At 47.4% G+C, this 144179-nt stretch overlaps 4 protein-coding genes across 9 annotated transcripts in view; 3 read left to right on the forward strand and 1 right to left on the reverse strand.

Moving 5' to 3' along the window:
- Positions 1-289, forward strand: part of FBXO32 (F-box protein 32) — a 22303-nt gene extending 22014 nt beyond the window's left edge. The window contains exon 9 of the mRNA XM_088453112.1: positions 1-289. This exon is cut by the window's left edge and continues 3665 nt beyond it. The gene's annotated coding sequence lies outside the window, so the exon portion shown is untranslated.
- A 26050-nt stretch (positions 290-26339) lies between these two features.
- Positions 26340-59420, reverse strand: NTAQ1 (N-terminal glutamine amidase 1). 3 transcript variants are annotated; one of them, XM_088453119.1, is made up of 6 exons: positions 59237-59420; positions 51533-51632; positions 48703-48753; positions 45832-45980; positions 40801-40925; positions 26340-26971 (listed from the first exon to the last, which is right to left on the reverse strand). In XM_088453119.1, exons 1-6 carry the CDS (start codon positions 59305-59307, stop codon positions 26865-26867), a joined length of 603 nt encoding a protein of 200 aa, XP_088309245.1. In that variant the 5' UTR covers positions 59308-59420; the 3' UTR covers positions 26340-26864. The 3 variants fall into 3 exon arrangements, with proteins under 3 accessions (XP_088309245.1, XP_088309243.1, XP_088309244.1); XM_088453117.1 differs by lacking the exon at positions 59237-59420 and adding an exon at positions 58552-58745; XM_088453118.1 differs by lacking the exons at positions 48703-48753; positions 59237-59420 and adding an exon at positions 58552-58745.
- A 244-nt stretch (positions 59421-59664) lies between these two features.
- ATAD2 (ATPase family AAA domain containing 2) lies at positions 59665-106523 on the forward strand. 4 transcript variants are annotated; one of them, XM_088453113.1, is made up of 28 exons: positions 59665-60138; positions 63703-63857; positions 64918-64970; positions 65913-66081; positions 66550-66652; positions 67324-67414; positions 72425-72592; positions 73260-73392; positions 73662-73772; positions 73927-74035; positions 74316-74431; positions 80381-80555; positions 80654-80742; positions 81197-81356; positions 82919-83009; positions 83114-83428; positions 83677-83812; positions 86095-86281; positions 86541-86726; positions 86875-87010; positions 87110-87306; positions 87622-87781; positions 87965-88087; positions 90528-90671; positions 98539-98880; positions 103327-103460; positions 103880-104008; positions 105321-106523. In XM_088453113.1, exons 1-28 carry the CDS (start codon positions 59986-59988, stop codon positions 105354-105356), a joined length of 4101 nt encoding a protein of 1366 aa, XP_088309239.1. In that variant the 5' UTR covers positions 59665-59985; the 3' UTR covers positions 105357-106523. The 4 variants fall into 4 exon arrangements, with proteins under 4 accessions (XP_088309239.1, XP_088309240.1, XP_088309241.1 ...); XM_088453114.1 differs by having other exon boundaries at positions 59666-60138; positions 73260-73383; XM_088453115.1 differs by having other exon boundaries at positions 59666-60138; positions 72446-72592.
- Positions 106524-139439: 32916 nt separating this feature from the next.
- ZHX1 (zinc fingers and homeoboxes 1) overlaps positions 139440-144179 on the forward strand; it is a 25214-nt gene continuing 20474 nt past the window's right edge. Inside the window, exon 1 of the mRNA XM_088453154.1 lies at positions 139440-139658. The gene's annotated coding sequence lies outside the window, so the exon portion shown is untranslated. The remainder of the gene's footprint in view (positions 139659-144179) is intronic.

A 144179-nucleotide genomic window follows, 5' to 3' on the forward strand; every position in this document is an offset into this window, starting at 1 on the left:
ATAGGCTTGCTCTTTCCACACCGCGCCCACAAACGGCCGCAGCATGTCAAAAAGGCTTAGGCTCTGGGGGCACAGCGAGCACGTCCTGTGCAGGTGCCCCACTATCGGAGTTGTACACAAACCTTCATTTTTTATGTGTTTGTTTTCTCACATTTTTAGTAAGTTGCCGATGGCTGTCTGGTGGGACTGCTGTGTAGTGATAATGATGAGAAGGACCATAAAACTGTAACTCACCATGACCTGTGAACTTTTTACTGTATGCAATAAAACGTGGCAATATGATAGTCAATCGGTCCTTTGCGTTCTTTTGTACCGCGGTGCGTTTAATACTGCATTCATTGTCCTGTGTGTTAATTAGAATTTTTTAAAAAATATTTATTTAGACCGTTTCATCAGTTATAAACTTACATAGGAGATCAGTCTGAGTCAGACGCAATCGTGCCCACATTTGCACCTGGCTGCGGCAGTCTGCTCTAGGGATGGATATCTGAAGCCGATGTTTAGCAACCATCGATGTTCCCGATTCGATTGAAGTACTTTTTTCCATTGAATACCGGAAATTCGATGGTTGCCAGCCATCGGATGCAGTTTCCAATGGCTGGCTGTGGATGGGGAGTGTACACCTCTGCTCTGCATAGCACACTTTCCCACAGGTCCCGCCCCTTTTCGGGCGGTACTACAACCATTGCGGTAGTATTGAATTGTTGCGATGCGATGTCTAGCTGCCATCGCATGATTTGATGGCGGAAGCCCGGCAACTATGCGATGCCGGGCTTCCGATGTCCATCCCTAGTCTGCTCACTACATTATGGTAACGAGAGAATCTTCCTTTGCATATTAAAAATCCGACAACTGCACGTGTAAAGGTGCGTACACACGCAGCGATATTTTGGCCGACTGAACGATAATGTTATCGTTCAGTTGTCCAAAATATTGTTCAGTTTCTGTCCCCTAAACGATAACGACAAATGCGCACTCCCATTGGCCGTTGTCGTTCATCGCCCGAACCTCCTGTCCAACCTGATGATATTGTCAGGTTGTAGCATGTTCGGGGATGAGGGAGGGAGCCCGACACTGAACGAAATCGCAATATGAAAGCTAAGTACTGCATAGGGGAGTGCTTTATGTCCTACATAGGAGCGGCTCTGTTTGATTTAAGAAGACTGACAGCCACCCCATATATGTATATATTTCATGTATGACGCTGGTGCCAGGGGGGAGGACTGTAGCCGGCTTCAGGAGCTGACACACGGTTAGAGAGCCTGAACCCCATGCGCCAGTTAGCAGGGACTCTCGGCAGTTGAACATTCGGGGGCACAACAGGAGGGGTTAAGAGGGGACTCACCGGCCATTGGCATACCTCCCAACATGAGACTCTCCAGGAGGGACACCATGCTCTGGTCCTGGACTTCCCTGGTAAGAGGTGGTGATGCAGTACAGTTCAAAATTCAAAGACTCACACCAACTGTGTCCTTCCTGGAGAGGGTCATGTTGGGAGGTATGCGTTGGTGAGGTGCCTCTGAAGGAGCCGAACCGCGCTGCCAGGATGCGGCTGATGACTGGCTGCATCAGAATGCTGGGCACTGTGTGGGGTGGAGCTGAAGGCAGTGCCCGGGCGGAGCAACTAACCAAGGACAGTCTCCCCACCTGTCCATCAGAGTAAAAGGCAGGTTTACAGTTCAGCTTTCCCCAGCTGTAGAGCAGAGCTGGGGGCGTGGCTACAGTGCCCAGCTGATTGATGGCAATGGAGAAGAGGTGTCCAATCACAGCACCTGAGGAATGTTCGCCTGGAACAGGTCTGTGAAATAGCACGGGATGTAGTCTGGAAACCGACGGTCTAAATGCGGACCGCCGGCTTCCAGACTACTTAATCCCAGCAAGGGTTGAATAACAGGTGTCTAAATGTGGACGCCTGTCATTTTACCGACGCCGGAAGACCGGCGACCGGCGTCCCGATCGAAGTGACGCCGGGCGCCGCAGCAGACAGCCGTGTGTATAGGGTTAAGGCACATGGGGGAGGTTAGGGTTAGCCCCCCTAACTTAGGTCTTAAACAATGTCCACAGTAGTTCCCCTAAAACACTAAATGCCCACTGTAATGGTGCCCCTTATGCAGTGCCCCCAGTAATAATGCCCCCTGGTCATAATTACCCTAAAAGTAATACCCCCTGGTAATAATGACCCTAAAAGTAATGCCCCAGTAGTAATGCCCCTTGAAGGGCCCTTGTAGTGCCCCCATATGATGTCCCCAGTAGTAAGGCCCCTGTAGTGCCCCCATATTATGCCTCCAATAGTAAGGCCCCTGTAGTGCCCCTGTATTGCCCCCTACAGTGCCCCCATATTATGCCTCCAGTAGTAAGGCCCCTGTAATGCCCCCTATAGTGCCCCCATATTATGCCCCCAGTAGTAAGGCCCCTGTAGTGCCCCCATATTATGCCTCCAGTAGTAAGGCCCCTGTAATGCCCCCTATAGTGCCCCCATATTATGCTCCCAGTAGTAAGGCCCCTGTAGTGCCCCCATATTATGCCATCAGTAGTAAGGCCCACCCCTCTGCCGCACATCGACATACACACAAAAAAAACAATACTTACCCTAAACCCCGGTCCATCCACGGCACGCGCTCCTTGGAACTATGGGAGTGACATCATGAAGTAGTAATGACCCCTGTAGTGCCCCCATATTATGCCCCCAGAAGTAAGCCCCCTGTAGTGGCCCCAGTAGTAAGGCCCCTGTAATGCCCCCATATGATGCCCCCAATAGTAAAGACCCTATAGTGCCTCGAGTAGTAAGGCCCCTGTAATACCCCCTGTAGTGCCCCCATCTTATGCCCCCAGTAGTAAGGCCCCTGTAGTGCCCCCATATTATGCCCCCAGCAGTAAGGGATTTAGACGCTGGGATTTAGTCTTATGGCTTCCCGACCATTGGCATTTTGACCGCATCATATATTGATACTGTGCAAAAATTAATATTGCTTTCATTCATGCATAAGAGTTCCTGCTTAATAAAGTACATAATATTTTACTATTTATGTAATTATCGGGCAGCACAGACGGTGTAATGGTTAGCGTTACTGCCTCACAGCAATGAGGTCATGGGTTCAAACCCCACCATGGCCCTAACTGTGTATTCTCCCTGTGCTTGCGTGGGCTTCCTCCGGGTACTCCGGTTTCCTCCCACACTCCAAAAATATACTGGTAGGTTAATTGGTTCCCCACACAAATGAACCCTACTGTGTGTGTGTGTGCGCATGTGGTAGGGAATATAGGTTGTAAGCTCCACTGGGGCAGGGACTGATGTGAATGGCCAAAATACTCTCTCTCATGTCACGTGTACAGCGCTGCAGAATATGTGTGCGCTATATAAATAACTGGTAATAAAAATAAATAATTATTGTGTTGGGATTGGGGAGCACCTTTTCTCTCCGCTGCGGTGTAGAAAGCCCAAAATATAACAGGTACATCTCATACAGCACCCACTCCACTAGAGTGTAAATAAATGATATATACAGAGAAGAGTAGAGCTGAGCTGCGTGGCCTACACAGAGAAACAAATACTGAAGGAGTGGTTTGACAAGTAGGATGGGAGCCAGGAGAGGACGAAACAGTGTTTTTATCAGAAGCGAGTGGCCAAACACAGCAGAGGGGTCCAATAGCATTAGAAGCAAGTAATGACTTTACAATTTATCAGTGATGACATCACTGCAAGTCTCTGTGGAGTACTGGGAAATTGATAGACTGTCAAACTACCCAGGTTCATAGAACTGTCAAGTCATAAAGGGACTTTAGTTTCAACATTTTTGTTCCCAAACTACCGGCAGTTGCAGCGATATTTGGCAACAATGACGCTGAGGCAGACGAAAAAACAACATCCACTTTTTAGTTATACTGTGCCTCCTGCTACTATGCATAAATATTAACTTTAGGAAAAGCATAAAAACAATTTTCTTAGGTGTAAAAGGCCTCAGTGTTAATATATGCACTGAACGTGCCATATGTATGAGCCTTTAAGATACACTGAAGTGCCAAATGTCATGGGACAGATGCCTAGTATCCTGTAGGACCCCCTCTGGCCCGACGTAGTGCAGTAACTCGATGTGGCGTTGATTCCACAAGTGGACAGAAGACCTCTGGAGAGATGTAGACCCATGTTGTCTGGATAGCTTCCAGACAACATGTAGATGCAGGATCTTGGGTGCAAATGAACTTCTCCACCACGTCCCATAAATGCACGATTGGGTTCATGTTGGGTGAACATGGTGGCCACACCATTCGTAGGAACTCTCCAGTATACTCCTCGAACCAATTCTGGACAACGTGGGACCGGTGACACAGTGCACTATCCTTCTATCATTGTGGTGGTACTTGAAGTCCATGAAAGGCTGGCAATGGTCATCAAGCAATGCAACATAGCTGTTACAGGTCAGTGACGTGTTCAGATGAACCATCGGACCCAACCCATGTCACGTGAACCCCACGCCACTATGGAACCACCACCACAGTGCACGGTGCCTTGTTGACAACTGGGATCCATGGCATCATGGGGTCTGTGCCAAACCTGAACCCTACCATCAGATGAAAACATCTGGAATCGTGACTCATCGGACCATGCCACATGTTAGTACTCCAGGGTCCAATTAGTAACATCACGAGCCCAGGTGAGGAGCTTTGTCTGGTATCATAGTGTTAACTTATCTTCTGCTCCCATATCCTCTGGAAGATAAAGGTCTGTCACCACGACCAATTCTTTGGAAATGGAATGTCTCATTTGGTGGACACCCACTATCATGTCCTGTTCAAACTCTGATAATTCAATGCGCCTTGCCAAGAGCAGCTTAGACGGTGTTCATATTGACTCACGAGATGTCAGATTACAACTGATGCAGGTCTGGGCATTTCCGAGACATCCCAATATGGTGGCACCACCTACTATTACCTTTACATACTGCTTTCTCATGAGTTTTGGCAATTCAGTGTACGATATAGGTTCACTCACAGTGACAGTCAGACCAGACTTGCCTACCCTCCCGATTTGGTCAGGAGTCTCCCCAATATCGGGTGCTGTTCATGACCCCTCGAAAAGGCAGGCAAGCCTCCCGGCTGCCGCTTGCTGCCCCGGACTACTAATAGAATCCCTCACAGTGGGGGGGAGGGCAATGATGTGATTCGCGCTGAATCGTGTCATCGTGGCCCCGCCCCCTGATTCACAATGCCTTTCATATCGGCATTGTGAAGATGGGGTGGGGCCACGATGACCCTATCGAGCGGTCACACCCCTGACCCCGCCCCCAGTACAGAGTCATTGCCTGGCCACGCCCCCCGCTGTATGCAGGCATTCAGGTCCCTCCCGGAAGGAGGGACCTGAATGTCGGCAAGTATGAGTCAGACCAGTCATTAGATGCGGACGTTTCTTTGAGATTTATATAAAATACACTTAAACAATTGGTTTTTTGAAATCCACTTTGCAGAGAATATTTCCAATGATTAGTTTCTGGAGAACAGTATTTATCAATGGTCCTCGATATGGGTATGCAATCAGGAAGCTGGCGGACGTAAGCCCGACATTTTTACCGACGCCGAGAGACCGGCGCCCGGCATCACGATCAAAGTGATGCCGGGCACCGCTGCGGACAGCCGCGGGGGGCGGGGGGGGTTAGGTTTAGGGCTCCTGGGGGGGACTCAGGGTTAGACACCACCCGGGAGGTTAGAGTTAGGCTAGGGGGAGGGATGGTTAGGGTTAGGCACCCCCGGGGGGACTTAGGTTTAGGCGGCGGGGAAGGGGGGGTTAGGTTTAGGCACTTAGAGGGGGGATTATGGTTAGGCACTGGGGGGAAGGTTAGGGTTACACACCCTTAAGGAGGGTTAGGGTTAGGGGGGTTAGGTTAGTTCATACTTACTTGGGGACGATCGGAATTTTCAGCCGTGTCTGCCTGCCGCTGTCGGGATTTGAACCGCCGAACTTGTGTCGCATGTGTTCCCTCGATATGTTATATTTACTATCCCCAGCTATTTCATTCATCGGCATTCTAGAAGATCATCCCAGTCAGTATAGGGGTCCCGAACACGACTTGGATATTGTTAACAATATCCACTGAGCTAATTATTATTATAACATATAAATTATTATTATTATTACATTTTATTTATAGGGCACCACAAGAGGTCCGCAGCGCCGTACATACAGTAAAGGGTACACAGAACATTACATTACAATACAGTAACCAAAATATAAACCGAACACAAGTAACAATTAGCAACACAATTCTCCATACACAATACAGCTGGGAAGGTGAAGGCTGTCATAGAAGTGCTAGAGAAGAAGGCTGTGAGACAGTGGGGAGGAGGTCCCTGCTCCTAGGATGCGAACGTCGTTTTATCCATTTTAAAAATGCTCCGTGGCTTTTCCAGACAATTGCACAAAATATAATCATGGCAAAGTGTTATTTTTGTTCTCAGTATTTCATTTAACGCTCAGTTTCAATGATAGGGTTGTGTCTAGACAGTGGTGAAAACAGGAAATGTATATGATTATATTATAAGCTACCGCTGTAAATCGTGGCCAAGCTCTGACTAAATTGACTACATTCAGGGGGCTGCACGATACATTAAAGTGCTGTTTATAGGCCAGGATTTGCTTACAGTCTCTGCAAAAACGATATGTGAAACTACTGTACAGTATTTACATTTTAGAAGTGACCAACACAGTGAGTAACTGATTAACATCAATGTGTCTCTGTCACAGTAACTTACAGAACAGAGGGCCTAATTCAGCACGGATCGAGGCTGCGATTATGCACGCAGTCAAGCTGCGAAAGTATGCTAATGTTTGCAAAAACACAGCGGCCTTAATTACAGCAGGTCTGACCTTACTCAGAAATTGCAAGTCTCGGTACACGCAGTAAGTACTCAGGCTGCATATGCCGTCACAGTGGCTAATTTATGCACGCCAATGAAACAGCGCTCAAACCGCCACCCCCAAACACTCACTGCCTGTCACTTACTCTGCGTTGGCTTTCTATCTGCGTGCGAGATTGCAGTGCGAACACAATGCTAACCTGCGCAGGCGCAGTGTACACCATTGGCCGACCTGCATACGCAGTTGGAATTGCGCTCCATGCTGAATCAGGCCCAGAGGCAGAAGTGTAACGGCCACACAGCGCTTATAGGCAATGCACAAAATAGACTTATTCTACGAAAAACAAGACATGAAGATTGGCATCCGCTGTATTACCAAACGGCATAACCAAGGTACAGCGTATCCGGTTTTCTGCTGGTGTTGGGAAGGTTAAATTAACCCCATCCACACCCTAAACCTCCTCGGGGGTTTGTGTGCCTGCCATTGAAAAGCTGCGCCCCCCCCATTTATTTTACTCCAGCTGCGGAAAGCGCCATCATTACTATATTCACTTGCACCTGCCCCAAAAGGTCTAAAGTCCTGGAAGGAGGGAACTGAGGGCCTGATTCTGACCCGCTCGCCGTATAAGGCCCCCGGAATCATTTGGTCTGGCCCTTTGAGCTTTTGTCTGCTAGCCTCATCTGGATAGCAGGGTGCCTAGAATTGCATCCTGCAGCCAGAATCTATGCAGCAGTGCCACCTGGAGAGTCCAAAGGATGCTTCAGACAGTCACACCGCTGCCCTTACAGCTCCCCGGAGCATCCTCAGGATACTCCAGGCATTGCTGTAAGAATGGCCGATTGTGGCCCCATCCCCGTGTGACATCACACAGAGGGAGCGTGGCCTGCACCAGGCCCGCGAATAATGTTATATATATGAAGATGGGCGGTAGAACTGCGCTCTAGTTGACCAGGGGGTGGTGTGTTGTGGTTTTGGGGTGCTGCACCTTTGTGTGGGAGTACCTTTCCCGCACTGAACGTATGGGGGTAGGGGGGGACGCGGGACGCCGCACAGGTGTTCCAAGCACTCTGCACATCCCCCCACCCCCGAGACTTCCTAGACTGTCGACCAGCCGGCTCCGTCGTGCGCATGCGCGAGACCCGGCTAGCAACGGGCGCTCCGTCGCTCCGAGTCTCGCACCAAAGGGGGCGAGCTGTCGATGTTGAGTGACATCTCGCCCCTTTTGGTGGGCGGGATGGGGGGGTGGCTGCCAAAACTGAGGCGTTCCCGAGGGAACGCCTACCGTTTGAGGGCGGCCCCACTGACATCACCAGTGGTCAGTGGGAGAGCTTCCGGCTCAATTTGAGCCGAAAGCTCTCTGGGGCTTGTGGCCACGAGACCCTACCACAAGGGTCTCATCGCAAGCCCGATGGTCTTGACCATCGCAACCATCATCATGGCCGCTCACAATAGCTGTGGGTGGTCACCCACAGCTATGCGAGCGGCCAGGAGGCCGTTCTAAAAAAAACAAAAGCTGGCCCTGATTCAGAGCGAGCGCTCTGTCAGAGCGTCCGGCTCTGAATCAGGGCCACTGTCAGCTCCTGAAATACAAGGAAATCCACGTCAACCTTATCCAGATGATTTTATTATTGAACTTGAATTGCACCACTTCAAAGGCAACATAGCCAGCGGAGTAAATATACCATACACCAAGAGTAATTCCCGAGAATTAGCCACAGGTGCACCCAGGCAAAAGTCTAGACATCACTCACAGCTGAGTCAGCTTAGTAAATCACATATTTGTAGGCTTATGGGAGACATTATCTTGCATATGAAACCTGCAAACTTATACTTTTTTTTGCAATCTTCACGGTGGAAATAAATTTCACTTCTATGCGATTTATGTATTGAATAAAAATATGTGTAAGCTGGCAGGGTATGAGTCATTATGTCGACACCGAAAATGTCGACATCAGTATGTTGGTTGACATGGTCTGAATGTCGACAAGGTCAAAACGTCAACAGTCAAGTCATGTTTAGGATTAGGGTTAGGCTGCGGTTAAGACTAGGGTAAGATTAGAGTTAGGCTACAGTTAGGGTATGGCTCCAATACTCAGAAAATCCTATGTTATGTCTATGTCAGTTCTGACCATGTTGATATTGTGAATGTCGACCACATTTTGTGCCACACCCGGCTGGCAGAGAAGAACGTGGACAACGATAAATCGTAAAAAAACATAGAAACATCTTAAAGCATGCTAGGAATAGAAATAGACCACAATGGGTCTCAGTGTCCACAAATTTTATTTTGCAGTGAAAAGATTATTGTATTGATTGATGTGGCTGAGACATCAAACAATCTATTATGTTAGAATCATACATAAAAAGCATTTAGTCAGTAATCAGATTCATTGTAACATCTGAAAAGTGTCTCTTGTGCCAAATGAGCACCCACCAAGTTATCAGCTCAATTTACCTGACAAAAGTGACGCGTTTCTCCACTTTGAAGTAGTGGTTTCTTCAGAGGTGTATGAATACTTTTCTAAGGTCCAAGTCCATATAAAAAGACCTTCCAGGACAAAGCAAGTGAAAAAGGACTGTCCTGGCAAAAAGATACCTGCAATGCTGTGTGCTCTTATTGCCATCTATCGCAAGTACGAGAGACAGTAACATATATTTGTAGCCCATCGCACATGAGCTTACCTGCGAGTAGACTAAAAATATGTAAACAGGGATATGTTTTGAGAATCTTCATAAACACGGACCCTGCACTTCCTCCTTTGTGATCTATGGGGGCTGCAGGAAAATGAAAGTGAAACTTTTTGGATTACGGGGGAGGTGTACAGATTTGTCCACTTGCATCTTTGCCGCAATTTAAAAAACAAAATCACGGGAAGCGTAACACAAAAAGCATGCCCAGAAATGGGTGCGTGCACTGCGTTCGCACCCGCCATCCATAGGATCGCATGGTGCGAACGCTCCCACGGCTTAACGTGCACGCCAGTGGAAATTCGCATCACGTGATGCATGTGTGTTGTTGCGGCAAAGATGCAAGTGGACACATCTGTACTAAGCCCTGGGGAGAGATAAAGTACAAACCAATCAGCTCCTAACTGCCATGTCACAGACTGTGTTTGAAAAAAGACACAGTTAGGAGCTGATTGGTTGGTAATTTGGGGTCTATTTACTAAGCATCAGGTGGAGATAAAGTGAACGGTGATAAGATACCAACCAATCAGCTCCTAACTGCCATGTCACAGGCTGTTTGAAAAATGACATTTAGGAGCCGATTGGCTGGTACTTTATCTCCGTTCACTTTATCTTCATTCAAGGCTTCGTGAATAGACCCCTTTATCTCTTCGCTCTCCACTTTATCACTATTCAAGGCTTAGTACATCTGCCCCTACAACATATGGATAAACACGGAGAGACACTAGGGGGTCTATTTACTAAGCAGTGTTAGGAGAAGTGAAAAGTGAAGAGTGAAAAGTAATACGGTACCAGCCAAACAGCTCCCAATTGTCATTTTTCAAACACAGCCTGTGAGATGGCAGTTAGGAGCTGATTGGTTGGCATCTTATCACTTTTCACTTCTCCTAACACTGCTTAGTAAATAGACCCCTGGGTCCTAGTGCCTGGTGGCTGCTACAACAGTGTGCTCCAGCCAGGTGTGCCCCCTGACGGGGGCCTGGGTCACTGTGCCCCAGTACCCCTCTTTAATCCGGCTGTGACGGGGTAATTAATGCAAATTATGATTTTAAGTCCAAACCACCCTTCAAAAAGGTAAAAGTGGTGCTGTCCATTTATGCTTCTTTGCTATCAAAGGTTTTGTGTTTCGATTCAATGTCAGCATTTGTTTTGGATAATAATAATTGTATCTACAGTATATAGGGCTTTTATCAAATACCTAACAGAATATAACGAATGGGGGTATGCAGTCAGAATGTCCACACCAGAATGTCGACTTGGGGAATAATATAATAGCCTGCGCAACCATCATGTTGGCTTTGCAGTTTGAATGATTGCACTTTTAAAACATCTGGTAAGTGCTATAGAGGGGCCTGAAGGTGCTATCGAGGGGCAAGCAGGCGTGGGGAGAGGTGGTGATTGTGAGAGGCGCAAGAGAGAAACGGGGGCATCGGTGGCCAGAAGAGCAAATGGTCTGATGAAGAAGTCTGGCGCATGATGGCAGCCCCCGCTCCCAGGGCTCTGCAAGGTCATTCCCTTATATTTCCCATTGTGCGCACCTTACGCTCAAGGAATGCCCAGCTTGATTCTAGGCCCCAGTCTGTCCCTGATTGGTGGTGTAAGGTGCAGGAGAGAAGTTAGTCTTAGGTGCTGAAATATCCAGGCAGACCCTTCGTGAGGAGCTTCACTGTAATAATTACAGAGCACATGTATCACTGGACTGTAATTACAGATGTATCAAACATTCTAAAAAAGTACAAGTGGAGGTATTGCCCCTAGTAAACCAATCAGATTCTTGCATACTTGCCTACCCTCCCGATTCTGCCAAATATCGTGTGCTGCTCCCGGCCCCTCAGAAAGGCAGGCAAGCCTCCCGGCGGCCGCTGATCACTCCAGGCCCTCCCTGCGGTTACAAGAGAAATCCCTGCAGCAGGGGTGGGCAATGACGCGATTCACGCTGAATCGCATCATTTTGGCCGCACCCCCTGCTTCACAATGCCGGTAATCTCAAAATGATATGATCTCGAGGCCCCCACTCCGCCCACAAGTGCAGGGTAAGATGTCCGGCCACGCCCCCCTATGCTGACCACGCCCCCTTGCTATGTTGAGCTGGCTGCTCCCTCCCGGATGGGGCAGCCAGAATATCAGCAAGCATGATTCTAATTATGATATAATATATCTAATACAGTCTATAAAATAATAGCTAGAATCTGATTGGCTGCAACACCTTCACTTGACCTCTGTAGAAGGTTTGGTAAATCTCCCCCTAAGTGTGCAGGTCATACATTACTTTTCCCCACAGTTCTCTGGTTCCAAAATTTATATTTAAATTCTGGGGGTTTAATGGTCATTTATCTTAAATATTTAGCATAAATATTCAAAAGTTCTGAAAAAGAAAAGAGAACTAATGTATGATGAAGGGGCCTATTTGTCATATAATATTTGCAGGATATTCCGCAGAAACACCAGTTTTTGTGGGGTACCCGCAAATATTAAGTATCCCCCGAATGTACCATGGAGGGTCTGATGCAGATATCCCCATATCTGATGCTGTCCTTACACCTACTTGCCTACTCTCCCAGAATGGCCGGGAGACTCCCGAAAATCGTGTGGTGCTACCGGCCGCCCAGATACCCCCTGACCCTCCTGCACCCCTAAGTAGTGGTATTTGATAAATGTGCCCCAGAGACACCACCTCCTCAGAATGTCGGAAATTGATTATTTTCACTATTGCAGCCTAATAAACATCCTGTACAATCTGCAGCAAAGTCTGTCTTATGTAAGCAGAATACGGCGTTATTCACAGCACGTGAAATCAGGTTTTATAGGTCACAAGCCTGGCTCTTCTCCCAATGTCAGCACTAGTAATAATTCCAGGATGCCCAACATTGTTTATTAAAGCAACAGGAGTATAGAATAACAAAAGCGCTTTCAGCAATAATAACTCACATTAACCAGGGAATATCCTGCTCCACGTGGCAGCCGAGATGGTGAGAGATCTGCTCATTAACAACTGCTAATTAACCGTAGATAGGGCACAAGGTAGTGGCGTAACTAGGAGGGGTCAAGCAGGGCACGTGCCTGGAGCGGGTGTGTGTGTGGCGGTTTTATATATACGCCGGTTAAGCAGCCGAGTGGGGTGCCACATAGAGGAGGGCGTCCTGACCCGGACGCGGCCAGTGACATGCAAAGCGGTCTCCAGGCAGACTGTCACTGTGACACAGATGCCCGTGCATGTGCCCCGCAGTGCTCAGGAGGGCACCTGCTGACGGCGCCACCAGACCAGCCCCCCACCGCCAATCCTCTCCTGCCACTGTTAAGGACAGCCTGAAGCCAGCAGGTAAGTCTGAGTGAGGACCGGGGCTGTGATGGAGGTGGTCTATAATGGAGGGGGCTGTGATGGATAGGGTCTGTGATGGAGGGGGCTGTGATGGATAGGGTCTGTGATGGAGGTGGACTGTGATGGAGGGGGCTGTGATGAAGGGGGTCTGTGATGAAGGGGGCTGTGATGGAGGGGTCTGTGATGAAGGGGGTCTGTGATGTAGGGGTCTGTGATGGAGGGGTCTGTGATGGAGGGGGCTGTGACGGAGGGGGCTGTGATGGAGGTGGGCTGTGATGGAGGGGCTGTGATGGAGGGGGCTGTAATGGAGGGAGTGAGAGGGGCTGTGATGAGGGGGTGAGGTAAGAGGGATATGAGGAGCTGTGATGAGGGGTGCTGTGATGGATGGGGCTCTGATGGAGGTGACTGTGATGAAGGGAGTGAGAGTGGCTGTGATGACACCTACACCTCCATCCCTGACTCCTGTACACCCTGCACCTCCATCCCTGACTCCTGTACACCCTGCACCTCCATCCTTGACTCCTGTACACCCTGCACCTCCATCCCTGACTCCTGTACACCCTGCACTTTCATCCCTGACTCCTGTACACCCTGCACCTCCATCCCTGACTTCTGTACACCCTGCACCTCCATCCCTGACTCCTGTATACCCTGCACCTCCATTCCTGACTCCTGTACACCCTGCACCTCCATCCCTGAATTCTGTACACCCTACACCTCCATCCCTGACTCCTGTATACCCCGCACCTCTATCCCTGACTCCTGTACACCCTGCACTTTCATCCCTGACTCCTGTACACCCTGCACCTCCATCCCTGCCTTCTGTACACCCTGCACCTCCATCCCTGACTTCTGTACACCCTGCACCTCCATCCCTGACTCCTGTATACCCTGCACCTCCATTCCTGACTCCTGTACACCCTGCACCTTCATCCTTGACTACTGTACACCCTGCACCTCCATCTCTGACTCCTGTTCACACTGCAGCTCCATGCCTGACTCCTGTACACCCTGCACCTTCATTCCTGACTCCTGCACACCCTGCACCTCCGTCCCTGACTCCTGTACACCCTGCACCTTCATCCCTGACTCCTGTACACCCTGCACCTCCATCTTTGACTTCTGTACACCCTGCACCTCCATCCCTGACTCCTGTATACCCTGCACCTTCATCCCTGACTACTGTACACCCTGCACCTCCATCCCTGACTCCTGTACACCATGCACCTCCATCCCTGACTCCTGTACACCCTGCACCTCCATCCATTACTCCTGCACACCCTACTCCTCCATCCGTGACTCCTGCACACCCTGCACCTTCATCCCTGACTCCTGTACACCATGCACCTCCATCCCTGACTCCTGTACACCCTGCACCTCCATCCATTACTCCTGCACACCCTGCACCTCCATCCGTGACTCCTGCACCTTTATCCCTGACTCCTGTACACCCTGCACCTCCATCCCTGACTCCTGTACACCATGCATCTCCATCTCTGACTCCTGTACATCCTGCAACTCCACATCTGAAGGTAGGGGTGAGGATGGGGCGCACAGAGAGACACAGAATGAAGGGGGGAGGCTTAGAGACAAAGAGTGAAGGGGGATGGTGAGAGATGCAGGTGGAACATGATGGTGTGGCAGAGAGATGCAGGGAGGAGGTGATGGTGTAGCTGAGAGACGCAGGGGGCAGGAAGTGGCACAGGGGGCAAGAGTCTGGTTGATCCACTGTTGTATGATGATGACCTTGGTAATATTCCTACACAAGCAAGCATCTTCCAGATCATGATATCCTACATGAATAGTGAATACCGACTGAAGATGCCGTCTTCCCAGGGAGGATAGGTTTTGGGACCCCCAGGGGAGATTAGGGTTAGGCTATGGAAAGGGGGGGTTAGGATTAGGCACCATCGGGGGGAGGTTAGGGTCAGGCACCCCTTCCCTCCCGGGAGTGTTAGGTTTAGGGTGCGGGAAGGGGAATGGCATTGAAATACCGGTGGCTGTTTAGCCGCCGGTTCATATCCCGACAGGAGGATATACCGACTGGGGTTGTTAAGTATTCTAGCCCTCCCCTCCCCCTCCCTAACCTCCCTTGATGGTGCCTAACCCTATGTCCCCACGGGGGTACCTAAACCTAACCCCCCCTTCCCGCACCCTAAACCTAACCCTTCTGTGGGGGTGCCTAACCCTAACCTCCCCTCAGTGGCGCCTACCCCTAACCCCCGCTTCCCCTAGCCTAACCATCCCCGGGGGGTGCCTAACCCTAAGTCCCCCCAGGGGCGCCTAAACCTAACCCCCCCTGCAGCTAACAGTTAAGACAGGCCGGTCCGGCGTCTGTCTGTCTTCCAGCGTCGGGATTAAGATAGGCGTCGGTATTGCGACGCCTATCTTAAGTCCCGTGTCTGGGTTAGATGTTGGTATTTAGACCGGTGGCATTCAGTCCACCGGTCTAATAACTGCCTCCCACAGGATGGGGGGGGGGTTAGGGGGGGACAGGGGAGGGTTAGGGTACTTACCAGCCCCAGTTGAGATGTAGAGAGTTTGGGCTTCCAGCATTGGTATTTCATAATGATTCCCTATATTATATGTGGTATCAGCAATCACATTATCTTACCTACGAGGCCAGTCCCAATTATGGGAGTGATTCAGAGTTGCAGCTAGCTCCCAATGCTGACAGATCGAGCGATATTTTGCATGCTGCGCTTGGTAACGCATCATCTTTGTGTATGCGCGAGTGATCCTGAGTTGAACGGATCTCGAGTGTTTCTTGCTGTAGATGGTGGCATCTCTGGGCGTATGCAGGGTAGAGAACCGTCCCCTGGGCATGTCATTAGCGTGTTGCCATAGATACTCACCATTGTGAGTTGTGCGTACACAGTGTCTCCTGCATTCAGCATAGGGTTGGTGTAAATCTCAGGATCCAGGTCACATGATTGACATTGACCATGTCCACATTCATAATGTCGACACCACAATGTCGATATGGTTCAACATGTCAACAGGCACCATGTCAGCATCCTCAGAATGTCAACATGTTCACAATGTCAACATTGTGATTGCATGCATATTAGCAACTGCGATCCCTACTGAATCAGGCCCTTACTAAGCACTGATATTTCATAAACAATAGTGTAGTGCTGGGAGGGAAAGGAGGGGGTCACTGAGTACAGAAGGCAATTAGTGGTCCTGACATAGGGTGGGATGTACTAACGGGGAAAAAATGCGGTAAAACCCCTGAAAGTGCAGTTTTCGGGGGTCTTACCACATTCTGTATATGTACAAAGCAGCAGAATACATCGCTTTGTCCCTCCCATCACCCCCTGTGTCCTTTTGGAAATGCGCAGGACGACGCTAGAGGGACTTCTGGGTGTTAAACCCGGAATTCCCTCTGTCCGGAACCATTGCAAAGGGCAGCTCATATCGGGAGAGCTGTCTTTTGCGATATTCTAGGTACATACCACGGTAATGAACTGCGGTATGTACCCGAAGACCGGTGGGATGTACCACATGCGATGCTTAGTACATCCCATCCATAGTATCAGAGAGCAAATGACTCAAATATAGACAATATACAGTATTCGCTGTGGAAAGGCGTGACTTGTCATTTCAGACAGGATGCTGTGTGCTTATAACACTCACAGGGATCACAAAGTATTATTTATAAAGAACAATTTTGGCTCACAAAGGACCCGGCTTTGGTCATCTCCCAAAGCCCCAAGCAGATTAGCAGTCACTGCAGGGTGGGAAAGTTCTCACGATCACAACTTCACCGCTGGTGACTGATCTGCAAAATTATATATGAGTAAGATGACAGGTCCAAATTTCTGTTTACACAGCGGAGAGGAGCGCCTGGTCCTGGTCCTGGTCACTAAAGTTCTATCAGACAAATATATTCAGGGTTGTCTTAACAGCAGCGTGGGCCCTGGGCAAAGCAATGCACTGGGGCCCCTACCCACCCATTCAAAAATTAAACCCTCCCGCATGCCCATCAGACCTCTCACACATGCAGAGAGACTCTGTCTGACTGGTCTGAAGCCGGCGGATGAAGTGAAACTGGGACTGAGGTGAGTACTCGTCACGGGGGGGGGGGGATGGGTTGGGGAGGTTAGATCGGAATACAATGCACCGGCGGCCGTCTTATAAAATTATCACAGATTTACCAACTGGCCGTGGCTGCAGGGGGTCGGGTTGGTGGGCCCCTACAAGCTTCGGGCCTTTGGGCAACTGCCCAACAAGCCCAATGAAAGAGATGGCCCTGACTGTATTGCAGGCAATATCATTTCACAATCAGACTATCTGGGGTATTGTTCTCTTTGAATTGATAATAGAGAGATGCCTAAATCAGTTTAGAAACACAAATTAACACTTCGCTTCCACATTTATCTTCACACCAGCCGGAACCAACAGCTGGAGAGACGCAGGTTTCCCAAACAATAGGGACTTGTTACATCTCAAAATTATCTGCAAATCATTCCATTGTATTTATAGTTAAGATTATTGTCGATGGTGACTCATCACATCATTAAATCTACCAAAGCCATAGCCATCCGGTTAGTAGTGAAGTGTGCTACTGTGCAGTCTTCAACAAAATGGCTCCTGAAGGGATACTTCATTCGCTTACCAAGATGGCCACCAATGGTGTATCTGAGAATGCACAGCGCCATCTTGCCACTGTGTATGAGACCCGCCATGCTAACAGTTTGATCCGTTGTTCCAGAGCCCTGTACTGCTACCCATACTGGGAGGCCAGTCACCAGCTTGTGATCTGTCAGCACCCCTGTTCCGCAACAGGCTCCGCTCCATCCAGAGCAAGACATCTGTAACAGTGAGTACGGCGGTGCATCCACTACTACAAAATAAACTACAGAGCCTGGTTGAGCTGCCTGAGTGCTCATTGCCTACAATTTAATGGCTGGTGTGTACAGTACTCTGCTCACCATCAAGGCTGTATATACATTCCCAACACATCCCACCAGATATTTCTGTTTTACAGTCCGGGCTGGTTTTTGACAAAAAGGTCTTGGGCATTAATTAGACCAGTGAACGTCAGACTGCCAGAACAGTGTCATTAAACGATGGTCAGCGACAGTCGCGGACTCGGGCCACATATACCCACCAGACAGCTGGAGGAACAGTGTCAGTGCATGGGTGGTCATCTTCTTCAATAGTCAAACTATCACCCTTGGAATCAGGTAGGTGGTGAGGCTGCAAGGGTTGGTGAGGAGAGAAAGTTTTTTTTTGCCAACTTGATGAATGTCTAAGTGATTTCAACTGAAACATATCAATATTGCCTCCTATTGCCCTTGACAGAACTCTCAGCGGAGACCAGAAGTTTGGGCACACCATGACGATGACCTGCAGGAAAATATGGAGTTGGACAGTTAATTAGACTACTAAAGGGGAGATGTACAGTATCAAGCTCTGGAGAGAGATAAAATGGAGTAGTTGCCCAAAGCAACCAGGCGGCGTCTGTCATTTCAAACACTGTGCTAGATAAATGACAGAAGCTGTTGGATGCTTTGCGCATTTCGCCACTTCATCTCTCTCTAAGGCTTGATACATCTCCCCTCTCAGAATTCCTCGGCCAAGTAACCATGTGAAAGTACATTTACATGGCTGTAAAAATAAATCTACCAGTTTCTCATTTGGTGAAGGACACATTTTGCTCCTAAATGCCACCAGAAACTTGCTCTCAATGTCTAACTTGCATTCGGACAAGTACCAGTTAAACGCTGTTTGGTTGCCACTGAAGGGTATTCTCAGTAAACAATGCCCTAAGCGTGTCCATGGTCTGGACTTGTGCAGTCAATAATTCATCACACCAGCCAAAGCAGAGTAAGTCAGCAGCAATATGGGACGAGAGTGGTTAATTGTTGGATCATGATACTTTGCATCCACGCTGCTGTACAGTCGTTTAGAAATTAGCCAAATAATGAGCAAATATGGAGGATCCCATGTCTGACAAGGACATCATTTTTGACCAATCATGGGTGATATGCATCAAGCGATAATTGTATGATCTCACTGAATCGGATTGCGAGTCACAATAGTTGCGTATGCTGGCAGGCTTAGTAAAGCCACTTTTCCCTCTTCTTCGACCATGACCACATACGCAATGTGTTATCCACCCCTCCTCCATGGTCAGGACAGGAAACAAGTCTCACCTGTATATGCTATAGAGATACACATCGCCCCCCTTTCCTGTATGACCTATACTGTCCTTTTGTCCATAATGCCGGGAAAGGCAGGTTAGTTTTCAAGTTTTGGGGGCTTACCTGCAACATGGCTGATACCAGGAGGAGTAGGTGGTGGATAGGCTCCATTCCTGAAGGGTCAGCAGTTGTCTCTTCGGTAACACTAACCATGGGGAAGGTGGCGGGACCGGCCTTGTTAAGGAGCGATGCCTTCTCATGGAAATTGCATCCTCCAGTAAGTGCTGCTGAATAATTATCTCCGCACCTGTAAGACTGACGATTTGAAGTAATGCTGGAAATGTTTCTTTGCCCACCAAAATGGATTCCAAGAGGCGTGTCAAAAGTTGACAATTTGGAGTTCCTAATTTGTTGTCTGCAGGGGCACTTGAAACCCACCCTCAGCACTATGGAGGAGAGAGGGTACCAACCAAGGGCGATGTAAACCCCAGGCAGCATTTAGTTAATTGTTCATATCTTGTTTTAGTCCCGTTGTAAGCACTAAGGAAATTACCTCATCTCAGCCAGCGGAGAAATCTGTTAAGACATTTAGGGCCCCATTTAGCAAGGAGACAGAACCCCTTTAGAACTCGCTAAAGGGGTCATGTCCTCCTTTCAGTATTCAACAAACAGCCGTAAAGTAAGATTAACGTTGCCTGTCACTGTATCGCTTAGATGGCAAGAGCGATACCATCCCCATTGCCGGCAATGAGGACTCAGCAAAGCCTTCAGGGCACTGGCGAGTGAAAGAGTCATGCGCATGCCACAGCAGGCCCGTCGCTGGTATTAAAACTTATTAAAAGGGGCCACTAGGGGTCGATCTATCACAATCCACCCATGAAGTGCGGTTGTGATATGAAGAATTTGCCACTGGTTGCAGTCTGCTATTTTGTAATACTTCATGACTGTGTGAAAACGAAGCTGCTGGGACTGAGCTTACGAAAGTTCTGTCCCGGTGAATCACCTCTCCATGCTTGTTCAGCTGGGCAGCAGGAGAGCCCAACCTGTGCTGCATGGATCTTTGCACTGCAGCTCAGTGACACAGGCTCAGCACCGTCATCAGCTGTCACTGTGACAGCAGGGGAAAGAGGGAGAATAGGGGGAAGGATCTGCAAAGATCCCTCTCCTCAGTGTCCCTTCCGGGGACAGCTGCAGCAGAACAGGGGAAGGATCTGCAAAGATCCCTCTCCTCAGTGTCCCTTTCGGGGACAGCTGCAGCAGGAGAACAGGGGAAGGATCTGCAAAGATTCTGACTCAAAGCCTCCCAAAAAAAGTGAATACGATATAGGTCCGTAATCAATTTGAAGCGAAAAGTCCAAGGTCGGACTTTTCGCCATCATCGCCGTTTTTCCAGGGGATAATGTGTAGGGCGCGTGCCTGTGTATCCCCGTATTCAATTAGGAATTGGCAAAAACGGGATCCGGCAGAAAGGTATCGAAAAGTCCTGTCACTTTTGGGGATATCAGCCTATCACACCCCGCGACAGGTGCATTAATGCGTCTTTGAAGAAGTGGTGAAGAATAGTATTTAGCTTCATTTATTTATTTTTTTAAAGAACTAGTCCCGTCAAATTTGGGGTACATGAAAATGGGTGCAGGCATATTTTTAAGTCCCTAAAGTGAAGTTTTAAAATACTTCAAAAATCCACCTGCCGCAACCACTAGCATTCTAGAAAACACCTGCCGCATACTTGGGGACCGCCCCTGAGTAAATTTGGCTAGTTTTTAAGTTTGTCCTCCAACTTTTTTTTTTCCCCGCCCCCAAAACCACTTTTTTTGGGGTGACCTACACTAATATTTTTACATTTTTTTGACACAGATTACTTTAAGGGGACATTCCAAGGGGTGCAGGGTACTTTTTTTTTTTAAAGTCTGCACCCCAAAACCTCAATTCTGCACTTTTTTTCGCCACCTATTCAGTGGTGAAAACTTATCCCCATTTTTTGACAAGGACTTTTCGCACCTGCAAAAAATCTTTGAAATTGAATATGGAGATAAGTGAAAATGTCGAAAATGAATTATCGCTGCTAATTGAATATGGCCCATAGAATGAAAAGTCGCAAGCTTCCCCAAACTGTGCATGAGAAGCAAATTGCCACAGATCATGTTTGTGAGGCTTACTTCGATGCAGACTGTCCTCCAGCATCACGTCACAATTTGTTGCAGTAAGAAGAGTGTTGTGGTTCCGGCAGTGGATTGCGGATATCCGGTCTAATGTGCGACATTATTGAGCGATTACACGATTACGACAACATAATCGTGCAATCGCTCAGTAATCGGGCACAAATCGTGCTAATTAATGTCGAAAACGACCAGCGATGCGCGCTTCCGCTGGTCGTTTCCGACATCAATCATCGGCCGAACAAGCTGGTCAATCTGCCGATAACAACAGATAGACCATGTTCAGGGATGATTGTTCAGTGTAGGTACAGCACAGGGTCTGTGCCGGCGGACACAGATTCCAGGCCTCTTGCGTGAGCCGGCACCGTCCAACCTGCAGGAAGCTTCAACTTCCATGGTCTGGCCGAAGGAGCAACCATCAGTTGCGATGTCGGTCGCAGTGCTGGGATCACAAATGCAGCAAAGGTGTCTAGCACCTCCTTCTGCATTTGCATTGGAGAGGGACAGATTTGCACAGCCGCTTGTGTGCAGCAGTATAGATCCGTCCATCTGTGAATCAGGCCCTAATGGGGCCTATCCATTAGGCGACCTGAAAAACCTTCAGGTCGCCTAGGTGCCCGCACTAAACGTCATTCAGTGCAGAGACCGACCTATCTGGGAACAGGAAGATTCCACAGATAGTCGGACTCGGCAAGGACCCAGCATGCACACGCATTGCTGCTTCTTGCCGGCTATCCATTAGACGACTTTCTGAACTTTCCGACCAATACCTCCTGTTTTTGGTCGGATCGTTTAAAAAGTCGTCTAATGGATAGGTCACTTTAATCCTCTCTGACAGTTGTGTCCTGTATCAGATCAAGCAGGCACAGGGAGTCACAACATTATTGAAAAACAGGTCCTTTACTGATATGGTCAGATATGACATCCAAAGCCAAGGTTCTGGAAATTGATGGCTTAGCTAATACTGGGCATACACTTATCTGTCAGATATCTGTCCAATCTGGCTGGTTGGAATGAAAGCCTGGTAATGTATTGGAGCAAATGACAATAGAAATTTGCTTCCAAACACTAGAAAAAGGACCAAATTTTCCTTCCCACCAGACAGATTTGACAGATATCTGACAGATAATTGTACAGTGTATGCCCAGCATTAGTAATTTTCATGCTACTACAAGCAAGGAAACGGTCTACAGCAGAGGTTCTCAAATGCGATCAAAGCTCCCCAACAGTTCAGGTTTTAGAGATATCCATGGTTGAGCACAGGTGGCTTAATTAGTGCCTCAGTCAATTTGATTTAACCACCTGTGCTCAGCCATGGATCTCTCTAAAACCTGAATGGTTGAGGACTGCGTTTGGGAACCTCTGGTCTAAAGCCAAACCATATTACACGATTTGGGTCATTTTCAGGAGGTGGCGCACTGATAGGAACATAGAGCCTGATTCAGAGCCGGTCGCTATTTGCGCTCGCTCGTCCAGAAAATAGGGGTGGCTATTCAAATGAACCGTTCGCTGTTTGCGGTCTGTTCACGCCTCTAGGTCTGAACGAGCGAACAAAACTTGCGGTCGTTTTTTGGGAAACTACGCCCCTTGGCCGCTCGCATCCTACGTCATGTCCGCTATTTATTAGATTAATCGAGTACATCGAAAAGGGTATGAGCTGCTCGCTATTCTTGGGGTTGGTTTTTGCTACCACAATTTTGCGAGCAGTTCTGGCTAAAAAAAACAAACCCAGTGACGTGGTCAATGACGCTGCTGTTTTAAATATGCACACCCATAAAACGCCCGTTTTGACCTTTAAGCACGCCTGCGATCGGATCTCCACTCCCCGTTTTCAAGCACCTTCCCCTGTTACCACCCACATACGCCTCATCCTGTCACTCAAAATAGCAGGCATTCGCTATTTTGCGAGCACATGAATTTCGGCCGCACTGACTGGTTCGCGCATGCGTATAACGATCCATACGCATGCGCAGTTGGGCAACCATCGCTCGGAGCGAACGAGCTGCCACTTACGAGTGGTTCTGAATCAGGCCCATAGGTCCTAGCAAGCCATCAATAAAATAAATACTGGACTTCCTTCAAGATGGTATTGATAAAAGGATTGGTAGGCAATAAGCACCCTCAATGTCCAAATTTCAGCTGTAGAAGCACAACTGCATAAGTGATAAGGGGGTCTAATTACTAAGCCTTGGATCGAGAGATAAAGTGAACAGTTATAAAGTACCAGCCAATCAGCTCCTAACTGCAAGTCACAGGCTTTGTTTCAAAAATGAAAGTTAGGAGCTGATTGGTTGGTAATTTATCTCCATCCAAGGCTTAGTAAATAGACCCCAAGGATTCCTCCAGGCAAAAAAAATAAAATTTACAACTTTCTTTTGCCCAACACACACACACACACACACACACACACACAAATCTACAAATATAAGAGAATTATAGGAAACCTAATTTTTTTTTATTACATACTATTTTTTTTTACCTCTATGATTCCACTCTGTTATTTTAATTATTTGTAAGGAATCATTTTAATAAAAATATTTTTCTGTTCCTAAAAAAAAAAAAAGAAAAAAAAACTTTAAATACTACCCCTATATAAGCAGATGATGATGATATATTGTAGAAGGGGTCTTTACAGTGGAGAAACCAGAGTCACTAATGAAATCTAGTACAGATGGATACCTGTACACCTTTTTGGTTTGTCTGAAGTGTGGGTGTGTACAGATTACACATATAGGACACGCTAGCATTTAGCTGCACGGTATGCAGTCAGGAAGCCGGCGGACCTATTCCCGACTGCTTAATCATGGCGAGGGTTAAATGACAGGCGTCTAAATCTAGACGCCCATCGTTTTACTGATGCCGGGAGACCGCGCGGATACCCACAGGGGGGTGGGGGGGAGGGTTTAGGGTTCCCGGAGGGACTTAGGGTTAGGAACCCCCCTGGGAGGTTGGGTTTAGGCTAGGGGAAGGGGGGGGGGGGGACTTGGGTTTTGGCGGCAGGGAAGGGGGGATTAGTGTTAGGCACAGGGGGGGAAGGTTAGGGTTAGGGGATAGAATTAGGTTAGACAATACTTACCTTGGACGATCGGGATTTCCTCCTCTGCCGGGAATCCAACCACCGGGCATAGGACCGGTGGTAAATCATACCGATTCCAGCTGTACAGGACACTGCATGACTAGCCCAAACGAGGGCTTTTAGGCAAGCCTAAAGTGTTCCCAAATCAGCTTGTAACCTGCATAAGTACTGCACTACACAACACACACACACACAGAGAAGTGCAGTCACATGTCCCTATGTAGACTGATGTAATTCTGCCACTCACACCTGTGTATAGCGATGGGACAGAGGAAGTCTAACGTAGGCTGAATACAGTAAATGTGGATCATTCGGACCTGTATGAAACACAACTATGCTGTCAGGTGAAGTCTCTCTAAAAAGGCAGATACAACTACCCATGCTGCAGATAAGAACTTGTTATAAACCGGGTACATAGGCTGGAGACGCAGCAACATACGCATCTCCAGATATGTGCGGCACTGCGCATACGCGGAATCACACTACTTTCCTGTACTTATTTGTTTCGGAGTACCTTACCATTGTTTTGCCAACAGCACTACGTCACAGAATATACTGTACCTTACTAGCGAAAATCGGTCCATGCAAGCTATACCAAAAACGTTTTCCATCTTTCCATTCCTTAAAGAAACTGTGGATTTTTTTTTTGCAGCACAAGCGTCTGCTGTTCAAATTCTTCATCACTTTTACTTTTTTTTGTATATCCTCAAAACTTTATTTGTAACATTATTACGCTTTACACGTAACTTATTCCCAGATGCTCATAAATAGGAATCTGGATCAGACTCAACCCCCCATTTCCCCAAGGAACAAACAGATTAGATATTAGATATCATTGTCCAGACTCGCGACCTCCCACCCTGCCCAGATTGACTCTTTATAGATTTTGTCCAAACAAAACAAAAAAATGAATAATCTTATTAAATACAAAATGTGATTAAGACCACGATTATTCAGCACTTAGAGATGCAAAAACAAACAATGTATGGACGTAATCTTTCCAAATAACTTACTTTTAAGTAAGGAACTAATGAGGGCAAACTGTTTTCTGTACAGTCTACAATACGAGAGTGATTGCAGCTTGGTTACAGTGGAGATTATTCTCCAGTATAAGCCTTTGGGCCTGATTCAGAGCCGTTCGCTATTTGTGGTCGTTCGTTCAAAAACAAGGGGTGGCTATTCAAATGATCCGTTCGCAAATTGCAGTCTGTTCCCACCTCTAAGTCTGAACGAGCGAGCAAAACATACGCTCGTTTTTTTGATAAAAACGCCCCCTGGCCGCACGCACCATACGTCATGTCCGCTATTTATTAGATTAATCGAGTACATCGTACAGCGTATGAACTGCTCGCTATTCTTGTGGTTGGTGTTTTCAACCGCTATTTTGCGAGCAGTTCTGAGTTAAAAAAAACCAAGTGACGTGGTCAATGACGCTGCTGTATTAAATATGCACTCCCTTAAAACGCCTGTTTTGACCTTTAAGCACGCCTGCGTTCGGATCTCCACTCCCCGTTTTCAAGCACCTTCCCCTGTTACCACCCACATACGCCTCATTCTGTCACTCAAAATAGCAGGCCCTCGCTATATTGCGTACCAACGATTTTCGGCCGCACTGACTGGTTCGCGCATGCGTACTAAAAACCGTACGCATGCGCAGATGTGCGAACATCGCTCGGAACGAGCGTACTGCCGCTAGCGAGTGGCTCTGAATGAGGGCCTTTGTTCCCCTGAGACTTGCAAACAGTACATCGAACTTAAAAAGTGACCTCAATGTGGAGGACTGATCAAGCCAGCACTAGTGAGAGGTAATATTATTGCTGATCTACCAGGGGGGACTGATAAATCAGAAGTAGTACTCAAACAGATTAGATATAAATTTAGTTTCTATCATTGTGGCTTAAATACAGCATTCCCTAATGAACACATCTGATGAGTGCGGAGCTGTATTTAGTCCCTGAAATCTTATTAACACCGCAATAAATCCAGCTTATGGTGCGATTATTCAGTAAAGGCAATGGGATGGATTGGTAGGAGGGGGGGGGGGGGGGGGGGAGTGGAGGAGAGTTTGAAGAAACACACACAAAAGGGCAAATAATGAAAATAAAAATAACATTTAATGTGCCTTCAATTTGACAACACCACGTATTACATTACCAAGTAGAGCAAGTTATATTTTTATTGCCAAATGAACCAAGAACGTCCATTAACAGCATTTTATATTTTTAAAAACACAGAATCCAGTTCTATTTTCCAGTGCCATCGTCATAGGACCTGGGAGAGGAATACGGTCGGTTAATGTCGAGTTTCCAAATTGTGTGGTTTTTGTTATTTTTTTTTTTTTTTAGGAAATTTCCCTGTATCACTACAATGGTTATTTTGTCTTTTAGCTGTAGGTTTAGTTAAATGTATCTGCTGGTGATAAAGAGAGAGAGAGATCAGGTACACGGAGCTCGCTGTATGACCTCTCCCTGTATCAGGGTCCTCTCCGCGCACTGGACGGCTACAGCAGCCGAGCGAAGGGACACTTACAAAGCAATGAATGAATTATGCAAGGTGGAAACTTATTCTGAACAATGGAGAGTTCAGCTGCATTGTCTTCATGAATTAGGACACCAAAATGTCAAACGGGTGTGCTGAAACGCTCTGTGAATTCTTCTAATGTGTACACCGTGCCATAGCCCGCTTGTGCCTCCATACTGATAAAGTCCTCCAAGTTCATACAGGATTCTGGAACAAAAAGTAAATAAAATGAAAACAAGCTTTTAAAATCTTCATATCAGAGTAACATTAAAAAACAACACCTATATTAGGGGTATATAAATACCAGCATGCCCCGACTAGTAACATTCACTTTTGTACACTTGTATCAAAGTCTGCATTGTTTATATATTGTATGTGCACATATGTGAAAGCTGTGTTCAAAGCATACAAGCTCTGTCCTCACCAACACATCCCTCATCTCCTGATATACTCTGTGCTGCTGGGGATCCTACTCCTACCACTATATAACTCTCAGTCTGTGGCTTCCTGCTGCCTCCATTCCCCTTCTCACATCATGTCACTGCCCCTGTAACATGCAGCCCTGTCCTCACTAACATATCCCTCATCTCCTGATATACTCTGTGCTGCTGGGGACCCTACCCCTACCACTATACAGCCATGGCCAAAAGTTTTGAGAATGACACAAGTACTGATTTTCACAAAGTCTGCTGCTTTAGTTTTTAAGATGGCAATTTGCATATACTCCAGAATGTCATGAAGAGTGATCAAATGAATTGCAATTAATTGCAAAGTCCCTCTTTGCCATGACAATGAACTTTATCCCAAAAACAACATTTCCACTGCATTACAGCCCTGCTACAAAAGGACCAGCTGACAAGTCAGTGTTTCTCTCGTTAACACAAGTGAGTGTTGATGAGGACAAGGCTGGAGATAACTCCATCATGCTGATTGAGTTAGAATAACAGACTGGAAACTTTAAAAAGGAGGGTGGAGCTTGAAAATTAATTGTTCTTCCTCTGTTAACCATGGTTACCTGCAAGGAAACACGTGCGGTCATCATTGCCTTGCACAAGAAGGGTTTCACAGGCAAAGATATTGCTGCTAGTAAAATTGCACCTAAATCAACCATTTATCGGCTCATCTAGAACGTCAAGGAGAGAGGTTATATAGTTGTGAAGGCGGCTTCAGGGCGCCCAAGAACGTCCAGCAAGCGCCAGGACCGTCTCCTAAAAGTTGATTCAGCTGCGGGTTAGGAATGGGTATGAAATACCGCCGGCCGCAAGGGCGGCAGCCCGACATGAGCAGAGTTCGAAGCAGCAGAAGCCCGACAGTGCTGGAAATCCCGATCGTGGATAGGTGAGTATCTACTAACCTAACCCCCCTAACCCTCCTTAGGGGTGCCTAACCCTAACATCCCCCCCCAAGTGCCTAACACTAACCACCCCCTTCCCCGCTGCCTAAACCTAAGTCCCCCGGGGGGGTGCCTAACCCTAACCCTCCCGGGGGGGGGGGTGCCTAACCCTAAGTCCCCCTCGGGAGCCGTAAACCTAACCCGCCCCCCCTACGGCTGTCCGCTCGCGGCGCCCGGCATCACTACGGTCGTGATGCCGGGCGCCGGTCTCCCGGCGTCGGGGAAATGTGGGCGTCTACATCTAGTCGCCCGGCATTTCACCCTTGCCGGGATATGACAGTCGGGAAGCCGGCTGCCGGTATTTAGGCAGTCGGCTTCCCGATTGCATACCGCGGGATGGGGGCACCAGAAGTTGAGTGACAGCATGCCAGGACGAATTGCAGAGGTCCTGAAAAAGAAGGGTCAACACTGCAGATATTGACACTTTGCATAAAATTTATGTAATTGTCAATAAAAGCCTTTGACATTTATGAAATGCTTGTAATTTTACTTCAGTATACCATAGTAACATCTGACAAAATGGTCTAAATACACTGAAGCAGCAAACTTTGTGAAAACCAATACTTGTGTCATTCTCAAAACGTTTGCCCATGGCTGTATAATGCTCAGTCTGTGGCTTCCTGCTGCCTCCATTCCCCTCCTCACATCATGTCACCACCCCTGTAACTTGCAGCCCTGTCCTCACTAACACATCACTAATTTCCTGATGTACTCTGTGCTGCTGGGGAGTGCCACTTTCACTAGCAATTGCGTCTAAAGACGCAGTAGCGCTGGCACAGAACGCCATGTTCAGAAGGGAAAGTAGCCTCTGCCCCAGGGCTGGTGCAAGCTTCAATGGTGCATCAGACGGATTGTCGTCGCTGTATGGGGGCGTCCCCGTATTGTCAACATCGGTTGGGATAAAGACGATGCCGCGCACGTATGCACCCCTGAAATCAGCCCATACTGTCTTTGTCCCTATCCTCACTAACATAACGAAATGATTGGGCAGGCAATGGTCTCATCACAACAGTTCTCTATAAAAACACTCTGTGCTGCTGTTAACATTACACTAATCTGACTGGCTACAGATTGCTTCTGCACCACCAAAATCAAAACAGGATCCACATGTAGGTGGTGACCCCTAGTCCGATGCACCTTAAAGCACTGCTTTCAGAGCGGTAATGGTGTGCAATAGTGGCAGCTGGAATATTATTGGTCCCTAGAGGACACTATTTTACATACACATTGAGGACAAACATCTCATGGTAAACATTGAATGGTATTAAGACCTTTGGTGCATAGGTGTTATGGAGCGGTCTAGGTTCTCACTGCTGATTAATGTATTAATATTTAAAAGAAAAAAAAAACCCCGCCCCGAGCCCATCAGGAGGAGCTCTGAGCAGCTCTATGTAAAGCTAGCACCTCCGTCACAGCCCCGCCCCCAGCCCATCAGGAGGAGCTCTGGGCAGCTCTATGTAAAGCTAGTACCTCAGTCACAGCCCCGCCCCCAGCCCATCAGGAGGAGCTCTCAGCAGCTCTATGTAAAGCTAGCACCTCAGTCACAGCCCCGCCCCGCCCCCATCAGGAGGAGCTCTCAGCAGCTCTATGTAAAGCTAGCACCTCAGTCACAGCCCCGCCCCCATCAGGAGGAGCTCTGAGTAGCTCTATGTAAAGCTAGCACCTCAGTCACAGCCCCGCCCCGAGCCCATCAGGAGGAGCTCTGAGCAGCTCTATGTAAAGCTAGCACCTCAGTCACAGCCCCATCCCGAGCCCATCAGGAGGAGCTCTCAGCAGCTCTATGTAAAGCTAGCACCTCAGTCACAGCCCCACCCCGAGCCCATCAGGAGGAGCTCTGAACAGCTCTATGTAAAGCTAGCACCTCAGTCACAGCCCCACCCCCAGCCCATCAGGAGGAGCTCTCAGCAGCTCTATGTAAAGCTAGTACCTCAGTCACAGCCCCATCCCGAGCCCATCAGGAGGAGCTCTCAGCAGCTCTATGTAAAGCTAGCACCTCAGTCACAGCCCCGCCCCGCCCCCATCAGGAGGAGCTCTGAGTAGCTCTATGTAAAGCTAGCACCTCAGTCACAGCCCCGCCCCGAGCCCATCAGGAGGAGCTCTGAGCAGCTCTATGTAAAGCTAGCACCTCAGTCACAGCCCCATCCCGAGCCCATCAGGAGGAGCTCTCAGCAGCTCTATGTAAAGCTAGCACCTCAGTCACAGCCCCGCCCCGAGCCCATCAGGAGGAGCTCTGAACAGCTCTATGTAAAGCTAGCACCTCAGTCACAGCCCCACCCCCAGCCCATCAGGAGGAGCTCTCAGCAGCTCTATGTAAAGCTAGTACCTCAGTCACAGCCCCGCCCCCAGCCCATCAGGAGGAGCTCTGGGCAGCTCTATGTAAAGCTAGCACCTCAGTCACAGCCCCGCCCCGAGCCCATCAGGAGGAGCTCTGAGCAGCTCTATGTAAAGCTAGCACCTCCGTCACAGCCCCGCCCTGAGACCATCAGGAGGAGCTCTGAGCAGCTCTATGTAAAGCTAGCACCTCAGTCACAGCCCCGCCCTGAGCCCATCAGGAGGAGCTCTCAGCAGCTCTATGTAAAGCTAGTACCTCAGTCACAGCCCCGCCCCCAGCCCATCAGGAGGAGCTCTCAGCAGCTCTATGTAAAGCTAGTACCTCCATCACAGCCCCGCCCCGAGCCCATCAGGAGGAGCTCTCAGCAGCTCTATGTAAAGCTAGTACCTCAGTCACAGCCCCACCCCGAGCCCATCAGGAGGAGCTCTGAGCAGCTCTATGTAAAGCTAGCACCTCCGTCACAGCCCCGCCCCCAGCCCATCAGGAGGAGCTCTGGGCAGCTCTATGTAAAGCTAGCACCTCAGTCACAGCCCCACCCCGAGCCCATCAGGAGGAGCTCTCAGCAGCTCTATGTAAAGCTAGCACCTCAGTCACAGCCCCACCCCGAGCCCATCAGGAGGAGCTCTCAGCAGCTCTATGTAAAGCTAGTACCTCCATCACAGCCCCGCCCCGAGCCCATCAGGAGGAGCTCTCAGCAGCTCTATGTAAAGCTAGCACCTCAGTCACAGCCCCATCCCGAGCCCATCAGGAGGAGCTCTCAGCAGCTCTATGTAAAGCTAGCACCTCAGTCACAGCCCCGCCCCGAGCCCATCAGGAGGAGCTCTGGGCAGCTCTATGTAAAGCTAGCACCTCAGTCACAGCCCCATCCCGAGCCCATCAGGAGGAGCTCTGGGCAGCTCTATGTAAAGCTAGCACCTCAGTCACAGCCCCACCCCGAGCCCATCAGGAGGAGCTCTGAGCAGCTCTATGTAAAGCTAGCACCTCAGTCACAGCCCCACCCCGAGCCCATCAGGAGGAGCTCTGAGCAGCTCTATGTAAAGCTAGCACCTCAGTCACAGTCCCGCCCCGCCCCCATCAGGAGGAGCTCTCAGCAGCTCTATGTAAAGCTAGCACCTCAGTCACAGCCCCGCCCCGAGCCCATCAGGAGGAGCTCTGGGCAGCTCTATGTAAAGCTAGCACCTCAGTCACAGCCCCGCCCCGAGCCCATCAGGAGGAGCTCTGGGCAGCTCTATGTAAAGCTAGCACCTCAGTCACAGCCCCACCCCGAGCCCATCAGGAGGAGCTCTGAGCAGCTCTATGTAAAGCTAGCACCTCAGTCACAGCCCCACCCCCAGCCCATCAGGAGGAGCTCTGAGCAGCTCTATGTAAAGCTAGTACCTCAGTCACAGCCCCGCCCCCAGCCCATCAGGAGGAGCTCTCAGCAGCTCTATGTAAAGCTAGTACCTCAGTCACAGCCCCGCCCCCAGCCCATCAGGAGGAGCTCTCAGCAGCTCTATGTAAAGCTAGCACCTCAGTCACAGCCCCACCCCGAGCCCATCAGGAGAAGCTCTCAGCAGCTCTATGTAAAGCTAGCACCTCAGTCACAGCCCCGCCCCGAGCCCATCAGGAGGAGCTCTCAGCAGCTCTATGTAAAGCTAGCACCTCAGTCACAGCCCCGCCCCCAGCCCATCAGGAGGAGCTCTGGGCAGCTCTATGTAAAGCTAGCACCTCAGTCACAGCCCCACCACGAGCCCATCAGGAGGAGCTCTGGGCAGCTCTATGTAAAGCTAGCACCTCAGTCACAGCCCCGCCCCGAGCCCATCAGGAGGAGCTCTCAGCAGCTCTATGTAAAGCTAGTACCTCAGTCACAGCCCCACCCCCAGCCCATCAGGAGGAGCTCTGGGCAGCTCTATGTAAAGCTAGCACCTCAGTCACAGCCCCGCCCCCAGCCCATCAGGAGGAGCTCTGAGCAGCTCTATGTAAAGCTAGCACCTCCGTCACAGCCCCGCCCTGAGACCATCAGGAGGAGCTCTGAGCAGCTCTATGTAAAGCTAGCACCTCAGTCACAGCCCCACCCCGAGCCCATCAGGAGGAGCTCTCAGCAGCTCTATGTAAAGCTAGCACCTCAGTCACAGCCCCGCCCTGAGCCCATCAGGAGGAGCTCTGAGCAGCTCTATGTAAAGCTAGTACCTCAGTCACAGCCCCGCCCCCAGCCCATCAGGAGGAGCTCTGAGCAGCTCTATGTAAAGCTAGCACCTCAGTCACAGCCCCGCCCCCAGCCCATCAGGAGGAGCTCTGGGCAGCTCTATGTAAAGCTAGCACCTCAGTCACAGCCCCACCCCGAGCCCATCAGGAGGAGCTCTCAGCAGCTCTATGTAAAGCTAGTACCTCAGTCACAGCCCCGCCCCCAGCCCATCAGGAGGAGCTCTGGGTAGCTCTATGTAAAGCTAGCACCTCAGTCACAGCCCCACCCCGAGCCCATCAGGAGGAGCTCTCAGCAGCTCTATGTAAAGCTAGTACCTCCATCACAGCCCCGCCCCGAGCCCATCAGGAGGAGCTCTCAGCAGCTCTATGTAAAGCTAGCACCTCAGTCACAGCCCCACCCCGAGCCCATCAGGAGGAGCTCTCAGCAGCTCTATGTAAAGCTAGCACCTCAGTCACAGCCCCACCCCGAGCCCATCAGGAGGAGCTCTCAGAAGCTCTATGTAAAGCTAGTACCTCAGTCACAGCCCCGCCCCCAGCCCATCAGGAGGAGCTCTGGGCAGCTCTATGTAAAGCTAGCACCTCAGTCACAGCCCCGCCCCGAGCCCATCAGGAGGAGCTCTGGGCAGCTCTATGTAAAGCTAGCACCTCAGTCACAGCCCCACCCCGAGCCCATCAGGAGGAGCTCTGAGCAGCTCTATGTAAAGCTAGTACCTCAGTCACAGCCCCACCCCGAGCCCATCAGGAGAAGCTCTGAGCAGCTCTATGTAAAGCTAGCACCTCAGTCACAGCCCCGCCCCGAGCCCATCAGGAGGAGCTCTCAGCAGCTCTATGTAAAGCTAGCACCTCAGTCACAGCCCCGCCCCCAGCCCATCAGGAGGAGCTCTGGGCAGCTCTATGTAAAGCTAGCACCTCAGTCACAGCCCCACCACGAGCCCATCAGGAGGAGCTCTGGGCAGCTCTATGTAAAGCTAGTACCTCAGTCACAGCCCCGCCCCGAGCCCATCAGGAGGAGCTCTCAGCAGCTCTATGTAAAGCTAGCACCTCAGTCACAGCCCCGCCCCCAGCCCATCAGGAGGAGCTCTGAACAGCTCTATGTAAAGCTAGTACCTCAGTCACAGCCCCACCCCGAGCCCATCAGGAGGAGCTCTGAGCAGCTCTATGTAAAGCTAGTACCTCAGTCACAGCCCCGCCCCGAGCCCATCAGGAGGAGCTCTCAGCAGCTCTATGTAAAGCTAGCACCTCAGTCACAGCCCCACCCCGAGCCCATCAGGAGGAGCTCTGAGCAGCTCTATGTAAAGCTAGCACCTCAGTCACAGCCCCACCCCGAGCCCATCAGGAGGAGCTCTGAGCAGCTCTATGTAAAGCTAGTACCTCAGTCACAGCCCCACCCCGAGCCCATCAGGAGGAGCTCTGAGCAGCTCTATGTAAAGCTAGTACCTCAGTCACAGCCCCACCCCGAGCCCATCAGGAGGAGCTCTGAGCAGCTCTATGTAAAGCTAGTACCTCAGTCACAGCCCCACCCCCAGCCCATCAGGAGGAGCTCTCAGCAGCTCTATGTAAAGCTAGCACCTCAGTCACAGCCCCACCCCGAGCCCATCAGGAGGAGCTCTGAGCAGCTCTATGTAAAGCTAGCACCTCAGTCACAGCCCCACCCCGAGCCCATCAGGAGGAGCTCTGGGCAGCTCTATGTAAAGCTAGCACCTCAGTCACAGCCCCACCACGAGCCCATCAGGAGGAGCTCTCAGCAGCTCTATGTAAAGCTAGTACCTCCGTCGCAGACCCGCCCCCAGCCCATCAGGAGAAGCTCTCAGCAGCTCTATGTAAAGCTAGCACCTCAGTCACAGCCCCGCCCCGAGCCCATCAGGAGGAGCTCTGGGCAGCTCTATGTAAAGCTAGCACCTCAGTCACAGCCCCGCCCCGAGCCCATCAGGAGGAGCTCTGGGCAGCTCTATGTAAAGCTAGCACCTCAGTCACAGCCCCACCACGAGCCCATCAGGAGGAGCTCTCAGCAGCTCTATGTAAAGCTAGTACCTCCGTCACAGACCCGCCCCCAGCCCATCAGGAGAAGCTCTCAGCAGCTCTATGTAAAGCTAGCACCTCAGTCACAGCCCCGCCCCGAGCCCATCAGGAGGAGCTCTGGGCAGCTCTATGTAAAGCTAGCACCTCAGTCACAGCCCCACCACGAGCCCATCAGGAGGAGCTCTGGGCAGCTCTATGTAAAGCTAGTACCTCAGTCACAGCCCCGCCCCGAGCCCATCAGGAGGAGCTCTCAGCAGCTCTATGTAAAGCTAGCACCTCAGTCACAGCCCCGCCCCGAGCCCATCAGGAGAAACCAGTGTTTTACCCAGCGCTCCCCTCTCTCATGCAAAGGAATAAAAAAGTGTAAAAGGATAAAAGTAGTTTAGCTGTCCCTGCGGACAGACGTACAGCCCATCGGCTTGGCTTACCCAGTGATAAGAGAATTTTTTGCAAGAAACAAAAAAAAGAGAGAACGACAAATATGCCTTTATTGGGGCACTCTTGAAAAAAGTGTGATATGCAAAGATAAGCTGAAATATGTTAAAACTTAACGTTTAATAAAGGAACCTTAAAATAAGTTCTCTCCCATAGGCAACTAACAATATAAACAATTTACATAAACAAATAAGAGGGTCAAAAAACTAAAAAAAATAACAGTTAAGACCAATCAGGATCAATTTAATAGTCAATAGAGGATATAACCTAGCTAATAAGAACGAATGGTCGCAGGTAATATGGGTGTAACACAAACGTAATGTAAAAATTGCACAAATGCGACAATTAATAATATGTATGGATTCTTAGTCACTCTATAAATAGACTTGACAATAAGAAAATGAATGTCAACATATATGGGCATATACATAAATACTTAATATTGCAATGTTAGCTAGGTTTTTAAAAGGCGAAAATATAAGTATGAAGGATCTCCGTCCCCAAGTACTATGTTGAAATCACAGAGGGCTGGGTAAATCACACACACAAAAAAAAAAAATATATAATAATAATAATTATATATATATATATATATATATATATATATATATATATACACACAACCAAATTGATCGTGCTTATAAATAAATTTAGCAGCACGGAATATTCTATGAAATCTATCGGCTTACTGCAGCCAAACGGTCTAGAACAGCCATCATAAATAATGATGGCGCTAATTGGATTAGTCAAAATTTATTATGAAACAGGTCACAACAACAATTCAAATGAATTTTATGCATACCAATAACATATCACCAGCGAGTAAACGATCAATGTACACTGGTATATAAACATTGTGCTAAGTATCACATAGGTAGGGATAGGTTTCAAGGAGGTCTAACTCTAAGGAGAAGACACTCTAGTTGTGTGATGATTAATCAATAGACAAGAAAAAAGCAGTAATGACAAAAATAGGCTATAACAGTTGATTAAGAGTGGCAGGTGAGTAAGAATATAGAAATCATACAGTACCACAAAAAAAAAAAAAAAAAAAGATAAAAAAAATGATATAGCAAAAAGGAATATACATAAATATACACGGTATACACCAACAAATCTGTCACAAAGATGGGGATATAGAGAAAGCACTGCTGAATAAAATAAGGCTTGGGGTAAAAAGTACCTGCAGTCACCTCTGCTTTCCCTTGTCTAAATCAAACAAGGGATGAGAGAGTAAATGACACGTTTAAGCCAGGTGAAACAACAGACAGCGCTTCTGCTGTCTGAGATAGTAGCAGCGTCTCTCCCCTGTTACCAACTGGCATTGCAGGGGGGATTCATCCCCTAAGGACTCAGATGAGAGAGCGCCTTGGAGAGATGGATAAAGTACCTGTATTAAGGGTTGATGGACCGGGGCTGCAGTGCCCTGTGTTAGGAGATCCTATTGCTGTATGCAAATGTGAGGACGCGCGTTTCGCCGGGACGGCTTGGTCACCTGATCACCGAAACTCGCTCTTGCTTACTGATAATTAAAGGACATGTGCCCAGTCATAGGGCTGTATTTAAGAGTGGCTGTAGGAGAAGCCTATCAGCGTGAGGTTAGTGTTCTGCCAATCGCAAGTGAGACAGAGGTCCAGAGGAGTGTTTGGAATAGGGAAATTTGCATATGTAAACAAAAAAGAGAGACATTGTGGTTGCTGATAATCTAGAACGCCGGAGAATCTACTTAAGTAACATAACACATTAAAAATAAGAAATACAACTATGAAAATTAAAACAAAATAGGTATATAGCACAGAAATAATAAGAAAACAATAAGAATTTGTTTTTTTTACAAGAATAAAATTAAAGCAATAAAGCGTCCAAAAGGCTCCTATGTAATTGAGATTGTTCCAAGCATAGAGACAGAAGGAAATGAGAATGAATAAGGAAAAATAATAAAAAACAGAAAGGGGGATGGTGGTGACATTAAAATATGTGGAAGAAAACAGTGAAGGGGAAGGGGGAAACTAAATAATAAACAATGAAAAGGGAAAATAAATGGAAAAACAAGGAACTGGGTGATTAATAGGAATGGGGGATATATAGGCAGAAAAAAAGGTGACTGAAAACCAAAAGTGTTGCTAAGATTAGATGAAGATATGTAAAAACAAAATGACATCGCAATATGGTGAAAGTAGGAAGAAAAATATAGTGAGAAGAATATTTTTTCTGGTGAAATATAGTCAAATTGACAGTGGATAAGTGTCACAAGTCCTGAGTGGTGGATCAAGAAAGGATATGCGAGATGCAAGGTGAATAGGAGAGCAGCAAAAATGAAAGGGAGGTATGGGAAGAATGCGGCAGTCATAAACTGCGGAATATAAAAGGAAGAAATATAGCGAGAGAGTGCATGAGTAAAAAAATATAAAATAAATAAAAATGCAATTACAAAGAATGAATAAAAATGAATAAATAAAGCTGATCATAAAATAAAAATTTAAAATAAATATGGAAATTGGTCATACAATTGTGTAGTATGGTCTATATAGTCAAATATAAAGAGAAAACAGATGGATAATAGCTGGGTAATAGACACATAACTCATTCAGTAAGGAATACACCAGAATGAAATGTTTTAATTTAAGCCTGTGGGCATTAAAGTCCCTAAGCGAAAGATCCACTCGCTTTCTTTTATTTGGAGGGCCTTATTCAAATCATCCCCTCTAAGGCCAAGTGAAAACCTTGAGATCTTGTGCCCGTCCAGAGTGTTTAAGGTGGAAATGCCTAGCCGCAGTCGTAAGCCGTTTCATTTTCCTGATGTCAGTTTCAGCATTTCGTATGTTGCCTAGGTGTTCAAGGATCCTGATTTTCATCACCCTTGATGTCATGCCGACATATCTTTTCTCACAGGAGCATGTAATGCAATAAATTAAATTTGTAGTTCTGCAATTGAAAAACTCTTCGATCTTAATAAATGGCCGAATTTATCAGTGACCATATCCACATATGCCGCACGGGTGGCTACCAATAGTGGTAGATGTTTTTTTGGGGAGCTAAGTAAAATGGCTTTTGACTAAGCGGTCTCTAAGGTTGGGTGCCCTTCGCCAGCTCATGTTGACTCTGTTTTCCAGACTGGCAGCTAGATCAGTATCTGATAGTAGGATATGCCAGTGTTTCTGAAGTGAGTCCCTAGCTTCTTTCCAGCTGTTACAGAAATCACCTATAAACCTTATCACATTGGTATTTTCTTCTACGAGTTTCTCACCGAAGATCAGAGTTTCTCTTTGAGTTCTTGAGACTTAATTTTGGGCTTTTTTAATTGATCTTTTACTGTATCCCCTTTCTTGCAGTCTGGATGTGAGATCTTTACTTAGAGTCTCAAAATGAATCTTCATCTGAGCAATTACGTCGTAATCTCAAGAATTCACCTTTCGGGATGTTATTGACAGTGGGGGGGGGGGGGGGGGAGTGAGAGTTGCTGTTATGCAGTAGACTATTCGTGGAAGTCTCTTTCCTGTATATCTCTGAACAGATTTTATTATTAGCTCCTTTAAAGATCCCAAGATCCAAGAAGGCAATACTGGTACTGCTACTATTGCATGAAAGTTTCAAGTTTATGTTGTTATTATTCAGGTATTTGCCGAATAGATCAAGTTCATTTTGCGATCCATCCCAAATCATTAGTATGTCGTCTATATAGCGCATCCAACTAATGATGTGTCGGGTATGGATATCATTGCAATCTTGAAAAACATGCTCTTTCTCCCACCACCCTAGGAAGAGGTTGGCGTATGTGGGTGCGCAGGCAGCCCCCATCGCCGTTCCTCTTATCTGTATATGAAAATGATTATTGAAAGTGAAGTAATTATAATGTAGGACAAAGGCATATTTGTCCCTCATTTTTTGTATCTTGCAAACAAATTCTCTTATTTATGTGTATTACACAAATCCCGTGGACGCACCACCAACAGAGTCATCCATAAATTTTAATACTTGTGATGGACCACAATGTTGGTATACAATAATTCGTACGTAATGTCCTGTTAATAATTATTTCTAAAATATTTTTTGAACTAGTGCAGACTCTTTACTTGTCTCACTTTAGGTTACCCAGTGCCCTGACAGTGTCCTACAGTCCTGCTCCCAGTGGAAACTTTCAGTCATTAATCATTCAGTGCATGCAAATGACGCCGAGAGCCACAATGTAACTGCAGCTATTTGGGGAGACAATGGTACACAGGAGGCACGGTGTTGCCCAGACTACTGCACTTCAAGGAGTTTAAATAATGTTTTAAACTTTAGAATAGTTGCCACATCTCCCTTCCCAGTAATAGTACTTTGGTGGGTTCTCCCTACTCAGAAGTAAACCACTGGTTCAATGTAGCAGGGTCCCGTCACTCTTATCTGGGATCTTTGATGATCAATAATTCTAGGAGAGATCAACATGGCAGCATGGAACTGCTTAATCCGGCTTCTCCTGTTACGGGTACAGCCGGGCAGCGCTGAAGGCGATCTGCAGGGGTCCCAGGTAGAACGCATTATTACAACTACACTATGCCATTGACCAATGCATCCATGAATTAGTGTTCACTCCAGGTCCTGCACCGGGCAGAGCGCTAGACCTAGAAAGGACACTGTAGCTTGTAGCACTTGCCCGAAAAGGGGGCGTGGTCATGAGGAAAAGGGTGTGTGTCTTTAAGACATGACCCTTTTACATAACTTTTGGGGAAGTGCCCAGCACTTACAGACATGCCGGGCTGCCCCCAACCTCTCCTCTCTCTGTGAACAGATGGCGTGCGCATGGCATCTATTCACAGGTGGTGATCGCTGAATAACTATTTTTCCCACCTGCGGGACAGCGCGGCCCGCGGGTGGGGACGGCACACGCCATGTTGTTTTAGCGGGGCACCAGATTTCACTATACACTGACATATACATGCAAGTGATGGGGGGGGGGGGGGCTCTACATGAAAGTAAATAAAACACAAGAAATGAAGGGATGCTGTACATCACCTCGTTAATGGAGCGTGTTCCACCTTCCCCCATCCGCTGCATCATCCGTTTCCCTCGTGTGACCCTTCCCTTCATCACCCCATATAGACCCATGCAGTACGTAGAATCGAGGATTCTAAACGCTTCAGGTGTTCCCATGGCCTAACCCTCCCTCTGTCTGACAGAGTAACAGGGGTAATAATCTCTGAGGCTCCTGCCACACTTCTAAGAATATTCACTCTCTGTGGGTGGTTGGTAAAGAGGTGAAGGGTCCCAAATCCCCTGCCTCCACTAGGGCACTGCTACACAACCAAAAGGAGGCGGCCATCTCCTTAAAAAAATTATCTGAAGGTGGAAATCCCCTTTGGATAAAATATACCTTCATGTACAGCTGAGGACATGCCCTACTGCGGCCATTACTGAATGCACTGCTTTTCCTTTCTAGCACTCCCCCGAGTCTTTAAGCCATGTATTTATATCAGCAGCAGAGTTAGGAATAGGACACCGATGGGTTCCGGCTACATTTGTATCCAATGCAGAGGGTACAGCATATTCGGGTCTCATCCTCCCCAATACAATGAAAAACACACCACAATACTGCTCCATGGAAGACGTATGGAATGCGAGAGGACAAGACAAGCCACACACAGCTTTATCGGCACGGACAGAAGTGGAGACGTACAGTGAGAAGTCACTGACCTATCGTTCGGATACACGGATACGCCGGAGGCGGCTTTTTCCACTTATTGTCGGGGTCTTTCATGTGGGAGCGGTCAGAAGCAAAAGTCCTCAGAAACTCATCTGCCCTAATCAGCCTTAGCTTCCTGGAAGAAAAAAATTAAAAAAGGAGGGTGAAAAAATTTACATAAATGAAAGAGTACAATAAACACTATATTGTCTAATACTCTGCTGGCCCCCATAGCAACTTATTCCTAACTTGCTTTTCCAGGTAGTAAACTCTTCAGGTGAGAAATGTCTCTCCCAATATTAATGTGTTTGACCTTCAAAATATATTACCGTAACCACTTGAGTGGCAAGTACGAGTAGCATGTTCCTCAAAAATAATAACGAAAAGTTTGTCCGAGCGCTAGTTATTTTAGAATATATAATATACACTCTATAAATGTTTGTAATAACCAGCAGCAAGAAATACCTCTATATGCTTGTGACCATACAGAAAGATTTATTCCTACACATTGACCCAATTGGTATCAGCGTATAGTAACACAGAGTAATGTTATTTTAGGATAATTTGCGCTACTGGTATTAATATCGTGAAGTCCGATAGGTGAAATAAAAAAATAAATACTTAGAAAATAAAACAAAATTTGTTGTGTGCTATATAACATATACAAGAGTATATATATTTGTACAATAAAATCTTTAAAATAGAAACAACCGGTTGTATTTATAAAACCATAACATATCTGTACACACAATTATATTAATCCTAAAAAGTATATAAGACTGGGCTAATTGTATAATGATCACTCATAGTAACCAAATTACTTTATGTAACATTGTAAGGATTATTGGGCCTAATTCAGAGCCGCCCGCTCTGAATCGGGGCGTTTTTTGTTTTTTTTAATGGTGCGGCCTCTTGGCTGCTCGCATAGCTGTGGGTTACCACCCAAAGCTTATGCAAGTGTCCATGATGATGGTCGCGATGGTCTTGACCATCACGACCATCGGGCTTGCGACGAGACCCTTCCGGTAGGGTCTCGTTGCCGCAAGCCCAAGAGTGCTTTTGGCTCTGTCAGAGCCAAAATCACTCCCACTGACATCACTTGTGAGGTCAGTGGGGCCGGCTCGAGACGGTAGGCGTTCCCATGGAAACGCCTCCGTCTGGGCAGACACGCCCCCGGCCCACCCACCAAAGGGGCGTGCTGTCACTCAACATTGACAGCACGCCCCCTTTGTAGCGAGACCCGGAGCGACGGCTTCCCAGTCGCTATCCGGGTCTCGCGCATGCGCACGACGGAGCCGGCTCCGTCGTGCGCATGCGCACTGGGCCATCGACCCGCTCGCGAGCGGGTCTGAATCAGGCCCATTGTCCTCTTTATATGGAGTGAATGTTAATGGTCACCTGGCCTCTCACTTCTCACCTGTCTTTCCACTGAAGATAGACGATATTATATGTCGACAACACAGATGATTGCTTTCAATGGATAACATATGATGATCTTCAGTTATACTGGTAAATTCTCCACTTGTATGGGGTAATCGATCCCCAGTGAATAACAAATAAATATCCAGACGCTTAAAAGGGAGCCGTGTTTGCATGTCATGTTACACGGATCTCCCTAAAGTCCACAAATCTGTGCGCAACAATGAAGCCGTGGCTTTGCTCTCACCTGCCGTCTGGCAAGGTCATTCCACACATCAACCGCGTCTGACTGTCTCTGTCTCACGTCGCGTTAGAGGACTTACCTGCTCTGCCACCAAGTGGATTGGTTATCGTTTGGGGTATTCACCCATATTGGAACATTTTGCTATTGAAACTTTCCCCTTCTACACACGTGGGATATCAGCTGCCCTGTGGAGACAATTGAGACAGGGGCTAGCTGCTGGACGTGAACAGACCCACGTCTGGACCAAGTGCATGCTCCGGGAGCTGCAGCCAGGCACTGGCACTTGGCATGAAACAGAGACAGTCAGACGCTGTTGACGTGTGGAATGACAGGCGAGAGCAAAACCGCTGCTTCATTGTTGCACACAGCCATTCACAGCTCTGGGTACTTATGGACTTTAGGGAGATCCGTGTAGCATGACATGCAAACACGGCTCCCTTTGAATTACCGTCTTTAAGCATCTGGATATTTATTTATGTTATTCGCTGGGGATCGATTATCCCACACAAGTGGAGAATTTAACAGTATAACGGAAGATCATCATATGTTATCCATTGAAAGCAATCATCTGTGTTGTCCACATATTATATCGTCTATCTTCAGTGGAAAGACAGGTGAGAATTGAGAGGCCAGGTGAACATTAACATTCACTCTATATAAAAAGAGGACAACATCCTTACAATGTTACATAAAGTAATTTGGCTACTATGAGTGATCATTATACAATTAGCCCAGTCTTACATCCTTTTTATGATTAATATAATTGTGTGTATAGATATGTTATGGTTTTATAAATACAACCGGTTGTTTCTATTTTTGTAGATTGTATTGTACAGTGTCCTCCCCAGAAAATTTTTCCAGCCGGGTGGTATCAAGAAGTAGCCGGGTGGGGCCTTCGCAATAATAAAATGTTTTAAACCCTGAGCTTATAATGATTTAAACTTGAAATAACATTTTTATATGTTAATTCTCCTCTTATTAGAGGCCCAGTTGTCTGATTATGAAAAGCTGCAAAGTCTGTAGGATCTGGTCCTTTTTATACAGTTCCCAGATACTTACAGGCTCCCAAAGTGCCGGGTGGCGCACCCGCAATAAAAACAGCCTGGGGAGAACACTGTTGAATTGTGTATAATTATATATATATATATATATATATATATATATATATATATACACATATACACACACATATACATATATATACACACACACACACACATTATATATACACACATATACTCTTATGTACTAGAAAATAAAACATTTGTTGTGTACTATAAGTATTTTTTGTTTCACATACCAAAGTTCACAATATTAATACCAATAGCGCAAATTATTCTAAGTCAAAAATAAACGCATCATTTCCCCACATTTTTTTTTTTTTTTATTTGCCATGCCAGAAGGAATGAGCAGAATAATGGTAATAATGGGCTTCTGAAAAATAACAAGGTATGATTTCTGTGGGGAACGGCATTAACATGTTACAGATACCGGCACGCCACCAGCCCCTGAAAGGTGCCATAATATGCTCAGCACAGCCTCAGCGGTGAAGGGGTTAATTGTTCTATACTATTTGAAGATGATAATAATAATCATGACAATGATTACATTGATATATACATAATCTAGATATATACATAATCTGTCACGGTTGACGTGATTAAACGGACTGCGCGAGTCTGCTGGAATGGTGGACTGCGGTGATACGGAGCCATGTATGCGTCACCCCCCGCACTGGGATATTAGCTCTTAATGCAGAGGAAAAGGCAGCGGGACAGAGCTATAGGGGCATCATGTTCTGTGGATCTAGCTATTACATGGAGGTGAACAGCATTCATTTCACCTTAAATAACCCCAGTATTTTCTATAAACTGTTATATGGTACTAAACTACCATTGTTATTTTTTTTTTTTGTATAAAATAAAAACTAAAAAAAACAGTTCCGCTCACATGTCAGGACAACGCCTACAGACATGGTTGTAGGGATTGCCGATCCTTATGCCAAGTGCATCCTTCGTTCACATGGGCTTTTAGAAAATGAATGACAGACCATGAATAGCGAATGCTGCTCCCATGACCCCTTCAGTCATTTTCTGAAGCCTATGTGTACATAAGGGCTAACATTCACCCCCCGCCTGCAAATCATTGGTCACTGGTCCTAAGCGTGTACACGCAAGAACAGGCCCAACTACAGCACGAAACCCAATATACATAATTCCTGGATTCCTCTCTAAATCAAACCTTTTCCATGATCTTTATTTATTGCGATACAGATCTCAGTAACAAAGCAGATTGTTATACCCCGAACAGTTTAGACGGACCCTGCGTTTCTCAAGGAAGATAATTTGTTTTATTTAGAGCTCATGTCACATATGAGAATTTTCTGCAGTCAGGGAAGGCCAGAGTCCACTGCACATACTCTAGTGATGACTGCCACCTGCTGCACATCTGGTGAACTACAATCTGTGACTTCCAAAATGGAGGAATTACAGTAATAAAATGTGAAAGACACAAGGTCTGCATTGCCTTACAAAAGGTACAAAAAAAAGAGAAACAGTATGAACAAATAAATAAAAATGTGACTTACAGTACAAAACATTGCAGGACATGGTTTTTAAACATTGCTGCATTAGCACTCATAATACCCAAATAAGCAGCAGGGCGGCAGAACCCAAGGGTTTGGTACCGTTGTAGGAACCGGGCAGGAGATGATGGTATAAGTGAAAGGAGAGAAAGCACATGAGGGAGGAGAGTCCTGCTCTTGACAGCTTACAGTCTATTCATGTTACTGGGGGGATCCCCACCTCCCGAGATCCCCGGCTTGGGCTGACTAGCTTGGGGTGTTAATGCTTTGGCCGGGGTGACCAGGTGAAAGGATTCCCTGGCTGTGGCATTACACTCTGGCTAGTTTGAGTTCGGTGCTGGTTTTAAAAAATATGGGGAACCCCAAACCATTTCCCCCCCCCCGTATTTTATTTTATTTTTTTAAACCAGGACCGGCTCACAGAGCCCAGTGCTGGTTCATAAAATACGGGGGATCCCGCACACTTTTGTCCCCTGTATTTTTAGAACCAGAACTGTCTCACAGAGCCCGGGGCTGGTATCTCACCGATATGTGCAGTCTGCTCGTTCGGGAGTGTTGGGCTATGGGGAACAAATGTAGGAACGATCACATACACCATCGGAAAACAAGATCCAGTTAAACACGGGAGCTTAGTAAATTACCGGATTTTATTTATTTTATTTTTTTTAAACTCCCGTTTTCAAATTGATCCTATCCGTGTTTAAACATGGACAAACACGAGGCAGACATGACTAAGTAAATTTACCCCAGAGAGCGAGAGAGAAATAACCTAGATCATACATATCCAAACTATACCTTCTTAGGTCCTTAGGAATATTGTGATCTGAACGCAGAGCTTCCTTTATGTATAGGTCACAGTGACACGGGAACGGCAGCACGGTATCCAGGTCGTAGATAAATCTTTGTCCTCCGCTGCAGATGTGAAGCAAAATAACATGGTAATCCTGCAGGGACAAGAAACATATGTCCAGACTGGGGTCCGTCACTGAGTCAGGGGTTTGTAATAAACGCTAAATGCATCAAGGGAAAACTGAATTATAGACAAAATAAATAACTAAAAAAAAAACTTTACACACATCACCGGTCAAAATTTTAGAACGCTCCCAGTTTTCATGTTTTTATTGAAATTTAAGAAAATCAAATCCAATTAATAATCTGAAATAGCACAAAAGGTAAGCAGTAAAAAAGGAAAAAAAAAAAAAAAGGCCTTTATCAGGGAACAAGTAATGCGTAAAGGACTCACAACTGTTCTGCACCAATGACAAAGAGGCTCATCCCAGCCATGAAGTACCGTCAGCGGGCTACTGACGACTGGAGGAAGGTTTTATGGACCAATGAAATCTATTGTTCATCATGCAGGGTTTTTGCACACTGTGAAACAGGCAAAAGGATGGTTCATCAGTGTGTGGGGCTTATTTACTAAGCGGTGTCTTTCTTCCTGGCATGTTTAAGCCCAAAATTTTAAAAAAGAGCAATTTTTTTTTTTAACAGCAAAACACCCTCATCCCGGCAAGCCGCAGCTTGTAAATAAACCTGTGGAGGAGGAAGCACGATGGTCGGGGTCTCTTTTGCTGGATCTCGAGTCGGCGAATTGCACCCTGAACTAAAAGGGCTACCACAGCAATTTGCAGCGCCAATGCCATTCACTGTGGTCTACGTCTAGTTGGTCCAAGGGTTCATCCTACAGCAAGATAATGACCCTGAGCAGCCCTCCAGCCTAGGTCAGAGCTACCTTCCAGGAAAAGAACAAGACAATAGGCTTCAAATCATGGAATGGCGGCACAGGCTCCAGGCTTACACCCCACTGGGCTGGTTTGGGATGAAATGGACAGTAGGGTGAAAGCAAAGCACCTACAAGTCCAACACATTTGACATAATGTCTACAACAGTGTTTGTAAGAACTTCCAGAACAATATTTGATTTCCATTGTGGAAAGACACAAGTGCGTTTGGTAGTTATATATCTGCTGCTTTGAGGAGTCATTAAACTGCACAAACTTAAATAAAAATCTTGAACAATTGTGGGTGTTCTAAAACTTTTGACTGTTAATACACACACACACACACACACACACACACACCAGTAGAAATGGGTGAGCGTAGATAGTGTTCACGCCAGGCTGTTTTAGCAGACGCCCTGCTAAAACTGCCTGGCCGCTGCTGTCTCGTCGCCGAGTGAATAGTTGCCGTCACATTAAGGGAGAGCTTGGGGGAAGCCCGGCACCTCTGTAGTTGTTCGGCATGCCCCTATTAGTGACGCCGCCGGCTGGCACGCTTCAATTAGTGACGTCGTTGGGGCCCCCCAGCAGTCACCGTCTGGCCACGCTCGCAATACTGCCCCTGCACCAGTGTGCTCTGCCTGCCCAAAATCCTGCCGGGAACAATACATAAGCTCACTAGATAGGTAAAGGTTATGTGAAGTTTAAGATACAGGCATATAAAACATAAACAAAAAAAACACAACGCTCGCCTCTACTCCTCTGAACAAATAACTGATAAAAAAAAAAAAAAGTTCCTTCAACATTATAGAGAGTAAGTGGCAACAAACAATATTTGGGTACATTTATACGGGATCACAAAATCGTGCAGCGCATTACAGAGGGGGAAAAAAAGCAACATAATGAACAGGAAACACACGGAATACCATCAACAAAACAGAGCATAAAACATGACAAGCAATAGGCCGGGTATAGAAATAACAAAGCATAGTACAGAATGAAAGGCATTATACATGGAAGCACAGGTGGACAAAGATGGGGAAGACCGGAGGAGAGACGGCCATGAACACGAGGAGGGGCAGAGACCGGAGGCGGCAGGAAGTGAACGGGAATGTGGGCCAGTGAGAGTGCACTTGCTGTCGGTGGGGAACTGGTAGGTGGTGCTTAAGAATCATTTAGATATCTGTTCTCTTGTGGAGCATTCTGATTGGTTGTGGAAGCGTGTTCCATAGACCTGGAGAAGTCTTTGCGGTGGGAGTGGTCACCAGTGGGCAGTTGTGGCACCATTCGTTGGCAGAGGAGGATGGGAGAAGGAAGAGGAGGCCGGAGAAGGTAAAGGGATGGGTAATGGTTGAGGGTTTTGTTGGGGAGGAGTGTGAATTGGGTTATGTAGGGAACGATAAACCAGTTGTAGGTAATTGAGAGAGAAAAACCAGCCTCAGGTGTGGCACTGAGCATAGTGGAGGACATTCCTAGCACTGGTCCTATCTGGAATCATTATAAGCACAATGGTGCTGTTTCATGTAGTCTGTATAGCTGCAGTGTCCCCCATATAGATGATAAGAGGAATGGGGTTCTCTCCTTTTACAATTTATGTCAGTGTGTGGTTCATTAAAGTTGGAGGCTCAGTGTCCCAATAAAGCCCCTGCACACCGGGTCTCTGAGGAAGGAGATGCGACTACCTGAGCAAGCGCTCACATCTATAGCGGCTTCTTACGTGTCCATGGACTACGCCATATTTCATTCTGCTGGCTGCAAGAGAACATCTAGCGTTCTTATAGCAGGGACCCTGCACCCAACAATCCCCTGGAGTACGAGATCTGGAACCTCATCATAGGGGGCTGGTCTGCTACACTCACAGGTACACAATCCAATATAGTTAACACTCCCCAGATGCCAGGACCTGCAATCTGCATTGAGACAATAGGCAAAGCAAGCTAAATGCTCACCCATATTACAGGGTCATCACGTCTTCCAGCTTGCTGCTTCCAAACCGGTATCTGCAGGTAAACAAGCAAAGGCTGTCAGGAACAGCAGCTAATACGAGAGACAGCAGATGTTCTGAATGATGTGTTTAATGGGCACTGGATATGTCACAAGCAAAAATATGAATATATAGGTTTCTGGCTTAAACAAAATACATATGATGTTTTGTTTGGTTGCACAATGAAACCTGCCCGGCAATAAATGCAGGCACTCAGCGGCTACAGGGTGCATGAAAGTGCTTCTGTCACCAGCACAAACTGGGGGCGCCGTTAGATCGGTAAGTGTACAATGTCGCTTTCAGAATTTTACACCTGTCAGCAGTACAGTTATAAACATTACCATTTAGCAACATATTCAGCTGTACCGCAAGTAGCATGTTACACCTGCCGACCTCAGATCGCCGACATTCCGGGGTCCACATGCCGCTTGTTCACACTGAGATTGTCAACAGGACGTATGAAAGCCCTCAAAACAGCTGTATCCACCGTGCGGACGTGTCAGGTACATTAAATGGTAAAGCTTATTTCACGTTACAAAGTGATCACAAACTTATTGTAACCCATAGCAACCAACTACCTATTCATCTTTATTAATCCAAGTTGCAATGGACTGATGAAAGGCAATATTTCACTGGTTGCCAGGGGTGTCAGTGCATGCTTATATGTACTTGTAGAATAATAAAACTTCATACTTTCTCATGAAACATCACAATCTATCAGGTAGATGGTTAGAGGGTGACTGTAGATAAAAGTATTGTCTATAACTGAGGCTGGAAAAGGAATCAGGGGGCAATTGCTAGCTACACCCCACGATTCAAAAAGGTACTAACCCAGATTCCCAGATGACATTTCAGCTCCAAATCACACTAAATCCATGCAGAGGCAGCCCCCTAACCTTCAATAAGACCACACGTTACACTTCATCTCAATAAGAAGTTAAATAAAAGATATTAAAAAATAAAAATGCTTGATTAAAAAAAAAAAAAAAAAAAAAAAGACACTGATCTGTAATAACATATCAGCAGGCATTCTGTACAACCTATGAAAAACAAACATCACAGGGTAGAAAGAATAAGTCGGGGGCCATAGACGAAGGCTCGGGTGGCCCTTGGTCTGCGTGTTGTCCATTACTGCTCTATGTAGTTTTGTCAGGAGAGGAGATTATTTCCCAAATTACAATGGGACCCCACGATGAAGATGGGTTAATGGTGAGCTCCTTTAGGGAACGCTGGCCTTGGTGGTAGGCACGCCAAAAACATTAATTGCAGACATGTTTCCTATTTCATATACAACAGGCGACACTTACAAAGCTGGTCTGTGGTCCTGTGATTATAGAAAGGGCTCAATCATGTTCATTCAATGCATCTTTTTTTTTGTAAAGACCATGAGAGAGTGTGTGGATGAGTATATAAGATTGTGTGTACATGTATCTATGCATGTACTGTATGTATCTGAATGAATAAGCTCAACTGCTGTGGTCCAATAGCAACAGGCTACCACGCCTGGCTGATAACCGATCATCAGCAGGAGGTTTATGGATGAAAGTAGAACCCAATTTAGAGATGGACGCTGCCTCAGTGCGCGTTTGTACGCATCGGCTTTGCGAAAATATGCAAATGTCACAACTGCTGGGATTTGTATTGAGACGCCCATCAAGCGTCTGCGTAGAAAGACGCAGCACGGCCGCAGATCAGTCGATTATCAGACTTCTGTGTAGCACAGAATGGTCATCGGAATTTTTTTTTAATGCGCAGCGGGTGGCCGTCGCAGGCAGAGACACGCCCCCAAGAATGGTAGCCCTATGCCTGCGTTGAGTCGCCACCTTCCCGTTGCCACGCACAAATAGTCCCTGCCTGTCAATCACTTTGCGAATACTCACTGCGAGCAGCCATGGTAATGACACCTGACGCATGCGCACCACCGATAATCACTCAACTTACCTAAACATTTGTATCGTGCCCATCACTGAATGAGGCCCTTAGTCAGCCAGCGCCAAAAGCTGCAGCACAAGCCGGCTCTCTGTCCCAAATACAGGGGCTAATTCAGCATGATCCGGAATCTGCGCACGACCCGTTCTGCGAATGTGCAGTATGGGTCCTGCGTGATTGCATGCAGCCCCTGCTATGCCTCTGCCAGATTAACAGGCAGAGGCATTTAAGGGGTGGTGCGGAGGCGGAAACAGGGGTGCATTGGCCTCGCTTTCCGGGAGGGGCAAGGTCAGGGGCTGCGTCTACGGATGCAGTTTCCTGGCCTCGCAAACCGCCCAGCCTGTGTAAGCTGGGGCATGCTCAACTGACCGGTGCCGTCCGCCATTGCGACCGATGGTCAGGATGGTTATCCCAGCCTGCGACCGCAAATGCAACAGGTGGCGTCATACACCTCCTGCTACATTTGCAAGGACGGAATTGCAAAGCTGCTTGCACGCAACTTTGCAATTCTATCCTTTGCTGAATTAGCCCCATAGGTTGTGGTTCCAGCGAGGAGGGAGGTATTAGGGACCCTCACACTGTATATAGGGGGAAGGTTGAATTCAATAGGTTGAGTCCAAAAGAGGGCATACCGGATTATTATATAAAGTGTTTATCTATTATAATTGTATAAATATGATATAACGGTTCATTGGCTCCCACCAAAAATTAACCCTAGTGTGTACGTGTACATGTGGTAGGGAATATAGATTGCAAGCTCCACTGGGGCAGGGACTGATGTGAGTGGCCAAATATGCGCTGTAAAGCGCTGCGGAATATGTGTGTGCTATATAAATAACTGGTAATAAATAAATAATAAATCTCACCATCTTCTTCTCGTTGGACAGGAACACAGCGTAGAATTCCTCCAGAGGCCGCGGACTCTGATCTCTGAGGTACTCACAGAGTTTCCACACATTCTCCTCACTGCCCAAACAATGACAGTTCAGGGGTTACAGACACTTCTTTCAAAAAAACATCCCAAATATTTAAGACAATGGGCCCTATCCTGAGTCGCTCGCTGCTGCGACCGCTTTAGCGACTTTTGCAGGAGTCACGTTTGCGACTTTATCCTAATGCTAGTATCAAGCCCTTCCCATGGCGTGCAGCCGTGCATCTGAATGTTGCGAGCACTGAGTCGCCCACTTTGAGTTTTAGCGTCTTCAGATGCAACCATGGAAACTTGCGGAAGCCCCCATGCTGGGCGCAGATTCTCCGTCAGAACATCGGCATTGGGTGCGACTTGAAGTCAGGCCCAATAAGGGAAGATCTGCAGATTATTTCCAGAATATGGCTATGTATGAGGAGTTGTGTCTATTCTAGCACCCGGCACCAGTCACAAGCCATACAGTTCTTCTCTCCTGGCTGGGGGTGTCACTCTCTGTTCTGCTGCTTCTAGCACACCCAGCTGATGCAACAAACTGCTGAGATACAGAGCAGAGTGTGCTAGAAGCACCAGAGCGACACCCTAGGCAGGAAAGAGGAATTGCACAGGTTGTGATAGGTGCAGGGTGCTAGAATGACCACTAGAGGAGGCAGTTTCAGTGTCAGCAAAATAGTGATATATTAGGTCTCAGGATGGTAGTGTTCCCGCTAGGCGGTTTATGAAAGAAAAAACAAAACAATGTACACTTTATATTTCTTATATTAGAAAGAGAAGGACAATAAAGTTATAAAGTTTCTATGGGTTCTTTGATGACAGCAGACGTCGAGGGATATAGCAGGCTCTATTAACCCTCTCTTATAAACTACACATCCTCACAATCACCAGTACATGAGGATGCTAAAAAGGGGATAGTCTCATTTTTAATGAAAATATCCCCGCTATGTGCAAAGGGGAAGTCACAGGGATAGTGGTTGCGGTAACCACTGTCCCTACGAGTTATAACCCCGGCATTTAGGAGAAGTCTTTCACAGAAGTCAAAGAGGGGTATTCAATATGAAACGTTAACCTCGCCAGCGAGGTTTTCGCCCCACATCGGAGGTTTTGCCAGCGAAAAATTATCGCGCGCGCTCCCACTTATCCCCGTATTCAATTTGAAATCGTCGAAAACGGGACCCGGCGATACTTGGATCGGCGAAAAAAAACTTGAATTTTCAGGAAGTAATTGTAGGAGCCCCCTAAAGATGTCCAGACCTCGGGGATCACTATGGGTACCCCCGTTTTTGCCTGCAGAAGAAAGTCGGGGTTTTTAAATAGCCGCGGAGGTGTTTTTTTCCCGACATTGAAGAAGTGATGCAGAAGAGCACTTAGGGTTTTTTTTCGTTTTTTTAAGTGGTCCCATCACATTTGGGGTACATGAAAATGGGTACTAGCATAGTTTTAAGTCCCTAAAGGTAATTTGGAAACATTCTGCAAAAATGCACCTGCCGCTACTTTGCTCAATGAAAAAAACACCCGCCCCATACTTGGGGACCCCACCAGAAATAATTTCGTTACTTTGGCTTTTTTTTTAATCTAATTTATTTTATTTTTTTTTAAGGGTGTCCCCATTTTTTTTTGAACATTTCCTTTTAAAGGGGACATTCCCAAAACTACAGGCTTGTTTTTATAAGCCTGCACCCCCCAAACCCCTATTCTGCATTTTTTTTCACTTGCTATAGTGCTTTGAAAAATTATCCCTGTTTTTTAAAAAATGACCCTTGACCCCATTTAAGGAAAAAAACGGGAAATTTCGGGAAATATGCCTGGGACCCCCCTAAAGATGTGCAGAAATGGGGGATCACTATGGGTAACCCCGGTTTTGCCTGCAAAAGAAAGTTGGGTTTTTAAATAGCTTTGCCAGGTGTTTTTTCCTGCCGCGGCTATTAGAAACCCCGACTTCCTTTAGAAACCAGCCCCAGGCTTGCAGCCAGTGGTGGTTTCTGAAATACAGGGAACAAAATGTGTAGGGTTCCACTGTATCTTAGAAACCAACACCAGGCTGCAAAGACTAGTGCTGGTTTTAAATATAGGGGGCAAAAACGACGTTGGGTACCCCCTATATTTAAGACCAGCACCAGACCCAACCGACCGGGGTGTAATGCCACAGTGGGAACGGTCAGTTGCCGGAGCCAATCAGCGGGCGCTCTACAGTCAGCGCTGCCGCTGATTGGCTGACGGGACTGCAATGCTCTGTGAAGTGCCGGCTGCGTCCATTCGGGAGCTATCTTTATGTGTGATAACACACATACAGATAGCTGTGTTGCGTGGATCGGGTAACCCGTTTTCTTGTTTTTAAAATGCCATGGATTACTGCGGAGACCAGCGCTGGATGTAGGAGAGTATGAAATGTTTCTTGCAGGGCCACTCATACCGGATTTCTACTTGACAAGGGGACAGAACATCTGGTATAGGTAAGTATGTGTGAATGGGTAGGTGTGTGTAATAAACTTATACTGGACACGGTGTGTGTGTTTTGTCTTTTTTTGACTATTTATTTTTACAGTGAGGTTACAGGTGCCGCATGTCTGCTGGCACTTGTAGTTCCACAAGTGAAAAATGGCAGGCATGCTGGCACTTGTAGTTCCACTGTAAAGTACAATAGTGTTACATTATTTGGCCCCAATATTACCCCTATGGGGTATGGGGATGAGCCCCAGGCTTCAGCGTAAGCCTGTGGTGCTCGGGAGAGGGGGGACCCTTTTTTGGGGGGTCCCCAACTCCCCTGAGATCACCGGCTTGCGCTGACTGACTTGGGGTGTAATGCTTTGGACCTGGAGCCCCGGTGATTGGGTCTCCGGGCTGTGGCATTACACCCCAGTCGGTTGGGTCTGGTGCTAATCTCAAATATAGGGGGTACCCCACGTCGTTTTTGCCCCCTATATTTAAAACCAGCACTAGTCCCTGCAGCCTGCTGTTGGTTTCTAAAATACGGTGGAACCCTACACATATTGTTGCCCGTATTTTTAGAAACCACCACTGGCTGCAAGCCTGGGGCTGGTTTGGCTTTTTTTGGGGGGGGACCTTATGTCTTTTTTTTGTAAATTTTTACAGGTTAACAAACACGGGAATTTTCGGGAAATATTCTAGGGACCCTCCTAAAGATGTCTAGACACTATGGGTACCCCCATTTTTAACTCCTGAAGGAAGTTGGAGTTTCTAATAGCCACGGAAAGTGCATAAATGCGACTTTGAAGAAAGTGATGCATTTAGATTTTTTTGGGGGAAAAATAACTATGCCCAGCAAATTTGGGGTACTTGAAAATGGGGGTCAGCATATTTAAAGTTGATAAAGTGACTCAAAAAAATCGTGAAAAACCCACCTGCCTCAAGCAGCTGCTATGAAAAAAAACACCTGGGGCATACTTGGGGACCCCCCCAGAGTCAAGTTCGCTATTTTTTAACTTTGTCCCCCAACATTTTTTTTTTTGGCCCCCAAATTCAAAGTGCTTTTTTTGGGGTGTCCCGATTTTTTTTTTTTTTTGACACAGATCGTTTCAAGGGGTCATTCTGAAGGGTGCAGGCTATTTTTTTTAAGTCTGCACCCCTAAACCCCAATTTTGCACTTTTATTCGCCACCTATTCAGTGGTGAAAAGTTATCCCCGTTTATTTTCAAAGACTTTTCGAACCTGCGAAAAGTCTTTGAAATTGAATACGGTGTAAAACCAAAACCAGCGAAAATGACGTCATCGGTGCGAAATTATCGCAAAAACTGACTTTTCGCTCCAAATTGAATACGGCTGAAAGACTTCTCCGGGGAAAGCTGACACTGCGCATGCCGGCCGGGTGCAGGGGAAGAGATTGAGAGATCCCTCTCCTGCACCTGGAGCCCCCATTGGGGAATCCGTATGATGCAGCCGGCGGTTCTAATCCCGACAGCGGCAGCCCGACAGAGGTGGAAATCCTTAGGGTAAGTATAACTAACCTAATTACCCCTCTAACCCTAAGCCTCCTTTAGTGATGCCTAACCTCCCCCCCCCCCAAGTGCCTAACCCTATCCACCCTCTAAGTGCCTAACCCCAAGTGCCTAACCCTATCCACCCTCTAAGTGCCTAACCCCAAGTGCCTAACCCTATCCACCCTCTAAGTGCCTAACCCCCTTCCCCGCAGCCTAACCTCCCCCCAGGGATGCCTAACCCTAGCCCCCCCCTTCCCCTAACCTCCCGGGGGGCGCCTAACCCTAAATCCCCCCCCCCCGTGAGCCCCTAACCTAACCAACAGCAAGCGGTTGTCCACTCCCGGCTTACCTTAGTTCGGTAAGCCGGGTGTCGGGCTCCCGATGTAGGTCTAATGACAGGTGTCGGGATTTTGACGCCTATCATTTGTACCTTGCCGGGATTAAGCAGTCGGGAAGCCGGCGATCGGCATTGCGACCGCCGGCTTCCCGACTGCTTCCCCCCCATTGGCTTACAGCAGATGGTGTAAACTATTTGGGCTAAACTCAGAAAAGCGTCACTTTTTGGAGTTTAGTACATACGAGTCAGATCGTAGCCCCCATTGGTATTAATTGGGACTACGATCTGCAGTGTTAGCACTTTGCCGGAGATTTCTGTAAAATCTCCTGCATTGTGCTATTAGTACAAACGAACAATACATAAAATTATGCAGAAACTGCAGTTTTTGCATAATTTTATGCAAAAATCAGCTTGATGCATAGGCTCCTATATGATTTGAAATAGAGATCAAGCATTTCACTGAAGAGATAAATGTATGTGGATTGCAATCTCATTCAAATTATCTGGTTAATAACTGTACAATTGAAGGTCATTTAATGAAAATGAAAACAAATGTTTCATTGAAAACAACAATGCATTTAATTAATACAGTGATATTGTTGCAATTTGTAAATAAAGTTTAAGAACAGGCAAATTTCACTGTTCATTACCGGCTCCAAAGGAGGAAAGTGCAGTAGAGGAGCAAAATATATTGGCAGGGCTGCTGTGTGATTTTTTTGCCAGTAGGGCTGGGCAGGAGTCACTCGCTGCGTTTATCACGTATTGTGCCTCTCCATGGCACAATATTTATATTTTATTTGTCACGTATTGTGCCCAGGCGCCATGGGTGAAACCACAAGGAAGCATGTCAGGCGATCGTAGCGGCCTTGGCAATCACTTGACTCGTTGCCCCGTGGATCCACCCACGGCATTGATGCCACAGGGGATAATGCATCAGAGGTCACTTCCACCTACTGTGTTCCTAGTTGACACAGCAGTACTCCAGCTAGGCAAGCTACCCTCCTAGTTGACACTGCAGTACTGCAGCTAGGTGAGCTACGGGTTGGAGACCACTGGCCTTCACACAAAGCCTCTCTTGTGGTCCTCCCTGCCTCCTGCATGTATGGATACTTGCCTCCTGGCATGGCTGCCACAATTTCACAGTCTTATTGATTTGTGATCCACCCAGCCTCATGCAGGTATGGACACTGGCGCCCTGGCTCCCAGTGGCCTTCAGGCACAGTAGGGCTCTGTAGCTGCCACAATCCCACATGGACTCTCTTCTGGCAGTCTGACTAGTAGGCCTAGTTATCCTCACCTGAACTCTGTACACAAGGCAACATTTAGGTGTGTGGTCACACTTTCTTTTTCTACCATGTTTGGGCGGATCCCTCCAGCCCCACACAGAATACATGGCTCACTATCGCCACCTAGCGTGATATTGCCACATAATATTTAATGAAGTTTTATTTATTTTTTATATGCAAATAACCACATATTAATAAATATTTTTATACCGGCAACAAACTCCATAGCGCTTTACAATTGGGAGAAAACACTGTAATAAAATTAGATTATTGACAAAGCCATAAGAGGTAACTGTTTGAAATCAACGCTTACGCTTTGTATAAGATTGGAGACGGACGCAAAGGGGGAAATTCAATACAAAGCGATGTTGAATAGCCCGAGAGGGAGTTCCCGAAGCTATACAATTCCCGCGCTGTTTGGACAGGCTAAAGGATTTCTTTTCGCACCCCCCTGGGGATGTGAAGAGAAATACGACAAAAGTTCCGGCCGCGCAGCTGTTTACCGGCTTAACACAGCGCTAACAGCCACGCGGCTGGCACCCGGGTTAAGTCTCGAGAACTGGCATTCTCCGACTTAACAGCGCGGTGAATTTAGTAACTCCGGGAGCTCCCTCCCAGGGCTATTCAACATCGTGCTGAATTGAATTTCGCCCAAAGTGTTTACTAAACAAAGTGGCATGCTGAAGGCCAAACATGTTTTGTTATGGTGCATGTTCCCAGTTGTAACATGCTATAGAGCAGCTCGTGGAGGAGTGATAGTAGGGAGCAGAAGAGGACACACTAAAAGAGGGGTGAGGGGGGCAACAGGTGGATGCAGGTGTAGAAGGGGACAGTAAGGAGTGGGAAAAGGAACACACTGAAAGAGAAGGGTCACCGGTGGTTGCTGGTGGAGAGGTGACAGTAGTAAGTGATAGAGGACCATACTGAAAAAGGAGGCTCGCAGGTGGATGCTGTTGGAGAGGTGATAGTAGGGAGCAGAAGAGGGACACCAAGAAAGAGGAGGATCACTAGTGGAGGGGAGACAAGAGGGGGGGGGCACAGGTGGATGCAGGTGAAGGAGTGACAATAGGGAGCAGAAGAGGGACACACTAAAAGAGGAGGGTTGGGTGCTGGTGGAGAAGTGACAGTAAAGAGCAGCAAAGGATCGCACTGAAAAAGGAGGATCACAGGTGGATGCTGGTGGAGGGGAATCAGGGGGGGGGGGTCACAGGTCGTAGTCTTCATTCTAGCACCCTGCACCTGTCACAACCTGTGCAGTTCCTCTTTCCGGCCTGGGGTGTCACTCTCTGCTCTGGTGCTTCTAGCACACACAGGTCTGTATATCATAAGAGCAGCGCCGTATCTTGACGGTAGTGCGCCCTGTCGCCCCTCTCGCTCCCCCCCCATCCCCCTCCTCCCTTACCTTTCCATCCAAGGGGTGGTGGGCGGGCACCTTTGCAGGCGTTCTTGGTGCACCGCGCACCACTGCAGGAGGTCTCTTCTTGCAGACCTCTGGAACCGGGAAGTGTCTGGCTGGTGACCCTGGAGGATTCCGCCCTGTGCGGAGGCACCGGACGCACCACACTCCCTATGGCCCTGCATAAGAGTGTTGCATCAACTGAGTGTGCTAGAAGCACCAGAGCAGAGAGCAACATCCCAGGCAGGAAAGAGGAACTGCACAGGTTGTTACAGGTGCAGGGTGTTCAAATGAAGACTACAGGTGGATGCTGAGTGATAGTAGGGAACAGAGGATATGGGTCACAGGTAAATAATGCTGGGGGAGAGATGACAGTAGGGAGCAGAAGAGGAAGACACTGAAAGAGGAGGATCACTAGTGGCTGCCGGAGGAGGGGTGGTCACAGGTGGATGCAGGTGAAGGAGTGACAGTAGGGAGCAGATGATGAAGGTCACATGTGGCTGATGCTGGAGGAGGGAGTTACAGTAGGGAGCAGAGGATAAAGGTCACAGGTGGATGATGCTGGGGAGGGGTGACATTAGGGAGCAGAGTATGAGAATCAATGGATGGATGAAAGTAGGGAGCAGAGAATGCTGGTGGAAGGATGACAGTAGGGATCCATGTGATGGTGCCATCCTGCAGGGATACTCACCAATAGCAGCTGGTATAGCAGCAATCACTGCGGCCTGGCAGCACTGGGGGAGCAGAGGCTGCCTCTTGCATGACCCACAGCCAGTAGGGAACACTAAGGACAGCTACAAGGATCAGTATATATCCTTGGGGCCATAGCGCTAGAGAGAAGCTGCCGCTGGTGTTGCAGCGAAACCCTTCCCCCTACTCACACGATAAGGAAGCAGGGCCGATCATCACGTGATGCACCATGCTGTACGTGTGTAACCCTCTCCTTGCCGGACTGTAGGCTGAGGTGTTAGGCAGTGTATACAGTGTGTGTATGCACTATGCACTGCGCGGGACACAGAGACAGACCTAGCCTGCTAGCACTGGAACCTTGGGGCGGGGCGTGGTGACATGTGACCAATGAAATCTCTTCTCCACTTCCCGCGCTAAAACTCAACTCCTGCAAAAAACAAAAAACAAGGTGTCCCTCCGCGGAGAGCGCCTCATCGCGACAAATAGTCCCCGAGCGTGTACCCTGTTGACGGCCACTTTCCGCCCCGTTATGTTCCGTGCGGTGCCTCACGCCGATCGGTGGACAGGGAGCGGTGAACTATAGGCCTAGTCTGTGAATCTCTGACGGGCTCGTTCCCGTATCCGGCCCCGGGGCGGAGTGATCTGGCGGCGGCGGGATCAGCCTGCTGCGTACGGGCAGGGGGAGGGTTGTGGCGCCAGAATTTGGAAGTGTTCGCGGTTGGATCGCAGCTGTGAGTGGCGGCCGCGGATATGGTGCAGCTACGGAGCTCGGCCGGAGCCAGGAGCCTCCCCGAACCAGACAGCCTGCTGGACTCCAGCACCGACATCCCCAGCAGCCCGCGGGCCAAGCCCACCCGAAGACTCCGCTCAGGAGACCGGGAGGAGAGCGAGCGGCGCCCCGGGGTAAGTGTCAGCGGCCTGGTGGGGTGGGGGATCCGGGGTGACAGGAGGGGGGTCGGGGCCCGTTTCCTAATGGAGAGTACACTGATCCATGTACCTGACAAGCCAGGGACCTGTTGCAGTGTGTACATTACCGGTAACTTCTTATAAAGCTGACTGTATGTATATGTGTGTGTGTATATATATCTACCCGCCAACATGTCCCGATCCACCAGGTACAAATAGCTCTGCTCCTGGACCTCCCTCCTGATTTATGATTGCAGTCACCTGTGTAAACTAGGTTATTGATGAGACAGGAGTTTCACCACAGGTGGGAAGTCCAGGAGCAGAGTATTTTGGAACGGGTCATGTTGGAGGGTCTGAGAATATATAAATATATATATATATATATATATATATATATATCTCTCCAACTACCGCATGTTATGTACTGTACCTGCGCCACCTGTTCCCCCTGGCGGTGTGTGCTACTGTACCTGTGCCACCTCTTCCTCCTGGCGGTGTGTGCTACTGTACCTGTGCCACCTCTCCCCTGGCGGTGTGTGCTACTGTACCTGTGCCACCTCTTCCCCCTGGCGGTGTGTGCTACTGTACCTGTGCCACCTCTTCCTCCTGGCGGTGTGTGCTACTGTACCTGTGCCACCTCTTCCTCCTGGCGGTGTGTGCTACTGTACCTGTGCCACCTCTTCCCCCTGGCGGTGTGTGCTACTGTACCTGTGCCACCTCTTCCCCCTGGCGGTGTGTGCTACTGGACCTGTGCCACCTCTTCCCCCTGGCGGTGTGTGCTACTGGACCTGTGCCACCTCTTCCCCCTGGCGGTGTGTGCTACTGGACCTGTGCCACCTCTTCCCCCTGGCGGTGTGTGCTACTGGACCTGTGCCACCTCTTCCCCCTGGCGGTGTGTGCTACTGGACCTGCGCCACCTCTTCCCCCTGGCGGTGTGTGCTACTGGACCTGCGCCACCTCTTCCCCCTGGCGGTGTGTGCTACTGGACCTGCGCCACCTCTTCCCCCTGGCGGTGTGTGCTACTGGACCTGCGCCACCTCTTCCCCCTGGCGGTGTGTGCTACTGGACCTGCGCCACCTCTTCCCCCTGGCGGTGTGTGCTACTGGACCTGCGCCACCTCTTCCCCCTGGCGGTGTGTGCTACTGGACCTGCGCCACCTCTTCCCCCTGGCGGTGTGTGCTCCTGGACCTGCGCCACCTCTTCCCCCTGGCGGTGTGTGCTCCTGGACCTGCGCCACCTCTTCCCCCTGGCGGTGTGTGCTCCTGGACCTGCGCCACCTCTTCCCCCTGGCGGTGTGTGCTCCTGGACCTGCGCCACCTCTTCCCCCTGGCGGTGTGTGCTCCTGGACCTGCGCCACCTCTTCCCCCTGGCGGTGTGTGCTCCTGGACCTGCGCCACCTCTTCCCCCTGGCGGTGTGTGCTCCTGGACCTGCGCCACCTCTTCCCCCTGGCGGTGTGTGCTCCTGGACCTGCGCCACCTCTTCCCCCTGGCGGTGTGTGCTCCTGGACCTGCGCCACCTCTTCCCCCTGGCGGTGTGTGCTCCTGGACCTGCGCCACCTCTTCCCCCTGGCGGTGTGTGCTCCTGGACCTGCGCCACCTCTTCCCCCTGGCGGTGTGTGCTCCTGGACCTGCGCCACCTCTTCCCCCTGGCGGTGTGTGCTCCTGGACCTGCGCCACCTCTTCCCCCTGGCGGTGTACGCCTAACTGTTCATTCTTTTGTATAGAAAAACAAGTAGTTACTAAGTAGAGTTGTAGTTTTGGTATTTGGTTGTTGTGGGATATGTTTCCATGTTAGAAGTCACAATTACTTTGACATCTTACACTTATCCAGCTCTCACCTGAATATATATCTAAAATGGTTTAAAACCTATTGGCAGGTTTGCAGTTTGATATTTAGAAACCATTTTGGCGTGATAAAAGCTGGAGCATGTCTGTTGCCAGGCCAGGTTTGGCGTAATACTATGGCGTTGTGCTTTGTGGGTGTGTTGTATACATGGAAGAGTTATGGAGCATACACATGGTCAGATTAACGATTTTTGACTGCATTAAAATGAATGGAATCGTCCAAGTCTGACTGCAAACACGACAGATATGTCAGATTTTCCTTCAGATATGAACAATCTTTTAAATTGTTAGGGCGGAATTCAATTGTTTTTGCGGCCCGCATCTCCCGTCTAAAGTGACAGGAGATCGCGGGCCGCTATGCAACTGTTCCAGATTTTCGTGCTGATCGCACCCAAAGTGGTCGGGTTTAGCCGCGTAAAGCAGCTAAACCCGACCAAAGTGCTGGGCGCGATCGCGAAAAGTGATGTTTGGGGGCCCAAACATGTCACTTTTCACACATTTCAGCTCTCACCCCCCTGGGGCTGCGAGCTGAAATATAGCGCTGTCAGCTGATCGTGCCCGACAAGAGCAAGAATTGAATAGCTCCGGCAGGAATCAATTGAATTCCGCCCTTATTATTCAGATCTGAAGAAAAATCTGACCGTGTGTGCTCAATTATAGATATTGGGCATTTTTGCCTATGCCATATTTAATTCCTCATGTGCGAGTATTTGAGTGTCCCCCATTGTTCTGGTGACACCTCTTACACTTGTGTGTGTGCTTCACAATCCCAATTAGTGTACTTGTTGTTTGTTTTTGTTTTTTTTTTTGTCCTGGGCAACACATACTAAAAAAAAAAAATTTGGCTGCTGTTAACACCTGTCACTATAATCCTATTTCTTCTGCTTCTAATAAAAGGTCACCATACTTTAGGAGTGGATCCTATAAACCTTTATGTGTTACAGAGGATGCTGCTTTGATGCTTGTGGTATTAGACAGTGTGTATCATTTCAGTGGGCCTGGATTTTAGTAGCCGTTTAAAAATCATTTCGCAACATATTTCTTAAAAACAAAATATTTAAAATTGACACGTTTTTTGCCTCAGTTAGCTTAGGCATGTATTGTTACTGTTCTTCAAAGGTGTAGGTGCAACTTTCCTTATTGGTGATGGGCCTTCCGAGCCTTTAAATGTGGCCCTCAGCTCCTCCCTGTTTTATTGTCCAATATTTTTATTATTTGTAACACTGAATTTAAAACCGCTACTGATGTTATTTCTGATAGGTGTCTTTCTTTGATTTAAACCTGTGGTTTTCATTTTTGAATGAGATTAAGGTCAAGTTATGGCCATTTTGAAGGTTAAAGGGCTGCAAAATGTGTCCCTTAAGTGTATGTTGCCTCTTGCAGCCTAATAGTCTGATATAAACATGGAACTGTGAGATGACATTACTTTAAGGACCAGATACACTTAGACACAGGCTGACTTATTTATCAGCCTATTCTAGTTGATAATTTCTGCGCGTGCAGAATTCAGCTAGCGGGAGGTAACGCACCAGACTGCTGGTACCTGTTAAGGTGGCAAATTGAGTCTGTCCCAAGTGTTGCAGTAATGTACTGTAAATATGCTATGTTGAGCTGATGCCATTGAAAATACTAAAATTAAACGTGAATGAACACGCACAAAATCTATGGGATCCGCAAAGAGCACTGTATGTATTGAGTTGCTTTATTTCTTGCTAGAACTCCTCAAAAAAAGATGGTAATGACGGTTCCCATGCTCTGCGATCGATAACAAAGAGGAATGCACAAAATGGTCATAACTACTCCGATTCCAGCCTGGACAAGAGTCATGAAGCGCTGACCATGAATAATACAGAAGAGAAAAGGTTTACTAGGTGAGACTGACATAATGTGCACCCGACTGTGAGAATTGATCATGGTGCTGACCTGTGACCTTATAGATAGTGAATAGCTGTTATTACTTCTAGTAGGTATGGCGGATTATTTTACAGTATTAGTGTCGCGCTTTTTTATTTTTTTTATTTTAATATATTAAATGTGTTTTTCCAAAATATTTCACAAAGTAGGAAACAATGGTTAAATAAATTATTTTTTCCTCCACATGATAGTCACGTGTATTTATTGTCTTGTATTATAGCAGCACTTATTTAATTACATTATATGTGTTGAGATCTCAGCCGCCCTCAGGCAATCTGTGCAAATCCTGCAGCGCATTAGCGTAGAGCTGATGCTCTGCGTCTCGCTTTCTGGCTGGCCCCCCACTGCGCGTGCTCACAAACATCGTAACGTCTTGTGTGCAGGTGGACCTCCTGCCGATATGTGGAAGAATAAAAATGATAAGCCACAAAAGTAACATCTGAATAACTTTTCAATAATTAGAGGATTGCCGATACTGTTCAGAAAAGTGATTTGTATCATATGTTGATGTAAGTGCCAAATAGCGCTGGTTATAGCGCATTTGACACTTGTACATTTCCCTTACTCGCCATGAAGGCATTAAATGGAATTGAAACCACATTAAAGCTTCACACCCACTGGCGTCAAAATCACGTATCGTACCACGTACAAGAGCGGGTGTGAATTTAGAATCCCAGCCTCACTCTAATCCCATATTTGCTAGCGTCAGGAGCGCTCCTGGCTCTGTTCAGTGCATTTAAAGTAAAAAGAAATAAAAATGGCCGAAAATCAATAAAACTGCCAATTGCAATTCAAATGCAACGGAGTACCAAGCCACACGGTTATTCATCTTTAATAACGGCACACAAATTGATAGGCTTTCATTTAATGTGCCTTTTATAGGTAAACCATTTTGTTAAGCTGCTAAAGGTAATAACCATAAGTTGTTTTTTTAATAGTTGATTACGAGTTATGAATATCATATATTATGTTTATCTCAGATTCTAACCTAATCACTAATACTTTCTATTTCTGTAGGAGACTGGCTAGATTGCAGTCAGATGCAACAGCAAATGGCAGTAGCAAAGAAGGTTAGCCTTTTGATATTATTTTGTCTACATCCTGTTACATTGTGAATTTTGATCTCTGCTTAGTCAAAGGGTGGTATTCAATTAGTTTCGCACCCGCGATAAAGTTTCGCATGCTGGACTTTTCACCTACATCGTGCATTTTAGCCGCGGAAACTTACTGTGCGCGTACCCGCTATTCGCCCTATTCAATTCCAAAAGATTCGAAAATGGCGACACGCGAAGTCAGAACAGGCGAAAAGTGGTACCAGAATTGGGGAAATCAGCCTGAACACCCCCCCTAGGTTTAGGGCACCCGGGGGGACTTGGGGTTAGGCACCCCCTGGGAGAGTTAGTGTTAGGCTAGGGGGAGGGTCAGGGTTAGGCACCCACGGGGGGGACTTAGGTTTAGGCAGCGGGCAAGGGGGAGGTTAGGGTTAGGCACCCCTAAGGAGGGTTAGGGCGTTAGGTTAGTAGATAATTACCTTAGGGACGATCGGGATTTCCAGCGCTGTCGGGCTTCTGCTGTCGGGATTCAAACTGTCGGCCACAGGGCCGGCAGTATTTCATACTGATTCCGTCCCAAGGGTTCTGAGTGGCTTCCCCAACTTTGCACCCCAAAATAAAAATTTTGCACTTCTCTTCTGCTATTCAGAAGCTGATTTTTTCCGCCTTTTTACATTGCATTGACTTTCCACGTAAGCGAAAAGTTGATAGAATTGAATACGGAGATAAGATTTCGACAGACGAAAAATCGCAATCGTCGATACTTTTTCGCGGATCTCTGCTTTTCGCTTCTAATTGAATACGGGCCTAAGTTGGTGTTACTTTACTATAAATGCAGGACCAGTTGTTACCTTACTGTGAATGGGGCTATAGAATCAGATTCATGTGTCTAATTCTCTGCACATGTCCAGGCTTTGATAGTATAGAAAAGTAATTTACTCGCAACTTTTTATTTTTTAGACCAGTTGCAATCTGCGGGCAACAGGCCATTGAAGAGGACAAGAAGCGCAGAGAAAGCTAGCGCGGACAACGAAAACGGCGATGTTGAAGTTCGCCGGAGCGGCAGGATCAGGAGAAGCAGATACAGCACCACAAATCAGTCTGTGCTGTTTGATAAGTTGATCACAAAGTATGTAAATGTTATTTTCTTTGTCATATAGTGTCTTGACTAATGGCCCTCTGCAGCGTTTGCTTAAACTTTATCTGCATTAAGCACAGTCTGTTTGGTTAAGATTAGAAGCAGACGGAGTAATTTGTTTGGTCCTGACTCCAGATTGGGGATATCCCAAAATCTGTCCAGAGTCCATTCTTTGGATGTTTGAATGCCATAGTTTCATTATATGTTGTATCTTGTTACTGAAACCACCTGACCGCTATTCACGCCACAATCCGACACTGTGAAGATCCCCTTGGTTCTCGGTATAAATACAATACACACTTGTGTTAACATGGCCGCTCATACGAGATTGTAGAAATGTTGCCATAGTTGTATGTCCTCTATAAACGTGTATAAGAGTGTTATACGATACAGGCCAGTGTTAAACGTACTTTCAGCATTTTTTCTTTTTAATAATCACTACTAAAATGTCTTTTTCAGCACCGCTGAAGCTGTTCTACAAAAAATGGATGACATGAAAAAGATGCGACGCCGCCGTATGCGGGAGCTTGATGACCTCGCCGTTTTCAATGACACTGGAGAGGTAAAAATTATTTATTTTTATTTTCCTGATTATAAGTGACGTATTCAACAAAGTGTTGAACACTTCGTTGTACCATCCCAAAACTCAGTGGTTGCCAAACTCAGTCCGCAAGGCACACTAACAGTCCAGGTTTTTAAGGCTATCCATGCTTAAGCAGAGGTGGATTAATTAGCACCTCAGTTAATTTGATTAAACCATCTGTGCTCAAGCATGAATATCCTTCAAACCTGGACTGTTGGTGTGTCTTGGGTACTGAGTTTGGGGACCATTGCCATAACTAGTACTGCCCCTCTGCATTGACCCTTGTGATATTTGTATGAACTAGAGGTCACTATTTTTTAAAACATAGAAAACTTTATTGAAATGGGTCTTGCGTGTGGCCTTGCTGGGTATTGTCTTTTTTTAATTTTTTTATTAATATCTAGAAGTTAATCTCATTATTTTCTGAGTTTACTGTACATGTGTTTTGTTTACATGCCTGTGTAAGCCAGCGGTAAAACTGTACACACGCCTACCTACCACTCTCCTTCTAATCTCTGGGTTATCAGTCATCCAGTTTTCTTCGCACCATGAAATTCATACTAGTTAGTGGTACCAGTTTGGTGTATCGTTCCTTGTGGCACGATCTAGACCAGGCAAATATTGACAGACTTTTGTTTCTTATTGCTAAGGAGAATCTTGATATGTATTCCCGTGTGAAGCGAAAACGTGAAATTCCACCACTCGATGAGGAAACCACAGACAACCAAGAGGAAAGTGGAGGTGAGCCAGGAGCTAATGAGTAATTCCTATTGTTTAATCTATGTTTTGAACTTTTACCCCCAGCTTTGTGGCTTGTTCTTTTTGGTATTAAAAGAACAAATGTGTAAATATGGATGCCGTTTATAAGCAGCAACTTTGCTTCCTCTTGGAAGTGTCGACATAGGAACAGACCAACTGAGATCTGTCCGTGCTGTGCAACGAAGATGTGGTTTTGAGCGATAAATGATCAGCTCAAGCAGACTTGCGCAGGCCCTGGTGTGACGAGAAGGGCTTTTTGGTGTGGCTGCAGCAATAATGTATGAGGACATGTGTACGTGCTGCTTTTCGTGAAATGTACCTTTTATAGCTAAGGTAAATGGAATGTCTGTGTAGACATTAAAGGCAAAGACCTTGAATCTTAAGTTCCGCTGCGTCATATTTGTGCTTTGTCCTATGCTCGAGCACATGCCTGAAAATGGAATCTGTTGGTTATAATCTCAAATCCACTTGAATTTAACTGGCAAATGGAAATGTGTTTTGGGGTGCCCCACCCTGTTAGATGTTTTCTGTGTTAAACAAAGTTTAATAAATTAACTGCTCTGTTCAGCATTTCCTAAGCTTACTGTGCAATCCTCACAATCTACACGGCTCTCAGATTGAGGTGTCATCTGGGGAGGCAGAAGACTAAGACCTCTCTCTCACTGGGTCCCCCCTCGGGATGAGTAGCCTCAGTCTAAAGTAAATGTACCTGCACTAGTGTGGGCTGTCAAATTAATTCTTCAGATAAAAGATGCTGAGCCTGCTCCTAAAACAAAACACACTTTTTAAGAGACAAAGTGGTTTTAGCAGAATTTCCTCACTCTGATCAGCTTTCTGAGCTCATGAGCGAAGCATGGAATATGCCAAGTAAAACGTTTCAAAACGCCTGGTTTCTTTTTACCCTCTTCCAGCAGCTGATTGTGCTAAATGGAAGCTCCCCCAGCAGTAGATTCCCATGTGACGTTTCTCATTAAAACCTCTATTTTACCCATTCCTACAGCATCCTCCCTAAAGGACACGACTGATAAGAAGATTGAAGCTTGCCTCAAATCTGTGTATTCCCTTCCAGGAGCTATTACTCATCCAGCAATGTCCACTGCCTGGGTGGCAAAAGCCATTGAGAGCTGGGCAGATGCTCTAGAGGACACATTTCCCTCTGATGCCTCCTGGGAACAACTGTCCTATATCTCCCACATCAGGGATGCAGTCTCCTGTTTGGGAGAAGCGCCTTTGGATACTGGTCTCCTGGCTTCCAAGGCACCTTCTACTTCAGTGGTAGCCCGCCGTATCATTGGGCTTCATTCATGGAAGGTCGACACGGCTCTAAGAAGGCTTTGGAATCACTGCCTTACACTGGGGAGATCCTGTTTGGCCCAGAGTTGGACAAGATTGTGGCAACCTTAGCGGCTTCTAAGACTGCTTTTCTGCCCTCCAGCATCTACACCGAGGCCTCGGATGGTATCCTTTAGATGCTTTCTTTCCCAGGGAAAAGCTAAAGGTCAGTCCTTTCCTCGGCAGTCTGCATCCACAAAGGCCCCCAAGCCCAGGACCAAGCAGGCCTGGACCATGAGACGTCCAACTATCCGAGGATAAACTTTCAGCCTGATGGGGCGGGCCTCCGCATGTGTGACCCCAGAGTGGGAAGCTGACTTCACTTCGCCCAATTCGGGCGTCAGACCACCACAGACGCCTGGGTACAAGAAGTGGTCTCTCACGGGTACGCCTTCTCATTCCTGAGAGGTCCCTCCCAGCAGTTCTTTTACACAGGCCCTCCATCAGACCCAAGCAAAGACCTGCTCCTCCAGAATCCCATTAATTTTTTGCACGCAGTGGTAATAATTCCAGTCACAGCGTGGAACGGTTATTATGCCGCCCTTTTCTTGGTTCAGAAGCCCAATGGGTCTCATTGGCCGATCCTCAACCTGTCCTAGCTATGGAACTTGCGGACTTTATGGTATCTCCTGGACATTCAGGACGCTTATCTACATGTACCTATAGCGCCTTCCCATCAGCAGTATCTCCGTTTGCTGTCCTGCAGCAACATTTCCAATTTCAGTCACTGCCCTCTGGGCTTTCTACAGCTCTGCGGGTATTTACCAAATATCAGGGCGGTTATGGCAGCCCACCTGCGTCAGGGAATCAGGCTACTCCCATACTTGGACGACCTCTTGCTCCTAGCACGCTTTCCAGAGGTCCTTCACTGCCATCTTTAGGTAACCAGTGCCTTTCTACAGTGGCACGGCTGGTTGATCAACTGGAAAGTCTTCCTTGACCCCTTTACAAAGGATGGTACATCTGGGAGCTCTTCTGGATTCACAGGCTCAGAATTTTCCTGACTGCAGACAAGAGTTCTGCACTGCAGCAACAAGTGCGCAGGTTACTCCACAGTCGCCGAGTGTCAATTCACTCAGCAATGCAGACATTGGGGTCCATGGTATCCACCTTTGACTTGGTGGGGTTCGCTCAGTTCCACTCCAGGCCCCTACAACACCTAATCCTCTCCAGGTGGAATGGGCTGCCCCATCTGATCAGATCCCAGATGATGGTCCTCTTTCTGGCAGTTCGCCTTTCCCTCTGCTGGTGGTTACAGACATTCCACTTAAACAAAGGTCGCCCTTTTGGATCCCGGAATGGGTACTCATAAGGGACGCAAGCCTCCGCGGGTGGGGCACAGTGACTGGCCAGCACTCCATCCAAGGATGCTGGATGTTCTTACCGAGGCGTTCTTACCAATCAACTTCCTAGAACTCCAAGCCATCTACAGAGCCCTCACTCTGGCTCAGGATATTCTTCAGGGCAGGCCACTACAAGTACAGTCCGACAATGCTACGGCAGTGGTTACCTCAATCACCAATGAGGCACTCAAAGTCTGTCAGCAATGGCAGAAGTGTCACGCATTCTCACATGGGCCGAACGTAATCTCCGCAGTGTTCATCCCGGGGATGCTCAATTGGGAGGCTGATTTCCTAAGCCCAACACAACATGCACACCGGGGAGTGGTCTCTACACCAGAATTCTTTCAGCTCCTGGTGGACAAATGGGGTCTACCGGACGCGGACCTCATGGTCTCAAGACACAACTACAAACTTTTAGTCTACAGGTCCAGGACAAGGGACCCCGAAGCAGCCTTTGTGGACGCCTTGTCAGTGAAGTGGACCTTCCATTTGGCGTACCTGTTCAAACACGAAGGGGGGCACAGTCCTGTTGGTAGCTTCGACTTGGCCCAGACACCAATGGTGCTCCACTCTTCAAAGTGTCTCTATAGACGCTCCTCTCCAACTTCCTCAACGACCGGACCTGTTGTCTGTGTTCCTGTCTACATCTGGACCTGGTCCGTCTGTCTTTGATGGCGTGACTCTTGAGACATCCCTGCTAAGGTCCAAAGGGTTTTGTGGCTCTGTGGGCCAGACGATTCTTAGAGAGCGTAAGCCAACTTCCACCCGGATCCATCACCGGGTGTGACATACATACTTCCAGTGGTGTCCTGCCAGAAGCTTTGACCCTCAGGTTTTTCGGGTTTCTAGACTCCTTGCCTTTCTTCAAACTGGATTGGATCTCGGACTCCGCCTGGCCTCTCTGAAAGTGCACGTCTCTGCTCTGTCCATCTGGTTCCAGCGCAGAATTGCTTTACTGATGGATGTTCACACCTTCCTTCAGGGTGTCCTCCTCCATATTCAACCTCCCCCTTTGTCCCTCCAGTGACTCCGTGGGATTTGTCAATGGTTCTCCAAGCACTTCAGGACCCTCCGTTTGAACCCCTGGAATCAAATTTCAAATGGCTCAATGCAGAGACTTTCTTATGGCTATCTCGTCTGCCTGTATGGTGTCGGATTTAGGAGCACTTTCCTGTCGCTCCCCATTTATGATCTTTCATCAGGACAGGACTTTTCTTCTGACTCGCCCTGGCTTCCTTCCCATGGTGGTTTCTAGTTTCCACCTTAATGAAGAAAGGAAGGCTGGAACTTCAATATCACCAGACTTCTCGACAGATGAGGCCTCATTTGATGTGGTCCGTGCTCGTGAGGATCTAAGTGGACGGTACGAGTTCCATCAGGAAACCTAATTCCCTCTTTGTCCTATATGGGTTTCACAAGAAGGGCTGTCCAGCTAATAAACACTCTGGCCAGATGGCTTTGCATGACTATCTCGCAGGTTGGTGTTCCTGTGCCGGCAACTCTCTGCTCATTCTACGCGCTCTGTGGGTCCCTTGTTGGCAACCCGCCGTGGCGCCTCTGCCGAACAACTGTGCGAGGTGGCCACGTGGTCTGTCCACACCTTTCTTAGGTTCTATTCCTTTGATACATTTGCCCTGGGATGCTTCATTTGGACTTCGGATTCTTCTCTCAGCTCAGGAGCATCCCCGCCCTTGAACTGCTTTGGGACATCCCCATTTTCTCTGTGGAGCCCTATGGACCCTGAAGAAGAAAAGCTGAGTTTTTGTAGACTTACCTTTTTTGTTAACTTTCTTCGAAGTCCTTAGGGTCCACAGGCCACCTGCCCTGACGCACCTGACTTTTATGGGTTTCTTCTTTTGGTCACTGGTTTCCTTCTCTGTTGTGAGTGTGATTCTTCCATGTACCAGTCTGCCCTCTCTCCTATCCTGTTCCTGCCTTGGGCTTGGTGACAAAACAGATTGCCTCAGGCTGTGGGCGGGGTATAGGGGGGAATGACCGGAGCATCCTGGGATATCAAAAGCTTAACGGTTTGCTGTCCGGTCCTCCTATCCACCACCTACACACCATTGGCTCCCTGTGGACCCTATGGACTGCGAAGAAAGAAAGTTAACAAAGGTAAGTCTACCATAACTCTCCTTTCTTCTTCAGGGTCCCTGCTTAAAAACATTCATTGGGAGCAGTGACCTAGATCTACAATATGGACCTATAGATTTTCTGCTGTCATTCTTTGTTCCTCTTTAATGTTCTCGGATATCTTCTGAGTTTTCATATCGGTCTGTATTTTTAACTACGTATCGTGTACACTTTTGTTAAATAGAATTGCTGTGTGATTTGCTAGAGTCCTCGGAGGAGGAAGACCATGAAGAAGAAGAGGAGGATGAGGATGAGGACGAAGATGAGGACGAGGATGGAGAAGAAGACAATCAAAAACGTTATGAGCTGAGACAAAGAAAAACTGTTGTGCCGTATCAAGTCCCATTACAAGGTGCGGGGGGGGGGGAGGAGAGTGCACATGCTGGCTGTGGCTGTCAGTGGTTTTCTACAGGTGTATTGTAATGAACTAACATTTCATATTGCCACATCCTTTGTATGGTGTTGGCTGGGTTTTTTTTTTTTTATCTGTTACAGTGGTACAAGGAGAATGGGCAAAGAGGTGTAACTCCTGCTCCTCCTACTCTATACATTGATTGATTGGCTTCCCTCTGTTTTTTTTTTTTTATTATTGTAACTACACGGTGGAGCCAGGCGCTCTTTCCAGTACTCCAGCAGCCATCTTTTGCTACTGCAACTCAGGATGATGGAGCGGCTAAGTGACCGTTTGCCATCTGACTCCTCACTTGTCTCCTAATCCCTATGGTTGCATGTCCAGCTCACAGACCTGGATAAACCAGCAGCTACCCAAAGGGAGCCCATATGCTTCTTTTCATGGACATGTGGTTAGAAAATACTTCAGATGCTCGGGTGCTAGAGAGTAGTAATGAGGGGATACATGATAGTCCTCTAATCTTCCTCCAAATAGCTTCTTGACTACGGGTCTAACCGCCGACCATGAGAAACATTGTGTGGGTTGCCTACTGCTCTCTGAAAGGGTTTTGTGTTTGTATATGTTTGGTAGACCTGTGTTTTTATGACTGGTAAAACTTTTTGAGCAGAACCCAGAAACCATAAGAAGGGAGGCATGTTTTACACCAGCTCACCATCTCCTGCAAGACGACGAAGATACAGGTTTGGATCTGCTGGGCCGAGAAGTCCTTACTGCAAAAGGCGTCTTAACAGGTTAGGAAGGCACGTGCCTGTATACAGTATTTGGAACAGGTTAAACTGTTAGAAGGGGAGTGATAATAGTTCTTACTAGCCATAGAAACATCTGTTCTCAGATGGCCTATCATAGAATATATGCACGGGTTGACAAAAAAATACTTAACTTGGGAGCAATCCCTTTTAACACTTGTAACCTGGTGGATTTTTTTTCCTGGGCTTTGGGTGCACAATAACAACTTTTTGTAAAGAAAACATTACGTGAAATTTCATCCTCCCCCCATCTGTCCTACTAGGAGAAGACATGCTATACACAGCAGTGACTCCACGTCCTCATCGTCTTCATCTGATGATGAACAACACTTTGAAAGACGTGTCAATCGGAGCCGTAACAAGGCTATTAGCAGGTACGTTGGCATTCCCTAATTAAAGGCACGGCTTATGCCACTTTTGTTGTCGAGCATAGTTTTTGGCAGGAATAACCAAAAATGTGCTTTTGTAGCATTGTGTGTGCGGTTTGCCGGGTTCTGTATGTAATTTTCCTAATGGTTCCTAATAAAGGTGTCTCCCGATGAACTTGCAAAGAGACGATTTAAAGGGAATCCATAAGGATCGCATGAAGATTGGTGCCAGCCTGGCAGATGTGGATCCAATGCAGATAGATACATCTGTAAGTCTGAGAAGCATCTCTGCTTTCTTATAACCTGGGATTTGTATGGTATCGTTGTTCATCTAGGTATTCTTTTGATGTAAAAACTAATCCACAAAAAAAAGGTATGTGCTTGTTGCCATATAGACTGGAGCACAATGGTAGACTCTGCCAACTTTTTTATACAGCGCCTTTTATTGCATGGATATGGGCATTATTTGTAGTATGTTCACCCTTTGAGTGATGATTGTAAAAAATGTAGGCAATGTATTATGTAATCGTGTGGCCTTTTATTTCCTAGGTGCGGTTCACTAGTGTGGGAGGCCTCTCTAAACATATTGCTTCTCTAAAAGAGATGGTCGTCTTCCCTTTACTCTACCCGGAAGTCTTTGAAAGATTTAAAATTCAGCCTCCAAGGTAGGTTTGGCCTTCTTTCTTGTTCCAAAGTAAGCGCTAAGTTTTTAAGTGTCAGCCTTAGTAACCGAATGTCTTAAGTTATTTCACTAAATGTGTATACACACAGGACAGTATGTATGATAGCCATTTTTATTTTCTGATCAAGTTAAGTAATTTTTGTTCAGTCGGGTCACAATTATACAATCTGTGTGTGGGGTGACTTCCTAATTTATCTTTTTATATTGTACCTACATTTTACGTAAAGCTTTACATGTAATCGTTTTCATCAGCCTCTGCTCTTATGGCGTGTGGATTAAATTCTCATGCTCTAGAATTCATTTGTCATACTAATGAACCGATATGTATGATATAGCATATGAGAGTAAATCACAGCAACTAGAGGAAACCCATATTGACAGAGGGAATACAGAACACCCTACACATGACTCCTTGATCCTAAGTTGCATACACTGTTTCCCTTGTGTGCGTGACCGGTGTGCACTTGCCTTCCTTTTCTCCTACCTTCATGGGGGACACTGGCTTACACTGGGGTATAGTGAGTGGTGTATGGAGCCTGGCACTTTAAATCTTGCAGATTTGTTGGGCATTGCTCCTCCCCTTCTATACCCCACCTGATTTATGTTTTAATTAAGTGCCAGTTGGAGCCTAACGGGAGTCTTGCCTACAACATGGGCTGCCTCCGGATGGTTCCGCTGCAGGATAGTGTCCGGCCTTCCTGAGCACAAAGTAGGGTCAGTCTCCGGAAGTTGTGGTTTGTTCCCCTCTCCGGTCCCGTGGGTGCTGTGGAAGGGATGGTCCCAGGACGGCTGCTCAGCAGTGTGTGTTAGGCGGCCTCACTGAGGATTATGCCTCTGTTACAGGCACTGGATCCCTGACCCCGCTAGAGGGAGTGCTTCAGTCAGGCTCCTCTCTGCTGAGTACGCTCCTTTCTGCAGGACAGCATGCCAGAGCTTGTCCCAGCCTCTGAGGAGAGCAGCCTTTAGCAGGAATCCAGCAGCCGCCATTACGGAGACAAGCTCAGTTACTTCCTTTTCAGTGGTGCAGTATCCATCCTTCGCAGCGCAGCGCTACAGCTACCTAGTGACAGCTCTTCTGCATACAGACGGCTGATCAGGCTTGTGCCCCCCTTTTCTGTACCATAACGGAGTTGTGTTTTTTGTACATGTGGGGTGGCCTGTGTGTGTTATTTGAATGTATGCTAGACAGATTCTTCAGACAGTTTAGTTTCTGCAAGTTAGCTTCTTGCTGTGTCTGTATAGTTGCATTTCTTCCTCTCCCCTCTCCTTTTCCCTCACTATTACAGGGAAGGGCAATGCTGGGGTCCCCATCAAAAAGATAGTGGCGCTATTCAAAAGGTGTTTGCTTGCGCTAAGTGCAAGGCAAAGTTTTCAAATCCGAATGGGTGGGGAGTTCGAGTCTTGTGCTGTGGAGCTCTGTTACTGTAGTTTCTGCCAGCAGGGCCCCACATATGGAGACTCCAGCTTGGTGAATTGTCCCAACAGTTGGCAGCCTCTAGGTAAGCGCCGTTCCCCTACCTGCAGCAGCTCTTGGAGTGAGACCTTTGTCCCCTCCAGTACCTCCCTCTTAAGAACCCCCCCCCCCCCCCTGGGCTCAGGGTTAGACTAGGTCTGTTCAGGGACTAGTACAGGTTTCCTCCTCCTTGGGAAAACTTTTGGAACCTTCCAGACCCAGTGAGCCCCAGTTAGGAATTCAAAGGAAGAGCAGGCTTCCAGTGGTTCTCCAGTCAGAGGAGGATTCCAGTTAGAAGGTATCCTCGCAAGGGGAGGAGATTTTAGACTATGGTTTCTTCTTTTACAGAGGTGGATTTTACAGCTTCACCGTTGGTAGAACTTTTAACGGGCATTCGCCAGGTGTTACGTATTTCTAATGCAGGTTCCCAGGAGTCTCTGGAAACCTCACACGCGGGAGGAAGCGGAAACAACCGATTACTTTTCCTACTTCACACCTGGAGGACTTACACCTGCAGTATGGAAGCATCCAGACCCTAAGTTCCAGATCTCTCGACACATGCTTTCTTTGTACCCACTGCCTGCGACAGATCGAAAAAAGTGGGAAACTTCTCCATTAGTGGATCCTTCTATTTCTCACCTTTTCAAGAAGACAACTTTTACGTTTCCGCGGGCCTCCTCCCTAAAACATGGCTCGGAGCTAAACCTGGAAAATGCCTTGAAATCTATTTTATGTAGTAGCTGTGGCCTCTGAGACCAGTTGTGACCTTCACTTGGGTAAACAAGGCAGTTGAGAGTTGGGCGGAATTGCTTTTGGACGTTTGCGTTCCGGTACCCCTAGGATGGATATTCTGCTACTGGTCGACCTCATTATAGAGCCTGCCTTTTTACCTTGGAGAGGCTGCTATAACTGCACATCTAGTCTGTGGTGGATGTTTTCATTTCTCATGTTCGCCTGGAGACTCATTTCTCAAGGATGGATTGTAAACTTCAAGAAGTACAATCTAGTTCCATCTCAGCAATTGCTCTTTTTGTAAATGGCATTCGACACTTATGGAGCGTACACACGGTCAGATTTGTCAGATTTGTCAGATGAACGACTGAACGATTAAACGATTTGGACGATTTGACCAAAGTTTTGAACGATTTGAACGATTGAACGATTTTTGACTGCATTAAAATGAATGGAATCGTCCAAGTCTGACTGCAAACCCATCAGATGTCAGATATCGTTATCTGACAAACGGGAACGCGCATCGTTGATCGTCCATCGTTCAGGCATGTCAGATATGAACGATTTTCCATCAGATATGAACGACTGAACGATTTTTAAATCGTTATCGTCCATATCTGAAGAAAAAATCTGATCGTGTGTATGCACCATAATCAGGATATTTCTTCCTACGGACAAAATTCAAACCATTCAATCCCTTGTGAGGCTGGTTCATGGGGATGGACAGTCTCTGTTCATTTGTGCATTAGTCTCTTGGGTAAACTAGTCTCTGCTTTCTAAGTGGTTTAGTTCAGCCTTTTTCATTTCTGGGTGTTTATATTCGACCTCCTCTCAAAGTGGGATGGCGCTTTCCTTCATCTGGCCAGGTTAATCCATCTTTTCCCTCTGACACAACTCTCTCTCCTTTGGTGGTTGCACTCCATGCATCTTCAGGTAAGGCGACCATTCATAATTTGTAACTGGACGTTGGTCACCATGGACGTCAGCCTCAGGCTGGGGGGCCAGTGGTCCTTCAACATCAATTCCAGGGGCTTTGGTCCACAACTGAGGCTTTTCTGCCAGTCAATGTCCTGTAACTTCGAGCCATTTTCAATGCTCTGATGGCGACCCAGCCTCTCCTTTTGGGTATCCGATGAAGTTCAAGTCTGACAACTCGTGTTCACTCTAGCCCCGGCGGCAGGCAGGGTGCCGGAGCTAAAGAAGGCACTGCTGCGCGCGCACCTGAAAATGGGGTGTGTCTATAATACGTGTCACCCTTTTCGTTACTCTTGGGGGCGGGCCGGCGTTTACAGACACGCCAGGCAGCCTCCAAGTGCTTCTGACAGGGAGAATAGATCCCGGGCGCAAGCGCCCGGCGTCTCTTCACCGGCGGTGACCGCGTCACCGCACATTTCCCCAACCTCAGGCTGTGAGGGCAGGGAGCTTTTTGCCCTTCTGAAGGAGGGCAGGGTGCTTTTTGCTCTCCATAAGGAGGGCAGGGCACCGCGCCCCGCTAATATAGCCTAGCGGTAATGCTAGACAACGCCACAGCCGTGGCACACATAATTCAGCAAAGGGGCCATGAAGGGAGGTGGTTTGCATCCTGAAGTGCTCTGACCATAGAAGCAGTCTTCAGAGTTGAAAATGTGGAATCGAACTACCTAGGCCAGAGATTACGGGAGCTTTGGCTTGGCTCTCCATACCGTGGACTTTTCTGCAGGTGTACTCTGAGGTCTGCTTTGGACACTGGGTTCTTCCTGCTGCCACAACACCCTCCCACCCGTGAGGCCTGCGCCGCCCATTCTGTTGTGTGTTTTGGTTTTGCTGGAACTTAAAAATAGTCACCACAACAAAAAACAGCCATGTGCGTGGTGGTGCTTGTTTCCCCAAACCCTTTTTTTTTCTTTTTTTTTCTATCCCTATTATTCTTCTGTTGCCTCTGGGCATGGTTAACTAAAACTGAGGTCAGGTGGGGTATAGAGGGGGAGGAGCCAAGCCCAGCAAATCTTCAAGATTTAAAGTGCCAGGCACCATACACCACTCACTATTGCCCAACATAAGCCAGTGTCCCCCATGGACTCTGATAAAGGGATTTTACTGGTAAGTACAAAAGTCTTGTTTTTTCATTCATCAAGTTGGGTATCATTGCACCATAGGGGTATAGAGCCTCCATTAGGGCTTTGGCACTTTTTTAAACTTTACGATCCGCTCTCCTCCATATTCCAGGAAACTCTATAATCATTTTAATTTCTTTGATCCCTTACAAGATCCTAAACACCCTTTTATGCTTTAGTCCTCCTGTTTTTGAAGTTAATTGCTTTTTATATTGAATGGGGCTGTATTAAGGTTGCCACTAGGAAAGGCCAATCCCGGGCCCATTTTTTTCAATCCCCGGGATTCTGGATTAAAAAGAAATACCTGGGATTGGCCTCATTCTAAAAGTCTCCCGCCTAGCCTTCAGTTACTTACCGGGCAGCGTGCAGGGCTCCCGGATTTCAATAACCTCTCAGGAGATGGGTGGAACCCTCTAACCGGCGAGGCGTGACCTCTGTCCTCGGTTCTCGCTGCGCATTGCAAGCCAGGTGAACGAGGAGCCGGCAGCGTCTGAGCTCTCAGCGCTGTCCGGCATGTAAAAAAAAAAAAGCTGTTTATGGCCGCTTCTAATCTCTGGATTCGATCCCGGCCCCTTTTAGGCCAAAATCTCGGGATCCCGCCGATCCCGGGATTGGCCTCCCTAGTTGCCACCTCATCCCTTTTTTAATAAGGGACACGTATGAGTTTCATATATTCTGTGCCTGGCCGACTTCAAAGGGTGTATTCAATTAGCCGCAGGATTTACTCCCACGTGGCTAATTACCACGCCGGTGGTATTAAATAAGCGGGATTTTTCCGCACGCGAGTCCCCGCAGTCGTACTGAACCTGGCAGCTCATGGAATTTGCGAGGTAAAGTTCGCACAAAAAACAAAATTTCGGTTCACATGCGGGGAGAAAAAAACCATTGGATCAGCAGTCTACGCGGAACTGGTGGGTTTCCATGCCCGAATAGAGATTTTTCGGCACTGGAAAAAGGTTAGTTAATTGAAACTCCTATCCCCGCGCCACAGGGATTTTTGCTGGTAATTAGTCTAATCACAGGGTGAACCCCGCAGCTATTGAATACCCCTCAAAGTCTCCACTTCACCTGATTTTAATCGGCCACAGAAGCTGTGTAATTCAGGTGTCCCTCATTGAAGGGCTCATCTGGCAACCCGAGTCTGTATCATCTCTCTTGGTTTGTTCTACGTGCTTGGTTTGAAAGTGAGCAGAGGTCACATCACAGTGGTGATAGAGTACAGGGAGGAGCTTAAACTCCTCCAGATTTTAAGTGCTAAGATTGTAATGGGGAGCTCTAAATCCCCCATGGTGCCGTGGATTCAGAAATAAGGATGTAATGTAAGTATGGCAATGTCTTTTATTGCTGTAGAATACTGAGCATTTTGTGTCAGCTACACACACCGCCCAAGCATCATATGCAACGAAACGCATTTCACACTTTGCCCCCTTACCCACAGTGTCAGTCATGCGTTTACTAGTGTTTAGAATACTTAAAGTGTGTGAACTGTGAGGGGATGGAACCTTTTAGACCGGGGATGGAACCTTTTAGTCCTTATGACCCAATAGCAGCTTGTACTGGAGGTCCGGAGAGCTTGAGTGATGTGTAACATTTGTCTGTGACCGAACGATGTTGTATAGCTTTATGGGTTTGTTTGTGATTGTTTTGATGACAGAGGCTGTTTGTTCTATGGCCCTCCTGGTACCGGTAAGACCTTGGTTGCCCGAGCCTTGGCTAACGAGTGCAGAGTGGGTGACAGAAGAGTTGCTTTCTTCATGAGGAAAGGAGCCGACTGCTTGAGTAAATGGGTTGGAGAGTCTGAGCGGCAGCTGAGGCTGCTCTTTGATCAGGTAATGACTTGCTCTACTGAAACTAAAATTTATGTTGTAGATATGTATACAACTTTTTTTTTTTTTTCCCCCCCCAATAATAAAATCTTTTTGATTAGGCTTATCAAATGCGTCCTTCAATTATCTTTTTTGATGAGATTGATGGCTTGGCACCTGTCCGATCCAGCAGACAGGACCAAATCCACAGGTAATTTGTGGTGTATTGAACCCTGTTGTTTAGCCCTCCAGCTGTATCTGTCACTAGTCTTGACCCATGTGTAAAGAGCGGATGTGGGGTTGTTTCAGTATTACATCAATGCAACAGGAGTGTTTATAAATGGGGCACTATTATCAGGGAGCCACCATACTAAGAACATTGGTTTGTTTGTAAACCATTTCCACCTACCTGGTTTGAAGGCTTAAGTTTTAGAAGGAAATGGTTTGCTTATAATTAAACGAATGGTAAAAGGTGTTCTTACTAGACATGTACATGCTTTGTCTAGATCTATCAATGCTGCAACCCCACTCCTCTATTTCACTGCTAATTAAGTTTTACTGGCCCAAGTGTTATTTTTTTCCATTTTGTTTGGGGGGGGGGGGAGGGGGGAGAGAGTTTGTCATTCTTATTTACAAAACTTTTGAGTCTATTTTTGTAATCTCAGCTCCATAGTTTCCACATTGCTAGCTCTTATGGATGGATTGGATGCCCGTGGGGAGATTGTTGTCATAGGAGCCACCAATAGACTTGACTCTATTGATCCAGCTCTCAGGCGGCCTGGACGTTTTGACAGAGAATTTCTTTTCAGTTTGCCGGACAGAGACGTAAGTACAGAGCTTAAAAATTGATGCACGCAGAATCTGTCTACAGCCCCAGGTGAGCTCCCTGTCAGCTCGGTATTTTATAGTGTAGAGAGGGGAAACCATATAGGTTCCTTTTGCTAACCCATCTGTGCAGCTGCTACTCTTCCAATGTTACTTGTCCCCATTATTTACAGCTGCGTGGAGTGGGGGCTCACACTATTTTCACTTTCCTCTCTTCAAGCACACTATTCTGTGCAGAGTAAAGGAAGGAGTGCACTGAGATGTGGCGTAAAGCATTTCTGTCTATTCTATTAGATGATTATGAAAATGGCATTCCTGAACGGTTGGTCAAAGACATGGGCAAATTATTCCCCTATGTGCCACCCCACACCAAATATATATTGCCTGCCACTAAGAGGGGTATTCAATATGAAACGTAAACTTCGCTGTCGAAGTTTACGTTTCATATCGGAGATTTTACCTGCGTTAAAGTATCGGGCGTGCGCCCGCTTATCCCCGTATTCAATATGAAATTAACGAAAACGGGAGCCTGCGAAGTTGGATTTGCGTAAAGTTCCGAAGTTTTCCTTAAAAAAATTATAGGACCCCCCTAAAGTAGTAAAAACATGGGGGATCACTATGGGTACCCCCGTTATAGCCTTTAAATGAAAGTTGGGGATTTAAATAGCCGCAGCAGGTGTGTTTTCCCGACATTGAAGATGTGATGCAGAAGAGCACTTAGGTTATTTTTTTAGTTTTTTTAAGTGGTGCCATCAATTTTGGGGTACATGAAAATGGGTACTAGCATATTTTGGTGTCCCTAAAGTAAGTTTTTAAAAATTCTGCATTTGTGCACCTGCCGCTATAATTCTATTCTAGAAAACACCTGCCGCATACTTGCAGAATAGCCCTGAACCTATTTCCCTATTGTTAATCAATTTTTTCCAATTTTTTTTTCTTTTTGTTTTACCCCAATTTTTAAATTCATTTTTTGGGGTGTCCCTATCTTTTTTTAAAACAGTTCTTTTTTAAATGTCATTCCCAGGGGTGCAGGCTATTTTTTTTAAGCCTGCACCCCTAAACCCCAATTCTGCACTTTTTTTCGACACCTATTCAATGGTGAAAAGTTATCCCCGTTTTTTTATCAAAGACTTTTCTAACCTGCGAAAAGTCTTTGAAATTGAATACGGTGTAAAACTGAAACCTGCGATAATGACGTCATAGGTGCGATATTAACGCAAAAACGATGTTATCGCTCCCATATTGAATACCCCTATAAGACTAGTTTTAGGCCTTAAAGCTAAAATGTTTAACTTTGAAGCAGACATGTCTGTGTTAGAGCATCTTCTGCATCTGCAAGAGGCATGGGGGGGGGGTGGGGGAGAGGAGAGAGTTGCTGTAAGTTTTTCACCCAGAAACGGGGTAAGATCTTCAAAACCAAAAACATAATCTCCTCTGTTTTTTGCTCATTACTAAATGATGAACACTTCTGTTTTGCCTTCCTTTTGATTTAATTTTGTATCAAGAGTGGTTGCAATTTTGCATCCCTGTTTTTGTAATGTTTTGTTTGTTTTTATTTCCAGGCAAGATTGGAAATTCTAAAAATACACACACAAGAATGGATTCCAAAGCCGTCGGTAGTGTTTCTCGAGGAACTGGCTGAAAAATGTGTTGGTAAGTATTGTTACATAGGTTTATATCATGGGTGTGTTTTTATGTAGAATTGTAGTGTCATATATTTTGTTCTTTTTTTTTTTTCAACTTTGTTTTGTCTGCAGGTTACTGTGGGGCGGACATAAAATCTGTCTGCGCTGAAGCAGCCCTGTGCGCTGTGCGTAAGCGTTACCCCCAGATTTACACCACAACAGACAAGTTGGTGCTGGATGTGTCTTCTATTAAAATTACTGCTAGAGACTTTATGCTAGCGATGCAGAAAATTGTTCCGGCATCACAGCGGGCCCAGGTCTCTCCCGGACGGGCTCTTTCACCCATAATCAAGCATTTGCTTCAGAACACGCTTAACAGCATTTTGAAGGATTTATGGAAGGTTTTCCCACATGTAGATGAAGGGCTCCAGAAAAAGAGCGAATCGGGTGTGTAGAAACTTTTTGTAACTTAATCCATCTTCATATCCTAAACCACTCTCCATTTCCTTTTCCATGTTAAGTTGCAATAAATGCCTAGAATATGAATCGTTCTTTATCGCATGAAGGTGTGAGGTCTTAGTGATGGAGCCAGCCCATGCTAATTCCCAAGTCAATATCGGTTTTCCATCGAGTCACAAGTTCCCTGCACCATTGTGGATTTTTTCATTTTTTTATTTTTTTTTTCTGATCTTCAGTGTTTTCAAGTAACCTGTTGGATGAAGACTTCCTATATAGCGATGATGAAGGACCCTCCGTGTTCGACAATGGATTCCTCCATAAACTCAATAACAGTAAACAGAAAGAAAGTCGCCCATTTCTTCACCTTAGTGTGTAAGTTGAACTGTGTGTTTTTGTTTTTTTTAATAGGGGTTTAAAAGCTTTCACATGTGCAACAATCTCTTGTGCCGGCAAGCTGCTCTATCTTCCCCTACCCCCCTTCCTCCACGGCACCATCTTCCCAGAGGGATTCAGGAAAATGGTGCAGGTGCGTAGAAGAGCACCTTGCCATAGTCTTTGCTTTCAATGTTTGGCGCCATCTTCCCAACAATAGCACCCCTGTTCCCAAAATCCTTCAGGGGGGTGGAATCGCGGAAGTCCTTAAACACGCAGCTCAGTGTGAACAGATTAAAGATGGAGTCTTTGGAATTGGGGATAAACAGTGTGGAGTAGGTGGAGATCATGGTGTCTGTCTAAATGCAGTGGACAAGAGAATAGCTGCGCCGCGGGCTGCATTACCTCTGGCGCTAGAGAGTAGTGATCACCAGGGAGCTGCGCAGTAGAGTCATCGCGCTGCAGAGGGCAGTAGCGCTGAGTGACTGTGGGATCTGCAGGGGGCATGTCGCAGCTGATGGCCCCCAGCGTTCATTGAAGTCCTGTGAGCTGGGACTTACTGACTGCTGCAGCCAGGAGCATGGCACAGGGATGCAGTGACAGATGCCCGCCCTCCCAACAGCTCACTAGTGGCAGAGGAACGAGTGCTGGGGGAGCGATCCCCCTGCTTGACAGTCAGCACTAAACTGGTTCTGGTGCACTCACTGACTTCATTTTGCACATGTGCCCGGCCCCAGGTGCTCAGGAGGCCTGCTGCTGGATGTGACCATGGAGTCTCGCTTGGGGCACCCATAGAGGATGTCAAGGGGGGGTACCTGGCTGACTGCCTTCCATACACAGGAGGTCAGCTTGAACTGCAACAAGATCACGCACCCAGCTCCCTGCAAGTTCTGGGGTCGTGCAACACTGGGACATCACAGAAGGCCAAGAAGTGGCGGGTTAGGGTACTTGCCTTCAGCTGTCGGGATTTCGACCCGAAAAAAAGACTTCTGTCTTACCTGTTAAGTCCTTTTCTTTGAACTCCATAGGGGGACACAGGGCGCCCACTCTGACGCACTTGACTGGTGGGGTTTGTTCCTCGTTTTCTGTTTTCCCTGTCTCTTCAGGTGTTCTCTGTGTGACTGTCTTTCTGCTCCTTCCCGCTCCTGCCTTGGGCTTGCTAACTTGACTTGCCCGCCTGGGGTGGGGTATAGGGGAGGAGGAGCCTGAGCTGCATATCTCTGAAGAAATTAACTGTTTGGTGCCCAGACTCCACCTGCCACCCTATACCACAGTGTAGTCCCTGTGTCCTCTATGGACTTAACGGGTAAGACCTATACAGTGCATCTGTAAAGATTTTAGTTTTTAATTTGCAAAAATCTCAAAACTATATTTACATGTTGTCATTATGGGGTATTTTGTGTATAATTTTGAGGACAAAAATGAATTTATTCCATTTTGGAATAAGGCTGTAACATAACAAAATGTGGAAAAAGTGAAGCGATGTGAATACTTTCCGGATGCACTGTAAGTCTCCTTTTCTATATTTTGTGGGATTTAAGTCTAATGAACTTCCCTCCCTTTGAAAAAAAATAAAGACCGTGATTCTCGTAGCAATGTGCTGGGCCGAAAGGTCATTTTACATGGATGTTCTCAACCTGGCAGAGTACCTGTCCTGGACTGTTAAGCTAGGGTGCTTTCCTTCACTGGAGTTTAAAGTGGCTGACTTTAACAGCAAAGGGCCTGTCTGAGAGGGTGATACAGACCAGGCTTAGGGCCAGGAACAAGGTTTTCATCTAGAACAAGAAGTGTGCAAGATTTATCTTCTGGTGAGAGATGCAAGGGTTTCCTACTATGTCCTGTAGGTTAGCCGGGGTTTCTGCTATTGTTACAAGGTGGTCTGGATGGGTGTTTGACATGCCATTCTCTGAAGGTGCAGGATTTGTGTCTTCCAGTTGTGTTTCAGAGAAATTTGGCTTAACCAGAAATCTAGATGTTTTCACAGGAAATACAGCACACTCTTGGGTTCACTGTAACAGTGTCCCCTGTGTCTCAAAATGTACTCTGGAATTTTAATATAGGTATAAAAGAAAAAATCCACATCTCAAATGTGTTAAATGGACACTGGTCAAGGTGTTAACGTTGCATGAAATGTGTTTTTTCAAAACGTGGTCTCTCGTCAATTGTATAAATGGGGTAAATTTGATGTAAGGTGTCGCTAGGCCTGTGATTTACAAATATCATGCACAATCCTTACTTATGGTTTTAACATGCTAATGCTACTGTTATTTTCTGTGTTCCAGGAACGCTAATCGCCAGCCGACATCTTACAGACCCAGGCTCTTGCTATCTGGCAGGTCGGGACTAGGTCAGGGCACGCACCTGGCACCAGCAGTCATACATGCTTTGGAAAAGTTCACGGTGTACACGCTAGATTTGGCTGTTCTTTTTGGTGTTAGTGTGACTTCCCCAGAAGAAACCTGTGCACAGGTAAAACTGCTTACCATGCAGTGCTAGAAATCTAAGATGAGATGTTAACTTTTTTTAAATTTCAATCTGAAACTGACTAAGACCCATTGTGTTTTGTATAAGTCTTGTAAGACGTGTAAATGGATTGAGCCCATATGAACAGCTGGGAGGTGCATGCAGGAGCCATTTGAACACCTATCAGTGGATAATATAGATATGCAGGGGACTGCAGTGCCACAAAGTTTATGCGTGACTGATTCTGTAACCTGTCTGTCTGCAGCATTTTCGTGAAGCACAAAGAACTGCTCCAAGCATCCTGTATATTCCACATATTAATTTGTGGTGGGAGACTGTTGGCGACACCCTGAAGGCCACTTTCATCACGCTACTGAAGAACATCCCATCCTTTTCACCAATCCTTCTGCTTGCAACATGTGATGTGGATTATTCTCATCTGCCCTCCGAGGTAATAGAATAACCATGTACTTACTATCTTTAAATGAATCCTTTCTCAGGCTATCTTTATGCACCCTTTATAATTCACATGTTGTGCCTTAGTTGGCCGCTTCCTGTTAGGTAAAAGATAACGTAATGCTGATTTTTTTCCCCTTTAGCTAAAAGAACTTTTCCTTAAGGATTATGGCGAAGTTGTCTGTGTTCAGCTGCCCAGCAAGGAGGACCGGAGGGCGTTCTTCGAGGATCTTATTTTGAACCAAGCTGCCAAGCCTCCCGCTTCAAAAAAGAAGGCAGGTTAGTCCTGTCTGTCTGGTAAACTGGATCTAGAAATCTCTTGGTGCTTTTAAATTTTGGATAGGTTTCCTAAGAATAAATATTTTCTGTGATCCTCAGTTTTGCAGGCACTCGAGGTATTACCGGTCGCTCCTCCTCCCGAGCCGCGTCCACTGACTGCAGAGGAGCTGAAGCGATTGGAAGAGCAGGAAGAGGAGACCTTTCGTGAATTGAGGCTCTTCCTGAGGGATGTCACCCACAGACTTGCCATTGATAAACGCTTTAGAGCATTTACAAAGCCAGTGGACCTGGAAGAGGTAATGTATTTAAAAAAAATTGCCATGTTGCCAGTTTCCAACCTTGGCTATTCAGGTCCAGGTTTTAAAGATCTCTGCTTGAGACCAGATGGTTAAATCAAATTGCCTGTGGTACTAATTCATTTTTTTGTGCTCAAGCATGGATAGCCTTAAACCCTAGACTGAGATTGGAAAACTCCGACCTATGGCATGCTGATGCATATATTCACTTACAGATTTGGGGAAGTTTTTTTTGTTTTATTTTGACTTTTGTCCTTGGAGATCAGCTTACGTGGTTGCAGCTTTCAAGGTTTCAATACTTTTTGTTTTGGACAGGTTCCTGATTATGTGACTGTTATTGCACAGCCAATGGACCTTTCAACTATCCTAAGCAAAATTGATTTGCACAAGTATCAGACCGTGAAAGAATATTTAAGAGATGTTGATCTTATATGCAGTAATGCACTTGAATACAATCCAGACAAAGACCCTGGGGGTGAGTTACCTTATTCCTTGCTGCCAAAATAGCATCGTTAATGTATGGGTGACTTAAACAGATGTCTTGCCTTCTCTTGTAAGTCTGTTACATAACATTACAATGCCTGCCCTGTATCTAAATAGGAAATGTCAGTCTTTTAGCTTTTTTTTTTTTATATTGTTTAAATACTCTCCCCAACAGATCGTTTAATCCGCCATAGAGCGTGCACTCTAAAAGACGCCACTTATGCCATTATTAAACAGGAATTGGACGAGGAGTTTGAGAAACTTTGCGAAGAAATTCAAGAATCGCGCAAGAAGAGAGGTAAGTTACGATCTGTATCCATGCAACTTCTAAATAATACTGGGCCTGATTCAGCAAGGATGGCAGTCGCTAATACGCACGCAATCGGCCGATTGTTGCATTCTGAGTATGCATCGGACTGCGATCGCAGAGGCTACGCAGACCCCCTCGCAAGGTGATTGACTGGAAGCACTGTTTGTGGGTGGTGAAGGGGGTGTCTGCTGAATGTAGGCGTGCCAGTGTGTTCGCAGGCTGTTGCAGGGGCGTGCATAAATTAGGTCTCATAGCGTGTGTGGTTGTTGGCAATTTGAGTAAGGTCAGGGCTTGTGCTGAGGCTGCGATGGTACTCAATTGTACCGATGGTTTCGCTATTCTGCTAAACATTACGGATGTGTGTAAGGTAAAGTGGGCGTCCTTATGTTGTGCGGAGTTTGCTTTGCGATCGCAGTAGATTAGCTTGATGTCGCAGTTGAACTGTGTGCGTATGCAGTATTGCGTTCTGTAGAGAATCAGGCCCACTAAACACGCATGGACAAGTGTCCTCTTGATTATCAAATAACAGGTTTGTTTTATTATACTTCTGGTAATTTCTTTTCTATAAAACCTTTGGGGTACACTGTATCCCTTGGTATATATAGTCTCCTTCATGTTTAAATTAAATATTCTAGTGTTTGAGTTACTTCCTCATACTCCCATCCTTCCTGCCACCCTCCCCCTTCACTGCCTAATAAAGACCTTTTGTGCAGAAACCAATTTAAAGAAACCTATCCGTGAAATAATGTTTCTGGCACTTGCACCCTGGTGATATCTCAAAGTTGCCCCATCGGTGCACTTGATGCCCAAAACTGGCGTCTTTAGCCACAGATATTTTTGACTGTAAACTGAAGTAAAAGTATGTACCGAAAGCCACATGATTACCTAACACAGATGCTCGGTTGAAGCTCCATGCCGTGACACTTGCGGTACGCTCACCGATCTGGTAGAATCAGACTTTCTCGGTTATGTTGCCCACTTGTATTGTTATCTTTGGTTTTCAAGAAAAACAGATTCAACAAAATTGTTCCTCATGACCTGCCAGGAATGGGTTTTCCTACTGCGATATCAGGGTGCCGAATAATGGACATGATTCGTCATGCAATAATTTGTGTTAAATGTAGGACAACCCCTTTTTGTCGGGATCCTGCAGGACCAGAGGGTTCTTGCTATATAGATTTTTCAAGGCCTTAATGAGCTGTGAGGAGATCCCTCTTCCTCTTTAGTGGAGGATGACCTATGGCTTTGTACAAAGAATTGATGAGATACGGGGAAATTTGAACCAGTTTTTAAAGTTATCTTGTAAATGAAATAACTGGAAAGACTGACCGACTGATCTACGTCTTCCCAAAACAGGTTCTCTGTCTCTGAGCATTTCAGAATAATCATGGCTTCAGCATCTACAGTCTCGCTAAACTCCAACTATAAAACTGTCCCTGAGTTTAGCAGGTCCTGTCTCTTTGTGGAGACTCCATAATGGACCTGCTGACAATCTGAAAATGTCCATGTACCACAACCACCTTGGCCGTTCTGGTGCAACATGGACTCGTACCTGTTAACTTTTAGAGAATGCGTAGAAGCATCTCCACGGGAGTAAATGGATAATCCCCTGGTATTTGAGCTACATCTCTCCACCTTATGCTTCAACTGGGGGAGCCCTCACGATAACGTCTGGCTGCCCCCATCTCTCTGCAAACTGCTGGAAGATGTCAGACATTCAGAGTGGATTGAGCACTCTGTGGGGTGCAGGATGTGCCTATTGAGGCGATAGTCCTCAGTGTTACACCCCTGGCATGAAAAATAGCCAGTATTGCCTGAACATTTTATTCTGTCTAAAACATGTTTCTGCTGGTTTCCTCCATTGCAAGGTAGTTTTTTCTGCCTCCCGAATGGTTGATGTATACCACTGGCACTGTGATAATGATGTCTGGCAGAATTCATGTAGAAATTCCCTGGAAGCAGTTACCCTGATTTAGCTTTTGGCTCCACTATTAACTCTATTACATTGGCCGGAAACTTTGCAGTTACCCTGATTTGCTTCTGCTGGGACGACTGCAACGTTAGTAACTGGAATAGTTGTGGTTCAGAAATGGTACTATAATGGTTCTAATGGGCATACACATAGGTGTGTTCTTTCTCATATTTATTCATATCCTCTTTTGGTAACTACTAAAGGAAGAGAGTGATAGAGTGGGAAGGTAAACCCTTTACAATATTTAAACGTCTTTAAGAATCCCCTTAGTCCCAGAGTTCAGTGTTGTCGTCTCCCCCTCCCCGCCCCCATAGCATGAATGAGAAATCGGAATGGCCGGCAATAGATTTTTTCAATATAATGCACTTTGGTCTATGTATTGCCCTTTGTATTTCTAGGTTTTATGGCTGTTTTTTTCTCTATTTAAACTCTAATTACAAATTACTTTTATCAAAGGTTTTTCTGCCGCGAAATATGCCCCATCTTATTACCATGTACTTCCTAAGAGTAACGCTCAGGATGGAAAGAAAACTGACTTGGAGCACGCTGAGAAGCCGGTAGGATCTGCAACACCTGTAGCAGCAAGTACGCCTAGTGCAGGTATGTAATATATATATATGTATAAACAGTACTGTGGGAAAAATGCTGCAAAGTAAGAATGCTTTCAAAATGAGTGTTAATAGTTTACTTTTATGAATTAACAAATGCATAGTGGATGTAGATGCATCTAAATCAAATCAATATTTGGTGTGACCACCCTTTGCCTTCAAAACAGAATCAATTCTTCTAGGTACACTTGCACACAGATTTTGAAGGAACTCTGTAGGGAGGTTGTTCCAAACATCTTGGAGAACTGACCGTAGATCTTCTGTGGATGTAGGCTTGCTTATATCCTTCTGTCTCCATGTAATCCCAGACAGACTCTATGTTGAGATCAGGGCTCTGTGGGGGCCATATCATCACTTCCAGGACTCCTTGGGGTATATTTACTAAAGTGAGGATGTTTTTTCGAAGTGGAGATGTTGCCCATATTTAAATGTTAAGTAGAATCTGATTCGTTGCTATAGGCAACATCTCCACGTCTAAAATCTCTCACTTTAGTAAATATACTCTTCTTTACGCTGAAGATGGCTCTTAATGACATTGGCCAATCAGACTCCTCCCTGATGGTATTGCATGATGGCGAAGTACCTATCTGTATTTCTCAGCATTGAGGACACCATTATTCCTGACCAAATTCCTAACTCCATTTGCTGAAATGCAGCCCCAAACTTGCAAAGAACCTCCACCATGCTTCACTGCTGCCTGCAGACACTCATTGTTGTACCGCTCTCCAGCCCTTCGTGAACAAACGGCCCTCTGTTACAGCCAAATATTTCAAAAATTTGACTCCTCAGTCCAGAGCACTTGCTGACATTTTTCTGCACCCCAGTTCCTTTGTTTTTGTGCATAGTTGAGTTGCTTGGGCTTGTTTCCACGTCGCAGGTATGGCTTTTTGACCGCAATTCATCCATGAAGGCCACTTCAGGCCAGACTTCTCCGAACAATAGATTGGTGTACTTAGGTCCCCCTAAGCTGATGGCACTGCTGGACATCTTCTGATTGTGAAGGGAAGTAAACATGATGTGTCTTTCATCTGATGCACTAAGATTCCTTGGCTGACCACTACGTCTACGATCCTCAACGTTGCCCATTTCGTTGTGCTTCTTTAAAAGATCTTGAACCCCCAGTCTGCTTTGAAATCTTTGCCTGGGAGAGACCTTGCTGATGCAATTATAACTACCTTGTGTCTTGTTGCTGTGCTCACTCTTGCCATGGTGTGACCTGAAACAGTCTTCCACAACCTCTCCTTTGTAGCAGAGTTTAGCTGTCCCTCACCCAGTTTTTAAACCTCCTACACAGCGGTTTCTGTTTCAGTTAGTTTCAACCTACATATGAAAATGATCATTATAATCTGTTTTAATATGATTGGTTAATCATACACATGACTATAATCCTACAAAATCCCTTTGCAGGTTTACCTAGCAGAATTGATGCAGTTTTGAAGGCAAAGGATGGTCACACCAAATATTGATTTTAGATTTCTCTTTTGTTCATTCACTTAGTATATTTTTATCAATTAATAAAATGCAGTTATCACACTGTGTCATCAGTAGAACATACTTTACCATGATGCGATTGCAGAAACCTAATGTTTCTACTTCAGGGTCCGTAGGGGGTCCACAGGGTTGACCTTGGGTATAGGTTGGGAACCAAATCCGGGCACCACATAGTTAAAGCTTTTAGTTCCCAGGATGCACTGGGTCCACTCTCCCTATAACCCCACCCTCAAGCCAGAGGCACCTCAGTTTAAGTTGGTGCCCGGCCGGAGTCGGGTCACCGTTAGCGCAGGGGGAGCTGATTAGCAGCCCCTAAGCTTTCTTTTATTTTTTTAGGGACAAAGTTTTTTCTAAGGACTTTGGACTCTTCAGAGCGGCAGCGTCGGACTGTCCATAGGATGTCTAAGCTACCGCTCCATCACCCCGCTGGCGCTGAGACGCCAGTACAGATCTGGGCATCTCAGCAGTACCCCAGAGTCTGTACTAGCCAGACTCTGTGGACGCCCAGGACTGCTGCCGGATCCATGGGGAGCAGGTAAGTTGCGGATCACCGCTTGCGGTGATCCGCTCATTTCAAATGCAGTCCTGTGCCTCCGGTCTCAAGGGACAGACTGGAGGTGGTGGCGGGCCCCCCATACCCCGTGTGTCCACTAGACCACCAGGGACTTAACGATCGGCGCAGGGAGCCGGCGTCCCGGGGATTAATAGCCGGCCAGGGGAGCAAGCCTTCCCTGTTACAGCGGCTCCTCCCCTCAGCTCAGCGTGCCTTTCAGTGTCAAGTCTGGCGTCGCTGAGCTGCTACCTCCGCGGGCCATGCTTCTTCTGAGGTCTCCAGCGGCCATCTTCTCTGTGGTGCAGCAGCAGATCTCCGGAGATGGCGTTTGTTTCAGACCCCCTGGGTACCTTACCATCAGGTCAGTGTACACAGTGCTGTAGCCTTCCCAGACACTGAATCTGGGCAGTTGAATGCAGTGACATTTTTGCAGTATATTGTATGTCATGCGTATGTATGTGTGTGTGTAATATATATATATATATATATATATATATATATATATATATATATATATATATTTATTATTTCTGCATTTTATGTGACTTATGCTAGTGCTGACTGTCTGTACTTTATTCTCTCATCTGTCAGTGTATATCTATCCCTTTTCTTTACAATCTACCTTAATACAGCTGTACTTAGGGTGGTTCTGAGACCTCACATTTATATACTTGTTAATATTTGTGAGGTTTGTCACATACTGTTGCGTGTTGCACGTTGCCATATTTTAGATGGAACGGTGTGTTGCATACGCTGAAAATGGGTCAGGATCAGTATAGCGCTGCTTGATATTTCCGCCAAGAGGGTTGGTCGGATATGTCTGACCAGGAGATAGAGCACGATACTGCACCCATTTTTACTATCCTGCAAGTCATGTGCTGCAGGTGTTAGTGCGGAGGTTTTGACTCATGAAGGGTTCTGTATGCGGCGCCATCTGGTGCCGGCCCCCTTTTACAACCCCCTTGGGCGGTTTGTTTTCTCGGGATCCTCTCAATTGCGGATCGCCTGGCGGGCCCCATTGTTGTACCTCACTTGGGGTTACTTCACCATACTGCCCTTTTCATCTCGCAGTTTCTTGCACTCTTCCCCTGTGACAGACTACCGCTCCCTGCAGGGGTTTTTCACAGTATATGAATTCCCCCTGGTGCCACAATAGTCTGTCATTCCCCTTGCAGGGATTACCGCTACAGCCACCCTGGGTGGATGTCGTTTTCTGCGAAACGCAAATTGGCGTGCTAGACGCCCTGTGGTTACTTTCCAGTTGGCTCTGCCGTGCACTGGATACTGTTTTGGGCTCTTTCCCTCTTACACGGGGGGAAGCCTATTTCAGGTATTATCCCTGTTTTAGGGCAGGTAGCAGGTCCATTCTGGTTAGAGTGAATGTTGACCTGCACCTGTATCATACACCCTCAGTCTTGCGTGCCTTCGGGTTCCCTGTTGCTGACTAGCGGGTGGATCACATGGCGGGACTCTGGCTGTTGCCAGATACGAGGTATTACAACAACGTTTGGCCTCCTGTCCCAAATTCCCTGAGGGTCATCATGACCCCCTCCTGGGGTGGATGGGCATGTTACTCATCTGATTACAGGCGTTACTACACCTCCCATTCCTGCGTGGTCGGATTCTTCGGATCCGTAGGTGGTAACTCTGCCTGAAATCAGTATACTCTCTTTCAGGGGTTGTTACCCATCCTACAATGGGTATAGCATGGTTGGTTAATACTATTGCATACTGGGCTGTTGCATTTGTAACGGTTTTTTCCCCTCCAACACGTCTGGGGTTCAAATGTCTTTGGTCACTCACTTAATATATGCAGTTTACATAGGTGGAAATACCTATATTGGATACCAGTCTCCTAACTTTCAGAGTTCCGGCTGCGACTGTATCCTCCGTAATACCCTATGGCTGCGCTCTGGGAATGCAGAGGTGCAGATACCATCTATAGGGAAGATCTTGTTTGGTCCTGACCTTGACAAGATTGTAGTAACATTGGCAGTATTACTAGCGACAAGTTTACCGCCTTCAGCTACGCCCACTACAAGGCCTCGGACTAAGTCTGTTAAGTCTTTTTGTCATCAGGGTCAGCCTAAAGGTCTTTCTTCCTAGACTGTTGGCCTCTACAAGAGCCGCCATATCCAGTACCGAGCAGGCCTGGACTGCCAGCTGATCCTGCTTCTGAACCTATGGATATATCTTCAGCCTGACGAGACAAGCCTACAACTGGGAGATACTGATTTTCTCAGTTCACCCGCTACTAGTGTCAAGTTGCCACGGCTACGTGGGTAGGAGGGTACGCCCTCTCATTGCTCAGGCGGCCTCTTCACATGTGATGGTACGCGGGCCCTTATTCAGACCCGAACAGGGCCTTACAAATCCAGAAAGCTATACAGTTGTTGCGGTAAGCAGAGCTAATTAGGCCATCCCCACTATCTCAGCGAGGGACTGGTTGTTCTGCTTTCTTTCTGGTGCGGTGGCTGAATGGTCCTCTTTGGCCTATTCTGTCTCAATTCCCTGAACCAGTTCCTAAAGCTACCTGGGCTCAGGAGGAAATCCCTATGCTCCATCATACGATGTTTGGAACCTGGGGACTTTATGGTATCACTGGATATACAGGGCACGTGCCTATGGGTACTTATAGAGACCTTTCATCAGCATGGGCTGAGGTTTGCTGTATCACAGCAACACTTACAATTTTTCGGGCTCTGCCTTTTGGGACTGTCCTCAGCCCCACAGGGGTTTACCAGCGTTTTGGATTTTCTGACAGTTCTCCTGTTCAGTATATCCCAATGCTCCTGTACCTGGACGGCCTCCTGCTCTTAGCGGGATCACCGGGGTACTTTACAGCCAGGTCAGGATGACCGTGGCTTCTTCAGGGGAAAAAGTCCTCCCTGCATCCCTCTCTGGGTATCCTTCATCTGGGAGCCCTGCTGGATTCTCAGAATCTGAGAATTCTTCTGGCGTAAGACGGAATCTCCACTCTTCCATTAGGAATACATGGATGTCTATGCAGTCGACATATGTCTTTACACTCTGGGATGCGTGGTCAAATATTCAGTGTCTGCCTTTGGAAGGGTGGAATGGGCTCAGTTCCATTCCAGGCCTTTCCATAATTGGCTCATCTCCAGATTGAACCGTGAACATGCTCTCTCTTGAGGCAAGTCGGTCCCTGTCCGGGTGGCTATGGCCATCTCGCAACCTTCAGTGACTTTGTCGGTGAAGTGGTCCTTCCACTTTGTGTACCTGTGTTCTCCGGTCTCCCTTCTTCCTCGAGGTCTTTGGACGTGTTTCAATCGAGACGGAGATGCTTTCCTACTGGTGGCTCCTGATTGCCCCAGATGTCAGGGGTACTTTGATTTTCGGAGTCTCTCCATCGCTACACCATTCCTGATGCTTCACTGCCCGGACCTGTTGTCTCAGGATCCTTGGTTTTGCCTTGGACCTGGGTCGTTTGTCTTTGACTGCGTCCCTACAGTGGTCTTACGGCTTCCCTGGCTTTGTCATCATTGGAATGATTAGAGTGCACAGATCAGCTTTTGCTGGGACCTACCACAAACTGGGGCAGCCATAATTCTTATGGTATTGTACCTGTCGATACGATCCTCCGGTGTCCAGGATTTCCAGATATTCTGGCATTCCTTCCGACTGGCTTGGGTTTCACTCTCGGCCTGGCCTTCCTGACAGTGCGGATCTCTACACTGTCAGTATGGTTAAGATATGGAATTGCTCCACTCTGGTATCCAGTTCATCCTTTGGAGTGTTTTCTGGATTATACCTCTATTTGTCCTCCCTAGAGGCTCCTTGGGAGTTAGTAGTGGTTCTTCGTTCCCTCCGGGGACAGTCAATGGAACTGCTGGTTGTGATAGCCATTACATGGTCTATTGCTTAGGCTCTCTCTTTCTCTCAGGGTGTTTATATCAGCCAGGAGAGTGTCTGAATTGGGAGCGTTCTCATGTGGCTCCCTCTTCTGGAGGGCATCATGTCAGGGTGTGAGTTGCTTTCGCTCTGTTTCTTCTTAAAGTGGTTTTTAGGTTCCATATTATTCTGGAACTTATGGTACGGCCATTCAGTCCCCAGTCCTCTCGGCTGGTGTAGCCTCATTGACTGTGGTCCGGCCTCTTTGGTTTTCTGTGATCCGTTCAAGTTCCTTAGGGAAATCGGACTCCTTATTTGTGGTCTGAGATTTCTGATTTTCACAGGAAAGGATGGCCGGCCTGTAACCAAATGTTGGCTGGATGGCCTCGTATGTCTTTCTCAGGGGCCTACCCATGGGTAGGCCTTTCTGTTGTTGATGCTTGTTTTTTTTCTCGGGCCATGTAACCCTCGTGGGCAGCTCGCTGTGGCGCCTTGGCTGTTTTGCTTTACTAGGTGGCCACGTGGTCTTTTGTCCACACCTTTTTAAGGTTCTAGGCATTGGTTTCCTTTGCCTCTCAGGATGCTTCCTTTTTGGCGATGGATTCTCCTCTCAGCACAGGAGCGTCCCCACCCTTGGTTGAACTGCTTTGGGACATCCCCAAGGTCAACCCTGTGGGACCCCCTATGGACCCTGAAGTAGAAAACAAGAGATATGGTAAGAACTTACCTTTGTTATCTCTGTTTCTACGAAGTCCATAGGGTCCACAGGGCGCCCGCCCTGAAGCACCTGGCTTCATATGGGCTGTGTTACTGGTCGCCGGTTTCCTGTCTCCTTCGCTGTGAGTATGGTTATTGAGTGTTCCACTTTTCTCTCTTTTTCTCTCCTCCTCCGGCCTTTGGCTACTTACAAATTGAGGTGCCTCTGGCTTGGGGGTGGGGTTATAGGGAGAGTGGACCCAGTGCATCCTGGGAGCTAAAAGCTTTAACTGCGTGGTGCCCGGATTTGGTTCCCAACCTATACCCAAGGTCAACCCTATGGACTTCGTAGAAACAGAGATAACAAAGGTAAGTTCTTACCATATCGCTTGTTTTTACCTCAGGGCTCGACAAATCCCTAGCGCCACACTCCTTCCCCGGCCATGCAGGGAGGCTACATTTGCCTGGCGCCCGCTGAGATTTTACCAGCGGGCGCCCGACTCCTCTGCGCCGGAGCTCCCTCCTGAACTCCTTTCCCCCCACGGGCACTTTGGGAGAGACGTTATGACGTCTCTCCCATAGTTGCGAGGAGCAGCGGACACAGGATTGGGGCTTAAGGTAAGTATTCTGGGTTTTTTTGTGTGTTCGTTCAGCACTATTACAAGGGGCACTATTACAAGGGGCTTACTACTGGGGGCACTTTTACAGGGGCTGGTTTGGGCATGTTACAGAATCTGATGACCATTAAAGAGGCATGTGTGGTGATTTGATGGCATGTGGGGAGGTTGAGGTTCACTGAAAGGGTATTTGTGGTGGTCTATAAAATCTTTCATATATTTTGGTAATGGACAATGGTCTGGCTCCTCAACTTTTAAGATGGCTCCTAGATTGTACAAAAATTTGTCGAGCCCTGTTTTACCTGTATTTTTACAATGGGACATTTTAAGGATTATGCAGATACTTTTGTCTTTAAACATGGCTGTCCATCATTTTAAACTCCTGTCTAGAAATTTAAATTGGCAATTAACCCCGGCATGTCTGCTCCGTTACTAGTGTATGGTTTGTGTTATTGGGATAGCTCATCTACAGGCACCTGAACACTGATTTATCTGACTAGAAAATCTAATTTTTTTTTTTCCCCTTTATACATACAGATAAAACTTGCTGTTTGAGCTTGTAGCATGCCTTAAGTAGCTCACATTTTTATTCTAGTCATTTAGGCCCAAAATATATAATCTATATTATACTTTATCATTTCATTTTGCAGCCATAGTGAAAAAAAAATATAAGAGAAAAAGTCGTTGGAGTTCAGGCTATTGTGCTAAAAGGAAGAGGCCTATGCCAACTCTCCGGGATAAGACTGACAAAGAAACGGAGAGCGACGTTGACCAGGATCTAGAAGGCTCCAGTCTAGACCATACTGAGCTAGAACTCGTAGATGAGTCCTCAATAGAAGTGGAGGACGGTACCTTGGACTCTGAACATTTCACAAAGGAATTAGAGAGAGTCCCACCCAGCACAAATGCATCTAGTACCCCAGCATCTGGGGAACCGGTGAAACAACCAGAGGAGTTTGCCCAAGAAAATGGTCATCATGTCGAGCCAAGTGGTATGTCCTATACTCTAAGTTATGTGTTTTTGCTAGTGCAGTCCATAACGGCCAATTATAGACTTCTATGCTACAGTACCTTTTGTCTGTCCTTATTAAGTAGCATGAACTGAGCAGAAGGGGAGGTGGGATCAAGTTTGTGTGGAGAGGGTCAACAACCAATGCAGATGGATCATCCCAGGGGGAGAAACACAAGTTTGGGAGGGTCATAAAATGCAAAGAGGGGGCTCTTGCGAGGTAGGGTGGGAGTGGTTATGCAGGTAGATGGGTGGGGAGGGGGATTAGAACCATAGAGGGTCAGGTGTCTGTATAGTTGGCATGGGGGTTGTGGGGAGAGGGGCAACAACCAATTCATCTTCCTCTCTAAACGCTCTGCATCTGCCTCCCCTCTCATACAAGCTCTCCACTGGCTCCCCTTCTTTTTTAGAACCCAATTTAAGGTTCTCACACTCACTTACAAAGCACTCACCCAATCTTCTCCCATTTACATCACCAATCTCCTCTCCCTTCACTCTCCTGCCCGTCCTCTTCGTTCAACAAATGCACGCCGCCTCTCATGCCAATTGATTGCTTCCTCCCACTCCCACCTCCAAGATTTTGCCCGCGCTGCTCCCCACCTTTGGAACTATCTCCCACTTCCCATCAGACTCTCCACCTCTCTTCAATCCTTTAAACTCTCAAGACCCACTATTTCATCAAAGCCTTTCAGCTCTCATCTTAACTTGCTGCTACATACTCCTCTCTCCCTGCCTACCCCATCTGTTTCACCCCTGTCTGTCTGTCCCTCCCCCCTTAGAATGTAAGCTCCTATGAGCAGGGCCCTCTACCCTCTTGTGCTTCTTACTCTACCTTCATCTACTTCTTACTCTTTACCAGGGCACCTAACACTTGGTTGCTTTGCATTGTTGCATATCTGCGTGTTATGGTCGCGAATGTAGCAATGTATATTATCCATGCCCTGTAATGTATTGTACTGTACTGTAAGTCACTGTAAATCAATCTATTTATTTATGTACTTTGTAAGGCGCTGCGGAACACTTGTGGCACCATATTAATAAACGATAATAATAATAATGAACAACTGTAATGACTGAGGCCGCATTGCATGGAAAATCGTCCGGCTTCTAGTCTTGAGCTCTGCTGTGATCAGATACAGAAATTCAACTGTAACCCTCCGAAACAGCAGCCCACCCATAAAGATTGCTATTGGTTTGTAGGATGGAGTTATGAACAATTGCTATTCTATCAGCCATGGTCTAGTATCACGACAAGGGAATCTGAGACTGTTGGAGACTAGTGATTACATTCTTCAAAGCCAATTTAGGTTGTCTAGCCGGCAATTACAACAAAGTAGCCAGCACACATACTGGTAGCGTAGATCTATAAATAAGTCAATGAAGGAGGTACTGATCCTACACTGAAAGCTAGTACTTAAGTGTCACCGTAATGGAGTTAAGATTGTGGACACTCACCACCGCTAAGGAGACTAAAGTGAGACGGGGGTGTATTTACCGCCTTGTAATAGCGGATTTAATGGCACCTGAACCATTATGGAATGGGCAGAGTGAAGCCCTGTGCTGGCATGCAGTCCAAAAAAGTAAAAAATAAAGAAATAACAGCGCTGTCTAGCACAATGACCCTCTATAGCAATGGTTAAATGAATGAATGTGAGAATCCAAAGAATTCAATTAAATATTATCTGCATTTATTTGTACAGCAATTAATCAATCGATGCTCATATATAGCGATCAATAATCGATCACACAAGGTAATGAAAAATAAATGGGAACTAAAAAACAAATGGTAAAATAGCTGTGTGATGTCTGATCATATACCACAGCAGAAAATCAGACCGTTCAACAATTGGCATCAATGAATAATAATAAAACAAAATTGCTGATTTTCTTCATATAATCTTAGATCACCACATTTTCATGGGTTTAGCTTATTTGTGATTTAAAAATATTGATTTATTTTTTGAAGGGGCTTTCAGCACTACAATTGCATACATCTTCTGTATATATTTAAAAGTTGATAAGTGAGCGGTAAGCGCTTTTGGAACTCCCCAAGCAAATTTTGTTCTGTAATGACCAGTCACTGACTGTGTGTGTGTGTATATGTGTTATAATCATGCATATAGCTGCATCCGGCTACAGGCTTAGCAGGTCTCAATACCCTAATGCAGAGGAGCGTATTTCCTCAGAGGGGTGTGTCGAGGGGAAGGTAAATCCACCCTTATTATGCTAAGTCTGATTCCAAAGACACCTGTGCGTTATTAACTCGTTGTAGTTCAATGCTGCTGCATTTAAAATTACACTGCCATGATTAAATATAACCATACATTGTAAAAAAAAATTATAATAAAATATATATTTTCTCATACTTAAAAAATATACTCATATATAATGTACAAAAGCATATGTATATATACATATCCATGAGGAATGCAATTTTTTTTCCAATTTAGGAGAGATTATCTATTTACCTCTTAATGATTATCTAATTAGAATTTCATATAGATAAAAAAATATTTTAAAGTCTATTAAGCACTTGTATGAAAATGTAAAAATATTGGTACAAAGTTGGTACCATGTAGATAACTTTCCAAGTATCACACACCAAAGTGTTATTCCAATTTAGATATACCTGTATTTCTTCTTCAGGGATCATTAGGCTCCACAGGGAGACCTTGGGGTGTAGGTGATTGATCTGGAATCTGGGCACTACGCAGTTTAAAGCTTTCAGCTCCCAGGATGCATCGGTCCACTCTGATCTTATGGTGTCTAACCGTTAAATGAAGTTCATTAAATCAAATGAGTGTTCCGTGTCATCTAGTAAAACGGGAAAAATGTATAAACATGTGAACAACATTTATGCATATGAAATCTAGAGAATTTAGCAATAATCTACACAAAAATTAGCCAATGTAATAATTGAAACATAAGAAATATATCTATCATAGAAAAAGGTCAATTGTATACTCAGTGAAGACACTGGTCAACGACAGGAGTGGGTAATAGTGGAAAATCATAATGAAAACTGATAATAAAAAAGGATAAATAATGAAAAATTATAATTATGAATTATAAAGAATAAATAAAGGGAAACAATGATAACAATTGAATTAAAGAAGACCTCAAATAACCTGACGTTCTGACAGGGCAACCAGGCATAAGAGGGGACATAGGTATAAAAACCCACTGGTGCTAAAGTGGAACTAAATAATATGATTAATTTCAAAGAACTTCCTTGAGTTCTATGGTTTCATTAAGACCTTCAGGAAAATGGCTATTGAACTCATGAATCCAAGTTGCTTGTAGCTGTCCCCTACTTGTTTAATGTGTTCCACCACACCAGTAATGGTGAGACTTTCGGGATTGCTGCTGTTGTGACACAGAGCAAGATGTCTGTAGACACTGTCATGACTCTGGTCAAAATGTTCCTCCTATGTTCTCCAAACCTAATTTTGAGATTCCTGGTGGTTCTACCTATATAAGCGAGGTTGCAACTGCATTATAATAGAAACTCTCTTATCTTATACATTTTATCTTCATATGCATGTGTGATCGATTATTGATCTCTCTTTATATATGAGCATCGATTGATTCTTTGGTGTACAAATAGATGCAGATCATTTTTAATTGAATTCTTTGTATTCTCGCAATCATTCATTTAACCAATGTTATAGAAGGTCATTGTGTAGTGTGTTCCACAGTGCTGTTATTTCTTTTTTGTGTCTTCTCTTTGGCTAGCAAACCCTACTAACAGCAGCGTAAAACACTTTTCAGATTTATAGGGCTTATGGTGGGTACACACTACACGATATCGCTCAGGGAGCATATCATGTAGTGTGTCCCCGGCAGGCTGTGCTCAATGTCGTTCATGACATTGAGCACAGCCGCTGAACAATATCATTAACGATATCGTTCAGCGCCGGGCTCTCTCCCCCGTTCCCTGACATGCAGCAACCTGACGAGATCGTCAGGTTGGCCTGCATGTCAGCCCGATGAACGATAACGACGAACGACCCGCGGGAACGCGCGTCGTCGTCATCGTTCATCTTTTTGGTGTTAAAAATGGACGATAAAGTGGACGACTGAACGATATAGTTATCGTTCAGTCGTCCACTTTATCGCCCAGTGTGTACGCACCATAAATGTTAGTAATCCTGTCTAAGCGCTGGTGGCTATAACCGTTCATTCTTTGGTGACATGCTGTCCAGCCCGTGTCATGGGTGCTGACTGCACAGCAGAATTAGATTACTGAATAGATATTAACAGAACCAAGTTGGTGCCTGTCCTGACCAGTGTGAATCAGTATATACTTCTTATAAGTGGTCATCTAGTTATAAAGGGAGGATGTGGGCTCTTGTGAAGGTTCTGCTGTAGTGATTAGAACCACTGTTATATGATCACACAGCTGATCTCCTCTCATTCTGTGACTTAGATGTATGTGTCCTGAGAATGACCCGTGGGCGACAAATGCAAGTCAAGCAACAGCATCTCATCAACGTGGACAAGATCATGGACCTACTGTCTGAGCCAGCACCAGCCTTTCACATCGACCACCAGCAGCTGAAGGTAAGTTGTATAAGGTTTCGGTATATACAGTAGGCTGCATAAACAAAACCACAGAAAAAAGTAATTACGGTCCAAGGCTTCACATGCGGTGAGGTCATGTCCGTTCCTGCCATCATGTTAAATCGAAGTATTTTTACAATGATTTCACAATGGCTCTCCTTTACCCTGGTGATGTACATTTTATTTCCCCCCACTTCTACTTTTCATTAGGCATAACCTATAGCCACCACCCCTGAGCTTGTAGCTCTCTCTCGCTCCTCTTCCCCTTCCCCTTCTTTGCCTATGGACCGATGGAATGAATGTGATAAATCCAACTTAGATTTGTTTTGTAGATGTGTAAAGGGATGGTCACCTTTACTTACTGATCCATGTCAGCTGCACAACATTACAATTTTTTATTTTTTTTTCCACTTCCCCAGGTACTCTTGAACAAAGTTGTCGATAAAAGTAGCGGCTATAATGTGTTACAATTGGAAAAGTTATACGCTGTGCTGAGCCAGTGTATTTACAGACATCGCAAAGACTACGACAAAGCTGAGTTGCTACAGGTAGGTGTTTGTGGTGTGAGTGATGCGCGTTTTGATCGGTGTTGTAGGTACAGAGTATTTTTCTCACTGCAGCATGTCCTAGATCAACTGAAACAACTTTACCAGCCGTGCAGTTTTGTGTATGAATACTATGTCTTAGGTTGATGACTACTTTGTGTCATGGCCTGGATGTGCACGTTATGCATTTTGAGGTCCAGTTTCTTTATTCGGGTTTGCTGTCTCAAAAGAACATTTGGCTCCTGGTTAAGTGACTCTCTGAGCAGGTTTTGATCAGGTGAATCCTCCATTAGTTCCTTATTAGTGTCCATAAGCACGCCTGGCGGTGAGAGCACCGTTTTGAATAGAAGGTCTTTGAGGGGGTAAAGTTTGGCGCGACCTTGAGGTAAGCAAGATGGAACTTCACTGCATGTCGGTGAGCTGTATCCCATATGTTATCTCATCAAATAAGTGATGCTGGTCCAGAGAGGTTCTATGAAGTTTCAGCAGCATTGGATTGGTCCGCTACACAATCAACGTTAATATTGGTATGTTTTCATTGTGGGCCGTTACAGATGGAATTCTGAGACGACAACCCCATCTGACTGAGCGTCTATTACTAGAATGGTCTATTTATGACCCAGTTTTAAATTCTTCCTCTGAAGCCAATAGATGATCCCTTTTCATTCAATGGGGTCTATTTACTAAGCAGTGTTAGGAGACAGAGGGAAAAGTGATAAGGTACCAGCTAATCAGCTCCCAACTGTCATCTCACAGGCTGTGTTTGAAAAATGACAGTTGGGAGCTGATTGGCTGGCACCTTATCCCTTTTCACTGTCTCCTAACACTGCTTACTAACTAGACCCCTTTGATTTTCTTGCACTCTGGTCACACTACCATTTTGTACCCCTGTACAGGTGTTTGGTCTAGTTTAGTCCCTGGTTGCTATAGGTAAACTGGAATTTTACTCATTTAGTTCTTACCCTTCGTGCAGATGTCTTTGTACCTTTTTGTTTTTATGTTGGTATTTATCCCGAGACTGAAAATGTATAATTCGCGATACACTGGTCACGCTCAGGGCGCTCCAGTGATCGGCAAAGGAAAATATTGTTCTATAGATGTTACTTGTGTATAGACAATGATTGCGGGAAATGAGTGGTCTCTACAGCGATCTCTGTCCAACAGTTGCAGATGCCTATGAAGTATGAGAGCATTGTCTTAAGCTTGTTATGACATTTGTACATGTTCCTACCTTTTTGTATAGCTGCTGAAATAAATGGTTATATAGTCACCTTTGTGTCCATTTTGTTTACCTTTGTTGTTTTCTTTCTTTCAGGAGATGGAGCGAGAAATCTCCTCTTTCAGAATCTGAGAGCGCCAAAGACGACAGATTTTAAATTGCCTTAAGATTTCACTATAATATATGAGATGTTTAACTGTACATATCTACTGTAACATTTAAATACAATATGAATTACTGTTTGCTTTTGATTGTTGCAAAGCAGTTTGACCTAAGCCGTGTGTATATACAGTATGTGTGGTGACCATATCTACCTTTTTGGATAGACTTCAGCTTATCTTTTTACTGCATCTTGCCGCATACATGAATTGTGAGGGTTTTTATTTCTTTGACACCTCAAAACACTTATGCAAACTTAAAATGTGCACATGTACTGATGAGCATAATAAAGTAAGCCTGTTTAATTGCTTTAATGTCATAAGGGCAGATTCGGTTCCGGTGGGATCAATGGTAATTGAATCGTCCCGAATAGTCACATACAATGATACAAAGTAGAAGGTTCCTCCTAGAAGAGATGCTTAGAGCTTTAAAAAGGAAAATGCCACAGTCACAAATGAAGAGGAACACTGCTATTTAATGAGGAGCATGTTTACAGTTGTAGAACATAGCAACGTGGGGAATGACTGGTACATCTAAAAAACAAAATGCATACTTGCCCGTTGCAGCCTCGTTCGTTCTTCCTGCAGTGAGTGTCCTATGACTGAGACGCCATAAAATACTGGGATATGCCGCTGGTACTGCTGCATAATGACTGTTACAGAGCCGCTGCCGATAGAGGACTGGGAGGTGCTGCAGGTGATTGTGACTTTCTGTTGGGTCACTAAGCATGTGTAACAGCATTGTGTGATGTTCCTGTGAAGCATAGAAGTAAGGTGGGGTATGTATAGTAGGACTCTGTTTTGACTGCTTGGGCCCCCTTGTTTCCAATAAATACAGAATTACCCCCATCCACGCCTTTAGTCTACAGCCGACCTTTTTTCCATCACTTGTGCCAAAATTTGGATGGGTTTAGTGCAGCTACGGACTGACGATCGGTCATTTCTGTTGGCACTATATTATAAGTTGTCTTATTTCATGTGTATATGTATATAAAAGTGCACAGTGTCTTCCTTTTTGTTTATCCCATGATGAGTTTCTTGTGTTCACCCTTCCACAGCGCACAGTTAGTTCTATTCATGGACTGAGGTCCACTGTTTAGTTGTACTTACTGTGATGACATTAAAGGATCCTCTTCAAGAATTTTGGTGTGTGGTGCCTTTTTTTTCAATAGTGTATCAGAGCAAGACTGTCATTCTGTATATGGGGTTCCTGTGTGTTCTCCACTGGTGACTTGGGGGGTATTCAATTTAGAGCAAAAAGTCCGTGCTGGACTTTTCGCTCCATATCGCAGCTTTTCCGGGGATAAAGTATCGGGCGCGTGCCCGCTTTATCCCTGTATTCAATTAGAAGTCAACGAAAACGGGAGACGGCGGAAAGGTAAGTATCGCCAAAAAACGGGAATTTTTGGGAAATTTCCAGGGACTCCCCTAAAGGTGTCTAGACATGGGGAATCCCTATGGGTACCCCCAATTTTACCTGCTGAAGGAAGTCGGGGTTTCTAATAGCCGCTGCAGGTGCATATTTGTGGCTATAAAGAATGGGTGAAGAATAGCACTTAACAATATATATTTTTTTTTTTTAGGTATAAATATCAAATTTGGGGTACATGAAAATGGGGGTAAGCATATTTTTAAGTCCATAAATTATTTTTTCAAATTCTGCAAAACTGCACCTGCCGCTACTCCCGCAATGAAGAAAACACATTCCGCATACTTGGGAACCCCTCTGAATTTAATTTGGCTATTTTAGAAGTGTGTTCCCTAATTTTTTATTTTTACCCCCAAAATGAAAGTTAATTTTTTGGGGTGTCCCGAATTTTTTTTTTATTATTAAACTGTTTTTGACAGTTTATTTTTAAATGACATTCCCAGGGGTGCAGGCTACTTTTTTTTATTTTTTTTTATTTTTAAGCCTGCACCTCTAAACCCAAATTCTGCACTTTTTTTCGCCATGTCAAACATTGTAAAAAAACAGGGATAACTTTTCACCAAGACTTTTCGCACCGGCAAAGTCTGAAATTGAATACGGGGATAATGCAAACAGGCGAAAATGACATCGGTGATAAATTATCATCGATTACGAGTTTTCGCTACCTAATTGAATACGACCCTTAAAGGGGTATATGTATCAAGCATGAAAAGCATGGAGAAAGTGGACCAGTGAAGAAGTTGCTTATAGCAACCAATCCGTTCCTACCTTTTTAATAGACTGTACTTGATAAATGCTGATTAGTTGCTATGGGCAAACATCTCAACGATTTTTGCTGTTTGCGGCATAAAACCCCTTAGGCTTTGATGTATCAAGCAGTAAAAAGAGTGAAGCAGTTGCCCATAGCAACCAATCAGTTTTGCGGTAGTATCAAGCTGCATTATTTTATAAGGAAAATGAGTTTTAACTAGAGATGAGCGGGTTTGGATTTAAGAGATCCGAACCCACCCGAACTAAGGAGATCCGAGTCGGATCCAAGCGGGCTCGGATTGTTCCCACCGACTCGGATCTCCAAATCGAGGCAAAACTACGTAGACTAATCTCGCGGCTCGCAAATATATATATATGATGCGGCGGGTGCCATTTCACTCCGGCTGTGGAGACTGAACAGGGAGGGTGGGCAGTGTAGGGCTGGGGAGAGGTGCTGGTGCTGCTGATCCATCTGGGCTGGTGTTGTGCTGTCTGCTGTGTCGAGCTGGGCTGTTGCTGTCTGCTGTGTCCAGCTGGGCCCAAGTTCTGGACCCAAATAAAGTTTTTTTTTTTTTTTTTTTGTTTTGTTTTTTTTCGGTGTAATATACAGTATATTTGCCTGTGTGTGTGTTAGGCTTAACCGCACAAAACAGTGTTCTCCCCAGAAATTTTTTCCAGCCGGGTGGCATCCAAAAGTAGCTGGGTGGGGGCCTTTGCAATTATGCGTGCGCTGGGAAAAGGGGTATCTCCCAGACCAATCCAGCCAGACATGTCTCAGGCTGCTCCCTCACTGGCTCTCAGTCAAAAGTGCCCCCTGTATTTGTGTATTTGTGCCCTTTATGCATTGCCCCCTGGCTGAAGTAGTGCCCCCAGACTGGCCCTGTCCCCAGCACTTACCGTTGCTTGCTGGCCGCTCGCCCGCTTGCAGCTGCCACGTGCTGACTGAATCTAACTAGATCCAGCAGGCGCGCGGGGCAGGCTCCTGACGTCGCGGGTGATGTCACCGGCGCAGTGCATCAATGGGAACGCTGGCCTCTGAAGTGATCGGAGGCTTCTTTAGCCTCCAGTCACTTCAGAGGTCAGCGTTCCACAGCGGTGGTCGGCGGGGAAAAGTGCCGGGTGGCAGGCTGTTTCCACAGCGGGGGTCGGCGGGGAAAAGGGCCGGGCGGCAGGCTGCTTCCACGGCGGGGAGAAGGGCCGGGCAGCAGGCTGTTTCCACAGCGGGGGTCGGCGGGGAGAAGGGCCGGGCGGCAGGCTGTTTCCACAGCGGGGGTCGGCGGGGAGAAGGGCCGGGCGGCAGGCTGTTTCCACAGCGGGGGTCGGCGGGGAAAAGGGCCGGGCGGCAGGCTGTTTCCACAGCGGGGGTCGGCGGGGAAAAGGGCCGGGCGGCAGGCTGTTTCCACAGCGGGGGTCGGCGGGGAAAAGGGCCGGGCGGCAGGCTGTTTCCACAGCGGGGGTCGGCGGGGAAAAGGGCCGGGCGGCAGGCTGTTTCCACAGCGGGGGTCGGCGGGGAAAAGGGCCGGGCGGCAGGCTGTTTCCACAGCGGGGGTCGGCGGGGAAAAGGGCCGGGCGGCAGGCTGTTTCCACAGCGGGGGTCGGCGGGGAAAAGGGCCGGGCGGCAGGCTGTTTCCACAGCGGGGGTCGGCGGGGAAAAGGGCCGGGCGGCAGGCTGTTTCCACAGCGGGGGTCGGCGGGGAAAAGGGCCGGGCGGCAGGCTGTTTCCACAGCGGGGGTCGGCGGGGAAAAGGGCCGGGCGGCAGGCTGTTTCCACAGCGGGGGTCGGCGGGGAAAAGGGCCGGGCGGCAGGCTGTTTCCACAGCGGGGGTCGGCGGGGAAAAGGGCCGGGCGGCAGGCTGTTTCCACAGCGGGGGTCGGCGGGGAAAAGGGCCGGGCGGCAGGCTGTTTCCACAGCGGGGGTCGGCGGGGAAAAGGGCCGGGCGGCAGGCTGTTTCCACAGCGGGGGTCGGCGGGGAAAAGGGCCGGGCGGCAGGCTGTTTCCACAGCGGGGGTCGGCGGGGAAAAGGGCCGGGCGGCAGGCTGTTTCCACAGCGGGGGTCGGCGGGGAAAAGGGCCGGGCGGCAGGCTGTTTCCACAGCGGGGGTCGGCGGGGAAAAGGGCCGGGCGGCAGGCTGTTTCCACAGCGGGGGTCGGCGGGGAAAAGGGCCGGGCGGCAGGCTGTTTCCACAGCGGGGGTCGGCGGGGAAAAGGGCCGGGCGGCAGGCTGTTTCCACAGCGGGGGTCGGCGGGGAAAAGGGCCGGGCGGCAGGCTGTTTCCACAGCGGGGGTCGGCGGGGAAAAGGGCCGGGCGGCAGGCTGTTTCCACAGCGGGGGTCGGCGGGGAAAAGGGCCGGGCGGCAGGCTGTTTCCACAGCGGGGGTCGGCGGGGAAAAGGGCCGGGCGGCAGGCTGTTTCCACAGCGGGGGTCGGCGGGGAAAAGGGCCGGGCGGCAGGCTGTTTCCACAGCGGGGGTCGGCGGGGAAAAGGGCCGGGCGGCAGGCTGTTTCCACAGCGGGGGTCGGCGGGGAAAAGGGCCGGGCGGCAGGCTGTTTCCACAGCGGGGGTCGGCGGGGAAAAGGGCCGGGCGGCAGGCTGTTTCCACAGCGGGGGTCGGCGGGGAAAAGGGCCGGGCGGCAGGCTGTTTCCACAGCGGGGGTCGGCGGGGAAAAGGGCCGGGCGGCAGGCTGTTTCCACAGCGGGGGTCGGCGGGGAAAAGGGCCGGGCGGCAGGCTGTTTCCACAGCGGGGGTCGGCGGGGAAAAGGGCCGGGCGGCAGGCTGTTTCCACAGCGGGGGTCGGCGGGGAAAAGGGCCGGGCGGCAGGCTGTTTCCACAGCGGGGGTCGGCGGGGAAAAGGGCCGGGCGGCAGGCTGTTTCCACAGCGGGGGTCGGCGGGGAAAAGGGCCGGGCGGCAGGCTGTTTCCACAGCGGGGGTCGGCGGGGAAAAGGGCCGGGCGGCAGGCTGTTTCCACAGCGGGGGTCGGCGGGGAAAAGGGCCGGGCGGCAGGCTGTTTCCACAGCGGGGGTCGGCGGGGAAAAGGGCCGGGCGGCAGGCTGTTTCCACAGCGGGGGTCGGCGGGGAAAAGGGCCGGGCGGCAGGCTGTTTCCACAGCGGGGGTCGGCGGGGAAAAGGGCCGGGCGGCAGGCTGTTTCTGCCGGGCGATGCACCCGCAGAAAACAGCCTGGGGGAGAACACTGGCACAAAATACAGCAAGTTGGCAACGCAAGCTAGTGCTGCCCGACTCCAGCCCAAAGTTCTGGAGCAGAAAAAATTTAAAAAACTTTTTTTTTTTCTAATACATAATTGTGCGTGTTCGGCTTAGCTGCACGAAGTCTATCAAGTCGGTAATGCAACGCAACTGCTGCAAGACCGCAGAAAATATGGAGGGCTATCACCTGACAACAGGGGCAGGCCAAGAACCACATGTTGTAGCTGCCGCCAGCAGTGCAAGGCCGTCACCTTTCTCATCCTCTATGAAGGCCCATGCCCCAGGGGCTTAAGTCACGCCATCGATATGGCAACGCTACTTTTACAGAAGTAAAGAAAAGAAGAAAAAAAATATAAAAATCAAAAGGCAAGTTGCATTTAGATAAACAAAACATTGCCAATATACCCTTCACTACACAAAGTGGCAAGGAAAGGATAAGGCCTTGGACTTTCTTTAGGAAGACTGCTGATTCTGATAGCCCTTCGGAAAAAACAATTGTGTACCCTGAGAAATCGCAAATCCCCGAGGAGAGTGCGCAAGTGTCTGCGGGTGACGTGTGAGCCAGACCTAAATACTAGTGTACTGGAGGATCCTCCAAGGTCCAACATTTGTGTTCCCTCTGTAAATGTGGGGAAGGGCAGTCAACATCTTGCAGATGTAGTCAGTGAGGATGCTTCTGTGGAATTGCACATGGAGGAGGATATTTTGGTAGTTGAAGGCGCTAAGGATGAGGATGTTGATGCCGAGGACATCCTTTGTGTAAGTAAGGCAACAGCTGTTGGCCAAGGATTGAAAAAGCCAAAGCCCATGGTCATGCCAGGACAAAAAAAAAATAAAAAACCCCATTTCTCACGTGTGGAATTATTTCCACCCCGATCCGGACAACAGTTGTCAAGCTATATGTACCCGTTGCCATGCAAGAGTGAGCAGAGGGAGGGACATAAACCACCTAGGAACCTCCTTGTTACGTCACTTGGAGCGCATTCATCAAATATCAGTGTATGTCGCCAAGTTCCAAAACTCAAAACGTAACTAATCCAGTGTCACCTACCTGCTCCCTCTCTGTGAGATCCAAATGCATTTGATCTCCAACACCTGCATCATCAACATCCTCATTCGTCATCCGTGATTCCTCAGAAGGATCCTTGATGACTACACCTCTTGCTGTCAGTGGATCTTCATCCCAGAAGGAAGACTACTTTGTAGCGTATCCTCCAAAAAAAACAATTAACTGTCAAACAATTGTTTAACAGCAATCACACAGTTGCACAGCGGATTACTGGCGCCATAATGGCTATGCTGGTATTAGATGTGCGTCCAGTATCTGTCATCACTGCAGTGGGTTTTCAACAGTTAATTCAGGTCCTGTGTCCTCGCTACCAGATCCCTTCTAGATTCCACTTCACTAGAAGAGCAATTCCAAATCTGTACAAGGACATTTAAAAAAACAAAAACAAAACCTTATTAATATCCTCAGAAATGCCGTTGTACCTACTGTCCACTTGACCACTGATATGTGGACAAGTGGGATAGGGCAAACTAAGGATTACATGACTGTGACAGCCCACTGGGTAGGTGTATTGCCTACAACAGCAGCCGCAACATCTACCAAAAGACAGCTGATACAGAGGCAGGCTACTCCTTTGTATAACTGGTTTCACTAAGAGGCATACCGCTGAGAACCTCAGGGAATCGTTGTTAAATGGCTTACCCCACTTGGACTCTCCTCGGGATTTGTGATTTCGGACAATGCCACCAATATTGTGAGAGCATTACATCTGGGCGAATTCCAACACGTCCCATGTTTTGCTCACTCAATTAAATTGGTGGTGCAACGTTTTTTAAAAACTGACACTGTCGTGCAGGATATGCTCTCGGTGGCCCGCAAAATATCCGGACATTTTAGACATTCGGTGACCGCTTGTCGAAGATTGCATAATGAGCAGGTACTGTTAAATTTGCCTTTCCATCAGCTGAAGCAAGAGGTAGTAACTCGGTGGAATTCTACCCTCCTATATGCTTCAGCGGAGGGAGGAACAGCAAAAGGCCATCCATGCCTATACAACGGACTATGACATAGGCCGTGGAGGGGGAATGCATCTTACTCAAGCGCAGTGGAGAATAATTGTTGTGCAAGGTTCTCAAAACCTTTAAACTTGCCACACGTGAAGGTAGTTCAGACACTGCCAGCTTGAGTCAGGTCATTCCCTTCATCAGACTTTTGCAAAAACAGCTGGAGAAGCTGAAACGGAGCGATTGCGCAAAGTATGTCAGACTGGTGGATCAAGCCCTTGATTCACTTCATCAGGATCCAAGAGTCATCAATCTATTGAAATCTGAAAAATATATTTTGGTGACCATTCTGGATCCTAGGTTTAAGTCCTACCTTCTGAGTTTTTTTTTCCAACAGTCAAAAATCTAAAACTGTGCAAAGAGATGTTGGTAAAAAAAAAAATTGTCAGCTGCAGCCACACGTGAAACGCCATCATCTCCTTCAGTTTCTGCAACTGCCAGGAAAATACTCAATTTTCCTTACAGAATGCCTGCTGGTCATGCAGATCAGTCACCAAAAAATGACATCTGGTCGGGCCTGAGAGAATTGCCTACTAGTGACATGTCTTCTACCGTGACTATGTCTGATACGGTCTCCATTCACAGAATGGTGGAGGACTATTTCAGAGATACCATCCTAATAGACATGTCAGTCCCATTCAGTACTGGCAGGAAAAAAAAAGGCAATTTGGAGGCCCATACACAAACTGGCTTTGCATTACTTAAGTTGCTGACCCTCAAGTGTGTACTCCGAAAGAGTTTTCAGTGCAGCAGGCAACCTTGTTGGTGATCGGCGTAGGAGGTTACTTCCTCAAAATGTGGAAAAGATGATTTTCATTAAATGAATTACAAATTCCATGAGGAAGACCTCGACCAACAATTACATTAAAAAAAATGACAGAGGCGCCTATGGTGGAATCCAGCGTGGATGAATTAATATTGTTTGAAGAAGAGGATGACGACAACTTGTAATGTAAAGCCAGTTTGTGTATGGCATCATTTTCATTTCCATGTCCAATGCACATTGGCAGCTTGTTTTATGGGGGTCCAAACAAACCAATCATTACAGTCACAATTGGCAGTCCTTGTCGCTGAAATGATTGGTTTGTTAAACTGTCCTGTTGCGTATACAACATAAGGGTGGGTGGGAGGGCCCAAGGACTATTTCATCTTGCACCTTTTTCCATTCCATTATGTGCTGAGCGGGGCATTGCTGCCTGACATTTTAAATTAATGTTATGGTTGGTTTAGGAACCAATGATTTATTTTTTAATTAATTTATTATCAATTTAACAGCCAGGGGCTGTACCAATGAATTGCTTTTTATTAATTATTCACCCAGGGGCTGCACCCAATGAATTGTTTTTTAATTAATTATTATCAATTTTACAGCCAGGGGCTGCGCCCTATGAATTGTTTTTAATTAATTTATTAATTTAACAGCCAGGGGCTGCACAAATGAATTTATTTTTATTAATTATTCAGCCAGGGGCTGCACCCAATGAATTGTTTTTAACTTTTTTTAATTAAATTAATTATTCAGCCCAGGGCTGCACCAATGAATTGTTTTTTAATTAATTTAGTATCAACTTTACAGCCAGGGGCTGCACTAACCATCAATCCTCAAGGATATCCCAACCATCATCTTTGCACAGTCCTCAACTCCATTAATAATTATATCAATCAGTTTTGAGCCAGCAAGCTGGATGCAACCCTTTGGCCCTATAACTAGATGAAAAATATTGTGAGCTGTGAGGTGTTCAAAATTGTCTGGAAATGAGTGGAAATAAATGTTATTGAGGTTATTAAGACTGTAGAAACAAAAAAGGCCCATTTTAGGTGATTTTAGCTGTTTTTTTTATTTCTACTTCAGGGTCCATAGGGGGTCCACAGGGTTGACCTTGGGGTATAGGTTGGGAACCAAATCCGGGCACCACGCAGTTAAAGCTTTTAGCTCCCAGGATGCACTGGATCCATTCTCCCTATAACCCCACCCCCAGTCCAGAGGCACCTCAGTTTAAGTTGGTGCCTGGCCGGAGTCGGGTCACCGTTAGCGCAGGGGGAGCTGATTAGCAGCCCTAAGCTTTCTTTCATTTTTTTAGGGACAAAGTTTTTTCTAAGGACTTTGGACTCTTCAGAGCGGCAGCGTTGGACTGCCCATAGGACGTCTAAGCTGCCACTCCGTCACCCCGCTGGCGCTGAGACGCCAGTACAGATCTGTGGATCTCAGCGGGACCCCAGAGTCTGTACTAGCCGGACTCTGTGGGCGCCCAGGACTGCTGCCGGATCCACGGGGAGCAGGTAAGGTCGCGGATCATCGCTTGCGGTGATCCGCGCATTTCAAATGCAGTCCTGTGCCTCCGGTCTCAGGGGACAGACTGGAGGCGCCGGCAGTGGCGGCGGGCCCCCCATACCCAGTGTGTCCATTACACCACCAGGGACTTAACGATCGGCGCAGGGAGCCGGCGTCCCGGGGGTTAATAGCCGGCCAGGGGAGCAAGCCTTCCCTGTTACAGCGGCTCCTGCCCTCAGCTCAGCGCGCCTTTCAGTGTCAAGTCTGGCGTCGCTGAGCTGCTTCCTCCGCGGGCCACGCTTCTTCTGAGGTCTCCAGGCGGCCATTTTCTATGCAGCAGCAGAGCTCCGGAGATGGCAGTGGGTCCAGTCCCCTTGCGTACCTCACCATTAGGTCAGTGTACAAAGCGCTGTAGCCTTCCCAGACACTGAATCTGGGCAGTTGAATGCAGTGACATAGTGCAGTATATATTATGACATATGTATATATCTGCATTGTATGTGACTTATGCTAGTGCTGACTGTCTGCTTTTTCTCTCACCTGTCAGTATATATCTATCCCTTTTTTTTTTTTTACAATCTGCCCTAATACAGCTGTTCTGAGACCTCACATTTATATACTTGTTAATATTTGTGAGGTTTGTCACATACTGTTGCGTGCTGCATGTTGCCATATTTTAGATGGAACTGTGTGTTGCATACGCTGAAAATGGGTCCCTGCAGCTAATTTTGGCATCAGTCAGGATCAGTATAGCGCTGCTTGATATTTCCGCCAAGAGGGTTGGTCGGATATGTCTGACCAGGAGATAGAGCACGATACTGCACCCATTTTTACTATCCTGCAAGTCATGTGCTGCAGGTGTTAGTGCAGAGGATTTGACTCATAAAGGGTTCTGTATGTGGCAATATCTGGTGCCGGCCCCTTTCACGACCCCCTTGGGCGGTTTGTTTTCTCAGGATCCTCTCAATTGCGGATCGCCGGGCGGGCCCCATTGTTGTACCTCACTTGGGGTTACTTCACCATACTGCCCTTTTCATCTCAGGGTATCTCGCAGTTTCTTGCACTTTTCCCCTGTGACACAGACTACCGCTCCCTGCAGGGGTTTTCACAGTATATGAATTCCCCCTGGTGCCACAATAGTCTGTCATTCCCCTTGCAGGGATTACACAACAGCCACCCTGGGTGGATGTCGTTTTCTACGAAATGCAAATTGGTGTGGTTGACGCCCTGTGGTTACTTCCCAGTTGGCTCTGCCGTGCACTGGATACTGTTTTGGGCTCTTTCCCTCTTACATGGGGGGAAGCCTATTTCAGGTATTGTTATCCCTGCTTTAGGGCTGGTAGCAGGTCCATTCTGGTTAGAGTGAATGTTGACCTGCACCTGTATCATACACCCTCAGTCTTACATGCCTTTGGGTTCCCTGTTGCTGACTAGCGGGTGGATCGCATGGCGGGACTCTGGCTGTTGCCAGATACGAGATATTACAACAGCGTTTGGCCTCCTGTGCCAAATTCCCTGAGGGTCATCACGAGCCCCTCCTGGGGTGGATGGGTGTGTTACTCGTCTGATTACAGACGTTACTACGCATCCCATTCCTGCGTGGTCGGATTCTTCGGATCCGTAGGGGGTAACTCTGCCTGAAATCAGTATACTCGCTTTCAGGGGTTGTTACCCATCCTACCATGGCTATAGCATGGTTGGTTAATACTATTGCATACTGGGCTTATGCATTTGTAACGTTTTTTCCACTCCAACACGTCTGGGGTTCAAATGTCTTTGGTCGCTCACTTCATATATGCAGTTGTCATAGGTGGAAATAACTATATTGGATACCAGTCTCCTTATGGCTGCGCTCTGGGAATGCAGAGGTGCAGATACCATCTATAGGGAAGATCTTGTTTGGTCCTGACCTTGACAAGATTGTAGTAACATTGGCAGTATTACTAACGACAAGTTTACCGCCTTCAGCTACGCCCACTACAAGGCCTCAGACTAAGTCTTTTTGTCCTCAGGGTCAGCCTAAAGGTCTGTTTCTTCGTAGACTGTCGGCCTCTACAGGGGCCGACATATCCAGTACCGAGCAGGCCTGGACTGCCAGCCGATCCTGCTTCTGAACCTACGGATATATCTTCAGCTTGACTGGACAGGCCTACAACTGGGAGATACCGATTTTTTTCAGTTCGCCCGGTACTAGTGTCAAGTTGCTGCGGCTACGTGGGTAGGAGGGTACGCCCTCTCATTGCTCAGGCAGCCTCTTTACATGTGATGCGGTAAGCAGAGCTAATTAGGCCATCCCCACTATCTCAGCGAGGGACTGGTTGTTCTGCTTTCTTTCTGGTGCAGTGGCTGAATGGTCCTCTTTGGCCTATTCTCTGTCTCAATTCCCTGAACCAGTCCTAAAGCTACCTGGGCTCAGGAGGAAATCCCTATGCTCCATCATACGATGTTTGGAATCTGGGGACTTTATGGTATCACTGGATATACAGGACGCGTGCCTATGGGTACTTATAGAGACCTTTCATCAGCATGGGCTGAGGTTTGCTGTATCACAGCAACACTTACAATTTTTCGGGCTCTACCTTTTGAGACTGTCCTCAGCCCTACAGGGTTTTACCAGCGTTTTGGATTTTCTGACAGTTCTCCTGTTCAGTATATCCCAATGCTCCTGTACCTGGATGGCCTCCTGCTCTTAGCGGGATCACCGGGGTACTTTACAGCCAGGTCAGGATGACCGTGGCTTCTTCAGGATACAGACGTTTAATCAACGGGGAAAAAGTCCTCCCTGCATCCCTCTCTGGGTATTCTTCATCTAGGAGCCCTGCTGGATTCTCAGAATCTGAGAATTCTTCTGGCGTAAGACGGAATCTCCACTCTTCCATTAGGAATACATGGATGTCTATGCAGTCGACATATGTCTTTACACTCTGGGATGCGTGGTCAAATATTCAGTGTCTGCCTTTGGAAGGGTGGAATGGGCTCAGTTCCATTCCAGGCCTTTCCATAATTGGCTCATCTCCAGATGGAACAAGTTTTTTCTGTCGGATCAATGTTCAAACGACGATGCTCTCTCCGGAGGCAAGTCGGTCCCTGTCCGGGTCGCTATGGCCATCTCGTCCAGGGTATTCTTTGCTATGGACAGTGTCTGGTTCGCATCCATTTCAGTGCAGTTGGACGTCTGTCGACTCCACCCTGCCTATTAACTTGTTGGAACTTTAGCCTGTCTTGGGCTTTCACTCTGGCATAACTCTTGTTTCATGGTGAACCTGAAAAGGTTCAGTCCGACAGGATCAGGACAGTGGCTTCCTTTTTAGCAACACTGTTCGTTGGGTGGCAATGACAGGTATGTCACACATTCGGACATAGTCCGAGGGTCTCCTCCCGACCATCTCGGCGGCGTTCATTTCAGGAGCTCTCCATTGGGAAGCGGGATTCCTCAGCCATCACGACGTGCATCCCGGGGACTAGTCTCTTCCCCAAGAGAGGTTTCATCTCCTGGTGAGCAGGGGTTCCCCCCTGAGGTGACCCTCATTGCTTTCTGTCTTTATCACACTATAGTGTTACAGTCCAGCTCTGGGGATTCTGAAGCAACCTTCAGTGACTCTTTGTCGGTGAAGTGGTCGTTCCACTTTGTGTACCTGTGTTCTCCAGTCTCCCTTCTTCCTCAAGGTCTTTGGAAGTGTTTCAATCGAGACGGAGATGCTTTCCTGCTCGTGGCTCCTGATTGCCCCAGATGTCAGGGGTACTTGGATTTTCGGAGTCTCTCTATCGATACTCCATTCCTGATGCTTCACTGCCCGAACCTGTTGTCTCAGGGTCCTTGGTTTTGCCTTGGACCTGGGTCATTTGTCTTTGACTGCGTCCCTACAGTGGTCTTACGGCTTCCCTGGCTTTGTCATCATTGGAATGATTAGAGCACATAGATCAGCGTTTGCTGGGACCTACCACAAACTGGGGCAGCCATAATTCTTATGGTATTGTACCTGTCGATATGATCCTCCGGTGTCCAGGATTTCCAGATATTCTGGCATTCCTTCCGGCTGGCTTGGGTTTCACCCTCGGCCTGGCCTTCCTGACAGTGCGGATCTCTACACTGTCAGTATGGTTAAGATATGGAATTGCTCCACTCTGGTATCCAGTTCATCCTTTGGAGTGTTTTCTGGATTATGCCTCCATTTGTCCTCCGTAGGGGTTCCTCGGGAGTTAGTAATGGTTCTTCGTTCCCTCCGGGGACAGTCAATGGCACCGCTGGTTGTGATAGCCATTACATGGTCTATTGCTTAGGCTCTCTCTTTCTCTCAGGGTGTTTATATCAACCAGGAGAGTGTCTGAATTGGGAGCGTTCTCATGTGGCTCCCTCTTCTGGAGGGCATCATGTCAGGGTGTGAGTTGCTCTCGCCCTGTGTTTCTTCTTAAAGTGGTTTTTAGGTTCCATATTATTCTGGAACTTATGGTACGGCCATTCAGTCCCCAGTCCTCTCGGCTGGTGTGGTCTCATTGACTGTGGTCCAGCCTCTTTGGATTTCTGTGATCCGTTCAAGTTCCTTAGGGAAATCGGACTCCTTATTTGTGGTCTGAGATTTCTGGTTTTCACAGGAAAGGATGGGCGGCCTATAACCAAATGTTGGCTGGATGGCCTCGTATGTCTTCCTCAGGGGCCTACCCATGGGTAGGCCTTTCTGTTGTTGATGCTTGTATTTTCTCAGGCCATGTAATCCTCGTGGGCGGCTCGGCTGTTTTGCCTTACTAGGTGGCCACGTGATCTTCTGTCCACACCTTTGCTCTCAGGATGCTTCCTTTTTGGCGTCAGATTCTCCTCTCAGCACAGGAGTGTCCCCACCCTTGGTTGAACTGCTTTCGGACATCCCCAAGGTCAACCCTGAGGAGCCCCTATGGACCCTGAAGTAGAAACCAAGAGATATGGTAAAAACTTACCTTTTATCTCTGTTTCTACGAAGTCCATAGGGTCCACAGGGCGCCCGCCCTGAAGCACCTGGCTTCATATGGGCTGTGTTACTGGTCGCCGGTTTCCTGTCTCCTTCGCTGTGAGTGTTCCACTTTTCTCTCTCTTTCTCTCCTCCTCCGGCCTTTGGCTACTTACAAACTGAGGTGCCTCTGGCTTAGGGGTGGGGTTATAGGGAGAATGGACCCAGTGCATCCTGGGAGCTAAAAGCTTTAACTGCGTGGTGCCCGAATTTGGTTCCCAACCTATACCCCAAGGTCAACCCTGTGGAACCTATGGACTTTGTAGAAACAGAGATAACAAAGGTAAGTTCTTACCATATCTCTTGTTTTTTTAAGAAAAAAATCCAGATCCAAAACCAAAATACGGAGGTGAGGTTTTGGCAAAACCAATCCAGATCCAAAACACGGGGGTCGGCGCACATCTCTAGTTTTAACGGAGAACCTGACACCAGCAGTGGCTGTGAGGTTGAAATAGCTGTGAAATCAATTTAACCTCAAATGTATGGAGCTCAAAGTTAAATAGTTGTAATGTACTGGTTTGATGGCATATACAGTAGGAGCATCATGCAATGAAGGTCTGAGGCGGAGGTGAGGTTGAGCTTTCGCTGTTCTCAATACTTACAGGATATGGAATCGTGCATGGAACATCCCTTTAATTCAATGTAAAGCTGCCCAGCACAAGCCAAAAAAAAGTAAACTATTAATGACCTTGTTTATAAACAACTCGGTAGTACTATAGTAAGGACAGTTTGATATAGTTGACTTGTAAGGGAGCACTATAGATGTACTGCACCCCAGTATAAAGAACTGGATATAACTGGCCCTACCTCTATGAATCTACCAATCCCCAGATTGCTGCCACCAGTCCAAGATGCAGTAACTGTTGCCATGGTAACCTGCTGCTTCAGAGAACCTGCAGTGAATACCGTATATACTCGAGTATAAGTCGACCCAAATATAAGCCAAGGTACCTACTTTTACCACAAAAAACTGGGAAAACTTATTTACTCGAGTATAAGCCTAGGGTGGGAAATGCAGCAGCTGGTAGTGTCCCCAGTAGTAATTCCCCCTGGTTGTGCCCCCAGTAGTAATCCCCCCCTTTTAGTGCCCCCAGTAGTAATCCCCCCTTTTAGTGCCCCCAGTAGTAATACCTCCCTGGTAGTTCCCCCAGTAGTAATCCCCCCTTTTAGTGCTCCCTGTAGTAATCCCCCCCTGGTAGTGCCCCCAGTGGTAATCCCCCCTTTCAGTGCCCCCAGTAGTAATTCCTCCCTGGTTGTGCAACCTGTAGTAATCGCCCCCTGGTAGTGCCCCCAGTAGTCGTGTCCCCCCCCCCAGTAGAGAGAGACGTAATAAAAATAAAATAAAAAATCACTTACCTGAAACCCCCGCTCCTGGTCCCGCCACTAACAGCTTCTCCGGCCGCTTTGCATGGGAGAGACGTCATTACTCATGACGTCTCTCCCATTACCCACTGCGGGAGCCGGAAGATGGCTCCCGCAGTGGGAGCAGTAGCAGCCGATGAGTCTGACAGACTCTCAGCAGCTGCTGATTACAATAAACACACAGCTGCCGGCTCCGGCGGCTGTGTGTTTGTGCTGTGAAGTGCTGACCGGACTCCGTCCGGTCAGCGCTACACACTTCACTCGAGTATAAGCCGAGGGGGGACTTTTTCAGCACAAAAAATGTGCTGAAAAACTCGGCTTATACTCGAGTATATACGGTAGATATTTAGAAATCTATAACCCCTGGTTATTTTATTGATATATTTTATATAAGTTACTTTGCTTTGTCTCTAATGCTTGTAAATTAAAAATCCTGGAAAAGATTAGATTTATTATTAGATCAGTTATGACCCAGAAAACAATGCATTCCTGCAGAATGTTTAAAAGTAGTGTACATGTTCACCTTGCACGTATGCATAATAGCTGCCCCTATTTTGACTGTCTGTGTAAAATAACGTTGCACCTAATGATGCAAGCCCAGATGGAAAAGTACATGGTATAAATACCACTTTTGGACCCCCGCCTTTTTTTTTTTATATATATAAAAAGAAGTTCTTCCTCCTGTGTCCCTGTTGTACAGCTTTTAAGGTCTTTATTACCATGGTATAAATGGGCACCTGGAAGGTGCACTGTGGACCCTATGGATTTTCAAGAAAGAGTTAACAAGGGTAAGTTTTACCATAACTCTCCTCTTCTTCAGGGTCTATAGGGCTCCACAGGGAAGACAATGGGGATGTCCCAAAGCAGTTGTTCAAGGACAGGGACGCTCCTGAGCTGAGAGGAGAACCCTGCGTCTGAAGGAAACATCCGAGAGGCAAATGTATCAAAGGCACAGAACCTAAAGGTGCCCACACACACAGCGATATTTTACACGATCTGGCCGATTCCGACGAATCGTGACGACAGATCGTGTAAAATATGTCCAAATCGTGAGAAAATCGTGAGTCCCCACTCACGATCATGATGCGCGTCCCCGCTGGTCGCACATCGCATCGTCAGATCTGCCGTGCAGTAGGGCAGATCTGACAATCTGGGACACAATGCACTGGGAAAAAAAAAAAAAGTTAAGATGCACGATAGATCTTAAGTCAGATTGGATGCTTTTTACTCCAAATCGTGTGTAGGAGCTGCCGGGGGAGAGTTCAGGGGAAATTGCACACATCGTGGGATCGTGTGCAGATCGGTATGTGTGTGGGCACCTTAAGAAAGGTGTGGAGAAAAGACCACGTAGCCGCCTTGCATAGTTGTTCAGCAGAGGTCCCACGGCGGGCTGCCCATGAGGGACCCATAGAGCGAGTACAGCCATGGCCTTAAATTTTGAAAATGACACAAGTATTGGTTTTCACAAAGTTTGCTGTTTCAGTGTTTTTAGACCTTTTTATCAGATGTTACTATGGTATACTGAAGTAACATTGCAAGCATTTCATAAGTGTCAAAGGCTTTTATTGACAATTACATTGTTTATGCAAAGTCAATATTTGCAGTGTTGACCCTTCTTTTTCAAGACCTGCAAATTCGCCCTGGCATGCTGTCAATCAACTTCTGGGCCACCTACTGACTGTTGGCCGCCCATTCTTGCCTAATCAATGCTGAGTCTGTCAGAATTTCTACATCAGGGTCCATAGGGTATCCACAGGATACCTTGGGGTATTGGTGATTACATCAGGCATTGGGCACCACAGAGTTATTTTTCAGCCTCCCAGGATGCACTGCCCCCTAGCCAAGGCAATAAGTTTCGTCGGTGCCTGGCCAGGAGTCGGATCACCTTCTACAGAGTGGGGCTGTTAATAGCCCCTGAAGTTTTTAAAGGCAGCTGTGGCTGCACACTAGAGCATTACAGCATGGACAGTCTGTACAGACGTCCATGCTGTCGTTCCTTCACCCCGCCGGACCAGAACGCCGGTACCGATCCGGGGATGCTGGTGGGGGTCTGGGGTCATGGCTAGCGGTGACCCCGGACTGTGGCCGGATCCAAGGGGACAGGTAAGCGGCGGGTACCGCGGAGGTGCCCGCTGGAATACACAGTCCTGAGTCCCCAGGCAGAGGGCTCCCTGGGGATTGGCTGCGAGTGAAGCCAGGTACTAACCTGCATTTCCACAGGCCCCAGGGACAGCGGGCTGCAGAGCTGACAGGCTCCAGTGTGCCTGGGGTTAAATGCATGCCAGGGGAGGACGCCTTCCCTGTTCACAGGCGGCGCCTCCCCCGCTGCACAGTGCCTCCACAGCGGTTTGGCGGGCTTTGTCAGCGTTCCCCCCTGGGCCCACCTCCTCTCTGCTCCTCGGCGGCCATTTTCTTTCATTAGGAAGTGACAAATGCTGCTGGATGCTGGAAAGTGGCTTAGTGGTCCGGGTCCCCCCCGCATACCTCTGCTCCTATAAGGTCAGAGTATGCAGTGCTGTTTCCTACCAGGCTCTGTGTCTGAGTAGTTGATTACAGTGCTAAGAGTGCAGGGCTTGTTTTCTGCATTGTATGTGACTTAATGCTAGCGCTGTCTGCCTGTACTTTCACATCTGCCTGTCAGCCATTTTACTATCCCTGTTCTTTTTCTTCTAAAGCCCTTGCAGTGTGGTCTTGCAGGGTGCTCACTGCCTCACAGTAAAAATATTTGTCTGTTAAGGGAGCCACATACAGCGTTTCCCCAAATGGGGTCATCACAGCAGTCGGTAGTGTCATCTCCCATGCAGGGGTTCCCCAGGCAGCTGATGGTACCCAAGTGTCTCCCACTTTCGCCCCCCCAGGTCTCGCAAGAGCCTGCGTGGGTGAATTCCCTGTCCAATACGGTACAGCACCTAACGGAAGTTTTGCAGGGGGAGTCATCATTGAGGCCTGCTAAGCAGCCTTTTGTGTCTCAGACGGCTCATTATGATGACATGACGTCTGATGACAGAGAGATTTTTGACTTTTCAGATCAGGAGCCCCCCATACTAAGGAGGTGGAGTCTAAGTCTAAAATATATATACACCAGGCCTTATACGGGCAGTCCGTGTGGCCTTGGTTATTGAGGAAGACGATCCCCCCGTGGCCAAATCCAAATATGCCTTCTTTAAGGATATTAAAGGTGATGCCACTGTATTGCCTCTATCTGGTCAATTGATGGATCATTCAGAGGAGGCGTGGAAATATCCAGGTAAGCAGTCCCAACCTCAGAAACGTTTGGCCTTTGCATACCCCTTTGCGGATAATTATTTTTCCAAATGGGAAACCCCTCCACAGGTGGATTCTCATGTCACACGCCTGGTGAGGAGTGCTACATTGCCCATGCCCTCCCTAAAGGATGTTACGGATCGCAAGGTTGAAATATGCCTAAAATCCATTTATACCCTTGCAGGGGGGCATCCAGACCGGCAATGGCTATGGAACGCTGGGCTGATAGCTTGGAGACATCTCTAGACGCTGACTCATCACCTGAGCAGGTGGAGTTAGTGGGTAACCTCAGAGACTCAGCTACGTACATTAATGAGGCAGCCTTAGATATAGGGCTCCTCTCTTCCAGATTCTCCTCAGCAGCAGTGGCGGCTCGCCGCACCCTATGGTTGCGCTCTTGGAAAGCGGACGCAGACTCCAAAAAGGGATTGGAATGCTTGCCCTTTAATGGACTGGTCCTGTTTGGCCCTGATCTGGGAAAAATTGTGGCCACTCTGGCAGCAGCCAAGTCTGCGTGTCTGCCATCGGCAACAGTCCCATCAGGGTATGGTACTTTGTCCTTTAGGGCCCAGGGTAAGTAAAAAATGCAGTCCTTTCCTAGGCAGGCAGGGGCCAAGAAATCTCCCAAGCCAAAGAAGCAGGCTTGGAGTACAAGACGTCCTACTCCCAAGTCGGACGATAAGCCTTCAGCCTGACGGGACAGACCTCCCCTTGGGGGACCCCAAAGTGGGAGGCCGGCTTCTTCAATTCGCCCAGTGCTGGTGTCTCACAACAGTGGACCCTTGGGTAAGAGAAGTGGCCTCTCAGGGGTACGCCCTCATTCCGTCAGAGACTTCCCAGACGGTTTTTCACCACGGGCCTTCAGTCAGACCAAGACAAGGCCCGGGAATTCCAGAAGGTACTCCACTCTATGATCCAGGCTGGAGTTATAGTACCAGTACCGTTGTCCCAGAGAGGATCTGGGTATTACTCCAATCTATTTCTGGTACAAAAACCCAATGGGTCTTACAGGCCCATCCTCAACCTCAAATCACTCAACAAATTCTTGAGGGTTCCTCAGTTCAGGATGGATGCCCTGCGTTCCATCATTTTGGCGATGGAGCCTGGGGATTTTTTGGTGTTGTTAGATATTCAGGATGCTTACCTGCATAACCCCATTGTCCCAGCACACCAGCGTTTCCTCAGTTTCGCAGTAAGAGACCAACTCTTCCAATTTCAGGCACTGCTCTTTGGTCTGGCCACAGCGCCTCGAGTGTTTACCAAAGTCATGGCAGCCCATCTGCGGATGCAGGGGGTTCACTTGTTGCCCTATCTGGACGACCTTCTTCTGTTGGCACGGTCTCCAGAGATCCTTCAGTGCCATCTGCAATTGATAGTCTCTGTGTTGCAGGCTCACGGCTGGCTGATAAACTGGAAGAAGTAATCCCTGGTGCCATCACAGAGGATGCTCCATCTCGGAGCCCTGTTGGACTCCCAACATCAGAGGATCTTTGTGATGGAGGAAAAGATCTCTGCATTACAGGCAAAGGTACGCAGTTGCCTGCAGAGTCGCCGGGTGTCTATTCACTCGGCAATGAGGTTACTGGGATCCATGGTGTCGATGTTCGACATGGTGGAGTTTGCCCAGTTTCACTCCAGACCTCTGCAGAAGTTGATCCTCTCCAGATGGAATGGGTTGCCCCACCGTATAAGGACACAGACAATGGTTCTGTCACCGGAGGTACGTTTGTCATTAGCCTGGTGGCTGCAGACTACTCACCTGAACAGGGGGTGCCCCTTTTGGATTGCGACTGGGTCCTTCTGACAATGGACACCGGTCTCCGAGGTTGCTTCTTCCAGGGAAGGTGGACACCAGCAGAATCTGCGCTTCCAATCAACACATTGGAACTATGGGCAGTATTCAAAGCTCTCCAACAAGCAGGACATGTCCTCCACGGAACGCCCGTGCAGGTACAGTCGGACAACGCCAACACGGTGGCTTACATAAACTGCCAAGGAGGAACTCGCAGTCAGGCGGCCCTGACAGAGGTGTCCCGCATTCTAGTGTGGGCAATCTCCCTGCCATCTCGGCAGTGTTCATACCAGGAGTCCTCAACTGGGAAGCAGACTTTCTCAGCCGTCAAGACGTGCATCCAGGAGAGTGGTCTCTTCACCAAGAGATGTTTCAGCTACTGGTGAACAAGTGGGGCCTTTCAGAGATAGACCTCATGGCCTCCCGACACAACAACAAGCTTCCTGTGTACGGGTCAAGAACAAGAGACACAAAGGCACTTCTGGTAGACACTCTGTCGGTCCGGTGGACCTTCCAGTTTGCGTACCTCTTCCCTCCGTTCTCCCTTCTTCCTCGAGTGATTCGCAAATTCAAGCAAGAAGGCGGCACGCTCCTGCTGATAGCGCCAGCGTGGCCCAGACGGCACTGGTACTCAGATCTCAGGTGCCTATCCATAGACGCTCCGATGCGGCTACCTCTACGTCCGGACCTGTTGTCTCAGGGTCCTTGCCATCACCCGGACCTGGGCCGTCTGTCTTTGACAGCGTGGCTGTTGAGACTGCCCTCTTGAGGTCCAGGGGTTTTTTCAGCTCTGTTGTTAACACCATGCTCAGAGCTCGGAAGCCGGCTTCTTCAAGAATGTACCACCGAGTGTGGCATACTTTCTTTGAATGGTGTCGACCTAGAGGCTATGATCCTCAGGTTTTTAGGATATCCAGGATTTTGGCTTTCCTACAAGCGGGCTTAGATCATGGTCTTCACCTTGCTTCACTGAAGGTGCAGGTTTCCGCCCTCAGTGTGGTTTCCGCGTAGGATTGCTACACTTCCTGATGTCCACACTTTTATGCAAGGTGTACTTCTCATACAGCCTCCCTTTGTTCCACCTGTGGCTCCTTGGGACTTGGCTGTGGTCCTTAGGGCTCTCCAAGGACCGCCATTTGAACCACTGGGCTCAGTGGATTTAAAATGACTCACAGCTAAGACTGTTTCTTCTGGCCATTGCCTCAGCCAGAAGTGTCAGATTTGGGGGCTCTTTCATGTTGCCCCCCATTCCTAATTTTTCATAGGGACAGGGCAGTTCCTACCTAAGGTGGTATCTAGTTTCCACATCAATGAGAAAATTATAGTACTGGCCTTTAATTTCCCAGACCTATCTGCTGGTGAGGCCTCCTTATGTTGACCGTACCAGTTCATTTCGGAAATCGGACTCTGTTTGTCCTCTATGGTTTCCATAAGAAGGGTTGGCCTGCCACTAAGCAAACCTTGGCAGGATGGATTCGCATGGCGATTTCTGAGGCTTACATTCATGAGGGCCTGTCTGTACCATCCTCTCTTAAAGCTCAGTCCGTGGGTCCTTTATGGGCAGCTCGCTGTGGTGCCTCTGCAGTTCAGCTGTGCAAGGCAGCCACGTAGTCTTCTGTCCATACCTTTGTGAGGTATTATGCATTTGATACCTTCGCCTCTCAGGATGCTTCCTTTGGGCGGCATTTTTCCTTCCAGCACAGGAGCGTCCCCACCCATAAAGGATACTGCTTTTGGACATCCCCAAGGTATCCTGTGGATACCCTATGGACCCTGATGTAGAAAATAAGAGATATGGTAAGAACTTACCCTTGTTATCTCTATTTCTACGAAGTCCATAGGGTTCCACAGGACTCCCGCCCTGTTGCACCTGTACTGAAGATGGGCTTTGATCTGGTCACCGGTTTTTCCATCTCCTTCTGGTGAGAATGTGATTCTTGTGTGTTCCAGACTTTCTTCTCTCTTTGTTCTCCTCCTCTAGCCTATGGCTTGTTACGAAACTGATTGCCTTGGCTAGGGGGTGGGGTGCATCCTGGGAAGCTTAAAATTAACTCTGTGGTGGCCGATGCCTGATGTCATCACCAATACCCCAAGGTATCCTGTGGAACCCTATGGACTTCATAGAAATAGAGATAACATATTTTGTGGGTTTTTGTTTGTCCACCTGCCTCTTGAGGATTGACCACAAGTTCACAATGGGATTAAGGTCTGGGGAGTTTCCTAGCCATGAACCCAAAATTTTGATGTTTTGTTACCCGAGCCACTTAGTTATCACTTTTGCCTTATGGCAAGGTGCTCCATCATGCAGGAAAAGGCATTGTTCGTCACCAAACTGTTCTTGGATGGTTGGGAGAAGTTGCTCTTCGTTCTTAGGCAAAATTGTGAGTGAGCCCACTCCCTTGGCTGAGAAGCAACCCCACACATGAATGGTCTCGGGATGCTTTACTGTTGACATGACACAGGACTGATGGTAGTGCTCACCTTTCCTTTTCCGGAAAAGTGTTTTTCCAGATTCTCCAAACAGTCTGAAAGGGGATTCATCAGAGAAAATAACTTTACCCCAGTCCTCAGCAGTCCAATCACTGTACCTTTTGCATAATATCAGTCTGTCACTGATGTTTTTCCTGGAGAGAAGTGGCTTCTTTGCTGCCCTTCTTGACACCAGGCCATCCTCTAAAGTCTTTGTCCTGTGTCATGCCAATAGGTGCTGAGGGGCCTTGAGTGGAACTGAGCGAACTCTACCATGTCGAAGGTGGACACAATGACGCCAGGAAGAGGCCCGTCCTGTCAGACTGAAGGCTTGTCCTCAGATTTGGTAGGTGGACGTCTAGTGGCCCAGGTCTGGTTGGTCCTAGGCTTGGAAGCCTTAGTTGATACCTTGAAAAGGACTGGCCTTTAGCTTTTCCTTGAGGACAAAATGATGACATCTGAAGCTTTGCATTATATGCAGAGTGCAGGCATGCCATCTTGGAAGCTGCCAAGGTAGTCACCATTTTGTCCAATTCTGGGCCAAACAGAATATCCCCTGAATAAGGCAGAGACTCCAAAGCCTTTTTAGAGTCCGCATCTGTCTTCCATGAGCGGAGCCAAACAATATGGCAGGCTACTACAGAAGTGGCAGATGCCTTGGAGGCTAGGAGAGCCGTATCCATAGCTGCTTCACCCAAATAAGTCATGACGTCTCTCTCCCATAGTTCCAAGGAGCAGCCGGGCGGACAGGACGGTGGCGGATGCAGGAGCGGGGATTAAGGTAAGTGGGTTTTTTTGTACAATAGGCACTACAGGGGCATTATATGGGGGCACTACTACAGGGACATAACTATGGGGGCACTACTACAGGGGCATTATATGGGGGCACTACTATATGACTTCCTTCCTTTCAAATCAAGGAGGTAACGTCGGCGTATCTAAATATATTTTGGGGTAAAAAAGTTCCCTGACCCCTGGTCTACCCAAAGAATTTGCAGGATGTACCTGCTGTGGCCATCCAATAGGGGGAGCTACCACAGGGACCGTCAGATGGTCCACAATTTTTGCCAGTACCAGTGAAAAAAATAGCCCAGGGTGGGTCCTGAGGAAAGGACAACGGGGCTGATGGGCCCGGGACATTGTAACACGATACACAAAGACCATACTGAATGAGGTCTTCTGAAGTTAAGCCTGCTGAGCGGGACTTACAAGACACCAGAGTGGGAGAAGGAGGCTGTTAGTCATTCTTGCCTCTGCCAGACATAGCTGCAAGAATAATGTAACACACAATCTGACAGTGCAGTGAGCAACCCAGATGTATGTGTAATATGGCACAATGTAGTGCGCAACAGCGATATGTAGTATGTGATAGCCCTCACAAATATATGGAGATGTGAGGTACAATGAACCCCTTATACCTTTGTATGCCAGGGTTATAGTAGAAGGGAAAGGTATAAGCTGACAGTCATATGAAAAAGAAAACAGACATCAGCACTAGCAAAAGTCATACAATGCAGAAAATACAGTATAACTGCAGTGGGCACTAAAATCAACTACATAGACTGCAGTGGCTGGTAGGCTATAGCGCTGTATAACCTTGGAAGAGGTATACTGGGATCCTAGACCCAGCGTTCCTGGAGACCTGAATGCAGAAAATGGCAGTGGAATGGTACCGTGAGCTGGGGGAGGGGCCGCAGCGAGAGCGTCTTCTCCCCTATTCTGACTTTAACCACCGGGTCCCCAGGCCTTACAAATGCCTTGCGCCAGTGCTAGTAATGCCCTAGTGATCTAGTGGCGTCCCGGAAGAAACTATGTCCACGTCAGTGCCTCTGGTCTGTCTCCCAAGACCGGAGGGAAGACTGCGCAAACACGCGGGTCCCTGCGAGCGGGGATCCACCTTAATTGTCCCCTTGATTCCCGGCTGCAGTCTGGGCTCTGGGGAGCCTCTGCTAGCTAGGTCCCCCTTTGAGCCCCGCCGAGAGTACCTAGCTGAGGGCTGGTGTCACAGCACCGCGGAGGGGTGATGGAGCACCAGTGCAGATGTCCCAGGGACTGTCTCGTGCTGCTGCTCTTAGTAGATAAATTAAAAAAAACTTGTCCTGCTTAAAAGCAGCCCTCTGTTAAAACGGTGATCCAGCTCCTGCCGGACACCAACGAAACGGAGTTGCCCTCAGGTTGTGGGCGGGGTATAGGGGGAAGAACCGGAGCATCCTGGGATTGAAAGCTTTGCTGTTGGTGTCCGGTCCTCCAAGTCCCACCTACACCCCATTGTCTCCCCTGTGGACCCTGAAGAAGAAATTGTTAATAATTGGCTCGTATAGGGATATGCAAATAAGCATTCTGGATATCCAACAAAGCCATAAAGTCCCCCGGTTCCAAGGCTAGAACGATGGACCAAAGAGACTTCATGCGGAATTTGGGAATCTGGAGGAACTTGTTTTGGGTGCTTTAAATTGACGATTGGTCGAAAAGAGCCATCCGGCTTGTGAACCAGAAATAGATTGGCGTAAAAGCCTAGCCCTCTGGGAGGGGGGAACAGGAATAATGACCTCTGAGACCATCAGTGAGCGAATAGACTCCTCGAGAGCTTCTGCCTTTTCTGGCCCTAAAGGAAGGGAAAGCGAACGCTGCCGAAATGTGAGTGTAGCCCTGAGACACAACGTCTCTGACCCAAGTGTCTGTCGTGGTCTGCATCCACACTGCCGAAAAGCGAAGAAGCTGGCCTCCCACCCCGAGGTCCCCCGGGAGGAGGCCCTCCCCATCATGCGGCAGGCTTGTCAGCCGGATGTCTAGTGGACCAGGGTTGTTCACCTCTGGGTTTGGAGCTTTTAAGGACCAAACCCTGGCTTCTGGAAAATGGCTGACCTCTGGCTTTGCCTTGCCTTGGATGAAAGGAACGAGAGTCTAAAGACATAGGTCTGGGAATGGTAACTAACGATAAGAAAGTGGACTTAAATGCTGCTAACGTGGTCACTATTTTCAGGGGTGTATCTAGGGGTTCCAACACCCCAGGTAAAGTAAGGAACTGACGCCCCCTCCTCCCCACCCCTCACATCAAACAGGTTTTTTTCCTACCTTGAGCTTGGATATAGTTAGTATCTCAACGGCCGCAATGCCGGCACTGATATTACCGGCGCCGGAATCCCGACACCTATTACAATCCCGGCGCCAACATCTCGACCACCAGGATACCGAAGGTAAGCAGCAGGGTGGGGGGGAGGGCTAGAGTGCGGGGTTAGGCACCTCGGGGGGGGAGGGGGGTTAGGGTTAAGCACCAAAAAAGAGAGGGCTAGCATACCGAATAACAAGTGTCGATATGCTAGCCCTGTCGGGATGCCGGTGTCGAGATTCTGACAGCCGGGATCTCGACTGCCGGTATTCCATACCGATTCCCTGTAGCTGGCTCTGAAGATACCGGGTTTATGCGTGCGTTATTTTCGCTCTATCGCCCTTCTTCACCACCTTGCACAGTAGCCAGGTACCTTTTTGAGTCCCTTTGGATTGCACAGGAAAGACACAATAGCAAAGGTACAATGTTACCTTTATTTTACACACATACTATAGTCATGTAAAAACAGCAACTATGAACTATGATACAGTATATATACAGAAATTGCCAGTAGTATTAGCTAGACTTTGGAGATCCCATCATGTTCCTAAAACAGAGGCCCCTTAGTATTAGATTTGGGAACACTTACTGCATCATGCTTACCCTCCTGGGCTGGGGAACGCTATGCTTGAGAGAGGCTGCTGTGTGATTCCACGCATCTCAGGGAAAGCAAGGTCCATGGACAGCAGGATCTTCCGACTCCTGTACCCAGCCCTGCCCAAGTCCTGCCACTCCGGCTAGGGACTCCACACAGCTCCAGACTCAGAACTCTCTGATAAACCCTGTTTGCTATTTTATAACCTCTGATTTTTCCACCATGAGGTGACACCCCTGAGCCCTGCTATTGGGTGATTTGAATGCTATGTACAGTCAGTGGTGATGTTTTCCCACACTCCAGAGTTGAGGATTCCGGTGCCCAGGAGTCTGGCACAGAGCCCTTTGGAACAAAAGCCCACTCCATCACATTGACAAGGGGGTTTAGCATATCAGGGCCATAAAACCAGTCACTGTTAACACCTCATAGTCATTTGTGATGTCACATGTCATTCAGCCAACTATGGTTTCCTGTGGGAGGGATACTAGCAGACATACAGAGGACCTGGCAACATGTACATTCCAGTGGGAGAGGGGATGTCTTCCCATGCATCCTTAACACACATTACAACATCCTTACCTATGTCATATGCCTCCTGTAATTAACATATCAGGCTTTAGAGATATTATTCAGTGATAGGCACAAACACTTGTATATACAATAATACAACATGATCAGACTCATTGATATAAGGTCCTATTAATGTCCAATACACAGTATGTGATGCACAAACACTCCATCTGCGTTATAATGGGCCAAGTTCCACTCACACAAAGAGTGAGCTGCCTCAGCTGGGCCCTCTCCTGATTACCTGTCCTTCCTGCCTTCATACACTGGAAAGCAGAAAACAGGCTGTAAAATGTACCCAATTTTGGGCCTAGCCAAGCTGCAGGGTTGCAACAAGCAAGGGGGGGTCGTCACACTGGTGTCCGCTCTTTTGCATCAGAGACGGTCACGAGATTGTGATGTCAGATCCCCAGCGCCCAAGCACAGTCTAGAGAGAGAAAGAGGAAGCCGGGGCACAGAACATAAGGTGAAGAGGGGAGGAGAGAAGAGAGCACGGCCCCTCCTCCCCCTCCCTCGCGGCACGGACCGCTGCACTGTCGCCTGCACTGCAGGCAGTATTACTAAGTGAATCTGTGGAGAGAGGAGGTAGAGAAGGGAGAGCGGCACCTCCCTCCGTCCGCAGCTGCGAATCTGAGTCTGGGGCATTGGTGGGCAGCGCAGCGGCATATAAGTAAATGTGACTCATTGTAATGCCAGTGGCTGTGGGACCCTTCACTGCGGCGGGCACTGAGTGGTGCTCTAAGCAGCCGTATACCTACCTGGTGCAGGACGGCACTCTCCATTGGCTAGCTCCCCTGGCGAGTGCCATCTTGGCCAAGGGATACCCCCGACTATCTTGTCCAATTCCGGACTGATCAGAATGTCTCCCGTACAGGGAAGGGCTTCCAAGGCCTTCTTGGATTCCATGTCGGCCCTCCAGGTATACAACCAGAGCACTCTTCTGGCTGCAATTGCAGAAGCTGATACCTTAGAAGTCAAAATACCAGAATCTATGGCAGCTTCAGAGAGATAATAAGCTGCCTCTCTAACCTGCACAACCAAGGAGACCAGGTCACCTCTGTGCGTGCCTGAAGTGAGCCCGTCCTCCAAAGCGTCTGCCAAGCTGCCTACAGCTTTAGCCACCCAAGCTGTCGAGCCAGAGCACCTGCATTAATATGAATAGATTTTAAGAAATTTTCTAGCTTTCTATCCGTAGGATCTTTAAGAGATGCAGTGCTAGGAAGTAGGGATGACCTAATAAGACGAGTAATATGGGCGGGCGTCCACAAGGGGGGAGGAGACTCTCACTTAGCCCTAACCGATGCTGGGAGAAGGTAAAAGGTAGCTTGGAAACCTGATAGCACCTACTAGGGTGAGTCCACATCTCCACTATGAGGTCTTCTAGCTGAGCTGGAGAGGGAAATTCTGTAATTGTCTTCTTTTGCCTCTTAAACACAGGTGCCTTGTACCTGGGAGGTTGCTCTGAGTCCTTCACTAGGAGAATGGACTTTACTGTTCCAATAAGAACCTCTATGTCTACTGGGGACATAGCCTCCTCTGGGACATAAGACATCGCAACTTCAGAGTAATGGAAGCACTTCAGAGTCTGACCTCCACCAGATAAAGTAGAGCTTTCGTGTGCAGCAGGCCTGCGTCTGGGAGGCCTATCCTTATCTAACATCTGCTGAAAGGACGTGGATACCTGAGCTAACCCCTGGACTGACTGTGCAAAAGTCTGCATCCAGGGTGGCTCTGCCATGGGAAGCTGCAGCACAGCGACAGGGGGCACTGGAACTGCCATCCGGTCTACAAACTGCAACATTACCTGCATTAACTTGGACTCCCAAGTTGTTTCTTGACTGGATTCAATAGGCGAAGTCACCTGTTGCATAAAGCAGCTGACACAAAGGCCATCGTGCTCCGGATCCTGAGAAATGACATTAATACACTTCTTATATGTGCGTAATACTGTAGCGCCTACCGCCTTGGTAGTCTTATTTCTGGAAATCCCCACACACCAAAATAAATAATGGAGTATATGTGTTCAAGCAAAAAGGGTATTTTTAACAGTGTCAGTATAGATTCATATAAATATACTGGGAGCTGTACTGACCCCTGCTAGGAATGTTCCCCAGGTGACCAGTAACCACAGCAGGTACAGAGGCACATAGAAAAGAACAACTACTTACATATACACAGACCAGGGACATATTTATAATGGGTGCAGGGTGTGCGGGGCACACGGGTCCAGGGGGGGCCCGCACTGCAAACCCTGCACCCATAAAACTTACCTCTCCGGAGTCCCACGCCGCGGCCTTATTCCCGGAGACCTGTGTATGCGCGCTATAGACTCTGGGCACACTCTAGTGCCCAGAGTCTATAAGTGCGGCGCTGGCCGCGCACCGCTCAATGCGCAGCTGGCCACCAGACGGAGAGGGGGCCCGTGTCAGAGACTGCACACGGGCCCCCTCCTCTCTAGAAACGCCCCATGACACAGACCACTCAATGCAGAGATGTGGGATAATGGTGCTCAACAAACCAGCCAATACAGCAGGAAGGAGCAATGAATGTAGCAGTTTCTGGGAGCAGGCTATGTGAGGAGACAGGAGCCCAGCTTCTCTCTCCAACACTGAGACTATGAAGGAAAATAGCTGCTCAGCGTGCAGGACGGGAGGGTCTAACCTGGTGCTTGCTGGTGTGTCTCGGGGTGCGGGGGGGGGGGGGCAACTGGGAGTGCCCGTCTCCCCCATCTGGTTGAACCCCAGGGAACATGGCCGCAGCTGCTAATAAGCAGCACCCTGCTGCATACGCTACCCTGGTGGTCTAGTGGGAAGCGCAGGAGTCCGGGAGCCCCCACTGCCAGTACCACCTGAAGTCTCCTACTCCAGCGGTAGAAGCCGCAAACATGCGGCTCCCTGCATGCAGGGAGCCGTCTTACCTGATCCTCGCTGAGCACCGGCTGCCGATGGTCTGGAGTCTGCGGCCGAAGTCTCTGACCCAGTTGCCAGTGCTGCGGTCACCGGCGCTGGAGAGGCAATGGGGGCATCCTTCAGGATGCCTTACACTGCCCACTCAAGTGAAAAAATAAGTAAATAAAAAGAAAAAATAAACTGCAGGGGACCACCTAAAGCAGCACCCCTATAAAATGGTGCCCAACTCCTGCCGGCACCAAACTCAAACTGAAGTCCAGTGGCTGGGCAGGAGATATAGGAGAGGAGCCTGAACTTGTGGGTAATTTTAATTAACTATTTGGTGCCCAGACTCTCCTCTCTGGTTATACCCAGTGTCATCCCTGTGCCCCCTTAGGGGAGGAAGAAAAATAATTGATTTTCCCGTATGGGAGAACAAAAAATTGAGTGAACTGTTGCATTTTGCAGGAACATCACACACTTTTACACAAAAATGTAACAATTAATGTTGCCCACAAACTCCATATACTGTCAGCCCATCTCCAATCATTTCCTGTAAGTACTGCTACCCATGTGCAGTACCAGCATATCTTACATCTGAATAAAAACGCAAAGTTAATTTATGTACTTTTGCTCCCAGTCCCGTAACTTCTTAACAAGAACTTACATAGATGGTATCTACAATTTTGTGGCACCTTATAAATATGCAATAATAATCCAATAGTAAACTATGAATAAAAGTGATTCCTGGTGTATATAGTCTGTGCATTAAGGCAATAAAGGTGCACAAAGTGAATACCATTAAGGAGTTAATAGCCTCTTTGGGCTCTATTTACTACAATCCGCATATTGAATGCAGATTGTAGTGTGATATTAACGACTGAATTCGCATTGCGAATTCAGGCAATATCACAGGGATTTACTACAAATCCCTTGCAGGGACAGAGCTTGCGATAAAGCTCTGTCCCTGCGAATCCCCTTCGGAGCCTTATCACGGTATTTTCACAAAAAATACCGTGATTAAGTGCCCGCGCATGCGCCAACCGGTCGCCGCTGCTACCCCCCCCGGCGTTAGGACCCCCCCTCCCTTACTTACACTTACCTGCATGCTCCAGGCCTCCGGTGATGTTCTCCATTCCTCCGGTCAGGTGATCTCCCATACTGCACTGGGACCCGATCACCTGATGAACGGGCAGCAGTGCACTATGGGAGACCAGCTGACCGGAGGGGAGTCATCACCGGAGGCCCGATCACCGGTCCCTGGAGTCAGGTAAGTAAATTTTTTTACTAATTTTTTTTTCAGTAATCAGCTTGCGGTCTGTTTAGACCACACAGCTGATTACTGGGACCGGCTCCCGCCTCTGCTCTCCCCGTCAGAGCGGAGCAGGAGTCCGGTACCCGGGGGAGACCCTGGATAACGCCAGGCGTTATTACCACAGGGTTTTCCCCGATATTTTTTCACATTTTATTTTTAGTAACTCTGGTCAGACCACATTTCCCATTACAGTTATGGGAAATGCGATCTGCTTTACTAAAAATAAGTGACACTTAGGGGTTGGAGTAGAATTTTACGAATTCTACTCCAATTGCCCTGTAATAACTATAGGTGATACTAAAATAATGTGAAAAGGGTGTGAAAACACCCTTTTTCACTTTATTTTAGTAAAAATAATGTTAATAAATAGAGCCCTTTGTGTTGCAATTAAAATATACGTCATATCTCTTAACTACATTTTAAGACAGTTGCTGTATCTTTCTCCAAATGCAGTGGTGTAGCAAGAGGTTAGCCAGGCCTACAGGAACAATGGATCCATGTTGCAGTCCCATGAGCATTTGCCGACATGTGTCATACACTGCAGGGATATAGGGGTGATAACCTACTTTTACTGCTACAGGTTGAGTCTCCCATATACAAATATTCCGAAATACAGAATATTTTTATCATGACTGAGAAAGTGAAACCTTTGCTTTCTGATGGTTCAAGGTACACAAACTTTGTTTTAAGCACAATTAAAAATATTGTATAAAATGACCTTCAGGTTGTGTGTATAAGATGTATACAAAACATAAATGCATTCTGTGTTTAGATTTTGGTCCCAGTCCCAAGATATTTCATGCAAATATTCCAAAATACGGAATATTCCAATATCCAAAATACCCCTGGTCCCAAGCATTTTGGATATGGGAGACTCAACCTGTATCATGTTAGGTAATAAAGCCCTTCAAGGCCCAGCACTACAATGTACGAATGCATCGATTAGGACATCACAGCATGGAAAATATGCACCATGGTTACCCCTATTATTTGCATTGCCACTAATTATAGGCATGCCATTTTTCGGTGATATGGGGCCTAGTAATGTGAGCACTGGCCAATCTTTTTTAAAAAAACTTGTCCACCAGGGAAAGCACCGTCTAAATCTTGGGGTCCCATTCAGAGCTAACAGTATCTCTGGAACCTGGGTTCTATGTAATGTAGCTCCCGTGGACAAGTACTGTATATCATTCACCAATTGCCAAAACATGGCCAAACTTTGGGGACATCTTGAGGTGTCTAATTGTGTAGTAGGTGCAGGGATGGACATCGGAAACCTATGGTTGGCAACCGCTGATGTTCCTGATTCAATAGAAATACTCTTCCCATTCAATATCGGGATTGTGATGTTTGCCACCATCGCATGCTTGCTTCTGGTGGCCATCCCATGGTCAACCACATGCTTCCAGGTACGGACACCCCTAAGTGGTGACCGCAGAACTGTGCCACCGAGCACGTGCCTGTTTATACTGTGCAGGCGTTCAGTATAACCATCGACTAGTTTCCTTCGACTTCCGATGGCCACATGGCGGCCATCTCTACTGCCATTTAACTCAAGCATGACTTCTTATCGGGGGAGGGGGGGAGATGTTAGTAGAGGGAGACGGGGATGCCTGGGGAACGGGGTGGTAAATCGTGCTGGGAATTGTTGTTCCACAGCCACTGGTGAAACCAAGGCTGTAATTAACCCCTTCCATACTGGGTGTGATGTTGCTGATACACTTGAATATAATATGTGCATGTGTGTGTATGTATGTATTATATATATATATATATATATATATACACGTGTCTCAGCAAATATATACATAAATCTATAGATATATATATTTATTTGTGTGATGTCCCTGCGGTGTTGTGGAGGGGGAGGGCTCACGTTACAGACATTTACCACAGAAACCGCCATTACCCCGCCTCCAATTACCGCCAAAAAAAAAAAAATCCGACCCTGGCCCCGAACGAGGAGACCGATCCCCCCCCCCCTATAACACCCCGTCCCTCGACCGCCCGTCCTATTCGCACGAACAAATGAGCGGATAATCGGCGGCATTTCCCCGTGGTGCCGAGGCCGGGAGCCGGTGAGAGCCGCCCGCCGCCCCCCTCCTCCCCTCCCCCGGCCTGGCTGCCTGCTGCTGTGTGTAAGATGGCCGCCGTGCAGGAGGAGGCGGCGGCCGCTGAGAGGAGCTGAGCGCACGGCGAGAGCAGGTAAACCCCACACCGAGGTCCGCGGCCCTCGCCCCCCCCCCCCTCCCCGGGCCCAGGAACACAGGGCCTGCAGCCACGCGAGGGGAGCGCCCGGACCGAGCCTAGGCCCCGCACAATGAGGCGCCTCCTCTCTTCCCCCCTTCTGCCGGGTGTCCGTGACCCGCCGGGGATGTGTCCCATCCAGCTACACCCGGATCACCCGCTCTTTGCGTCATCAGGGGCTGATGCCCGGACAAATGCAGCATCCCCTCTGCTGACACAATGACTGGGAGGGGGGCCAGGGCCGCAGATAATAATGGTTATATGTCATGTGCAGTCTGCTGGGGGGGGACATTGTTACATGTGGGACCAGATACATGGGCGTGTACATGTGTGCCTGCAACTACATGTGTATGTATGTATGTAGTGTGTCAGCAGTACTATGTCATTAGTGTGGAACAATTTGGAAACTCTATGGGTGGTATTTAATTGTTTTAGCGTGCCCGATCTCCCATCTAAAGTGGCAGGAGATCGCAGGACGCTATTCAATTGATGCCGATTATCGCGCTGGTCACGCCCATGGAGGTCGGGTTCAGCCGTGAAAAACGGCTACCCTCGACCAAAGTGCTGTGCGCGATGGCGAAAAGTGACATTCGGGCGCCCAAACGGGCCGCTTTTCGCCCACTTCAGCTCGCACTCCCCGGAGGGTGCGAGCTGCAATGGTGCGCCGACAGCTGAACGCGCTCCCGACTGGAGCAACAATTGAATAGCTCTGCCGGACGTGAAGGGGGGGGGGGGGGGTAGAAACCATTGAATACCGCTCTGTGCATAAAAGTATGTAAGTCGTGTGCGCGGATAGATGTATGCCTGCCAGTCCTAATAAACGCAGAGAACCTGATGCACTCCCGGCCCTCATACCTTCAGAAGGCCTGCACATTACCTTTAATCTCAATAACAGCTTGGAACATTAAATTCAATGAAAGCGGCACCACTGTAATAACATCTGCAGCCCTTTAAGTGTTACGGATGTGTCCACATCTAGTCTCTTAGCGCTCTAAACAGTCCTAGTTGCGCTATGCCGTAGTATGACTATGTAGCGCCGAGCATCTTTTCATGCTACGTTTTAAAAAATGCACCTTAATCACAATGAAATGTGAATAGGACGCGCAAGCGGTTTCTGCGGATTAAAATGATATGCGGCATGCCTATATTCTGTGTGTCGACGCCGGCTGTATTTGCGCTCCAAATACTACATTAGTGTCACGGCCGATGACACGGTAAAGCAGCATTTGCGAATAAGTCGCGTTTAAGGGAAAGAGCGACATGAAAAGATGCTCGGCGCTACTCAGTCACACAGTGCTCGCGAGTTATGTGTAATGCGACTCGTAGCACATGGAGGATGGATGTATGTGGACACATCTGTACAAGCCTCAACAAAGTAAACATTCGGCAGCCAGCAACTCTGGGTGTCGACTGTTCACCATCACTGTGTTAATATCTTTGCTATGTGTGTGTGTATGTATGTGTGTATATATATATATATATATATATAGATAGATAGAGATATAGTATATGTGTGTATGTATTCAATTCCACGCAATGTGCTGTTACGGAAACGGAACATTGCGCTCACTGGCATAGCAAATTTTCGCTCACGTCCCATAGAGGTAGATGAGGAAATTTACGATGTCGGCACTGACTTAAATGGCTGATACAGTGTTCAATTGAATTTGCCCCATACATGGGTACAGATAAATCTGTGTATGGCTATTCATGGATATAAATATATATAACATTTTATTAGTGGTGTACTGTGCACAGTACGATGTGCCAGTCCTTTTAGTGATTTGATTATAGCATGTAGTGGTTTGGGCCTCTGATTAGCTGAGTCGAGAAGCTAGTTTTTCTTGGTTTATTTCTGTGTACACTCAGAAGAGGGAGGTGGCTCTTTGTTTTTGGCTAGATGCATATAATATTAAATGGTATAATTGGCTGATGTGACGTAATAGCTGCTGGAGTCTAGGGTGGGAGTTATTTTTCCAGCATTAGAGTTTGTGCTGTACTTTCTTTGTCTCAGTGGTTTATTTCAGATACTTAATGAAAATAACTGGTAATATTCTCTTTTTCCTTGTGTATATTTCCCTGCTGTGTATTTTGTTCTTAATGCATGTGGATTGGATAATTTATTTCAGTGTAGACCTGCGGTTGTGCATACTCCTATTCACATTAAATATTAATGTATTGCCTGTTGCTGATTTTACAAATTCTAGGAAGTAGAAAAGAGAATATGGATATCTGTTGATTTGTGATTAATGTGACGGGGGTAGGGTCAGCTCGGTTGCTGTAAGCACCCAAAGAGTGAACAAAAGTCTTTTAAATTGTTCAAAGCTCTCACATTGAAATTAATCAAAGTGTACGTGACGTATTTACTGGTACTATGGCACTGGCACAATCAGAGGTAGTAAGTACTTGTAGCAGGGGTATTGTGAGTGTACGCTTCATTATACTATATTTTAATTAGAGGTGCACGTGAACCAACATGTGTTGGTATTGGCAAAACCACCCTCAGGTATGTTGGTTCGGATTTGGTTTTGGATTTCTTTAATAATATGTAAAATCATGTCATTTGGACCTGTTTATATGCAATTGAAAACCAGAAATTCTGTTTTTAAATCTTGAGTTCCGAGCTTACAGCAGACAAGAGCCAGGACTCTGTTTGGGAGGCAATCGGGAAGCCGACTGCCTAAATACCGGCAGCCGGCTTCCCGACTGTCTTATCCCGGCAAGGGTGAAATGAGGCCGGCGCCCGGCATCACGATCGTAGTGATGCCGGGCGCCACGAGCGGACAGCCGCGGGGGGGGGAGGGTTAGGTTTAGGGCTCCCGGGGGGGACTTAGGGTTAGGCTAGGGGGAGGGAGGGTTAGGCACCCCCGTGGGGGACTTAGGGTTAGGCACCCCCCCCGGGGGACTTGGGTTTAGGCAGCGGGGAAGGGGGTGGTTAGGGTTAGGCACTTGGGGGGGAAGTTAGGGTTAGGCACCCCTAAGGAGGGTTAGGTTAGGTTAGTGGATACTTGCCTATCCACGATCGGGATTTCCAGCACTGTCGGGCTTCCGCTGCGTCGCACTCTGCTTCTGTCGGGCTGCCGCTGACGGGAATCAAACCGCCGGCCATGCGGCCGACGGTATTTCATACCAATTCCCTCTGTTTTACTCGGAACCCCAAAAGTGATCTGAGCTGGGATTCGACTTGGAACCCCACAGTTCGGATGTTAGTTTTTTAGGAAAAACAAATCTCGCTTCTCTAATTTTAATACATATTACAGGGCTCATGTTAAGTGCAAAATAGCTTTATATTCCTACACCGCATAGTAAATTGGACTTGCGTATATGTTGAGTTGGGCATATCTTATGCCTATGACTCCTGTTACTGAGAGGAGAGAAGAGGATAGAATAGCCCAAGTACATTAAGGGCATAATTCCCCACCCCACAAACACAACTCTCTGCATCTCCTAGAAGGTATGTGTCCATTGTTGCTGCTTCACCCCATGCAAGATCCATGTTGATGAGGATGATGATCATTAGCACGAAACTTACCATCCCCATAAAAAAACAAAACTAGCTGCCTGCCTAGTCTGCTATCCACAAAACCATGCCAATAAGCGTGGGGTCCCACCAAAATGCCAATACCAGCACTAGGCTTCGTCCGACAGGATGTAGTCGGGATGCCAGCGGTTGAAGTGCCGACCGCCAGAATCCCGACACTGAAAGCCCGGTATGGGACTAAAGCTAGGCATCTAAATACCAACGTCTATCATTAGCCCCACGCCGAATTCCTGACGCCCCGGCATACCGAACGTAGGTAAGCCGGGCATCGCAAGCTATTAGGGGGGAGGGGGGGGTTAGGGTTAGGCATCCCCCACGGGAGGGTTGGGTTTAGGGTGGCAGGAGGGGGGGTTAGGCACCACGGGGGTCGACTTAGGGTTAGGCACCCCCCATGGTTTTACGATTAGTTTGGGGGTGGGGGGGGGACGACAGTGGAGGGTTAAATATACTTACCAGCTGGCGTCGAGACTTTGATCTGTCCGGCATCCGGGGTCGGGATTTGAACCGGCGGCTTTTAAGCAGTCTGTATTTGATATCCAACCTGTGTCAGACAGGCTGGTTCTACAGCAAGGGCTTCATCAGAGTAGAAACCTGCCATGGTGCCAACCCAGTCTTAGGCCAGTTAGCTCTGCTGAATGCACTCGCCATTGATAGTTTCACAGGAGGAGATGTAGTTGGCATTCCGCCATGCGGGATGCCAACGGTCTGAATACCGGCGCCGAAATCCTGACAGGTCGGGATCCCGGCACCAGTTTCCTGACCGCTGGCATCCCGAAGGTATCGGGCTGTTAGGGGGCTGTTAGGGGGAGGTTAGGGTTAGGTAGCGGGGTTAGGCATTAGGGGGAGGGTTAGGCACCGGGGAGGGAGTGTTAGGATTAGGGTGCGGGGAGGTGGAGGTTAGGTTTAGGCACCAGGGAGGGTTAAGGTAGGGGTTAGAA

The sequence above is a fragment of the Taudactylus pleione genome, unplaced genomic scaffold (assembly GCF_031769625.1).
Source record: "Taudactylus pleione unplaced genomic scaffold, aTauple2 ptg000571l, whole genome shotgun sequence".
Lineage (NCBI taxonomy): Eukaryota > Metazoa > Chordata > Amphibia > Anura > Myobatrachidae > Taudactylus > Taudactylus pleione.

What these genes read in the sequence shown, in the direction of transcription:
- NTAQ1 (XM_088453117.1), bottom strand. Translation starts at nt 58,730, where the DNA reads ATGCAGGGCCATAGGGAGTGTGGTGCGTCCGGTGCCTCCGCACAGGGC. An exon ending in GTGATGACCCTGTAATATGG is followed by an intron (nt 45,981 to 48,702) that starts GTGAGCATTTAG and finishes TTGTCCCTGCAG; the next exon opens with GATTACCATGTTATTTTGCT. An exon ending in TCCGTGTATCCGAACGATAG is followed by an intron (nt 26,972 to 40,800) that starts GTCAGTGACTTC and finishes TTTTTGTTCCAG; the next exon opens with AATCCTGTATGAACTTGGAG.
- ATAD2 (XM_088453113.1), top strand. Translation starts at nt 59,986, where the DNA reads ATGGTGCAGCTACGGAGCTCGGCCGGAGCCAGGAGCCTCCCCGAACCA. An exon ending in CGTAACAAGGCTATTAGCAG is followed by an intron (nt 73,773 to 73,926) that starts GTACGTTGGCAT and finishes TTCCTAATAAAG; the next exon opens with GTGTCTCCCGATGAACTTGC. An exon ending in AGAATCGCGCAAGAAGAGAG is followed by an intron (nt 88,088 to 90,527) that starts GTAAGTTACGAT and finishes CTTTTATCAAAG; the next exon opens with GTTTTTCTGCCGCGAAATAT.